We start from the raw sequence: 101910 nt of genomic DNA, 5'->3' as shown, positions 1-101910 counted from the left end.
TACTCTGTCGTCGTAAATTCGTGAATTTTTAATTCTTAGTTATTTAGCTCAGTTTTATTGGTGAATAATCCAGCTACATTTTTTTTTGCATTATAAACAGAGTTTTGGGGTTTCTTTCAGCTGTGTGATGTATCATAATCCATTTTGGAACATTTTTTTCTTTGACTAAGCTGCCGTTCTACGCATAATTGTCCCATGTTCAAAAAAGTGCAACTGAGAAAAAACGCGATTGAAATTTTCGACCGATTTCTGTGTTTCTACGCATAATTGTCCCGTGGGTTCCTATTCGCCCTATGTGTCCCTAATCGCCCCAGTTAGCAGTTTATCACTCTTCTTTGTGATCCTCTTGCTTAACAACAGGTAAACACGACATAATGCTTCATAAAACTATTGATTCCTTATGAGAAAATACTTGGTGGGACAATTATGCGTAGAAGTTTAGCGATGGGACAAACAGACTTGGTGTTGTTTTTCATGAGTTTCAGAACAAAGTACCAGATTTTATGTGTTTTTCTTAAAGTACACATCCAACTAAACTTAAAAATGTCATAAAGTCAAAATCGTCCAAAACTGACATGGGACAATTATGCGTAGAACGGCAGTAAGGCACTATCAAGAAAACAAAACAAAAATTACAAAATTTAATTGGATTTCAAGAAATGTTATTGCGCAATTCTCACTAACTTGGACTTCGCACTAAATTATTGCTATCGATCGCACTATTGCGACTTGTCAAACTGGCTTAGGAAATTTTAATTTTCTCAAAAAATGATCAAAGCGAGCCGATGTTGCTCACCTGTCAATCGCAATTTTAAAGTGCGAATGTCCAGTTTGGTGGAAACTGCGACTGGAAATGTAAATAAACAACTCTAGAGTTTTTTTTGAAAAGGTCCTATAAGCTATTGTCTTTCATATGTTTATAGGACCTAATCAAAAAAAAGTCTGGAACTGCTGGTTGCCTAGTTTTTGGAAATTTTGTTGTCAAAAGTGCGAGAGAAAAGTGCGGGCCAAATCCAAGTTACAGTGCAAGGATCAATAGTATTAAATTTTTTTTTTCGCGATTAAAACGTTTTTGCAGTAGGGGAAATTCTCGTATGTTTGGCAGGTTAAGCTCTCGCTCCTAACTCCATCCAATTTGCTGATTTTCACTATTCAAACAACTAATTTTGCAAAACTTTTTATAGAAACTTGCTTGCTCACTTCTTATTGAGCTGTTTATCATTCGAATTCAGTTGAAACAGCTTTTAATTAGCTTTAATTGAATGTCAAAGTTCTGACCTGCCAACATTAGAGGCACGCTGGAATTAGATGCTGTTCCCCTACTGTATATCGGAATTTCACAAAAATTCTGAATATTTTTAATCGTTCCTAAACATGCTAAACATTGTTTTAAACACAGGAAAATGTATTTCAAATTGTTTTCAGTTGATGAAACCTCTTTTTCCATTAAAATTATGAAGTTTCGTGCAAAAAATATTTTGTTTGCCCCCGATTTTTCAGGATTTTGAAGGGTGGGGGGTGGGGGGGGGGGATTATTTTACGTAGATTTCGGATATTCATGTATGAACTGTAAAAAAATTCAAATCCTTAGATTCTGGATTTTTGTTTTGATTTTCTAAATTTTTATTTGTTGCATTTTAGATTTATTTATAATTCATTTCAATTTTGAAATTATAATTTGATTGTAAATCTGTATTTTTTATATTTTGATTGTTTTTCATTTTTAAAATTGAGAATTTAAGATTTTTGGAATCTAGATTTTAAGAACGTAATAATTTTTGAAGTTTAGAACTTTCTACTTTTTTAGTTAATAAATTGCAGATTTTTTTAATTTTTCAACTATAATTTATTTATGATTTTTTTAGTTTTGAATTTTTAAACTTTTTTTTTATTTTAGATTTTTGTTTTGTTCTATTTTAGTTTTCGATTTTTTAAATATTGTTTTTTTTATTTATGAATTGCTGAAATCGCATGTTTACATTTTTTTTATTATTTTATGATTATTGTAAGACTTTTGGACTTTGGATTACTTCATTTCGAGCAAAAAACAAAATCCAGCCTTTAAGTTTTAATATTCTGCGTATTCAGCTTCGACCCTTATATAAGGTAATTCGGGATTCAACAAGTTTAAATTCAAAGGATTTTAAAGAAATTTTTCGAACTGGCGCAAAGTTCTGCCTCTGACGGATTTGGACCAAAATCTCTCTACCTACCCTAGTTGTGAAATATTTCACCCCCTCTGTCGCTACCAACAACTGTCAAAGCAACCGCGGCGGGCCGCAAAGCGCAAAGTTCGTTTTCATTTTGCCTCCCCTTCGTTCATTCGTGCTTTGCCGTTGCAAGAGGTCGGACGTATTTCGCGGTGCGTCGCCCACATAGAGAGCAGAGAGAAAAAACGAAGCCGCACACTCCATTTTGAATTTTTCACCACGTTGGCTGGTGCGGTGCGTGGAAAAAGTGAGATTTCTTCGCCGGAAACGCTCGGAAAGTGTGTCAAATTGCTACAAAGTGAGGTAAGTGTGGTTTTCGTGCTTTTAAGGGTGTTTTTGGGGGGTTTTCGGGCGTACTTTGCGGGGTTTGCCAATTTTTGGTGGTGTCGGTGAGGAACCAGCCGCCGCCATGTTGGATTTTCGCAGAAACGAACCGCCGCGTAGCAGGCGCTTAAGGGTTTTTTTTTTGAAAAATTTGCTAATGAAAGGTTTATGTGTTTTTGATTGCAGCTTGCACCTGGAGTAAACAGCGATGGTCGGGTCGAGAGTGTACGTCGGTGGACTGCCGTACGGTGTCCGCGAGCGCGACCTGGAGCGCTTCTTCAAGGGCTACGGAAGGACGCGCGACATTCTGATCAAGAACGGATACGGGTTTGTGGTGAGTTTTCGAGCATGATTTTAACGCGATTTTGGAATATTAACTGTAACGATGCTTTTCCTTCTTGATTTCGCCAGGAATTTGAAGACTACCGCGACGCAGACGACGCCGTCTACGAACTCAACGGGAAAGAGCTGCTAGGGGAACGGTAAGTGGCTACCAGATTGTGTAACCCGGCCGTCGATACGCTCAATCAAACATGTTTCCCAACAATCTCGATGCTTGCGGGGCGAAAATCGACAGACAAAACGACTATCTACCTAATGTGTTCATAAAAATTGTTATTTTTGTTGCCTAGAGACAGCATGACATCAGCGGTTCACCTTAAAAGCTTGCAAAATTGTTGTTTTGTTCTGAACTTCAGTCAACGGAACCAGCGCTAAATGCCTACTGAGTTTAATGTTTACTCAAGTGCTTTTCTGACGTTCTTGGCGTTATCTGAATTGTTTGCCACTTGTTCAAGTGCTTGTTATCATTGTTCTTTACCAGAAGCTTTCGAAAAGTTAAGTTTTGCGCAGAACACATAGCCTTTGGTAAGAATATTGACCAGCTTCTACCTTTTCCCACGAAGTTTGTTGACCTCCGAGAACCCTATGCGGCAACCGGCATTTCTTGCAACACAGAACCACCCAAAGTGGTCTTGCCATGTTTGTGAACCGGCTTCCCAGAAAAGCAAATCCAGAATTATGATGTCATCCCACGCATGTTCACCTCTTTCTCTCTCTCTATTTACAGAGTGGTCGTTGAACCTGCCCGCGGGACGGCACGTGGGCCCGGCGGCCGGCGCGAGTATGACCGCGGTGGCGATCGGTACGGCGATCGCGGACGGGGCGGCGGTGGCCGCTATGACAAGTGAGTTAAGCGCAAACAGTCAAAGTAGTTGCACCGTAGACATAACCGGAATGGCGTTGAATAACGTAATTTGGATGGAACTGGCAGCGGAGCCAGTTTTATCAGCTGAAAATAGCGACAACGATGGTACCAGAGTGAAGTGGTTTTTAATCTCAATAGAATCTCAAGAGTCATGGTAGTTCAGGATGGTTAATGGATTGATTTCTGCTGAATGTTCCTATGAGTCTATATTCAAGAATACAACGCAAATTTCGATGGCTAGTAAAAATGTTTGTGTAAATCTAGTATTGCTGAAAATATCAAATTAAAAAGTCAAAGTATGTTTTATCAGACAGACTCAACCAGGGAGAGTTCCTTCTGGACTCTCCAAAGTTGTAGTAGCGATGAAAAACTAGTTCATTTTAGGTACTTGAAGTTTACGTCTGTGATTGGGAAGCGATTTTTTAATACATTCTACAAACTCGAAGATCACATCGGAGTTACCCGAGTGCATATATTTCGGTTAGAAATTCTGTTTCTGCATCAATAACACCACTCCTCTGAGCGGCCATTAGTCACTTTGGTATCATCAGCGTCCATCTTCCAGAGAGTCGTTAGCTCCAGTTCGGAGAAGGTCTTTCACGCGCCCCATACCTATTCGATATTGTTATTGCCGATGATCAAGGTATCGTAACGCTTGCAGGAACAGCTCCCGCTACGGACCACCCCTGCGGACCGAGTACCGCCTGATTGTGGAGAATCTGTCGTCGCGCGTTAGCTGGCAGGTATGTACCGGACCGGTTTTAGCCTTTTTAGCACCGATTTCCCGTTTCCCAAACTGTAGAAAAGTGTGTTATCTTTAGTTTTAGTTGTTATGTAACATGAAAGGTTTCCCGGCTTTTCGGTAGATTTGTGTTGTGAAAAGTCGTGTCCTTTGCAGTTAACAAAACATGTTAAAGTTAAGTTCACTGCAAGGCACACGATCAATAACGAAATCAGACAAAGCGCGCGTGTTTGTTCGTGTGCTCACTTTGTTTCTTCTTTTTACGCAATAATACTAACAAAATAACGTTTTCTTTGGTTTTCTGGTAAAAGGATGTTAAATTGGAGCTGGTTAGTTTTACCTAATTTTGACTTTGCAAATGGTTGAAACAAACTGTGTACATTGTTTTTTTTTATTTCGAACCAGCTGAGATTTGTGTGTTGTTCCAGTTTTTTGTAAGTTTAAAATCTGCTTAAAGCCAACCCACAAATCGCAGCTAGTTTATTCGGATTTGGTACGGAACAAACACAACTTGACACACTTTTTTTTGTTGTTACTTCACATTCTAATCCGGCTGTCTTCGGCAGCGGCATTCCCAGTGGTCGAACGTCCTGAACCCGATAGACTCGGCATGCTTGTGTTGTCTTGAGGCGGCATTTTCTGGCGTACACACTGGCGAATACAATGGATCACACAAACTTGAAAGCAAAAGATTGCACCAAAATGAACCAACATGGATCGATGGAACTCGACAAACCCCCCGAGGCCAATGGCAAGGCCCGGGACTCCTGGAAACGATCAGACTCTGTGGCAAAACTCTGGACGATTGGGCTAAACAAGCAAAAGCAATGGAAGGCACTAAGAAGGACCCCCGGATTGAGAAGGAAAGCACAAGTTACCGTTTCATGTCGGAAGACGTTGCGCCACTGGGATTTCCGCTGTCGGTTCCGCCACCAGCGAGTGTCTCGTTATGCATGAAATGAGCGCTGGGCTTTGTTGGATTCCCTTTCCCCCCCTTCGTAGTTATAAACCACCTCACACCTGAGAGACTACCTCTAAACCTTTTAAGCCTGTCTTCTATAGAGAGCTGTTTAACCTTAACACTAAACTCAAACTCCCCCACTTTCCCCACCTTGTTTAAACCTCGTTTGTGTATATGTTGATCTGTAAAGAAAACCCCCCTTTTTATTGAGAGCTTTTACATTTACGGAAGAATTTCTAAACAAAAAAAAAATGAATCAAACCAAAAAAAAACCCGACTCCGTCTGCGAAACGATCAAGCCACCCCATAGTAAAACCTCTTATTACTGTTATCTTTTCCTAAAAGGCAACCCTCCTTTCAAAAACGTGAGGTTTGCAGAGTAACACACACTGACAGAGAGAGAGAGAGAGATAAAGGGAGATTGTCGCTCAAACACTGAACCGGAAGACCACCCTGGGGCCAGCACGGATTGTGATGAGCGCGCGATCATCTGAGCAATCGATGGATGATGATGTGCGAAAAGACGAACTTCCACCACCCGCACCCCCCCAGACAAGACGCGGAACAAGTTTCTTCCCCCCCTCTGGTTGTCCGTTTGCTGGCGTGGCGTTGCCGAAATCCGTCATCCGATGGGGTGGTCAACCTGGAAAGATCGGTCCCAAAGGTCGTCGTTGGCCGAGGACCCCGCCACTGCAGAGCGCTTCACGCCCACCCCGACAGAGAGAGAGAGCACCAAAAAGTACTCACCTTTTTACACACACTCACACTCATACACTTACAAGTTCGTGCTTCTCCGCGCTTCGGGATGGGTTCATCGAAGCTCGTTGAACAAAGCTGGCTCCCTCGGGAAACTGTTTTGTTGGCGCAATTTTGATGTGCCATCCCTGAAGCGTCGGTACGGATTTTATCCTAGCAGTTACACCGAGAAAGAGACAGAGGGAGAGAGAGTTTATCATTTCTATTAATTTTCTGAATTTTCGAATCAAATTTAAAGCTCCAATCCATTACTCACACCGAGGTTCCCATCCGCGAGACCGGAAGAGACGAGGCTTGACTGAAATCTCGAAAAGGACAAAATCAAAACAAAGAGAGAGGGAGACACTATTCAAGGTCGTCACGTGTGTTGAGGTCATCCCCCCCAAATCGAGAGACAGAATTCTTCCAATCGTGCGGACCGCTCGACCAAAGCGCGCTGGAGGGGTCACACTTGCTCGTTGGTTTTGTGTGAACCGGTTTGGAACAAGGCCCGGTTCGCGTCCCGTTTTTTCCCCCCGCATCGTCGGATCCGTTTGGTGGATCGTGCGACGCCCGTTACGTTGACGATGATGATGATGATCTGCCCCCCCATGTGAGAGACAGAGAGCGCGCGAGAAAGCGAGCGAGAAAGAGAGTTTGTGTCCCCGACCCCGCCAAGGTAATGGTCGATATTTTTGTACTCACTTTCTCGTTAGAACCATTTCTTTTTTCTGGAAACCAGTGTAAATCGCAGCAAGCAAGAAGCCAATCAGTAATGTCTTACGACTAACGTGTTCCCCACTATATTGCTTTGTTTTTTGTTATTGTTTACGCTCGAGTCAGAAAGTGTGCCACGCGCGAAGGTCTCGAGGGTTTTACAACGGGGGGAAATCTGTTCATAATGAAAAGAATCATGCTCACAAACACGAGGACGAAGGGACGCTCAGACGATTCTTGCCTGATCAATCTGGAATGCAACCAAAGAGGAATGAGAGAGAGGAAGCCCCAAATCGTCATCGCCCAAAAGGCTAGCCAAACAACCAAGATCTGGATCGAAGGACAAACACGGTTGAAACAATGAGGAATAACCAAGCCAAAATAAAGAAGGAGAAGACGTTTGCCAACCGAAAGATCTCGAACGGAAAGGATATTCTCGAGAGAAGCTTCTGCCAAAAGAGGACGGAAACAGCTGAAATCGCCAAGGAATGCCACCCCACACAACTTGAAGGAAGACCCGGCCTTACGATCGCCAAATCGCAGATGATTCTTTTCATTATGAAAGAGAAACAAAGAAACTCAGATTGACCCCCCCAAACAAATTGCAGGCAGGTCGTGGTCGAGCCCCCAAAACTAGTATCTCAAGTGCGCGTGTAGTGAAAGTGACGATCGATCTCCCCCATAGTCGTGTAATACATTTTTCTAGTGTTAGGCACAATCTCAACCCCGAAGCTGTACTTGTCGCTCTGCCCGCCAATACTAATGGACCCTTTTCGTCTGTTGTTTCCTTTCCTTTTTTTATTTTGGTTTTTTGTTTGCCTTTGACGGATAAATAAACACAGGACCTGAAGGACTACATGCGCCAAGCCGGAGAGGTCACCTACGCCGATGCCCACAAGCAGCGCAAGAATGAGGGGTAAGTTTTTGGTTCGTTACGAAACATTAGTAGACACATTTGGCATAACTTCCAGTCCAGACACGATTACCCGGATATTTTGAGTATCTGAAGTTCAGATTGTTCAAATAATAACGGATACAATGTCTCATTCCAGAGATTCCCAAAGTACCAAAACTTCTTAGCATGGTTCGTTCCTAACGTAAACCAAGTCATCAGACTAACTATTCTTTCCCATAATCCCATAGGAGCAGTTCTCTCAGATTTCGGTCATTCGATTTTTTTTTGTATTTTTTAATCCGACTGAAACTTTTTTGGTGTCTTCGGTATGCCCAAAGAAGCCATTTTGCATCATAAGGCTTTCTTGTCAGAAATTTACCAACACATTCAAAGTATGTTTACATTATCTCTTTCTAGCAAAAGTTTTTTGTCAGGCGACTTCTAGCTGGTTTTTTTGACTGGCCGCCCGATGTGTCAGCCAACATACTTCGCAGGGCTGTGACAGCTCGAGCTCGATCATTGTTTGCATCAGGACACTGTGACGAGAAGTTCGTCATTTTACGGTTAAATTATATTTTTTTCACTGGGCCTAGAAAGCCTTATTAGTTTGGCCATATAATTTTTCATACAAATTTGGCAGCTGTCCATACAAAAACGATAAATGAAAATTCAAAAATCTGTATCTTTTGAAGGAATTTTTTGATCGATTTGGTGTCTTCGGCAAAGTTGTAGGTGAGGATACGGACTACACTGAAAAAAATGATACACGGTATAAAAAAATTTGGTGATTTTTTATTTAACTTTTTGTCACTAAAACTTAATTTGCAAAAAAACCTAAAAAAACACTATTTTTAATTTTTTTCATTTTTTGATATGTTTTAGAGGACATCAAATGCCAACTTTTCAGAAATTTCCAGGTTGTTCAAAAAATCTTTGACCGAGTTATGAATTTTTTAATCAATACTGATTTTTTCAAAAAATCGAAATGTTGGTCGCAAAAATGTTTCAACTTCATTTTTCGATGTAAAATCAAATTTGCAATTAAAAAGTACTTCAGTGAAATTTTGATAAAGTGCACCGTTTTCAAGTTATAGCCATTTTTAGGTTACTTTTTTCAAAATATTCGCAGTTATTCATTTTTTTTAAATTAGTGCACATGTTTGCCCACTTTTGAAAAAAATATTTTTGAAAAGCTGAGAAAATTCTCTATATTTAGCTTTTTTGAACTTTGTTGATACGACCCTTAGTTGCTGAGACATTGCCATGCAAAGGTTTAAAAACATGAAAATTGATGTTTTCTAAGTCTCACCCAAACAACCCACCGTTTTCTAATGTTGATATCTCAGCAACTAATGGTCCGAATTACAATATTAAAATATGAAACATTCGTAAAATTTTCCGAACTTTTCGAAAAAAATATTTTTAAATTTTTTAACCCAAGACTAACATTTAAAAGGGTGTTCTATTGAATTTTTGGCCCTTTTTAAATATTAGTCTTTATTTAAAAATTTTGAAAATATTTTTTTCGAAAAGATCGGAAAATTTCACGAATGTTTCATATTTTAACATTGTAAATCGGACCATTAGTTGCTGAGATATCGACGTTAGAAAATGGTGGGTTGTTTGGGTGAGACTTGGAAAACATCAATTTTCATGTTTTTAAACCTTTGCATGGCAATATCTCAGCAACAAAGTTCAAAAAAGCAAAATATAGAGAATTTTCTCAGCTTTTCAAAAATATTTTTTCAAAAGTGGGCAAACATGTGCACTAATTTAAAAAAATGAAAAACTGTGACTATTTTCAAAAAAGTTACCTAAAAATGGCCTTAACTTGAAAACGGTGCACTTTATCAAAATTTCACTGAAGTACTTTTTGATTGCAAATTTAATTTTACATCGAAAAATGAAGTTTGAAAATTTTTGCAGCCAATATTTCGATTTTTTTTTTTAAAATCAGTATTGCTTCAAAAATTTATAACTCGGTCAAAGATGTTTTGCACAACCTGGAAATTTCTGAAAAGTTGGCATTCGATGTCCTCTAAAACATATCAAAAAATGAAAAAAAAAAAAAAAAAATTGTTTTTTTTTGCAAATAAACTTTTAGTGACAAAAAGATAAATAAAAAATCACCAAATTTGTTTGTACCGTGTATCATTTTTTTTCAGTGTAGTCCGTATCCATACCTACAACTTTGCCGAAGACACCAAATCGATCAAAAAATTCCTTCAAAAGATACAGATTTTTGAATTTTCATTTATAGTTTTTGTATGGACAGCTGCCAAATTTGTATGAAAAATTATATGGCCAAACTAATGATGCGAAATGGCTTCTTTGGGCATACCGAAGGCACCAAAAAAGTTTCAGCCGGATTAAAAAATGCAAAAATTAAAATTCTAAAAAAGACCGATTTCGTAGATAATTGCTCAGAGATATTTGGATCACTTTGGATGATCGAGTCTGGACTGTAACCTGTTTTCCATGGGACTCTAACTGAACCCCAAGTTTGCAGTCTATTATTAGAACAGGAAGATTAACCGCTGCTGCAATCACATTATTGCAATTCCACCCTTCAGTTGGAGTGACAAAAACCAAGTTGCAGTACAAAACCACCATACATTATGCCAAATGGAGCCACCAATTGACCCCGTCCAAGTCAATCCAAATTCAATAACACCCGCTCTCTCTTTCATGTACCGTAAAGGACCCGCGGGCGCCATTCACCGCAATACTACGGGTAACAAAACACTTCTTTTTTTTTCTTTTCTACAAACAATTCCATCATGAAAAAACAAAACAAACAATAGCAAACGAATGTTGAAAAGCTTGAGCTCTGTCGATTTGCTGCAATTGTGAGAACCCATTCATCGTTCCCGTGGGTTTGTTCGTCCATTCTTTTGCAAGTTGCGCTGAAACGCGCAAACTTTATTGTTTTACAAAACCAATTTGGAATGGACCTCCTACTGGCGCGGTGAACGGGTCCTGTACGGTATTATCCAAAACGAGAAGCTTAGTTCGTCGCGCGCAGGTTGAACTCAAATTTTGCTAATTTTGTTTGGGCTTTCAACAGTGTCGTCGAGTTCGCGACCAGTTCGGACATGAAGACCGCCATCGAGAAGCTGGACGATACGGAGCTGAACGGACGTCGCATCCGGCTGGTGGAGGACCGCGGTGGACGCAACGGTGGCAGCAGCGGAGGCCGCAACGGACGGGGCCGCTCTCGGTCGTCCAGCAGCCGTTCGCGGTCCCGCTCGAGGCGCCGCTCCAGCCGTAGCAGATCTCGGTCGCGTCGCTCCAGCCGCAGCCGGTCCAAGTCCCGTAGCCGGTCCAAATCGCGCAGTGCCAGCGTCGCCTCCAAGCGGTCCCGATCCCGCTCCAAGTGAGTATTAACGGCGCGCGTCATTTGTTAAAACCATTCTCACTATACACCCATTGCCCTTCCACAGCAAATCCCGCGAGCGCGACTCCAAGTCCAAGTCGCGATCCCGCTCCGTCGAGCGCGACCGCAGCCGAAGCCGGTCCAAGTCCAAGGACGCCAAGTCACGCAGCCGCAGCCCCCGCTCCCGGTCGCGCTCCAAGTCCAAGGATAACAAATCCCGCAGCCGCTCGCGGTCGGCGCACTCGCGTTCCCGCTCCCGGGGAGGCTCCCGTGGTGGGTCGCGCGGCGGTTCCCGCGACCGGTCACGCTCGCCGGCAGACAAACGGGACGGAAAATCCCGGTCGGCGTCGCCCAAGAACAACGACCACTCGCCCGAGCGCAACGAAAGCATGGACGACTAGGCGGAACTTGGTGGTGCCGCTGGGACATTTTAGAATTAAACCTGATACAACAACAACAACAAACAAGCAAAAAACAAACTCACACTCAGCTAACACACGAGTTGGGGGTGTTGCTCTGATTTTCGCGAGAGGAGGAGCATTTTTTTGTTTTCTTTTATGTAGATTACACAAAATACATACAATTAAAGGTTAGGTTTTAAGCTACGATTACGATTGGGTTGTTTTCACACACACACAAAAAGCGCGAAACGGATCGTAATTTTCTCGGTTTATAAATTGATACAACACACACACACTTAAAAACAGTAAGGTTTCACACTATCTTCTTTTTTATTTTCTGTAAGGAAATTGCGCGTAAGGCGTGAAAGCAAAACTATAAAAAACATAAAATTAGGAATACTTTTAATATCAATTGTTAAAAGAAACACAAGTCATGGAAAGAGCGATAGGGGAAAAGAAAAGGAAAGAAGCTAGGTAAGCCCAAATCTTCGTGTAGACACTGTGTGTTGGTGAGTGTGAATGGAATTAAGTTATGGATCTCTCGCTGAAGGAAGATGGAAGTAAGGACACACAATGAATAAAACCACAAACAATACTTGCGTATTAATTTCACGTCTTCTCGTCTTTGATACTTGATTAAACAATAATGATAAAACACATCCTATTCGATTGTACCTCTTGTTTAGGTGTGAAACGTTCCGTAACGCCACTTTGGACTGTACTTCTGGTAGTTGAGTGTAGTGAGAGATGTAGAGAGTTGAATAAAGGAAGCTCGATTAAGATTACGTCGGATTGGTTTGGCTGTGCTGTAGAAAACTTCGAAATCCAATCAACATTTCTTCGTTTTATTCTCTAAAGACCTCCGACAATCCGTCTCTGCCCGGCGGCGGCACGCTTTCCCTCTTCGCCGACGATTCAACCATCAGCTTTTTTTTTTTTTTTTTACTGTGAACAGACACGGACCACTGCGACACTTGCGTATCTATTGTAGTATGATCTGTTCTCAGGTTTTCTGTTTTGCTGCTGTTACAGCCTGCCGAACGATCGTCTTCCGTAGCGCTTTTGTTTGAGCGAGACAGTATTTTGACGAATTATTCGAGCAGTTGCCCCCTCTCATTCCCCAGACCAATCTCCCAATGCCATGCAACACGAGCACGAGAGACCGATCCGAGGACGTAGAGATGAGCGAGATTGAGGGGAAAACTCTTTTATTTTTGACCCATCTAGAGATCGTTACCGATCATATAGCCCAATCTTCAGCTCGAATTTTGCCTGAGAGCATGTGACCGAGTCGAAAGCAGCCATGCCAGATATACAGATAAATCTGTATTATACAGATTTTTTGTTCCCAAAAATCACAAAAATCTGTATATACAGATTTTTTTCGTTTTCATTTAATTTGAAAATTTCAATGATTTAGTAATTGAATTCTGCTTTAGTATGATTAAACAGCTTAAATCTGTTGTGAAAAGTCAAAAAAATCTTCTATGGCTTCGAATTTGACATGATACAGATAAAATACAGATTTATTTTCAAGAAAATACAGATTTCCCATAAAATAATCTGGCAACGTTGGTCGAAAGTAGCATTTGAAGCTCTTCTCTGCGTATTGTTACAGAGTTACGCTCAGACTCAGTCGCCAACAGATCGTCCGAGAGATTGGATGGGATGGGTTTTGGGGAGGCTTGGGACTTGACAAAGTCAATTCCCGCAGCAGCCGAAATCCCCCCTCGACCGCCACCTTCCCCTTTTGCCTCGCCAGATGGGATTCAAGCCATCGACCTTCCGCTTCCGCTGATGTGAAACCATCAGCTACGAGGGGCGGAACATCTCGTCACTAAACTCCAGAATGGCCTGGATGTCTACACGCAATACCTCACCGACCGGAAGATCCGGGTGAACGCGGAGAAAACACAAGCCATTCCCCACCCCAACACCGAAAGACTCAAACCAACAACAAAACTGAAGGTGCTTGGATCGGAGGTGGACTGGTGAGTCTGCGATCAGCAGAGCAGCGAGTCAGACGTGCGTCCCTCCAACATCGAATAAGTGCTACAAAGTGCAAAAATGCCTCACGGCAAGAAAAAGAGGCGGTCCTCACCAGCAGGATCGGCAGATTTGAAGAAGCTAAAGAATGCCGAAGCGCTACCTGCAAAGCCAGGCAGTTTGAGCAAGGACGCTCAAAATTCGTCTGGAAACCAGGACGTGAGCGAGAAGGAAGAATTTGAACGACGGGAAAAGTTGCCACCCATTTTTGTGAAAACATCGTCATCGGATTCGGTTCAAAAGTGGCTGACCGGGTTTATCAAATCTGGTGCTTTACGAGCTTCCATTCACTTGTGTGCTGATGGACTCAAAATTCTGCTACCTACCAGAAAGGATTACAATTACGTTCGGGATTTCCTGAACAACACCAAGATTGAATACTACAGCCATGACGATCCAGGTAAACGCCCCATGAAACAGGTCCTCCGAGGCCTGTACGACATGGATGTAAGTGTGCTGAAAGAAGAGCTCAAAACTCTTAAGTTGAACGTGATCGAAGTCTTCAAGATGACGAGACACAACAAGGACATCAAGTATCGTGATCAACTGTACCTGGTTCATCTCGAGAAAGGATCGACAACGCCGTCTGAGCTGAAAGCAGTTCGGGCAATTTTCAACATCATCGTGACTTGGGAACGTTATCGTCCAGTGCACCGTGACGTGACGCAGTGTTCGAACTGCTTGCAGTTTGGACATGGTGGAAGGAACTGTTTCATCAAGAGTCGTTGTGCAACCTGCGGAGGTGAGCACAAAACTCAAGATTGCGAAACAATCAACGAGAACATCGAAGCGAAATGCTTCAATTGTGGCGGCGACCATTCTACCAAGAATCGAAGCTGCCCAAAACGTGCTGAGTTTGTAAAAATTCGGCAGCAAGCGACGACGAGGCACCAACCAAATCGTCGCAAAACACCACCAGCATACACGGACGTGGATTTTCCTGCTTTGGCGTCACCAGGAGCAGGATCTGTTCGAGTGGTACCAAATCTGCAGCCATTGCCGTTGAATCAGCGGCAAAGAGTTGCAGAGAATACAACACCTCCAGGCTTCAGTCAGCCGAGGGAAAACCAACCAGCATCAACGGGTGAAGGCAGTAGTGACCTGTTTTCACCACAAGAACTTTTGAACATTTTCATCGAGATGACAACAACTCTGCGTGGGTGCAAAACTCGCCAGGAACAAGTAAGAACCCTTGGAGCATTCATCTTAAAATACATTCGTAGTTTACTCGTTATAATAATTTTGAATTTTTCAATGAATTTATTTTTTAAATTTTAAGTTAGGATTAGTTGTTAAAGAGATTTTTTTTACCCAAATTCGATTCAATGCAAAAATGTAAAACAATTTGAAGTAAATAAATGAATGTGAACAGTCAATAATAAAATGAAAAGTACAATAAAGATGAAAAGCATATAGCCATACCACTTAGAATGTAAATGAAATGTAATTATTATAAGAAAGTTCAATAAAGACATATTTAATTTCAAAAAAAAGGTGGACTGGTCGCAGGTCGACGACAGATTCATCAAGGGCATCGTGATGCTCAAGAAGCTGTATCCGATCATCAACCGCCGGTCAAAAGCAACGCTCAAGAACAAACTGGCAATCTACAAGATGCTTAACGGCTCCCCGTCTGGCAGCGGTGTGCCATGACCCATTGAAACATGCTGATCCAGCCTTGGAGAACAAGGTTTCTCCGACCTCCACCGGCTTGCAAATCTCGAACCTGTTGACGCTAGGCTGGCTTCTCCGGCCTTGAAACATCGCGATAGGGCTGTGGTCAACCCGCAGATTGTTCCCTTGAGTGAGTGTGGTTGAGAGTGATTACGTCGGATTGATTTGCTGCGCTGTAGAAAACTTCGAAATTCTTGTAACAATCAACATTCCTTCTTTTTATTCTCTAAAGATCGATGTATTTACAGAGTGGAGGTGGTAACAGTAGCAACATTAAACAAACGAAAAAACTAACAAAATCAACAGCTCTCCTCACACCAGCTGGCACACTTCGTCGTAACTCTTGAGGTGGACCGACTCCATCAGCTGGCCGAACCGCGTCAACGAGCACGGATCGCCGCAGTTGGGGATGCGCAGCTCCTTCGGGTACTTGTCCTCGCTGTTGAAGTAGTACACAAACTTGAGCTCGAAGTCGTCGTCGAACGTGATGCTGTGGTGCAGCTCGGCCACGAGCGTCGCCGAAAAGTCCGGCTTCCCGGTGGCCTGGTCGACCACGCCGAGCGCCCGCATCAGGTTGACCAGCGTGACGTCGTGCGCCGAGTAGATGAAGATGGACCGCTCGGGCGTTAGGATTCCGGACCGTTTGCGGATCATGTTGTCGAGCAGTTCGCTCACGATCGCCCCGCCCTTGATCTTCTTCATGAGCGGCGTCTCGGTGAACAGGGCGAGACTTCGTTCCGCCAGCGGAAGCATCTTCTCGGGGAAGATCGTTTCGGTCCAGTCGGGCAGTTCGAGGCCGGCGTGCTTCTCGATCTCCAACGTGTTGTACAGCAGTTCGACGTCCAAGATGGTGCTGATGTTCTGTCCGGTTGACAGGGTGAGGGTTTTGTAAAGGGCGGCGTTCCTTTCGTTGAGGTCGCGAATGTCCTTCGGCGGGTAGGCCATCAGCCGCTGAAGGGACTGTTCGTACCGCGGGCAGGGCTTCTTCTGAGCCAAGATCGTGTCCCGATCGCGTTGCAACGTGTTGATGGCCACCGGTTGCCACGGAATCGGCAGCGGGTTTGTGTTCTCCAACGGCGGCATAAATCCGGCCATGAAGCTTTGGGCGCTCATGATGCACCGTTCGGCGTAGCTGCTCACGATGTACATGTGATCCTTGGAGTAGAGTCCGTTCGGAGGTAGCAGCCGGTAGTACCGTGGCCGTAGATTCTTCCCTAGGTTGTACATCTGCTGTGATCCCAGCTGAAAGAAATGAAAACCATTAGTGACATTCAATTTTAATTTCCACACTCAAACATACCTCGGACAGTGCGCCCAACCCTCCCGTCCACGGATGATTCCGATGGGGGTCATTCGGGTAGAACTCGGTCGGCGAGCGGTCCCCATGGCGGAATATGATGGCGATCATACGCAGCGAACGAACGCCCTCCTCGTCGGTACTATCGCCAAACACCAGGTAGGCCATCATCACCGACAGGCAGATCGTGCCCAGGAAGCAAACCGAAACGGTCATACCCCGTTTCCCCTTCTGCCAGCAGTCCCAGCCTCCCATTGTGCTAGCTTCTCACGTGGTCCACCGTTGACGGATTCGAAGATCTATTTTTTTCGCCCGCAACTATTTATAACACCGCACCAACCAATTTATATAAGTCACCAACGCCAATTACGGAACGGAACGCAACGCGATCATCTGAAGCAGAATCCTCCAGAATCGACGTGTGATCTTCAGCGAAGCAACACCGCTGCAGCACTGCGTTGCATCTTCGCGGGGCGGCCACTATCGCGACTCTATCACGTAGTTATTTTCTTAGATTTGGTTATCTCCCGACTCAAGTGGTTGCAGTTGTTGGATGAAACTTGCAGATGGTGATGAGAGCAGTAAAAAATAAAAATAAATATCAAGTTTTATTATGCTACACACACATTGTAGGTGCGCACACTAGCGTGATGTGAGGGATAATCGCATTACTGTCTTATTTTAATCAGATGTAAATTTAAAAAAAATCCAACTAATTTGAAATTAAAACCGTTCGTCAAAATCGTTATTCAGTGTTGAGGAATATCGTAGTTCGTCGATCATTGACCAAATAAGGTCAGTTGTAGAGTGTTTTTCTGTAGATCGATGGTCCTACTAAAGGATAACTACAATCGATTACACACCGTACTTAAGATTCGTCGAAGAACGATTCGTGTTATTAAAATGTACGTGGTGATTATTGCATTCGATCGTAATTTCTCGACTCACGATCGAGATTACTCTTATATTACGATGGTAATTTGTCGATGGTAAGTCGTAAGCAGATTGAGATCATTCGATCGTAATTCCTCGATCTACCATCGACAAATTACGACCGACAATCGAGAAAATCTCGATATGGGTTCGAAGCTCGTTTTCATTTTTTTATTTCATTTATTTCATGAAATTTCAAAAATACCAGAAAATTTTAAAAAATATTAAAAATTCATTTTTTTTTATTTCAATTTTTTTGAAAATTAAGTACAAAAACACAGCCAGAGTCAGGGTAGGCAATGGGCAAAAAACCATCGCGAAGCCCTCGTTTGATTTATTACCTTCCAGTTACAGAATTCACTATAATGATGTATGAAGCAATTGTAGATTTTGTACAAACGAACAATTTTGTAGAACATTGTTTTGTTCTAAAGTGAATGCTGTTGACACTAGAGCGTAAACAATGTCTAAAAATGCCACCATCGGCGTCCCTCACTCGCGATGGTGAGGGGATTTTTGTTTACGCTCTAATGTCAACAGCATTCAGTTTAGAACAAAACAATGTTCTACAAAGTTGTTCATTAGTAAAATATCTACGAGTGCTCCATACATGATTATAGTAAATTCTTTAACTGGAAGGAAATAAATTAAAAAAGCTTTTTGGAGGTCCATCGGCAAATACCTTCCCTGGCCAGAGTTGAACCCTAAATTTTCTAAAATTTTAAGAGTTCTTCTTTCCAATGCTTTTTAAAGATCAAAAAATGGTTGAAAATTTAATTTCTGGCCATATTTTCAAATCGAAGCCATTTTTTTTAAATATTCTAAAAATTAAAAAAAAAGATTTTTTTTTAAACTTGAAAAATTTGTATTTTTTTTATTTTAATTTTTATTTATTTCAAAAACTTCAAAAAACATTGAAAATTTATTAAAAAAAAAATATCAATCCAAAAAGTTTTGAAAATTAAAAAAAAAAGTATCAATGACGAAAGAAGATCTTCTTTACTCAGGGCATGATTATGATTTCAAAAATACCAAAAAATTTAAAAATTTCAAACATATTAAAAATTCCATTTTTTTTAATTTAAATTTTTATTGAAAAATTGTAGCCAAAGTTGACCCCAAAAAATTTCATTTTTAAAAACTTCCAAATTTTCTAAAATTTAAAGTTTTTCTTTCCAAGCTTTGGCTGAATATTTTATTTTTGGCGGTCTTTTAAATAAAATTTTTAGAATTCGAAAAATTTCATTTTTTTAAGTTTCTTTTTATTTATTTCAAAAACTTCAAAAAACACTGAAAATTTATTTAAAAAAAGTATCAATGACGAAAGAGATCTTCTTTACTCAGGGCATGATTATGATTTCAAAAATACCAAAAATATATTTTTTTAATTTTCAAAATCTATTTAAAAACACAGCCAAAGATTACTTTTTTAAAACCATTGGCTAAGTCACATTTAACAAATAAAACTTCCAAATTTTCTAAAATTTTAAGAGTTCTTCTTTCCAATGCTTTTTAAAGATCAAAAAATGGTTGAAAATTTAATTTTTGGCGATTTTTCAAATCGAAGCCAAATTTTTAAAATTTCTGGAATTTTTTTTTTTTTTTTTTAAACTTCAAAAGCATTGAAAATTTATTATTTTTTTTATCAATCCAATTTTTTTTTGAATTTTTGTTATATTTTTAATTGTTTTTATTTTTAATTTTTTTTAAGTTTTTTAATTCCGATCGAGATTTCTCAACAGTAAAATTACGATCGTAATTTCTCGACCGTGGTGTAGGGGTAAGCGTGGTTGCCTCTCACCCAGCCGTCCTGGGTTTGATCCCAGAAGGTCCCGGTGGCAAATTTTGAGACGAGATTTGTCTGATCACGCCTTCCGATAGGGAAGAAAATGTTGGCCCCGGTCTAACCTAGAGGTTAGGTCGTTAGCTCAGTCCAGGTGTAGGAGTCGTCTCCCTGGGTCCTGCATCGGTGGAGTCGCTGGTAGGCAGTTGGACTCACAATCCAAAGGTCGTCAGTTCGAATCCCGGGGTGGATGGAAGCTAAGGTATAAGAAGAGGTTTGCAATTGCCTCAACAATCAAGCCTTCGAACACCTAGTTTCGAGTAGGAATCTCGTAATCGAGAACGCCAAGGCAATGCTGTAGAGCGAATAATTTGATTTGAATTTCTCGAAAGTAAGTTGTAATTTGTCGATGGTAGATCGAGATTTGTCGATGGTAAGTCGTAATCTCACTATCGAGAAATCTCGATCGTGAGTCGAGAAATTACGATCGAATTCAATAATCACCACGGTAATTTGGACGATCATGCGATCAACCGGCGATCGCCTTGATGAATTTGTATGCCCACATTTACACATTGTGGGACGCAAATGGATTTGTTTTGGTGAACGAAAATGCCAGCGTTTGACTTTTGAAGATTGAACGTAGATTAGGGTGACCGCATTCTTTTTCGATTCTCGTTGGCAAAATTAAAGGGTAGATAAAGCTTGTCCGTTGAACGCAACGTTGAGCTCCAGTTCGATTTTTCCAAGAGCTGTCCAACCGACAATCTACAGAGGTTGCTTTGATCAATGGTCGATGTCGGGCAGACTATGATGACTGCTTTCAACGTTGTGTTCGACGAACAATCTTGTTGCCAGCTTAGCAACTCAAAAATGTGTGATCGCAGTAATCTGCACCTCAAAGAAGCAATCTAAATCTGTCATTTTCTCCACTCGAAATTCCCAGCAACAAGAGCTCCAACGCCATGAAGCTACCCTGCCAGGAAAACCCAACCGCCGAGGTACCCCGATTCCACGATTTCAATTCCCCAAACCCTCACCCCCCAAACCATCTTCCCCCCTCAGAACGATCGCGCCCTTCTCGCGTGGAAGCTATGTACGCGCATCCGCGCCACGCTGGACCGCTACCACGCGCAAGATCTGCGCAACTGCCTACGCAGGCACGACCTCTGCTCCTCCGGCACCGTCCAGGGGTACGACTTTGCGCGGACGGTTGCCGGCGCACTGCGCGGCTGTCTCAGCGAGAACGAGATCTGCCACCTGGCGGAGTACTTCCGGTCGCCGGACGGGGGAGGGGTGGCGTACGGGCTGTTTTTGGACGTCGTGGCCGGGGAGGATGAAGGGGTTGGTGGGAAGGAGCTTGAACGGACGCTTTCGGTCAGTGAGCATCGGAGGTTGTCGCTGGTGCTGATGGAGATCGCGCAGGCGCTGCGCTTTCGCGAGCAGGTTCTGCGGCCTTACTTTGAAGATTACGATTTGATAGCGGGGAATGGTGGGTCGGTCACGTTGGCGTACTTCAAGCGGGTTCTGTACTTTTTGGGGATCACTCTGAGGAAGCCGGAGTTTACGCTGTTGGCGAAGCGGTTCATGGTTGGTCACTACAAGATCGACTACGAAGCGTTCATCGAGGAGATCGACGGACTGCTGCGGTATTTGGACGGGCGCGGTCCGATCGACCGGGAATGCGACGGAGAGGTACCGGCGAAGATCATCGCGGTAGATCTGCCGAAGGTTGTTCGACCGGAGGTCGGGACCGTTGATTTGGCGAAGGTTCTGCAGAAAGATACGGCGTATCATCCGTGCTTGGCGCCGTCGAGACAGGAGCGTGACTTCCGGACGTTGATGCTGCGCATTCAGCGGTACGTCTGGGAGAACCGGGTTCGGATTCGGGAGTTTTTCGAGCAGTACGACACGTTCCAGTGTGGCTTGATCAGTCGGAGTCAGTTTGTGCGGGCGATGGACGCGGTGGGGCTGTCCGGACTGCATCGAATGCCGTTGACGGACGGGGAGGTTCGGAGTGTGTGCGATCGGTACGGGGATGCGCGGGACGTGAACAGGATTCGGTGGGATCGCTTTACGGACGACGTTGATGAGGTGTTTACGGTGAAGAATTTGGATAGGGGTGCGTTTAGGGAGGTTGAGTCTCCGCCGGAGGAGGTTCGGGGTTTGGAACGGGAAGGTTGTAGGGAGGGGAGAGATTTGGCGAAGGAGCTTGTCGACTGCATTCGGACGCTGGTAGCGGCTCGCCGAGTCTTGATCGAGCCGGTGTTCAAGGACTTTGATCCTCACCGAAATGGGCACATCAGTCGAAGTCAGGTGGGGGAAGCGCTCTCGATGGCTGGGGTGTTTATAACCGAAGAGCAGCGGTACGCTTTGAACGAGCGGTACAGCGATGATCTTGGGTTCAACTACGTGAACTTTTTGAAAGACTTCGACCCCTGTCCGAAGATAGCTTCAGCGGTGAGTAGTCAACTCGGATGATTCTTCCTCCATTGATGATCTACTCTGTCTTCAGTACGAAGAAATGCAAGATCGCTTGGCGAAGATCAACGCGGACGCCGGACCGGAACCTCATCCACACGAGCAAGATATCGTGCGCGTACTGGCCAAGGTCAAGGGCCAGGTAGTGCGTCGAAGACTTCGAATCGTCGACTACATGCGTGGTTTCGATCCGCTGAACCACCACCGCATCACCTGCGATCAGTTCCGCCGTGGACTGGCAACGGCCTCGATCGACCTGTCCCCAACCGAAGTGCGGACGCTGGCCCGAATCTTCCAGACTCCGCTGCACCACGATACGGTCGACTACAAGCGGTTCTGCGACACGGTCGCCGAGGTGGACTACCAGTGCAACCTGGAGAAGGCGCCCCGCCTGGTTCCGCTGCGTCACTTCCCGTCCGAAGATGGTCCCCACAACCACCTGAACTTTGAAGAGCGCACGATCGTGTCCAAAGCGCTGCAGAGGTTGGCCCGCCAGGCGGATGTCGTGTCGAATCTGAGCGCCCCGTTGCGCGACTTTGACCGCAACCACCTCGGCGTGGTCAACCGGAACCAGCTGATCCGGGCGATGGCGACCCGCGGTGAACTGCACAACGCCGTCTCGAGCCGCGAGTTTGAGTTGCTGTGCAAGTGCTTTGGCGTCGAGATTGGGCACCGGCGGGAGGTCAACTACCGGGCGCTGCTGGCTGCTCTCGACTATCTGTACGCAAACCGGGAGAATCACCCCTTTTGAAGTGGCTTGGGGTGTGTAGATAAGCTGGTTGGCTCTTATAAATTCAAGTGCCGGTGGTATTCAAATCTCAGTCTCTGGATTGGATTTGGATGCATTAATAAAATTCTATGTCAGAATGGCAACTTTGTACTGCGCAGTTTTGATTTTTAGTTTTGTTCTAACTGGCGCTCAGCAGGAAGAACCGTGCGAGGCGGAGAAGTGTCCCCAGTATGGCCCGACGGAGGTTGAGTCCGTGCTAACGCTGCTTCCGGTACCGTGGAATTGCAGTCAATACGTTGCGTGCGATCGCGGAGTTCAAATGTTTAGGTAAGAGGAAAGTGCTGAGTCGTGTTCGAAGTCTAAACTTAATCTTTTTGTTCCAGACCATGTCCACTCGGATTGCACTTCAACGCAGTGCTAATGGTGTGCGACTATCCGGATCATGCCAACTGCGTGGAACGTTGCACCAGTCCGACTTGAGTTGTGTAAAATAAACGTAGAGTTGGAGTTGTCATCGCACAAACGACCCGATCCACTTCAACAAATAGTCATTTTTATTCCGTAATACATACCAACCCGTTCAGTACCCAAACTTCTGGTTGAGCGACGTCATCCCGTCCCCGCTCTGACCCTGCGGCGGAACCCACTCGACGTTCTTGTCCTCGGCCTGCAGCTCCTCGCTGTCGTCAAAGTCCACGTTGTCCCGATTCCGTTCGCGTCCCGCCCTATTCCGGCTGCGCTTCTTCTTGCTGTCCACGCCCTCCACCGACCCGGACCCGGACGGTTCTTCACAGTCTGCTTCACTTTTTCGCTTTTTCTGCGGTTTCTTCTCCGGCTCGCTGCTGCTTTCGACCACAACCTTTTTCCGGTGCTGCTCGAGCAGGTCCGGGTTGAAGGAGGGACCGTGAACTCGCTTCGGTTCGGCCGCCTGCTTCGGCGGTTCTTCCTTTTTGGGCGGCGCAGCCGCAGCAGCGTCCTCCTCGTCTTCTTCGACCTCCTCGCCGTGCGCGCTGGTCGAGCCGCCGACCTTAATCTCGGACTTTTTGATTCCAAACGAAGCGGACAGTTTGTTCCGCTTGCCAAACAGGGGCAGCATCTTCTTCTTGAGCTGGTCCTTGCCATCGGCGGACGATCCGGGTTGGCCGCTCATGCTGGGCAGGTCCAACGGCTTGGCAATTTTGATGAGCTTCTGCAGCGTCACGTGGTCCTTCGTGAGCCGGTCCTTTTCGAGCCGAAGTCGGCGCACCTCGAACTTGTCGTACGGCTTGTCGTCGGAGAGCTTCTCGAGGAATTCGTCCACGTCGTCGTCGTTTTCCGGCAGCCGGGTGCCCTTCTCGATGAGCTGACGACGCTGCAGACGCGTCTCAATGTCCTCCAACTTTTCCAGCAACTCCGACTCTTGCCGGATGAGATCTTCGTAGGTGTGCACTTCGGCCGACGCTTTGGTTTGCTTCCGCTGGCGGCGCCGCTCGACGTCCCCGGTTCGGTCCAGGTAGTCGTCGTCGTCGTCCGAATCGGACGTTTTCTTGTGCCGTCGACGGGGCTCTGAAAAGATCAAAAGAAGGTCAGCAAAAAGATTCTCAAACTTGTCACGTTGACCACTTACCGTGCGTTGCCTGCCTCAACAGCCCGTATCGGTCCAGAATCCGACAGGCTTCCAACGCGCACTGCACCACCACTTCCTTCTTCTTGCCCTTGTGGGTGGCTTCCGCCACAATCGGCCGGCCAAAATCATCGTCAACGGGCAGTTCAACCCGACACACGTAAGACCCCGCCGAAAGTTCCTCCAGCTTATAATCCAGCTCGTGACCTTCCCGCTCAAAGTAACCCCGCAGCGTCTTCTTCGGGTCGTCCAGAAACAGCTCCTCGTTGTTGGACATGGCGTACGGATTGTGCGCCAAATCCGTCTCCTCGTCCGCGTCCTCGCCCATCCCCCAGCTGACCCCTTCCTCTTCCTTGAGCTTCGCGACCCGCTCGCGTTCCTGCCGTTCAATTTCGGCCATTTCTTCCCGCAACTTGTTCTGCTTCTCGCGCAGGTCCTTCATCTCCGTGATGGTCATCTCCGACGGCGCGTCCTCGTCCTCCGCCGGTCCAGTCAAAATGTACGACCGCGAGCTCGAGCCCAACTTCACCATATAACCCACCCGAACCCGGACGTACGTCTTCGGCGGCAATCGCTGCTTGTTCAAGAACGTCCCATGAGTACTACTCAGATCGTACAGATACCATCCCGGTTCCACGGTCACGTGCCGCTTCGTCGTCTCTTCCTCCTCCTCATCCCCATCCTCCCCCTGCTCCTCAGGTCCCCGATACTGCAGAATCGCGTGATAGCGCGATATCGTTGGATGGGCCATGTTAACATCACAATTCGGCAACCGGCCAAACAGCCAAAACGCCCTGCTCTGCAGCTGCTTGACCTCCTCAATAATCACCCCGTTCTTCAGCACCTCAAACCCGTAGTTCAGCCCCGACGCACACTTGCGCGACCAGGCTGGCTCGCGGTACGGCACCGGCGGAATTTCGTTCCCATCGCCGGCCAACTCCTTACCGCTTGCGGCTGCTGCTGGCGCCTCCTCGGGGACGATGTCCGTCACCTTCGAAGTTCCCGGTGGGAGTTCCGGCTTGCGGGCTTTGACCAGTAGGTCGACCGATGGCTTCTTGAAGGTCCCGTCGTCGTCGGTCATTATTGCAAAGATTCGATTTGTTGAACCCCGAAAAACTGGAACCGTTTTGCTCCGCGCACGAAAAAGACGGTTTGTTTTGAATAATGACAGTGCGAAGAAGACAAACAAAAACGTTTTCGGCCGAATCTCTACACTCGCACGTTTGAAAAGTTTGACTGACAGCGCGCGGTGTAGAGATTTGCGTTGAAATGTTTCAGATCTGTTGATTATAAAATCAAAATTAAAATTTCTTCAGAAGTCAGAAAATTCGAAATTTATAAATTCTAAAACTAGACAAACTAAAATTATAAAATTAAGAAATTATGAATTATGTAATAATGAAATAAGGAAATTATGAATTTTGGATGTTAGGAAATTGAGAAATTTAGGAAATTAGAAAATCATGAAATTAAGTAATAATGAATTCATTCATTTAAATAATATAATTCATTTAAACAATGAAATAAAGAAATTAGGAAATTAGAAAATTTGGTTATCAGGGAATTAGGAAATCAAGAAATTAGGAAAATAGGAAATAAGGAAATTAAGAAATTAGGAAGTAAGGAAGTTAGGAAATTCAGTAAGGAAGTTAGGAAATTTGGAAATTAGGAAATTTTAAAATAAAGCTGTTACAAATGTTAAAAAGTTTTTCTTAAATTCTTAAATTGTTAAATTCTTAAATTCTTAATTTCCTAAATTCTTAAATCCTTAAATTCTTAAATTCTTAAATTCTTAAATTAAAAATTTCTAAATTTTATTGTTTTTTATTATTTTTTAATTCTTATATTTCAAATTTTTTTTAACTCCACATTTTTAATTCTGAAATTTTGAGTTTTTTTATTTTTTAAAAAATAGAGTTTTTGAATGTTAGAATTTCGGGTTTTTCGTATATTTTAGATTTTTTAAACTTTTGAAATTTTGACTGGTAATTTCTGAAATGCTTCCGGTTCGAATTTTTAATTTTTTGAGCTATTGAATTTATAAATTCTTTAATCTCGACTTAAATATTATTTTTTTCAATTCTGCATAATTTTTATATGGAATCTTCAAAATAAAGATTTTAAAAATGGTTGGAATTTCCTTCATATTTTTTTTGTTATTTAATATTTCTGAAATTCTAGAGTAAATTTTCAAAAGGTCCTATCTGCAAAATCCTCATGCTGATAAATTTCACGTCGAAGTTTTGTGGAACATTTTTAAATCCCATTTAAACACGGTTGATTATACATATATATATTATTTGGTGTAGAATTTATTGAGAATCGTTTTAGGTTGTTTTGTATTTGATCAATAACTGAAAAAATTAAAGGCTTTTAATAAATTGGATCAGCGGAAAATGTAGTTTTCGGCTTGCAGAATTTCATGCAATAAATAACTCAGTTTGTTTACTTTTGTCGCATAGGACCTTTTGAAAATTTACTCTAGAAATGTTTGTTTGTCTATATTTACGAATTTTTCAGTAAGAAAATATATATTTGTATGATTATTGTCAAGTTTATTTTCACTCCTGTTTATTTCATTTCGGTCCCGCCAGGGTGGATTAATCGGACAGTGCGCAGTGAACTCACAATCCAAAGGTTGCTGGTTGGTACTAGCAATAGTAGGCGATACGTGGGACAACAGCAATAAACCCTTTTAATTTCAAGATACTGCTTTTTAAGATTCGCTGAGGTTTTCTATTATTCTAACGAATATAAAATTATTAAAATGTTTGTAACTTCCAGTCGCATTCAAGAAGTAAAATTCAAATTCTTTGATTTTTTCATCAAAACATATTACAAACAATCACCGCGCGAAGAAACGTCAAACGCTACTTTCCGTTTCTGTCCCTTTTCAGCTGCGTACCGCCTAAGAAAAATCTTTTCGTGACCCTTTCCTTGACCGTTTCTTGGGCGTTTTTATTTGCGTTCCATCTGATCTGCGTATCAGCCTTAAAGCTGAAAAAGTGGGCTGAAACATTTCATTTTTCTTGGCTACCAACGCGCTACCAATTTTCTCGCAATCCAAATCGCCTGCAACCACTCCCTCGACAGTTCAAACACAAACAAAAGATTTTCCTTTGAAATGTCAGGCATATCTTGTGATGTGTCATTTTTTCATTTCGATTCCCCTCTTCGCGAAGTGATTTCGAACAAACTCGTCGTCGTCGCTGGTGGTGCTGCTCCTCCTCCTTCAAAGAGGTTGACCCGTGGTCCGTCCGTCGCGAAATTCCGGAACGTGACTCAATTCGCGATTTAGCAGCTGCGATTTCCGTTGGGTCTTTTCTCCGTCCGGGTGTTGTTCCGGATTCAGCCGCCCCCTTTATTATTTTTTCTCTTCGCGAGTGGTGTGACTAATCGGTGGCCCCCCGACCAGGCCCCAGACCAGTGTGAGGGTGTGCGTTTGTGTGTGGAAATTGGAGCACCGCCGAGGGAAAAGAAGAAAATAGAAAATGTTCAGTTTTTTGAAACGGGAAACGAAACAGGAGGAGGTCGTGGAGAATGTGCTCGGGGAGCTCAAGAAGATCTACCGGAGCAAGTTGTTGCCGCTGGAGGAGCACTACAACTTCCATGACTTCCACTCGCCCAAGTTGGAGGATCCGGACTTTGACGCGAAGCCGATGATTCTGCTGGTGGGCCAGTATTCGACGGGCAAGACGACCTTTATCCGGTACTTGTTGGAGCGGGACTTCCCGGGTATCCGGATTGGGCCGGAGCCGACGACGGATCGGTTCATTGCGGTCATGTACGACGACAAGGAGGGAATCATTCCGGGCAATGCGTTGGTCGTGGATCCGAAGAAGCAGTTCCGGCCGTTGGGCAAGTACGGCAATGCTTTTTTGAATCGGTTCCAGTGCTCGCACGTTCCGTCGCCGGTGCTGCGTGCCATCTCGATCGTGGACACGCCCGGAATTTTGTCGGGTGAGAAGCAGCGCGTTGACCGTGGTTACGATTTCACCGGAGTGCTCGAATGGTTCGCGGAACGTGTCGATCGAATCATCCTGCTGTTTGACGCCCACAAGCTGGACATTTCCGACGAGTTCCGGCGATCGATCGAAGCGCTGCGCGGACACGACGACAAGATTCGGATCGTGCTGAACAAGGCGGACATGATTGACCACCAGCAGCTGATGCGTGTCTACGGTGCGCTCATGTGGTCACTCGGTAAGGTTCTGCAGACTCCGGAAGTGGCCCGCGTCTACATCGGTTCGTTCTGGGATCAACCGCTGCGCTACGACGTCAATCGACGACTCTTTGAAGACGAAGAGCAGGATCTGTTCCGTGACTTGCAGTCCCTGCCGCGGAACGCCGCCCTCCGCAAGCTGAACGACCTCATCAAGCGAGCCCGGCTGGCCAAGGTTCACGCCTTCATCATCAACGAACTGCGCAAGGACATGCCCTCGGTCTTTGGCAAGGACAGCAAAAAGAAAGATCTCATCAAGAACCTGGGCCAGGTGTACGACCGCATCCAGAAGGAGCACCAGATTTCCCCCGGCGACTTCCCCGACATCAAAAAGATGCAGGAAGTGCTCGCCAACCAGGACTTTAGCAAGTTCCACTCGCTCAAAATTCCCCTGCTGGAGGTGGTCGACCGGATGCTCGCAACGGACATTGCCCGCCTCATGAGCATGATCCCGCAGGAGGAGATGACCATGGTGTCGGAGCCGCTCATCAAGGGTGAGTACTAGCACAAAAGAAGGCTGATTGCGTAACTCCGGTGGTGGTGGTGGTGGTTGACGACAGGCCAGAGAGTGTTTAATGATAAAAAACTGCCGCGAGAGATTGATGAGTGGGGTTTTTATCTAATCGCGACGCGACGTGCGCTGCTGAGTCAGGCGCTGGTGCCGCGGGGTTGGGTCCTTCTGGGCGGGACTTTGGATTTTTGGGAAGGTGGCCTTCAAATTTTAAGTCTTTATTTGATTTGTCAAATCGTCAAAATCCTATGATATTTTTTTAATTATTCAAATTATTCTTAGCTAAACAACACATTTCTGTAACTACATCTACTTTATCTACTGTGTTTATCTTGTGAAACTATCAGGGATGCGAGAAAATCTCTTCCAATGGTTTATGAGTATGAGTGTGACACCCACTGCGAGAGCAACTATTCTCTCTGAAGAGAGACTTATGTTAGTCGTTTCATGGAATACAGAGAGAACAGTCTTCAGAGAGCGGATTGGGGGTCTGAGCAGCTTAAAAAAAAACTTCTCAGCCTGTAACAAACCAATGCCATGAATTGGACCTTAATGAATTGTGATCAATCGCGGTGTGATCATTATTTAAGTTGGATTAATTTAATTTAAATTAGATTTTATTTTTTTTTTAATTCTCAACTGTTTGTAACTTTTAATTTATGTTAATTTCATTCGCGTCCACTTGTTCATCCTGTTCATAGGACAGGTGATCATTTGATTTCTTTCTGTAGAAACAATTAAATATGTTCATCAAAATAATTGAACGAACACGCCAACTCTTCCTGGAATCTTGAAACAGTCAAGCGCATTCGTATCATAGAGCGCTCAATGAAAATCTAACGTGCACTGAAAATTCTCCTAAACAGCCGCCAACCTGTTCAGATTTCTCCATGCACGCATCCAAAAATACACAGAAAGCCCCTCCTATTTGTACACGCTGGACGGTATGACTGTGGTAGTTCAGGGTGTGCATGAAAGCTTTTAGACATTCGACATAAAAGCGCGCGAGCCGAGACATGGGCAGGGAGAGAGCAAAGTTCAAAGAGAGAGAGAAAACTCCATATTTTGCTCTCTACCTGCTCGCGTCTCGGCTCACGCGCTTTTGTGTCGACTGAGAAATTTTGAAGAGAAACGTAAAATACAATTTTGTATGGCCTAATTGTTTTGGTCAGGAAACTAGAGCACGTGATTTCAGGATTAGAATGGTCAACATCCGGAATGTTTGCTTAGTGAGAATTGAGAATAATGAATAATTTTTGCTCTAATCTAATCCAATGGAACATAAGAGAAGTCATTCTAAAGAAAACTCCAGGGAAAAACTTGAGGTTGGATTAAGCCTCAAGTTTTGATTTAGTTTTTTTAATTTACTAAACAAGCTACAATGTAAAAAGCATTTCAATTTTACACTTCTTAAAGAATGATCATTGCTGTAATTTGAAAATGTTACTGTTTCAATAAAAATCATGTGATCAACAATTCTCACAACAATATTGCTAACATTATCTAATTTCTCTTTATTATGTATTAAAGATATTGTTTAAATATAATTGAGCTACAAAACTTGAAAATCACTGAAAAGATTGTTTGAACAGGTAAACATTTTGGCCACGCGTCGCCTCTGATTTTTGTTATTATTATTTATTTAATTGATGTATTAATGGAGAAAAAAATCTTAAAAATTGCGAATGTTTGTTTTTTTTTAAATTGACAATTTTTTTTACTTAAACATTTTAGAATTTTTAAATTAAATAAATAAATGAAATTTTACAAAGTAAGATTCTGGTATCTTATAATTTTTTGTCTAATTTATGCGAATTTTATATTTATTTATTATTTTTTGGGGTTTGGCGATTGTCCAATTTTTCCATTTTTTTTGTATTGCCAAACGAGGGAGGAGGGGTGATGGGTTAAGATTTCCGGAAAAAGTGTCCACGTAGTTTATGGATGGTCCCTTAATTTAAAAATTTATTTATATTAAATTAAATGTAAAATATTTTGAAACTTCGATTTTTAAAACTCGAATTAAATTTTTGGAATAAATGAAATTTACAATTTTTTGAATTTTCGAATGTTTGATATTTTTAATTTGAACTTCTTAATCATTAAAAAAATGGTTTTGTTAAATTGCTAAATTTTCAAACCTGTAAATTTTATAACCCATTTTTTTTTTTGAATTTATAAATTATTTTAATAACTTCAATGTGTAAATTTTTGATTTTTTGTAAATGATGATATATTTTTTATCATTCTCAAGTGGCAGTTTCATGTTTGAATCTAGCATCACTGAAAACTTTGAATGAAGTGAAAATCAAGCCAAGCGAAATCTGGCTTTGCTAGAAAAAGCATAAATGTTTCAGAAAATATAAGTCTATCATGCTCACTTAAGTTGATGTTTATATTAAGGACGAGCTCATTTTGCTAAATATATGGTATTTCAGCACGTTTTTTTGTGAAGATTCATGTTAAATTTGTATTTTTATTTTGTTAGTACAGTCCAGACTCGAATATCCGAAGTTTCGATTGTGCAAAGGTTTTTATGGGAATTCGGAAATTCGAACCACGAAAAAAATCTTGCTTTTGAATTTCTTACTTTTAACATAAAATACCACTTCTTAGTCCATTGAAGTTGAATTTGAAAATTTATTTACAAAATTCATCTTTTTTTTCAATATACAATCACCGCCATTTTGGGAGCCATTAAATTTAGGCTCATACTTAAGGAGCTATTACACTACGGCAAACAAACAAACAAACTCGCACTTTTTGACAGCTTGCCAGTTGGCCTACTTTGTTTGTTTGCCTGGATTTATTTGTACAAACGTCAGCCTGCATACATTTTGACAGTTTGGCAAACTGTCAAACACGAAAAAAAATATGCGAGTTTGTTTGCTTGTTTGCGGTAGTGTAATGTCTCAATTTTTTGTGTGAGTTCGAAGCTTAAATCAACACACTCTTAAAGTAAATTTAATTTTAGATTGGACTCTTGAATGCGATTTTTTACTTGTAGGATTTAAATCCAAACAAAATTTAAAAAAAGAGATCAAAAAACAAATAAATCATATTAATCTTTTTAAGATTAAAACCAAATTTCTGCTTATTTCGTACATATTGGGAAAACTAGTTTAATCAAGTTAGTATTTATTAAATTGTAAAAATTGTAGTGTTCATAACAAATTTGAAGAAAAAAAATTTCCCATTGCAAATGTCTAAGAATAAAATAAAGTTCATCGTACTTTTAAGATTGCTTACACTGCGAAAATAATAATTCCCAAAAAAAAGTAACACCCAAAAACTCGCATTTTTCCAGGCCAAAATCACAACAATGTCGATCCGCCACCACCAGTGTTCCTGGGGCATATTTGTGAGTACAGAAGCGGCGTTTTCGGGGTTGTGATGCGGTGGTCAAAGTCTCCCTTTAATGTTATTCGTTGTGTTTTTTTTCTTCTGGAAAATTGGGCTTGTTGTTTTTATGTTCTGTACATAGATTTAGCGAAAAAAAACGGGCTAATGGTTTCGAGGAAGTGCTTGAAAGGTCTCTCATCGCATTATTCCCGGGATTTTCATCCGAGTTGTTTTTTGTTGTAAATAGCTAAAATCTGAAACATTTCTTCATAATTCATTTAAAAATCCATCAAAATGGTCGCTTTTATCTTCCGTTACTTTCCTGTGCTAATTAGGGCGAAGTGTCAAAATTTGTCTTCGATCGACAAAACAAAAAACTAAAAGAAGAAATTCAAATCCGTCCAATCTAGTCGTCCGAAATGCTGTGTCTCATCCAAGTGGCCTGTGTTGCCAGTTAGCTGCGATGTGATAAACGATTCGCCTTTTTTTTCTTGTGTTCGTTTCCATGGCACAAACTGATTTGCTACCCGAGCTTGGCTCTGGCTGATATCGGAATTAGATCATGGCCAACTTGGCGCTACTAGGCGCGATACTGTTGGGCGGCGGCGTTGTAATCGCCTGCTACGCCACACAAACAGTAAATGATAAAAACAGACATCGGAAGGGTTGCGAGGAGAGGAATTTGCGTGAATGTTATGTATTGTTTTTGGAGTGATTGGAGTTGGACTTGCGGTTGGAAATGTTTCATTCGATTTATGGGGAGCTATATACTTTTTCGTTAGCATATGATTTGATTTATGGAAAGAGCAGTTTGTAAGAAAAAAAATTACCTCTAAAAAGATGTAAATTTACGTTACCTCGCTTCCTGTCAAATTCCTCTTTTGTGATGTAAAATTACATCCCAAAAAAAATAATATTACATCATCAAACTTGACATCTTCTAGATTTACATTCTTTTTCTTTGTGTATATAAGCACAATTAAAAAAAAAACAAAGTTGGTGTTTATTACATAATGTTTATGTAATTAGTGAAATTCAATGGAAATTCCTTTTAAGAATAAAATAACAAGAAATATGTAAGTCACAAAATTATCTGCTTCTGATCGACCAATCACGCTTTCCAAGAATTGCTGCAGTCCAATCAAAGTTTGTCCCAAAACATGACTCACAGCTAACCCACCAACTGACTGTCATTGGCATATTGTGATACGCAGTAAAAAAATCATTGTAAAATTACATCTAATTATGAGTATGTTTGTTTGTATCTCAAGAAAAGTGTCTTATTACCTTAAGAAATGTGTAGGCTTATTTTTTATGTGTTAAAACATTGAGGTAAATAACATTTAAATTTTCACACTCTCGAGATTAAACTTTTTCTTACTGTGGCACACTCAATTTTGCCTGATAAGTTCTGCCACGTCCTCCTGCTGTGCAGTAAGTGAGGGCAAAAACTAAATTAACACCCTCTCTCTTCATCCACCCTCAACAATGACACCATTCATACTTGGTCTTTTTTTTTTTTTCTCTTTCGTGTAATTGCAATAAGTGACTTAAATTGGCCGTAAAATTTACTTCTTACGTTAGGTTTGCTTGTCTTGTTGTCTTTTTATTGAAGTAATTTTCTTAGAATTTTTAAAATTTGAAGGAATAAATTTACCTAGAATTTATGTAAAATTACTGGAAATGTAAAATTACACAAATTGAAGTAATCCCCAGCTCGCTTATGTAATCTTACTCATTTTTCAAGGTTAAAATGAAACATTTTCCGACAAAAAACCTTTCATACTGGTTTATTGTCAGAAAAGTTTAGAAAAGTTTGTTTTGATTTCAGTTTTTACACATAATCAGGGTGAAATTACATAAAAAGGGGTGAATTAAAAAAAGTGTAAACTTGCACACAAAACTGTGTAAAATTACAAGTTGAAAGTTGCTTTAAAAAAAAGTGAACTGAAATTAATTATTTTTATGAAATTTAGGTTAAATTACATCAAAAAGAAGAAAATAAGAAGTGTGTATTTTTTAACAAAAACCGTGTAAAATTATGAAATTCACACATTTTTTATGTAATCCAATTTTTCCTCATAAATTTCGGTCCAATTACATAAAATTACATGAATGCCACATAAGTGGTAGAATGCCTACAAATTACAAATTAAATTGAATTTAAATTTTCCAATTTCCAAGCCTTCTTAATTACACGTTTTTAGTTTTTGATAAAAGTATTTGCCAACAATGACCGCTAGAAAAATTCCACCCAAGATAGCACTTTGCTGACATTTCAATTGCTACACAATTACACAATTCGCGGGAAAGGTATTTACCAAAGGTGGACACCACCCTCAGGGCGAGTGACTAACCCCTTCGCAGGGGCACAGTGCGAAATATGAGGAAGGTGTGCTTATTATTTGCGGAACCTTTGTGAAGTGCGAAACCGCGTGCGCACCTCTCCTTGCTTGAGCCGATAAGCATGTTGAGTGGATTTTTTTTTCGTTATCGCACACTAAGTTGCAAAATGTGTTACTTTTTTTACGCGAGTGCTATTGGCATTTGGGGGGAAAATCTTGAAGGTGTTATTCACAGTTAAAAACAGTCAAATTTTTGTTTTTTTTAGTTTTGATGTAAGTTTACCTCAGTTTGTTTTACACATAACAAAAGATGTAAATTTACACATTTTTGTATGTAATATTTCTATGATTTTAGACATAAAAAATAAACATGATAACTTGCCTCTTACAATGTGTGAATTTACATTGTTTATGTGTAATTGCATGTTTTACATGTAAATTAATGTAATATTACTTAAAATAAGAGGTAATATTCAATCTTCATGTTTTCATACTAACGAAATCAAACTTTTTCACCGTGTATTAAAAAAACAGTTTAAGAATCAATTCTATCATTTATTTTGTTTGGCCAGACCTAAAACCCGTCTGCATCGTCGTTCAAAATACCAACAACTTCCCTTCAAGTATTGCATAAGGCACGTTCTAATTCTGAACGCCAGACGTAGACCAATTGGGTCTGCAGTCGGTTCTAGTTTCCTCCGACATCCGCTCAACATCACACCAAGCCCGGACTCGTCATCGATTAATTGATTCCAATTTAACTATACGTAGCAACTAAACGAACCGTCACAGTGCGGTTGGTTCGCGAATTTCAACAGTTGACAGTGCAAAGACTTGGGAAAACCCACTGATAGTTTTCCCCCTCTCAAAAGGAGAATGATTTACACGATGACGATGACGGATGTCGTTTGATGAGCATCATTGCTCTTAGATCAGCTATTTTTATAGTCTGGACAACGGTGCGAATTTGTGAACCAAAAAGTGAGGGCCTGTAGCAAAGAAATGAAACATTAAAAATAACGTGAAAGTCACTGTAAAATTACATCTGGAAATGAGTAATTTTTTGGGTAAGAATATATTTTTAATTTTACCTCAAAAATTGTGTAATTTTATGTTACCACATTTTTATGTGTAATTCCACTTTTCAATGTTAATTGTGGAAGTGTTACATAAAAACGATGTAATTTTACAGTGACACCATTAAAAGAATACTTTTGTCTCAATTTTGCCTCCCTCATACAAACTTCTTAGAATATCAGTAAAAGAGCTCCTCTCGTTCGATGCATGTGCTCTTGAATGAAATCAAGAGTCGGAAAATAACATCAACCCAAACCAAATGATCTCATAAAAGCCGACAAAAAAAAAAAGAAAAAAGAAAATAAACTCGTGCAAACATGCCGGCCGGCTTTAGTTGAGGCTTGGCGTTGGTTTCGCGTTTGGCATTGGCACAGGTCAATCTGTCAATCGAGCAATGTGTACTCTCGGTTTGCAAATAACGCACACACACACACACACTGCACACATTTTGTCAGTTCAGATTGATCGTTTGTTTCCATAACTGTCTGTTCGGAATAATAGGTTGAAAATGGTTTTATTATGTTTTATTTGAGAAAAATCGTAATATTTTGCCAGTGTTGCCAGAGTACTAGTTTGGCTTTCAAAATGCCCATTTTATTTATTGCGATAAGTTATGGGTGGAACTTTTATCAAAATAAACCTACATCCAAAGTAGCATGAATTTCTGTCGAGTGTCGGCGTCCCACCTACAGGACTGCCAGAATTTCACTACTTTTTGACTCGTCGGACATAACCATCTTTTCACCTGCGCCGTAAACAAATTGGTTCCAACTACCGACAATATATTCTCATGCACATGCTTTAGCTTTTCACGTGAAAAATAGTCCCGAAACATGGAATAAATTAGCATGCGCCATAAAAAAAACAAAAGCCCAAAGTAACTTGACGTTTTACCTATTCCCGTCGAAGGCCGACGAAAAACGAGCGAGAAGCGAAGGCAAAGCAAGCACAACATTTCAATAAATACTACTTTTTACCTGAAAGTTGTGTACAAGTGACATAAACGGGCAGCTCGGTCGATAATAGAAATTGCCGGAGCTCCACTGCATTCTCGTCTGACCAGAATAAAGCTTGTAAATAATTTTGTGAAATGCTTGTAAAAGGCATAGGAATAACTCTTGGTAAAAGTCAAATCTAGATCAAATCCTATGCAGATAGGGCCTTTTGAAAATTTAATCGAGAAATGAGCAATTATCTACGAAATCGGCCGATTCGACCATTTTTATTTTTTGTATTTTTTTATTTGGCTCAAACTTTGAAGCTATTTTGTGTCATTGGTTCACCCATACAAGTCTCCATACAATGTCGGCAGCTGTCCATACAAAAATGGTACGTAAATATTCAAACAGCTGTAACTTTTAAGTGAATTTTCTGATTAATTTGGTGTCTTGGGCAAATTTGTTGGTATTGTTGAGGACTATTGAGAAAAAAATAGGTACACGGAAAAAAATTGCCGATTTTTTTATTAACTTTTTTTTCACTAAAACTCAATTTCCCAAACTCGTATTTTTTGATTTTCGAGAAGGGCCAACATTCAATATTACGCCCAAACATTCAAAAAGGGCCAAACATTCAATATTGCGCCCTTTTGAAATGTTAGTCTTGATTCAAAAAAATATTGTTTTCGAAGATATCGGAAAATTTCACGAATGTTTCATGTTTTAAAATTGAAAATCGAACAATTAGTTACTGAGATATCGACATTAGAGAATGGTGGGTTGTTTGGGTGAGACTTAATCAATTTTTCTGTTTCTTTTTCTTTAAGCCGCTGTATCTCAGCAACCAGAGGTCCATTCTTCAATGTCTCTTAGACAATTTTATAGCAAATTTTCTGAACTTTTCGAAAAAAATATGTTTGGAAGTGGTCATTCATGGTCACTATTTTTAAAAATCGAAAAACTGCAAATATTTCGCTAAAATCAAACTTTCGGTGGCTTTATCTTAAAGTACTTTTCGGTTGCAAATTTAATTTTACATTAAAAAGTTTGGTAAATTTTTTTTGTTTAAAATTTGGATTTTTTTCAAAAATCACTGTTATTTCAAAAATTTATAACTCGGTGGTACCTATATTTTTTCTCAATAGTCCTTAACAATACCTACAACTTTGCTGAAGACACCAAATTGATCAGAAAATTCACTCAAAAGTTACAGCTGTTTGGATATTTACGTACCATTTTTGTATAAACAGCTGCCAAAATTGTATGGAGACTTGTATGGGTGAACCAATGACATAAAATAACTTCTTTGTTCATAGGGAAGGCACCCACAAAGTTTGAGCCAAATCAAAAAATACAAATAAAATCCATTTCCGGTTTTGATAGAGAATTGCTCAAATCAAACAGAAATTTTCACAAAAAGCTGCTCTACTGGTTGGTGTACTTGGTTTTAGTAAATTTCAAGGAACAGCCCGGATTATCGAGCATTATTCTGACATCACTGCTTAGTGTGATGAAAATGGGTATTTTGGCATTGTAAAAAATTAGGCGGCCAGGCCTACTGCGTCACATTAACCGCAGAGACAGATTCTGTGAACGGATCACACTTCACAGTATCAACAGGGTAGGAAGGATGCGTAGACATACCTTGTCAAGCACTTCGAAACAGTTTGGTGTAGTGTGTCGGTGTAAATTTGAAAAAGAAATTATATTTCAAGAGAGAAGAGGAATTCAGTACAATAATAATTGCCCGAGGGCAAATCCATCCATTATCGTCACGTTGACACGTAGGACAAAAACGTCGACGACGACGTCATAAACGCGATTCTGATTTGTCACACATCCATCAGAATGCTGACACTGAACGTTTTATCGGTGTCAGTCAGCTGCATTAGTGTGATCTAGTTAAGTCCATAACTGGAGCGTGGATAATTTTACACTACTGGTGATGATGTTTTCGTAATTGATGGTGCCAACTTGACACATCGCTGCGCTGCCTTGCAACTAGTGATATCGATTCAGTCCGGAACTAGCAGACTCGCTGTGATAATTTGTTTTTCCAAAAGCGAGCAGCAATAATTAGCGTCGCTCGGAATTTGGCACCGTGTCAAAAGTGGCCATCATCGGCCGGTCTAGAAATCTCGCCGGAAATGCAAATAAAGTTGTCCCGATGCCAACAATCAACAGTTTGCGGCTCGGTCGTCATTAGCTCAACTTGGCCAAGTGAAAGATGATTGACCAACAACATACAAACACACACACGAGATCCACGCGACACGGCTCAAGTGACAATCTCGACACTCCTACTCACCGGGTGGGGGGGTTCAAAGTCAAAGCCACTGTCACTTTTGTTCAAGAAATGCCCTCCTCAAATTGGTGTGTTGGCTGACGCGGTGCGTTTGACCTTCTTGCTTTCTTCTTTGATGCATACAAGTGAACTTTGAGGTTTGTCGACTTTGAGCTGCTCGCACTATCAGTGTGTTGTTTAGTTCGACGGTAACATTTCAAAAGGCGTCATGTACATTTTGACACTTTCTGCACAGCTAAAAAAGTAGTAATCCAGCTGCGTGTAAAAGGCCTGGGTGTAAAATATATATTGCATTATTTTATGCATTTTTATGTAATTTTACACTCTGAAATATGTAGCCAATCAGTATGGGAAATCTACTTGACCGAAATGTCAAGCTCATATATGCGTATATCCTTACAGATTTTCATCGGTCTGATGGCCGAGCGGGCTAAGGCGCCAGTCCTTACTGTTGGTGCTGGGTTTGAATCCCGTCGGTTGCAACTTTTTTTTGTGTTTGCAAAAATTGTACATGCAGCGTGTAATATTAAGTGTTTATTTTGACGAAGGTGATGTGCATGCTTTTGCATGCGATTTTACCATCGGATTTTTTGCTGTGTGGGTTATTGCATATTCTGAAAGTACTCCTAATAAGCTACCTCTCCACCAAAAATGAGTAAAAGTTACTTCAGTAAAGTCTGTTTAATCATGATTTTAAATAAAGTAACATAAACAAAAATCTCTGCCATCAGCAGTGTCTGTTTATATAGCCCTGTCAACCTGTCAAACAAAAGACTACATGAACCTCGTGACGAAAAAAAAGCAACATGAACAAAGCGCCATGTACATTCGGCGAAGAAAAACGAATCATAACAAAGCGTCCCCCTCAATAACAGCAGGGTGATATAGACGTTGGGTGATTTCAAAAGAAGTTATGTTTGTTTTTCTCAAATATAATGACGGAAATAATGTTTTATTGAATTTGGATGATCAAGTATCAATAAAAGCAACGTTTTTCATCGTTTGTTATTATTAGAACATCTTATTTTGCTTTTATATTAAAATGGGAATTGAAAATGGATGCTCAACATTCAAATGCGTTTTTCTCAAAACGCATGGTTTGTACATGATGCTTTTTGAAATGTTGGCGTCGAGTTGTTTAATTTTCTTATTTTTTTTTCGTAATTCGATTATCCGAAGTTTCGATTATCCTAAGTGAAATTTTCCGAGGCCTTCGGATAATCGAGTCAGGACTGTAATATAATATGATCTACTGCAAGAAATTTCAAAATGATGTCCACTAATTTAAATTTTAGAAATTACATTTTAGCCTTAAATTTTTCCTCAAGCTTTAAAATGTTAGAATTTTAACATTTTTGAACATAGCAATTTTTGTATTTTTAAAATTTCCAGTTTATTGGATGCTGGATTGTGTGCCCCCGTTTCCACGAATTCAATTTAAAAATCTTTGATATCAGAATTTTTGATTTTTTTATATATAAGGAAAATTCCTAGTAGCTCAAGAATTTTCAAATTACCAAATTTAAATTTTTTAAAATGTTCCAATTTTGAAATTTATAAATATTGTATTTCTTATTTTTTTTTTATTTTCAGTTTTAGAATTTTAAAATTTGAGTATTTTCTGATTGATTTGGTATCCTCGTGTCAAAGTTGTAGATTATAAATAGGACTATTCATAAAAAATAGTCACAATCTAAAAAAAAATACCCGTTTCTTTATTTCACTTTTTGTCACTAAAAGTTGGATCCCTAAAATACGTATTTTCGATTTTTTTTATATTATTTTATTGGAATCAAAAAGACATCTTTTGAGCCATAGTGCATGATGGTAGAGATGTTTTTGTTTGAAAAATATCAAGAATGCGATAAAAAATCATGGAATTACAATATTAGAATTTCAGTATTGAAATTTTCAATTTTTAGCATCCTATTTTTCAGATTTAATAATTCCATAATATTTAGTTTTTTAAGAATTTGAAAAATTTCAAAAACTAATAATTTTTAAATTTTAGAATTATGAATTATAAGATGTTAAGAATTTAATTATTTTAGAATTTTAAAATATTTGAATTATTAAAACTTTTTTTTCTGATCGTTTTGGTGTCTTCTTGTCAAAGTTGTAGATTATAATTAGGACTAATATATATTTTTTTTTAAATTTATAAAGTGTGGTAGAAAAAAAATACCATGATTTAAATATTTTGGAATTTTAAATTTGAGTTTCTTATTTTTTTTTAATTTTGCGGATTTTTGAATCTTGAGAGTTTTAGAATATTTGATTTCATAAATTTTAAGAATGTCAAAATCCAAAATTCCTATAATTTTCATGAATTTCTAAAATATTAGAAGTTAAGAATAAAATTATTTTCGAATTATTAAATCAATGATTCCTAAAATTTGAAAAATTTAGAGTTTCATGCCCAAAAAAAATTAGATTTTAAATTATTTTTTGTATTTTTATCAACAGTCAAAATATATTATTGCGGGCGTTAATAATTAGAGTTCACGCGCGGTGATACGACCGCAAGATAATGGTCGCATGGCAGCCGCATGACAACCGCAGAACAAATTTTTGGCAGTTGTCAAAGGTTGCCTTGAGTTTTCAACTGACTTTTTGGAAAATAATCAAAACAAATTAAGTTGACAGCCAAATCAACGCAGCATTTCAGTTCAACTTGCTGATTTTAACACTGCGGTAGTTATGGGCTATCTACAATCACTTAGCTTAGAACATCTAAGTAAAGTAGTTACTTAGGAAAGTACGCAACTTACGGCCGTCATCCACAATCAACTTAGAAATTTTGCTGGGCTGATATACGTTGCTATGCAGTTGTTTGTTTACCTTTGATATTGAAACGTCAACTTACCGTAGATTTTGAAATTTTTCAAACCATACGTCAGTTTCTAATTTGATTACTTTTCCATTGTAGAAGCTCGGCTTCATTTCCATTGATTCAAATTCCTAAGCTAAGTGAAATTTTCTAAGCTAAGTGATTGTAGATAGGCCATAAGACACTGCCGTTTTACGGCGATATGATGTATACGCCATTTTGGACATTTTCAATTTTATTGTACAGTCTGATAAAGAATCTTAAAAGCTATCTCCTGACGAAAGAATTTTTCAAAAAACTGCTCTGGGGCCCATTTTATTAAGCAAACAAACAATGATGTATACGCCAATTTTACTCATCATGATGTATGTAAACATTGAGAATTGATAGAAGTCAAATTCAATACTGTTTGAATGTTGATTTAAGGTTTTGGGACCAAATCAAGACTTAATAAAATTATTTCGATTTAATTCTTAAGGGGACGTCCAAGCATCATCCATAAAGTACGTCACGTTCTGAGGGAAGAGGGGGGTTTTGAGCAAGCGTGACATTGCGTGTTAAAAGCATAGGGAAATCGTGACAAAGGGGGGTGGAGTAAATTTTGGCTGATTTAAATGTGACGTACTTAATGGATGACACCTTATCCACATCCACGCAGACACTTTTTTGAAAATTCTAGACCCACCCACCTCCCTTGCGGACAATTTTTCATGCAAAAAATGTGTTTATGGTGCGTAGACAATCGCTAAGGGAGCGTTCTGTTATTACGTAACGCAAAAAATCGGACTCTTAGACCCCCTCCCCCTCCCCCTCGTAACAAAATTTCCATACAAATTTTAAAAAAATGTATGAAGCCTCCTACTCTCCCCCCTCCCCACCAACTGCGTTACGTAATAAAAAAAACGTTCCCTAATACCCCCTCCCCCCCTTAAAGTATCCACGTGGACAATGCATTAAGGGATCCCCTCAGCTGTCAAAATAGCTGGCACAAAAAATATAGCCTGCTTTGATCGAACAATGTATACATACATCATTGGGAAGGAAAAGTAGTGATTTTTTATTGCTATTTTTTCGGCCAAATGATGTTTGTGGTTTAAAATCGTAGATAGTAGGAAAAAACAAGAAATTTTGTAGGGGCCACATTTTTATTATACTTTTTAACAGTTTCTACAGAGCAGACCTTAAATTAGTCATTTTAAATTGAAAAAATGAACAAAAACAGAAAATCGTGTCTACAGCAAAATCACCTCAATGGCGTATACATCTTATCGCCGTAAAACGGCAGGACAGAGGTCCCACTGCCTCTTGATTTTTGGTTCAACTTGGTGGTACATCGCAGGTACATCGCACGCCTGCTACCAGCAAACCTTATGGAGCCAAAAAATGAAATGACATTTCTTTTGACTGGTCACTCTGGGTTACTCTGTGGTAGTTAGGCGGCAATAATCTCCTGTCAATCACAGCGATGGAGAAACGTGATTTTATCTCGCAAGAAGCAATATATCTTGACTTTTTTTGATAAGGTCCTATAAACAAATGTAAACATTGAGTGTATCCCTTTCACACCTTATGTCAAAGTCCATCGGAGTAAGCGGGATACACTCAATGTTTACATTTGTTTATAGGACCTTATCAAAAAAAAGTCAAGATATTTTTTTAAATTATTTATAAATTATGTATTATTTTTTTTTATTTTTTTTTTATTTTCAAATTCGGATTATCTGAGTTTTATTTTGTTTTTTCTTTTTATTTCTTGAACTTTTTATACCTTTATTGATTTTTTTTTTGGAAAACTTGAATTTTTAAATCAAATCAAATATTTCTTGACTTTTTTTTGATAAGGTCCTAGGGGTCGTGCATAAACCACGTGGCCTTTTTTTGGAGAATTTTTGACCCCCCCCTCCCCCTCATGGTTTTTCGTGGTTTCACGTAAATAATAACAGTATAACAATTTATTGAAATGGTACAGAAAGTAAAAAATACTCTCAACAAAACAAGCAACTTAGTAAAACTTATGTATTCAAAATTATGGAATTGCAGTGCAATTAATTGCATCCAGAATAAATATGCTTTAAGAATTAAAGATATTTTGATATATAAACAGCATTCATGATTTAATTTAAATGCGCTTTTAAATATTTTCTTAAAATCGAAAAAAAAAATTAAAAATTAAAATTTAAGAATAAAGACCGATTTTGTATAGAATTGCTCGAAAATCAATTTCGTGTCTTTGGAAAAGTTGTAGACAACGCGCTAAAAATCATTCTTTTAGTCATGGACATCCAAATTGTTAAAGTCTTACTCTTACTTTAAATTGATTTTGCTATCGACTACGTGTTTTGATAAATTTAAAAAAGATTGAGCTAAAATTTGGAATTTATTTTAAATTTTTTTTCAGTTGTTTAAATAAGCAATTATCTACGATTTAAGATTTTTGATTCAACTTTTGGTTGCTGAGATATTACTTCAAAATAAATACAAAAAAAATGAATAAGTTAATTTTTCAATCTTTTCAATATCTTTGAAATTTTTAATACTGGGACGCCCAACGCATGTCCAATAAACACGGATGCCAAAGCCTCCCTAAAACGTTGGAACTAGAGGGTGACGAGCGGGAATTCCCGGGAAAAATTTCCCGGGAAATCGATCATTTTTGGACCTCTCAATTCCCGGGAAATTTAGTCGAGACTCTCGGGAAATTTTATTCTTATAAATATGAAAGCCAAATTATATAAACTAATCAGAAAACCATTTGAAAAAATCAAAATTGTCCAAAACATTGAGTGTTCAATGATCAATATTTAAGTTCGAATAAACCAATGCTTTTACAATCTTCTTATTTAGAAAGTGTAAATTTTAACTTGTCAAAAATTCCAATAACTATAATTAAGTGTAACCAAATAGTAGTTTATGCAACAAGTTGCAAAAAGAAGATTTTTTCAGCACGAGTTGTACATTTATCCAACGAGGTTTACCGAGTTGGATAAATACGACGAGTGCTGAAAAAATCAAGTTTTGCAACGAGTTGCTTACGGGACCATCCATAAACCACGTGGACACTTTAGGGGGGGGGGGGGGTATGGCGATTGTCCACGATCCATACAAAAAAGTTTTTTTTTGTATGACCGATTGTCCACGATGGGGGGGGGGGGGTAACAGATCCCCAAAAAAGTGTCCACGTGGTTTATGGATGGTCCCTACAACATTTTTTGCAATTCCGAAAAACGCTTATTTAATGGAATTTTATGTCAAACATTCATGTGTTTAGTAAATTCATCGTTCAAAACAAAACAATATTGAAAAATGTTACTTTTCGATACTAGTGCTGAAAAGTTCAACTTTTCAGCACCCATTTCAGTGCTGAAAAGTAGAACTTTTCAGCACTGTTATTGAAAGGTATTAATTTTCCATTCTGTTATTTTTGGTAGGGAAAAGTAGGCCGTTTCGTTTCTCCAGAAGGGCAGGAAAAGTTGACAGTTTCACAGTGGAATTGCAAAAAGTTACTTTAAAGCATACTTAGCAGGTACACCCCAGAAATGAAACACTCAAGTTTTTTTTTTAATATTATTTCTATTTATTATTTCTAAGAGGGAAAAGCCTTTTCAAGATAAGTTCAATTTCCATATCATCTCTCGAGCATAGCAAACCTTATAATTTTGTTTTTTTTTTAATTCTAAGTAAGTTAATTTCGCTGTATCAAGGTAATTTCCTTCTTGACGTCAATAGTAGTATTGGGTTTAGCATCAACCTCAATATTAATTACACTTTGGAAAAATAACTCTGCAACTCTTTGTAATGTTTAGGTCCGCCAATTGTTAAAATTCTGGTTTTCCGGATAACTATTAATATTTCTTCATTTAATATTTACAGTTGACCCAAGAAGGAAAAACAATTTTAAATTGTTGTTATTAACGCCCAGTTAACCAAAATTGACGATCTAGTAGAGAAACTTTCAGACAACACTGTAGATTATGTAACACCACACACACAATCTCAGTAGCCCTTCGTGTACCTTTATGTTCAATGTTTGTAGTCGTTTCAAAACACAAAGTGGTTTGTCTTTTGTAAAGGTTGGTAGACTTCCCGGTCGCAAGTAACTTGACCAGCTAGAACCAAACTAGAATCTTAAGCACAATACACTTCTGACCAGATGGTCGACCGGGACAGTCACCCCTCCTCAGGGGCAAGTTAAGTAGACCCAATAAACTCCTAAGAATGTGTACCCCTTTTGTGCAATAAATTACCGACCCCACGTAAATCGCGACTTTTAGTAACTTACCGGATCACCAAGTTCTCCCCCCGACACACAGGACCACATCCGCTACGATGTGCGTTAACAGTTGCTTTGAGTCGTTATTTATCTAATTGCAAAAATAAAGATACTGGGAAATTATATATTAGCTAATTTTAAATTTTTAAAAATCTAATAAAAAGTTCATGCAAAAAGCTTCAGAATTCAGAAAAAAATATCATAATGTAGAACTGTGAACTATAAAACGCGGCTACTTAAATTAACGTTTCATTGAATAAGTTTGAATTAATTATAACTGAATTAGTTTATAACATAACATGTAACTGAACAATTTATTGCATTTCTGTTAAATTATTGGCACTATTGAATAGTTAAAAAAAACTCCCGGGTCCCGGGAATTCCCGGGAAATTGCAAAATACAACTCTCGATTCCCGGGAAATTGAAAATCTCGAGAATCGTCACCCTCTAGTTGGAACGGTAACTTCAACTCACAGGTTTTCGGGCTTGTCTCCGCGGATTTTCGGGCGATTTTTTTACTAATGCAAACAAAAGTTGGAACGACGTTTTTGATCGCATAAATTACAGATTTGATCAAATCGAGTTCTGCAAAGTTTAAGGATCATCTAGACATCCTTATAATTCACTCAAAAAAAAAAAAAAATGTCCCGGTTGGTTGAGTTATGCCCGAGAACCAGCGAGTTGAAAATACCGTTCCATCTTTTTTAAGGAGTTTTATTTATGTTGATCTTTAACGGCATTGTATTGAAATTTATTTTACAAATTGATATCGGCATTTAAAAATTAAATGACTCTTTAAAACTAAAATTATTTTAATGTGTCTATATATTTGAGTGGTTTTATCTCAAATATGAAGTTGAGGGTATAGTATATTTTCTCAGCTTAAAGAAAAACTAATATTTTCAGGAAAGGGCACCTTTGGCCCCTATTTTTTTTAATCTTTAAATTAATTGAGAAACAAAAACAATGTTTGCTTGAAGCTCGTTTTTTTTCTCTAAAAATCTAAAATGTTTGCCCATGTTTCTCTTTGGCTCAAGAGATGGTCCCTATTAACATAAAAAAAAACTAAAAAAAAATACCTACAACTTTGACGATGGATAGTAAACGTGTATTTTATGAAATGTTATGTAATATAACAATCCGAATTGTGTAATCAATGAAATAAGGAATATATTTTAGACCAAAATATTCATCAAATTTTTTGGTGAATCTTAAAGTATGTATCGTTCGTTTTTTCGTTACTGGTTATTTTTTTATGTTAGACGTTTCACTTGCAAATGAGGTAGTGAAACTGAAATTTTGCGCGATAATCCTGAAATTGGAGTTTTTAGTTTCTTTGTACTTAAAAAAATATTGCATGAGAGAGGAGATACAAGATATCTTGAGTTTGTTTTAAGAGCCAAAAGGAAATCTTTCGATTAAGATTGCTACGGTAATTAGCTAAGATCTGAGATTTTGAAAAAAAAAAATTTCGCAGAGATTCATTTTTAGACACTTCAATTATAATACATATTTAGTTTTTTGCCTTGTTACGAAAATCTTATAAAACTGTCAGCAATATTTATTTTTTAAGTTGTTCCAAAATAGAACTATCGAAGACTACATCTACTTTCAATGCAAATTTGCAAGCACATTTTTAGCTACTTGATACCATCAACAAAAAAAATGAAATTGTGTTTGCATTTTAGTACGCAATTTTTAGGGTATATTAACTTTGGATACTGTCACTTTATTTTTTAACAGCTTTTAAACTTTTGCAAGACGTAGTTACATGAGTATTAAAAAGTGTACATTCAATAACAGACTCAAAGTATTGATATGAATCTGCCGAAATATATAATTCAATATTGAATTGGAATATATTAAGACATTGAAATATAAGTAATAATTTTAAACACAATAATTGTTTGGTTTTGAAGTGTAACAAAAAATGTATGCATAAAAGTAAATTCAAAGCGCGTATATTTTTGTTTTTTTTTAAGAAAAGATTTTTATTTAAAGGCCACGTGGTCAGCCGTCGACCCCCCCCCCTCCCCCCATGGCTTTTCATGGTTTTTTTCGGTCGGATTTCGGACCCCTCCCCCCCCCCTAAGGAGACCACGTGGTTTATGCACGACCCCCTATAAACAAATGTAAACATTGAGTGTATCCCTTTCACACCTCATGTCAAAGTCCATCGGAGTAAGCGGGATACACTCAATGTTTACATTTGTTTATAGGACCTTATCAAAAAAAAGTCAAGATTTGATCCTTCGTTTTTGAACTTTTTTTTGAATCTTTTTTTTCAATTTTAGAATTGTAATTTTTTTGAATTCCAGAATATTTGAAATGTATAAATTTTAAAATTAATTAATACTAGAATTCTGGAGTTTTTTTTAAAAAGGTCTTATTGATCCTTGCACTGTAACTTGGATTTGGCCCGCACTTTTCTCTCGCACTTTTGACAACGAAATTTCCAAAAACTAGGCAACCAGCAGTTGTTTATTTACATTTCCAGTCGCAGTTTCCACCAAACTAGACATTCGCACTTTAAAATTGCGATTGACAGGTGAGCAACATCGGCTCGCTTTGATCATTTTTTGAGGAAATTAAAATTTCCCAGGCCAGTTTGACAAGTCGCAATAGTGCGATCGATAGCAATAATTTAGTGCGAAGTCCAAATTAGTGAGAATTGCGCAATATAAACAAATTTTTTATTTTTTGCTTTTTGGGTGTTTTTGAATACGCCTGACTCAAGTCAAGGTGGTTCTAAAAACACCCAAAAAGCAAAAAAATGAAATTTTGTTTATAGGACCTTTAAAAAAAAAATCCAGAATTTAAGAATTTAATTATTTTAGAATTTTAAAGTTTCTTGAGTTTCTTGCCTATTTTTAAATTTTATGATTTCTTTTTGTTTTTTTTTATATTCTGTTTTTTTAACAATTTTTGAATTTTGGAGTTGGAAATGTACAATTATCATCAAGATGTATTATAAACAGCCTATTTCAAGAGAATGCATGCAAAGCATGACGTTATTCATCACCTTTCACAAAGTGCAGTTGCAGAATTCCCTCTGCTATTCCCGCTTATTAGTACAGTTTAACTTTTGCCCTTGTGACTAAGTTGACACCATCCAGTGGGAATTGGCTGGACAATTTATGGGAAATATCCCACCTACAGAGTAACCACAACTACTCTGTCGCAAGAAATGGCGAGCATTTGCATTCCAATCAAATTGCTCTAAATTCACACTCATTGCCAGTTCCTGTCCTGCGAGAATCTGACTTAGTTTCCTATTATATGTATGCTGCACACAAACTCTCAAGGTTTACCTTAACTTGTAGTGCCCCTCATATACTTGAGCTTTGCATAAGAATGAAACTTCTGAAGAGCATCGGTGGAGCGCGCCGCACATCCATTGAGAACGATTTACGAACCTAGACGATGAAATGTTGCCGTTTTTCTGAAGAGGAAACGCATATGTTTTAGAGCTGGTCCCCCACTCTCTTTGGGCTATTGAGGCTGATGATGATTACTTCATCCGCGAGTGAGCGTTCCTCGGCGATGCTCCATTTTTGTGCCATGTTTAAATATGTCAAAAATTATCAAAATCAAAATTATGCGATAGTTTAAGCAATGACGGTGCCATCTGAGGCATGTTGCTATGCGTTGGATTCGTTTTGTCGCGATTTATTTCAGCAAACTTAAAAAAAACTTGATAAAATTATTGATACTTGTCGACGTGCCAACCCGAGCTGCGACGTTATGAAGAGGGTTCTTTTCACCAAACAAGGTCAAGAAATTGTCATGTTTTCGCATGATTTTACCAAATTGAATTTCGCAAATTGAATCACGGCATGCCACTTTGTTGGCACGTGTTACATTGACATTAAATACTTAACCTGTCAAGTGAACATCACACACGCTCACCCACTTGACTGTCATCGCCATCATCAAAGAGCGAAAAAGTGATCCCCTCTGCGATGCTGTTGCTACACTAAATTATTCAATCAATAGAGCCCACCGCCCTCACAAACACTCTCTCGAAGCAAAGTGAAGTGATTCTTCACACCTGTTGCTCCTTCTCGTCATCAAAGTGTTGTGTGGGTGGCTCTATAGCAGCACTATATAAGAGTATCCCCTGTAGCCCGAAAAAAGGCTTCTGATTGGCACTCTATTATAATAACATATTTTACGGTGGTGCAGCATCACTCTCTCTTCTCGTTGAGCGGCAGAGTGGCAATTAGTGACGAGGATTGTGATGGCAGCACTGCTACGCTCTTCAGACTGGCAGCTGGCAGCACTGCTGTGGACGGACCAACGAACGAACGAACGAACGAACGAACGGCTCCTGTGTGATAAAGTGATTAATTAAACCATAAGTGCATGCACTTGGAATGTAATTACATTGAGGGTGCTGGTATGTGCTGTAGAATATCTATAACGGTTCGAGTTCGAGGGTGAAGTGATTGAGCGCCACAACCACTTGACTGTTTTGGAGGACAGAGGAATTTTGCACTGCTCCAACGATATCAGACGAGTTTTATTAAGTTTCAGGGAACGGTAAACTTATTTTGCTGCAGAATAAATAATTTTTAGCCAACGTTTCAATATTTTTGGCGAGTATCGAATTGTGAGGGAATACATGTTTTTTTTTGTTCGTTTCAGATATTAACCCTCTACTGCTCAATTTTTTTTTCGAAAATTTAAATTTTTCCCGTGTTCAGGAAGTCATTTCGAGCAACTTTTGTTCTACGAAAAACTTTACTTCTCCTGTTTTATGTTTTTCTTGTTTCATTCTTAGTATTTCAATTTGCATTTATCTTGTTTTGTTTGTTTTTGGTATTATCATAACATTCTATAATTAAATTTTGCCTATCTATTTTTTCATGTTTTTACAGTCACTTATTCTATTTTTTTGCTTGTTTTTCACATTTTCTGCTTTAAAATAGCACCATTATCATTTAATTTGTAAAAAATGCGTAGAGGCATAGTCTGGGGCACTACCAAAATTACTGCATACTTCTTTTTCACGGTGTGTTTTCTGGGCAACCTTAAGGAGAAAAAATAGTCATCTCTACTTTCAAATGTGTCTTATAGGAAATTTTCTCAGCTTTCCAATGCTTCTAAGAGCGAAATGTTTCATCGAGAATTTTCTAAGATATCTATTTTTAAAGTTTTTTGTTTTAAAATCCTTCATCATTTATTGGAAACTTTTTAAAATCAGTTTAGAAAACTTGTTAAATGACGTGTTTTATGTTTCGTTTACTAATAAAAATGTGCAAAATTATACAAGAAATAACTTTGTAAAAGGTGGCAAATTGCTAAATATTTTGAAAATTAAGTTTAAATTGAGTTTCTGAATATGCGGGATTTATTGAGAAACTAAAACCAGAAAACCGTATTTAAATATATGTTTACAAGAATTTATATATTACAAGCCTTACCCGGCAAACTTCGTCCTGCCCTTTTTGGTTTCTTGACGTTTTTTGCTTGTTTGCTTATTCAGCCTCCTGTGATCAAAATTTGATTTTACGCAACTTTTCCCATACAATTTGCTGATGTTCCGGAATCAGTTCCAGAGTGGCCAAAGTGTCAATTAGTTAGCGTAAGAACCTTCCTTGGACTTATACGAACCCAACGCAACAAAGAGCGCTCCGATCCGACGTTCCGTGTTTAACTGATTCACGTTCGAACAAAACCATCGACATTTTATCTATATATATAAAAAACAAGCCTTACCCGAAAAACTTTTCCTTTTTTTGTTTGTTGACGTTTTTAGCTTTTTCCTTGTTCAGCCTCCTATGATCAAAATTTGATTTTACGCAACTTTTTCCATACAATCTGCAGATTTTCCGGAATCGGTTCCAGAGTGGCCAAAGTTGCCACTTTTTGGCGTAAGAACCTTCCTTGGGCTTATACGAACCCAACGCAACAAAGAGCACCTCGATCCGACGCTCCGTATTGAACTGATTCGCGTTCGAACAAAACCGTCGAAATTTTTTATATATATAGATTTCGACGGTTTTGTTCGAACGCGAATCAATTCAACACGGAACGTCGGATCGAGGTGCTCTTTGTTGCGTTGGGTTCGTATAAGTCCAAGGAAGGTTCTTACGCCAAAAAGTTACAACTTTGGCCACTCTGGAACCGATTCCGGAAAATCTGTGGATTGTATGGGAAAAGTTACGTAAACTCAAACTTAGATCACAGGAGGCTGAATTAGAAAACAAGCAAGAAACGTCAGGAAACCAAACAAGGGCAGGACGAAGTTTGCCGGGAAGAGCTTGTATATATATAGATTACAAAAATTTGGTGTACAAATATCAGCCATCTGCTCTGATTTAGCTTGGATTTAGCTGATACAATCGAAATTTTTGCAGGTTTGAGATTGTTATGGGTAATTAGATTTTTATGAATAAAAATCATATTTCCTTAACCAAACATTAACCAGTTGCATGGATACTAAAACATGTTATTTACTTGAAATTGAACTACAAATTACTGTGTAGAGTTTCATGAGTATGAAAGGTTTTTTTTTAGTTTTTTTTGTATGAAATGATCAATTAATCAGCAATGTTATAGAAGTCTTATCTGTTTTAAAAACGTTTTATAAGTATCTTGAGTTTTGTTCAAATAACTTGTAATGGAGGTTTCTGTTTGATTTTTTGTTAAAATTAATATTTTATTTTCGTTTTAACAATAAAAAAATTTTGAAGGTGTTTTCAACATTCCAGTTGAAAAATCAAATATAAATGATACTTTCAACAGTAATAAAAAAAAAAAATATATCTATTTAGTTTATACCTATGAAATATGACTTTTGAAGCATGCAACAGTAATTTGTAGTACATTTCCGATTTTAAATCATGTTTTGTATCTATATTCAAGGTTAATGGTTTAATCCTGGTTATTTTTCTTTTAACAAAGGAAATATCATATTTATTCATAAAAATGCAATAACAATCTCACACCTGCAAAAAATTTGGTTGTATCACCCAAATCAGATAAGACACGTGATATATGTTCACAAAAATTATGTAATAATCTATTAATTGTAGTAAAATTTTCATTTAAATACGGTTTTACAATTCTAATTACTGAATAAATTCCACAAGTTCAAAACTCAGTTAAAATATAATTTTAAAAATGTTTAGCGATTTGCAACATTCTACAAATTTGTTTCTTGTCTTATTTTGCCCATTTTGATGAGTAAATGACACATAAAACACATCATTTGACTAGTTTTCTGAACTGTTTTTAAAAAGTTTTCAATAAATGATGAAGGATTTTTAAACAAAAAACTTAAAATAAAGATATCTCAGAAATTTCTCGATGAAACATTTCGCTCTTAGAAGCATTGGAAAGCTGAGAAAATTTCCTATAAGACACATTTGAAAGCAGCGATGACTATTTTTTCCTGATAAGGTTGTTCTAGAAAACACGCCGTGTTTTACTTAAAATATAAGAAAAGACAAAGCCAAAGTTGACTCCAGAAAAAAATACATTTTTAAAAACATTGGCTAAGTCACATAAAACAAGTAAAACTTCAAGCCCTATTTATTTTCTAAAATTTTAGGAGTTCTTCTTTACAATGCTTTTCAAATATCAAAAATTGATTGCAAAATTGATTTTTGGTCTTTTGTGAAAATTTGAGTATTTTAGACTAAAATGACTAATTTAGTGAAAATCTGTACAAAATTTTGCGTTGTTTAGTTATGAAAAAGTTAGTATTTTCAAACAAAATACGGAGTTTTGTAAAAAGTAGTGTTTTTCATAAAAAAAACTCTAATGAAGTGAACAATTTGCGTCGATTTGTATACATATGGGTCATTTCAGGTCAACTGAGTACACTTCTCGAGTTTTTTTTTGAAAAGGTCCTATAAACAAAATTTTCACTTTTTGCTTTTTGGGTGTTTTTGAATACCCCTGACTCAAGGCGGTTCTAAAAACACCCAAAAAGCAAAAAATTAAAATTTTGTTTATAGGACCTTTTCAAAAAAAAAAAACTCTTGACACATCTCATCTATTGATAGTTAACAGAAATCCCAAGTTTGGTGCTGATTGGATCATCCCACTATTTTTGGCACAATCCTCTTTTTTGACGATTTTCTAAAAAACTTTTTTTCTTTTAATCATAACTTTGCAACTATTTGAGCAAAAGACTTTCTACAGGTTGCATTTTATAGAAAATTGTCCAAGGAATTCGATAAAAATAAAATTTTAACCCTTAAATGCCCACTAATATTATATTTTAACGTTTTAAGTATTAAAAATCAGTTTTGACCAATTCCTTATATTTTTATTTGTTTTATTTTATCACCATCGTGTTCCCCGGACAATTTTACATAATAATCAATGTAGACCTCAAACTAAAATGAACTATTGGCGAGATACAGCGATTTTACTGAAAAAAGTTTGATTTTGCGCAGCACTCGGAAGTACATGGTGTACTTTTCAACAAAAAGGGATGAATCCCGCATAGTTCGGTTTTTATATGTGAGAAATGTTTTTCAGATTTGCATTCATAGGACAGAGTGCAGGGCAAAATCAAACTTTTTTCAGTAAAATCGCTGTATCTCGTCAACAGTTTATTTTAGTTTGAGGTCTTTATTGATTATTATGTAAAATTGCCCGGGGAACATGATGGTGATAAAATAAAACAAAAAAAAATAAAAGAAATTAGTCAAAACCTAATCTTATAAAATCAATTTTGCAAAAATGTTGTGTTGTCCATCAATTTAACTGTCAATTTGAATTATTTAATACTCACCACGGTAATTTTAAATTCACCATCGCTCATTAACCCTCGTTTGACAGTTGCATAAAGCTGTGTTCACTCATACTAACAAACAATTCAAACGATGCGCACGTTCACAACCAACTAGATGGCTCAAGCGAGAAGTGATTGGAGAATTTTCGATAAAAATGTGCAATGTTTTATGTCTGTTTGTCTGTGGTGCAAAACAAAAATCTTAGTCCTATTTTTGTGAGTTTGGACCGTTGTACAATTTTCAAGTTTTGTAACTAACCAGTTCTCAGCTTGATTCAGTCCTATTTTACTGTTTTGTTGGAAAGTGGGTATTTGTTACTCGTTCTCTGCCTGCGCTAACTAATCGATGGTCACCGAGTTCTCGGTCCCCGTTGATTAGCGATGGCGCCGGCCATCAATCCATTTGTAGCGGCAGCCGTGTTGTGTAAAAAAAACTACAAATATTTACTAAAAAGGTACTTACTGTTTTGCACAACACTTGCCCCACAGACAAACAGACGCAAATCTTTTTAAAAACGCTTAAATCAGCAGTGAACTAAAATTCACCACGCCAACTTTAAATTCACCACAGCTCGTTTTGCACACGTTTGACAGTTGCTGGTGACTTGTATTGCGCGCAGCACACTGTCATAAAATAAGACGGATCTAGTGAGCTTTGATGGATTTTTTTTTTAAATCAAAAAAGTTCAATAATTTACGTCCGTTTGTCTGTGATTTGCTCGTGCAATCTAAACGAGATGGCACCGATGACCACCATCGTCGGCGTCGTTGTCGTCAGCAAGGTGAACCAGTTTTTTGTTCTCCAGCTTCACTCATCGACGATGATCACGATTGACGGACTGACGTTGCGAAATTTGCTATGAATCACTTTTAGGGAGCGTTCTTTTATTACGTAATGTAAAAATGGGATTTTTGTGTGAATTATCATTCTGCGGGATTCCCTCTCCCTCTCTTGCTTGAAATCTTTCCACCGGTGTGGTGTCCTAGCGTGCTAACACACCCAAAGCACAAAAAACAACCGGCAAGTTCAAACTAATGTTGTGCGTTTTCTCTCCTCTCTCTCTTTCTCTTAAATTTTTCCTAGGTGGCGCCTTTGATGGCGTTGAGGACGTCGTGTCGCCGTTCGGTTACCGCAAGGGCGAAGGAATCGACGCCGGGTACGGCGAGGTCGACTGGATCTGCAACCGCGACCGGGAGCGCACCGATCCGATCTTCGAGGGGTTGAAGCCGATCGACGGGAAGATTTCCGGCGCTGGTAAGATGGGATAAATTTGGGGAATTTTAGAACTATTTGTAATGTTTTGCTTATTTTAGCGGCCAAATCCGAGCTGATCAAGTCCAAGCTGCCGAACAACGTGCTGAGCAAGATCTGGAAGCTGTCGGACTACGACCAGGACGGCTTCCTGGACGTGGAGGAGTTTGCGCTCGCGATGCACCTCATCAACGTCAAGATGGACGGCAACGAGCTGCCGATCACGCTGCCGGCCCATCTCGTGCCGCCGTCCAAGCGGAACGGCGTGGCGGAATAAGGAACTCTCAGGTAATGCTCCTCCTTCTCGATTTCAGTAGCGGAGAGTTACGAGACAATTTAACAGTTTTTGATGATGCACCAAATTTCGTTTTTGACGACGACGACTTTCGACCATTAATTCGTACACACATATTTATGATAATTGTGGCTTTTTGAAATTCAACTGTTGAAGAGCTAAACGCAAAACAACCACAAATACGTCTTATTACGCAATTTATATAACTTATTTATGTATGCCTTTATAGTGAGAGAGAAAGAGAGAGAGAGAAACAACACAAATAGCGTCACTTATACATAAATTATTATAAAGTTTTGTTTTTTCCCTCAATTTTTCTTTTTTTTTTTTGTTATTTGTATTAGTTTTATCGCGCTGCTCCGCTGCAATAGTAAGGTCAATTTACACTGCTGCGCCAATTGTGACTAGAACAATATACACAAACAACAACTAGCCACTATTTTTGATAACGATCCATCAAACTGTTATTACTTTTGTTCAGCTAGGTTTAGTGTAAAACGAGAGAATTGCAATACACACCCAACCAACATAGACGGTATTGTTTCAATTTATTCATCACATTTTTTTAGTTTATTATATTATTCTGCACACTTTGGATATTTTACCGAATTCGATCAATTTTACCGAGTTTGGAACTGCTAAAGAGTTCGGCAAACTTAAAATTACCGAAATCTGTCAAATTTTACCGAACTTCGGTAAAATTTACTTGATTTGACAGATGATTTACCGATTACCCAAAAACTGATTTCGGTAAAAACAAACCTTCTTGTCTGGCTTGCGTTATCAAGGGCAAAAGAATCCGCACCCTCACACATCATTCACAAAATCGCAAAAACGTCGGATAGACAGTGCAGCAGCATCAGCATCACACAAAAAAGAGTAAACAAATCATCAAACTAATTACTCCCGCGCGGCTTTGAGCATCAATTAGAAGTGAAGCATGTCAGCAATCATCGGAAAGCAAAAAGCACGCAGAGAAAAATGTTTTTGCTGATTTTGCGGAAAATTGCTGTTGCGTGCGTGTGTTGAGGGAGAGAAAAAGAAAACGAAGTGATTATGAGTTATAGACGTGGACAAGTGCTAATAGTTGAAATATTGAAAAAGGGAAAAGCGAGAAAATCAAATGCAATGCAATGAGTAATGTTGATGAATGAAAGTGTTTCTCCCCCTCCAAGAAAGGTGAGAGTGCTGAGTAAAAATCACGTAATCGTAAACGAAAAAGGGAATATCAACCGGTGGGTTGCAAAAAATAAAACATTGAAAATAAAGCAGAATAAAATAAAAATATATATATTTACACAGTGTAGCATTTTTGAGGAAATTTGTAAAAAAAATATCTATATTTTAAATAAATCAATCGTAATGGTTTAATTAAATATCGAAGGTAAACAACATACAAGTGTAAGGAGACGCAAAATAAGTGCAGTGAATACGAATGTAGTGAAAAAGATAACAAGAATAAAAAAAACACGAATAAAACTTTGTTCTCAAAACCGTGCGCCCAGTTTGTCTCGGTGAATTTGAAAGAAAATCCTAAATTTGCAAGGCATTGAAAAATTTCTAAAGGTGATATTCCATTACGGGAAACTTTGTTTGCAAACGACAAAAAACTCACATCTTTGAGACTTTTGACAGTTTCCGAGTTTCTTTAGAAAGTTGTTTTTACCTATTTTTCTTATGTTAAAATCTACAGTTTTTTTTAAATGCTCTTACAAACATATTTAACACAATAGCTTACAGGACCCTTTCAAAAAAAAAAAATAAAATAAAAACTAGATATGAATGTGAAACAAATACAATTATAACTACTCCTTAGTTTTTTGCCCCTTTTCACTGCTTCTGCAACTTTTTTCTGTTACCACACCGTAAAAAAGATGGATTTTAGAGGATTGAAAACTTAAGGTTGGATATTAGGGAGAGTTCACTAACTACGTAACGTAGTAAAAGAATGCTTCCTTTCTTCATTTCCGATGCAATTTTGCCTCAAATTATGTGGAAAAATAACAATTAGACATATAAACATATCATTTTACACTTTTTTTGTGTATTGTACGATCAGTTCCTAGCTGGACTCGGTCGCTGGAAACGACCGGCGACTCAACGACCGACGAAATAGGCGGCGGGCCAGATGCGGGCATAAAAATGTCAAAATCTCTTCCCCCCTCACTTCGTCTCACCATCCAGCTGCAGCTTTGTTGACAAACAAAAGGAGCACGCGGTCGCATGATGGCGGCATCGAGCCAGAATTAGGGGTGATCATGTGATTAAAAATGAAAGTTTTTTCAAGAAAAATCATATTTTTCCGACCGAATAAAAAAATTGCGAGCATGTTCAAACAATTATTCCTGATGTCGGAGAAGTGATAAAAAAGCAAAATTTTAATCCATAATTTTTCTATAAATTGATTTTTTTCACTCCAACTGGGAACCCCTAGGTCTATCCACGACCGTTTCCAATGACCGTGAGAAGATGCCAGAAAATCCAGCTACGAGCTAAATCCACAATATTACATGACAATGTTTCCCACAGTAGAAGTCCGCCTTCAAACTCCAACGCTATGTGCTTTTAAAATTGAATATTGATTCTAATGTTGAAAATGTATTTTTAATTATTTTTTTTTTGTTAAATCTTCATCTTCATTAAAACTGCATAAAAGGCTTCGGGAATTTAACTTTTTAAGAGCTAATGGAAACAAAATATATTGCATTTGCAAGTGAAACTATTTTGTCTGAATTGTCCTGATTATTACCTTAAACTTTGATGAAGACACCAAATCGATCTTAAAATTTAATTCCAAACTGAAACTTTAAATGGATATAGCTTAAAAATAGTACACTCTATTGAAATACTTTTCTGTGTACTTTTCGATTGGAAATGTGAAATTTCTATTAAATTGATTTTTTTCGGGTACATTTCAAGTTTTCTGAAAAATCACATTAAAAAAGTGCACAAAAAAAGAAAAAAAAAACAAAGAAATAAAAGAAGAAAATGTTTTTTTTTTGGGAAAAACAGTTAATAAAAACCGTAAAACAGCCAATCAAGGCATGCTGGAAAGTTTAAGTGTTAGAAAACACCTAAAGCGCTTTTCTGGTCAATATTAAAAATTGCGGTCGGATGTACCCGAAAATGTGTAACAAAAATTAAAGCTGCCAGCCCTACTTCGTTGTGTTTACCGCAGGGAAGATTCTGAGAATGGATCACATTTTAAAGAATCTACAGGGGAGGAAGAATGCGTGGACATACCTTACCAAAAGCTCCGATTTATAATTGCATTGCTTTTTGTGTAGGCTGTGTTAAGTGAAATAAAAATAATTTTTCATTTTCTATTTAATAAATTTCCTTCATCAAAAATTAAAAAAAATGTTTTTTTATCAGTACGTAACGTCATTATTGAATGGCCACAAGTTGTTTTTTTTTCATAAATTTGATTTAAGTCTCATTGAAAAGTGCCGGCGACAAAATTGGGCGAAAAGTTCACCGCCCGGAGATCGCGAGTTGGCGCGAGCGAATGAACACCGCGAAAAAAGATTCGGGAGTGCAATGGGGTTAAATGATCATTTCGTCATTCGGTTTAATTAAAAAATAATATTTTTTTCGTAAATATCGCTACTTTGATGCGATGTAATTCTTTTTTACAGTATTTTAGGCATTGTTACATCAAATTTGACCTTTCAAACGCACTAGAATGGCCAAATTTTAAAACATCAATGTTTGCCAATTTGACCGTTTTACCTCCAATTCCCCTTGTAGAACAAAAGAAAAGTTCATCCGCGGTCTGTCAGCAGCGCGCTGTTTTGTTTGCTGGATCAACATTTGGAAATGTCGAACGTTGAAGGAAATCGCTCAAAAAATGGAAATTAACCGATTTCAAATGTTATGGCCGCAAATGAAAGGTAAGGGTGGCTAATTTTTGATTCCGATCTGTAAAACTAGTTCTGGCGAGGGTTCTGGGCACTGCGGCAATCGATTTTACCGGCGGGTTGCTTCCGGTTGCATTTGATTTGAGGAGAAGGTTTTTCAATCCACCAGGGGCTTATTCGGGGGCAACAGTTTCGGTAATCCGGAACTTCCGGTAAGTTTCATATTTGCAGTGTTTAGCATGAAAAACAAACTTAGACCAATCTTTCAAGTGTGCGCTCTTTTTGAGGAGGGGGCGCAAACCGAAGAAGAGCGCAACTCGGGGGAGCGTTATTTCGGGGTTTGAGCGCAAATCGAAGGAGCGTTATTGCGGGGTTTTGGCGTAAAATGGGATTTTCTTTTATAATTTTATTTACAATTAAACGAAACATTTATATAAGGGGTCATCCACAAAACACTGATAATGGGCCATCCTCAAATCTGGGTATCCAAGAACTCCCGGATGTCATGGCCTAGATAGCTACCTGATCAACGGAGGTCTATATGGGTGAATTAACCATCGGTATAGCTTCAGATAGCTTTAGTGAACCACGATGGATACCCTTCGCCATGTTGGATTATTATGGGTCCTCCAGGAACTCCCGGGAGTTATGACCTGATGATCCAAGGCTTTATATCATAGGTACTCACGATCTTGCTTTGCATTAGTGTGAGTGCATGATTCCGTGCCACTAAAACCAAAACAATAACAAACGAACAATGGACCGTGCCAGGAAAAGCAAAACATAAACAATGTCAGTGGCAGTGGAGTGAGAGAGTCAGAGATAACGATTTTGACAACCGCACTACTACACACTCGCGAGTACGTTAGGTAGAAAGCCATGCTGATGATCTACCTAATCAACGGGGGTCTATATGGGTGTATTAACCATTGTAACTAAAATCTTTTTTAGACTAAAAAAGTTTTTAATTCAAACCTGGTCATAACTTAAAACTTTGCCAATGGTTGGTATTCAGAAAATCTTATCTCAAGATACATTTTTGCGAAAACATTCACAGCACTTGTGTATAGACAGACACCATTTTGTATGAAAAATATGAGGCAATAGTGCACAAAAACTATTTTGGTCATAAAAAAACATCAATGGACAAGGTTTCACACAAATCTGAAAATGAAATCAAAAGTCGATTTGCAATTACGAAAGGAATTAAATACTATGTTGAATCCAAATTAACGCCTCATTTTTCTGTTTGTTTGTTGTTGTGCAAGTTTGGTTTCAAATATTTCGTTTGATATGTTTCTTCAATTTGGCCCAAAGGTGAAGCTTACATTTGTGATATTATTGTTCACAACGATAAAGCTTATTTTTCTGAGTACAATGACACTTTGTACGACCGAGAAGGATTTAAAATCGATTTTAAATCAATTTTAAAAAAATCACAGCTCGTTCAAGGCGGACCTTAGTTGATTCATCAAAAAAAATGTTGTCCTGTCCTATTTTTTTGCATTTAAATGAAAAATAAAATGATCAAAAATGGGTTTTAATCTGTTTCTAGTTTGTTTTTACCGTTGAACATAACAATTGACTCAGGGCTTTAGGACCCTATTGTCTATATGGGTGAATTGATCATCGGTGTGGCTTCAGGTAGCTTCAGTGAACAAAGATGGCGAAGGGTATCCATCGTGGTTCACTAAAGCTATCCCCCTAAAATCCTGCTTTAGATAACTCATAACTAAAAAAAGTGTTCTCAAAAAGAGAAGAAAATGTTGCCAAAATCGGAGGTAGATAAATCAAGTGTTGCCATAAACAAGGTGGCACTTTATTTTCGAAAGAATGTAAAATTAAAAAAAGATTATCTGTTTTTCTCATAAATTTTGTGGGATAGTAACAGAGAGTAAACTAAACAAATTGAACTAATTTGGGATCATTAAACTAGAATTTATTTTAAAAATGCTCGCATCTTAAACTATATATTCCCAGAGAAACTTCAACAAATTGAAGGGGTTATAGCAGGGGTGCTCAAAGTTTTTGGAGGCCGGGCCAAATTTGAAGCTCGAATGAGCTAGCGGGCCAAATTTACAAAAAAAGGTTATTAAAAACAAATAATTTAATTTCTGTTTTTTTTAGTCAATTCAAAACAATATAACGGTTTTCTATCGGTATTGTTGATTTTATTGTTTCAGGTATATGAAAAAAGGTTCTAAGCTGAATGTGCTTGTGTTATCAAAAAAAAAAATAGTTTTGTTTTTATATTTAGAAAATGATGATATTACATGTTGGCTAATGAAAAATTGCTGAGAATCAGAATTTAAACATTTCTATGAAAAAAAATGTTAGAAAATAGTTTAAGCTTAATAAACCCAAACATGCTCAAATGATTCTAAAGGCAAAGGAATGCATATTTAATTAATTTCAGTTGATTGCACTTAAATTTCATTTTATAAAATTTTGAAGTTTTTTAAAAATATATTTTTGCTCCTGGTTTTTCGAGCCATTTTTTTTAATAATAGGGGAGGGATGGGTTGATCGACGAAAGCTTTGTAAAATATTTGCAACAAACTTGATCCTCCAATTTCCACATTTAGTCTGCCTGAATTAATTGGTAGTCAATCAGATTCGTTATCTAACTGTAATGAGTTCAAATCCCGAAGGAATTGAATGTAAGTTTGAGGGTCAGTTCATAAAAGGGTCATAATGACTTGCAAAGTAATAAAGAAAACTTATATTTTTGCAACTATTACAGAACTCTACCTAAGTCAAACTTGAACGTATTTTGAATATTTCCAAACATGTTTGATGAAAGTTTTGACGATATTTACTAGTTGTACTCACATAGAAACGTGTGAAATTTTTTTAATTATAATTTTTTTCAAACAAATTATTTGTATCCTAAAGTACGACGAAGTTGACTTTATAGCTGTCGGCCACCATTGCTAGTACCAACCACTAGTGTCTTCCTTTTTATCTACAAGGACTTCGCCGCCCTGGGCTCCTAAGTGTATGAAAGTATGGCACGGAACGACGGCGCCGAATACCCATATTTACACAAAGAATTTTAGAGCGCCCGCCGCGGGATTCGAACCGGCGACCTCTGGATTGGAGTCCAGTGCGCGGTCCGATTGATCCACACGGGCGGGACAGTATCCTAAAGTGGTGATCAAAATATTGATAAATCATAAATTTTTTAAATTAACAAATAATAAAATTGATTAGCATATTTATAAAAGTTTAAAATAATCCTTAATTTTGAAAAAAGTATAAAATCACTTTATAAGTGGTCTACGGGCCAATTTACATGATCATTAAAAATGGGTCCGCGGGCCACAAAATATCACCTCGCGGGCCACGTTTGGCCCGCGGGCCATACTTTGGTCACCCCTGGGTTATAGCGACTCTACATTTTAAAATAGAACAAATGACAAATTGCGACAAATTGACCCCTCCAAATTTACCCAAATTTGGACTTCGTCCACAGTCTCTCAAATGTGATAGCTTCACAACCAAAAAAAATCTAATTTGATTTACTCGTAATCTAGCGTGACGTGTGACCGCTTCTCAACAACAAAAAACGGCACTTTAAGTTTAATGTCGGTCCATAAATCAACACACGGAGCGCGCTGCCCGGACAAATTGTTATTGCATAACTTTTGATGAATCGAGCTTCCTGTGCGTCCGCCGCCGACGGAATCCCGAGAGATGAAACGGAAAGATACGGACAGATATCTACTCGGCTTGCTCTCGGTACCGGCCGGGGGTAATTAAATGATGATAAATTAATCGGACGATTCGTCATAATTTGCCGCCGTCCCTGGTCCCGGCGGAGAGTCCGTGGCACATGAATAAATTAATTTGTTTTATTCCCTCTTGGAAGAAGAAGAAGAAGGATCCTGGAGGCTGTGGAGTTTGGGGTTAATTGGCTGGAAAAAGGGGCAGGTAAAAGAGGACATGCTGGAATTAATTGTCTAAATTAAGTTTGAAAGTCGATTTCACCGAAATTTAGGTAATTTTATTGTTTGAATAAAGTCACTGATGAAAACGAACGATTTCCCCCTAACATCCTTTCTCTGTGACAAGTCTCACAAGAAAGATAAAGAAAGACAAACTCAAACCCTTTTCGTAACACGTGTACTGCCGCCGGTGAAGAAACCCAAGCAAGCGCCGACGCTGACGTTGGCCCACGTGTCCTTCAGTCCCCATGGAAACAGACGACGCAAACATCCCAAATAAACAAACCCCAGCACCAACTTGGCCGACGGGCTCTGAGGGAAGCCGTGTTGTCTGTTCTTTTGTGTTGTTACACTTCCGGATTACAATCCCGGTGTAACGTCGATTCCCCCCGAGATCGTGTAAAGTGCTATGGACGATTACATGCCCCCGCGGTATCAGATGCTGGGCCGGATTGGCGAGGGAGTTCACGGGGTGGTGGTGAAGGCCCGGGACCTCAGCAACGACGACAAGATTGTGGCCATCAAGAAGCTGACGCTGCGGACCAAGCACGGCTGGATTGCGCCGTGCGCCATCCGGGAGATTAAGGTGCTACAGAACTCGCAGTGCGAAAATGTAGGTAGACTTGTGGATTTCAAAACGCCTAAATTCAAACTATTTTCTGCAAGATTCTCTCCCTCCTCGACATGTATCCGGACTTGTCCGGAATGTCCCTAGTGTTCGAGTACATGCCCCACACGCTGTACAGCCGGATGAAGGACGAAGAGCATCCGTTGTCCCGGGGCGAAACGCGTCGCTTCATGGCCATGCTGCTCAACGGACTCCAGTATCTGCACGGACTCCGGATCATGCACCGGGACATCAAACCCGCCAATCTCCTCATCGACAGCAAGGACGTGCTGAAAATCGCCGATTTCGGCCTCGCCCGACTCTTCAACGACCAGGACCTAACGAAGGTGTACAGCCCGCAGGTCGCAACCCGGTGGTACCGCGCGCCGGAGATCCTCTGGGGCTGCCAGACGTACGGACCGTCGATAGATTTGTGGGCCGCCGGGTGTGTTTTTGCGGAGATGCTCCGAGGAGTGCCGCTGTTTTCCGGCGCTACCGATATCGAGCAGTTGGCGCTGGTGGTACGCACGCTGGGCACGCCGAATCTGAAGGATTGGCCCGAGGTGCGCAGTTTGCCTGACTATAACAAGATTCGGTTTCCCAATGCGAAGGGCGAACGGTGGGAGGACATTTTTCCCAGCTGTACGACCAAGTGCGAGATCGGGCTGGTCGATGGGTTGGTGCGGTACAATCCGAGTAGGCGGTTGACGGCGGAGGAGGTGAGTTTGAAATGCCTTTTTTTAATGCTTGTGTTTTCTTGAAATGTTTTTAGTTAGAAGCTTTCGAAAAAGAGGGATAGAAATATTTATTGCTTTGAAGAAGTTGACCCTCTGCAAAGCTCTGTTACGCAAAATTCTTTTCAGGCCGTTTAAATTTATGTTGTAACATTTGAAAAGGGTGTAAAAATATTGTGATATCTTGAACTGTTTTTCAGATTCCGTGACAATAAGCAGTGTTGAACACCTCGCGAAAAAGTTGGAAATTTAATTCCACCGGGAGAAAACTGGGAAAAAATACTCGGAAATTCGACAGACAAGCCGGAAAAATATTTTAAAATTAGTGAAAAATCGACATCAGGGTGGCCACTCAAGTCGGGAAATCGGGAAAGTCGGGAAAAAGTCTGGAATTCGCCAAAATCCGCAAAAAATCGGGAAAAAGTCGGGAATTTGTGATTTTTTGTCAAAAAGTCGGGAAAAGTCGGGAATTCCAAGCATACTTGTTTGAAAATTATTTTCTTTCTTACTATTTTACTCTTGAATAATTTTGTCATATTTTGTACAATTTTCAAATTAAATATTAAATTCCCTAAATTTTTCTTCAGTAACATACTTTAAATTTAAGGTTCTTTTCACAATTTCAATCTATGTCAGAATGAAAAAGGCCATTTCAGACACTGAATAATATAATAAATATTGATTGCTTTTGACAAAAAAATTAATTTTTCTTTAATCAACAGATTTTTACTTATTTTTATTTATCAAACAAGATCTATTTATAAAACAAATTTAACTAAAAACAGCAACAAAGTTAGTGAAAAACTAATAGAAAAATAGAACCTTATTTTAACGATTATGGCCAGCGTAAAGTTATGATTCTGTTTTAATATTGAGTGTGGCAATGTTTTTTTTGGTGGAAAATTTTCATTAAGTCATTTCGATTTTTTTCCAAAGGCTTATCTTGAACTTTTTTTGCGAGTATGGGGGGTAAATTACTATAGATTAAGCTAGATTTTTTTTTCATTGAAAAAAAAAATAAAACAGTTAAATACTGATAACTGGATACATCAGCATTGATTAAAAAAATCAATATCAAAATTTACAAAATTTAGAAGGGAACTTAATTTTAAGCACTCTTTGAATTTAAATAAAATAAAATTAAGAATATTTAACTTTTTGCCATTTCCAGTTGAAATGAAGTATCAAAAACTATACGTTTGCCAGTTAAAAAATTAAAATTGAAATTATAAGTATTTTTATGTTTTCGGTTATTTTTCAAAGACTATTATTTGTTTATGTTTCTACTCTGAATTAAAATAATGAGTGTTTCAATTTTTAAAGTATTTTTTAGGAGTTTGTTGTTGAGTTTCTTTTTAAGTAGTTTGATTTTTTAAATTTGTTTAGCTTTTTTTCGATGGTTAATATTAACTTTTTTTATAAAGAGTTTTTTTAAACCTTTATTTAGATAAGAAATGTCTATTTTTTGAGCTTATGGAAAAGTCGGGAATTTGAAAATGGAATTGGAGTGGTCACGCTGCCGACATATGTAGCCGTTGCGATTCGATCGGTTGGAAACGGTGCAGCTTATGCGCCACTCCCGTGAGGGAGACTGCCCGCCATGTTAAATTTGCCCGGTTTGAGACTCTCGAAGAGGTGCTCGGTTGAACTTCTTCCCAGGGAAGAAGCAAGATCGAATCGGCCAGCGTACCAAAGTGACCCACAAGAACGGTACGGAAAGCTCAGCCTCCCGAAAAAGCTCCTCAGAAATCCGCCAGTATAGGACCCCCCGTGCCCGTATGAATCATCATGGGTAGTACCGACACCCGCCACCAGAGAACTTCACGAAGCATGGGAAATACGCAGAACTTTTGCATTGGGGAGGAAGGGACTGGGAACGGACCCTAAAGTGACGGAAGCAGCGCTCCGGATCGACCAGAAAAACTAACACGTGAGCTCATTTTAACTGCAGGGACTTTTATTGAACTCCAGAATAATTACTCATAATTTAGTTGGCAGGGAATCAGAAAAGGTGCTCGTTTATTGGACTAGTCTAACATATTTGTATTTCATTCATTGTTTCGTTTTCTAGTGTCTAGACATCTCCTACTGTGTGCGTTCGCTCTCCATACTGTCTACTCTTCGTTCTTCTGTTACCTCGTGCTTTTGTGCTCAAACCTCTACCATATCTCCAACTCGTCAGCTGGAACAGCTGATCGCTGACGTCACCGGCAGTCAAGCGGACTGCGGCAGACAAAAGGCACTAGAGTGCGATTTCGTGGATGTGTGGGGCGAATCAATAAATGCCGTCACACTCCGGGCGCATGGCAACACGCGCTAAACAAAATGGACGCCCTCCATCAAAATGGCGTCCGCGTCATTCGTGACGCCTTCTGTGGTAGTCACCCTTCACCCGCAGAAAAAGAACGGACTCACCGGACTGCTGCTGTTGCTCCTGTTACTTGTTGATGCTGCTGCTGCTGTTTCTCGCCACGTGCTCGTAGCCGGCGTGGACGACGATGTCGGTTCGACCTGCGATCGCGCGGTCGACTTTGATGATGTTGCGCGGGCTGGGAATGGACTTTCCGGGCCAGCACGTGGGCGGATGGAACCGCCAGGAGGTCCGAGACCCTCCTCCAGACGAGATGTTGACGGCTCGTCGCTTCCGGCGATGTAGCGTGTGCCGGGCTGAATCTTGTCCCACACTCGATGCGGGGCGGTGGTGGACGTGCGCTCGATCTCCTTCTGGTGCTGCTTGGCTGGTAGGGCGAGAGAAGCGAAGCCTTCGAACTTCGCGAATGAGGTTAGCACATGCACGGGGATAATTCGCACGGGGTAACGGTTTACCTGATCTCTAGCTAGGCCGCGCACTAGGCTAACTTCTTCGCACACACAAACTTCTAACTTCGACGAGATCTAGGGGGAGAAGTTAGAATTTAAGACCTAACCGGAAACACTACCACGCCACTTTAAAAACCTCAGGACTGGACAAGGGAACCCGGGATAAAAGTCTGCGCACTCCACACTTCACAAAGGTCTGGGACAAAGTGAACGAGTACTAGCTTCCTCAGAACGGGGAAGGTGGCCCCAGACGTACTTTTGGCACGCCGTTTCCCGGAGATTGCCTCGGGCTTCTTCGGATCTTTAAAGATCTGAGTTCCCGTCTCACTCTAGCGGTCGGCAATGGCTCTGACCGTCCCTTTCCGTCTTCCCGAAGGATTCAACATATGAGCGACCTCCGCGAGATTCTCTCTCCAGGTCTTAAACCGGTAACGAAAGTTACCAACGATCGTGAGGGCTAACATCACCTACATTGATTACCGTGGTAACGGAGATCAAATTACATTTAAAGACGAACGGAAAAACCAAAATAAATAAATAAATAAATGCTAACAAGTGCAACTGTTACACATACTTGTCTTAAATTAATGAATTTGCCTTTTTCAATTAAGAGAAATTGTTGCGAATTAAACCGCAAATATTTTTTTGAAAATTAATAAGATTTGAGTACATTTAATAACTTTTCAAACGTCTGAAATATTCAGTATTTAAGATATTTTGACTTTGACTATGAACGAAGAAGCCATTTTGTGTCATTGGTTCACCCATACCAGTCTCCATACAATTTTGGCAGCTGTCCATACAAATTTTGAAGAAGTTTCTGATCGGTTTGGATTCGGCCAAATTTTAGGTATTGATGAGGACTATTCTGAAAAAAAAGGTTTTTTTTTATATATTTTTTTCTGCCTGTGTTTGAATCATCTCTTTTACAAAAAAATAAATTATAAAATTTGTGTTATTTTATTTTTATCTTTATATTTTTTAGGGACAAAACCCGCAAATTTTAAGCCTTAGATAATTACCGCCAAAAAGCTTGCCGCTAAGTCATGATTATTTAGGGATTTTTTTTTTTTGGAGGATAAAATCTTACCCCAGTTTTTTTTGACTGCATTTTTTTAATAAATTTTTTTATTAGCAAATTGCACCGTTTTCGAGATATGGCCACCTCAATTCGATTTGATTTTTAACTGAAAACTTTCAGTTCTTCGATTTTCTAAAATAGTACTCATGAGCGAAAATATTTTTTTCGAAAACTTCGTAAAAATTCGGCTAAGAAACATTGAAGATAAGACATTTGATCGCTGAGAATTTTTTTTTAAATTTACCGAAATTGAAAAAAAAAATAGTTTACTCGATTGTAAACTATTCAAAAGAGATCCTCATTTATGCATTTTTAGTCAAAAAAAGAAGTTTTAAGATTTTAATAAATTTAAAATGTTGGTACCACAGATCGTTAAAAGACATTAAATCTTTGGAAAAAATATATTTTTATGAATTTATTGATATTTTGTAAATTTTGGATGCTAGCATAACTGTAAAGCATTTTGGGATACTTTTTGCTCTGAAATTTCGAAAGTCAGGCTTGAAATTCCACATAAACTTTGAAAAATATTTGCAACGGCCTTTATTTAAAAAAATAAAAACATTGAAAAGTATTTTCCTAAATGTTGTTGTAAAGTATGATTTTTGTTGTTGAAAATCTTCTCTTCCCAAATTATATACCTATTTTAAAAGAAATTTCCTGTTTTCCATTAAAAATTAACATAATTCTCTAAAACCTTTTGATAGGACCTTTTGAAATTGTAATATAGAATGTTAATTGATAGATTGTCACGAATACTTTCTGCATAAAATTTCCTTTTTGTGGTAACTCAATAAATAAATAAATAAAAACAGCACCACACAAGTTACAGGGTTAATCCAGGTTCACTAATGACCAAATTAACAGCCGAAACAGCCTTTTCTCCTCCATAACAAATTACAGTTTTTCCTTACGCACTGCGGCAACTCTGGCACGCTTCCAGCACCAATTAGAAAGTCATTAATACTCATGAAATAAAAACATCTCATCGCATTAAGCTTCTTTACTACATCCTACTTCCTTCCTTCCTTCCTTTACTTCGTCTTTTACCTTTCAGGCCATGCAACATCCTTACTTTACCGAGGGAGACACTTCCGACCACCAGCAACAGCACCAGCACCACAGCAAGAGAGTTGAATTGAGTTGAGCTGAGATCATCACCAGCATCAGCATCATCACGTGTCTCTAGGATATAGTCGTCATATTACCTAGTTTAAGGGCGGGTTTGAAAGCTTCATCAACCACGGCGTCGCGACTGGGGACCATCGTCGAGCCAACGAGCCGGAAAAGGATTACCATCAGGAGGAGAGTGTCTACCTTGCGCTGCTGCACGGTGGACGTGTCTGCAGCCCCATTTAACTAACATCACAAGAGGACACGAAAGAAGAAGAAGAAGCAGCAAATAAACGACCGGAGAAAAAGGGATGAGACCAGTAAACTAAATATATGTATTATTCCACCGGTGGTGATTAACGCGATAAAAAGCGGTGGGCAGAGCGGTGGCGTCGAGGCCAGAGCAAAAGTTTCCGGCGGCGCAAAAACAACACCAGGACATCACACGGCACACGGAACCTTACGCTGGCGAGATGATGGTTATGGCGGGTGGAAAATGAGCGCTTTATCGTCGTCATTATTAATTTAAATGTAAAGTTGAGAGAGAAAAAAAGGGCGCAATTACAGGGTGTCAAATGCGTTTTGGATTTCATGCGATGTAGGGATTTTTTTTGAACATTCCGAAATCCAATTTAAGTTACATCGTGATCCGAACATCTCTCGAAGCGCCGGATCGAGGTGCTAATTGTTGCGTTGGGTTCGTAAATATAAGTTTGTTTTTTTTTTCATAATCTGCTCTGCTCTGCTTATGTCGGACCTAACTTGATACTTTTTCCAGAGAACTTGTAGTCGCCACCATGTGAAACATCCTCCACCAAACGACCACCTTCGGCAAGCACGAGCCTCCCAAAAATGCTACAATTTTGCATAAACTTTTGCTGCGGCCATGCTGGGTCGTCCGGAATGCTCCTCCTTCCGTCCTATCCGGAACGGTATGGTGGCCGGGACCGAAAAGTGAAAACGAGGTCACTAAACGATAAAGAAGGATTATGTACTCGGGGGCAAATTTTGGCAACTGTTTTTGAAAATTTCCTCGCCCCTTCCGAAAATGGGCAAAAGTTTTGCGGGCGCGCGAATATTAATCAATTTTCCGGGTCGTTTCGGACGCGTTGTTGGTCTTTTGCACCATTGTGTAATTATGTGGGTGAGCCCGCAGGAGGTAGTCGTCCAGGTATTGAAATTTGCTGGAGCCACGATTTTCAGTTTGTGAAAGGAAATTTCAGTTGGTTCGTTATCTTGTTACACCTGGTTGACTTTGCGTTGAATAGCGAATACAAACTTCAACTTTTTCAATTTCTATCTTATTGAGTTATAACTTATTTAACTGCTTGGAAAATTCAGGAAGATTACTTAAAGCTACTTTCCTGATTTTATAATTAAAGTCTATTCAAATTTCAAAGAACAGCTAAACAGCAACTAGCCACTGCAAAAGCTTTCAATGATTCTAAACGGCGCCTCTTTTCATCAATCTGAGAGCTTTTTCCGCAGGGTGAGGCAAAAAACCACTTCAGTTGGTGATGTACGGGAAGTGTTGCAGCCTCAGCTTCTTCTTTGAAGGGGGGCCTGGCATCGTGTGCGAAAGTTGAGTATCATCGCATTACAAACTCTCCCCCCACTCCATCCACGGTTAACTTCCGTTAGCATACGTGTCACGGAAAAACGCTCGTGGTAGCATTTACACGTGGAGAGTGTACTTGCGTGTTTTATGGTGCGGAACGCGTTTGAGATATTTAAGTATTTACAGCAATTAAACTTTAAAATTACACACACACATATTCAAAGAGCTCAACATTGAGGTCCTAGCCATGTTAGGTTAAGCTCAAAAATAGCAATTTGTATGGTATTCTTAAGTGAATTCTGAATTGTTAAATTAATTTTACTAAGATCCTAGGTTTGTAATAGTAGTTTTACAACAAGTTGCAAAATGAAATTTCAGTACGAGTCTTTATCACCCATGAAGCCATTTTACATCACTATCACTCATTCATCAAATTAAAAATTCTTTAGAACAATTTTTTCGAAAGGTTTCAATTCTGAGATAAAGTTGAGCAGTTCTCTACGGAATCGGTTTTTTTTCTTTAATTTTAAGTTTCGTATTTTTTAATCCAGCTGAAATTTTGTTGGTGCCTTCGGTATGCCCAAAGAAGCCATTTTGCATCATTAGTTTGTCCATATAATTTTCCATACAAATTTGGCAGCTGTCCATACAAAAATGATATGTAAAAATTCAAAAATCTGTATCTTTTGAAGGAATTTTTTGATCGATTTGGTGTCTTCGGCAAAGTTGTAGGTATGGATATGGACTACACTGAAAAAAATGATACACGGTAAAAAAAAATTGGTGATTTTTAATTTAACTTTTTGTCACTTAAACTTGATTTGCAAAAAACACTATTTTTATTTTTTTTATTTTTTTATATGTTTTAGAGGACATCAAATGCCAACTTTTCAGAAATTTCCAGAATGGGCAAAAAATCTTTGACCGAGTTATGATTTTTTGAATCCATACAATTTTTTTAAAAAAATCGATCGATAATTTTTCAATTTCATTTTTTGATGTAAAATTGAATTTGCAATGAAAAAATACTTTAGTGAAATTTTGATAAAGTGCACCGTTTTCAAGTTATAGCCATTTTTAGGTAACTTTTTTCAAAATAGTCGCAGTTATTGATTTTTTTAAAATAGTGCCCATGTTTGCCCACTTTTGAAAAAAATATTTTTGATTTTTTTTTTTCTCTATATTCTGCTTTTTCGGACTTTGTTGATACGACCCTTAGTTGCTGAGATATTGCCATGCAAAGGTTTAAAAACAAGAAAATTGATGTTTTCTAAGTCTCACCCAAACAACTCACCATTTTCTAATGTCGATATCTCAGCAACTAATGGTCCGATTTACAATGTTAAAATATGAAACATTCGTGAAATTTTCCGATCTTTTCGAAAAAAATATCTAAAAATCAAGACTAACATTTGAAAAAGACCAATCATTCAATATTACGCCCTTTTGATATGTTAGTCTCGATTTAAAATTTTTGAAAATATTTTTCTCGAAGAGATCGGAAAATTACACGAATAAACCAAAAAGTTGAATATATTTTTATTGAAAAGTGCAAAATAATTCTCATGGTTTGATGTTTAGATATTGAAAGTCGAACCAATACCCAGTCACGAAATATTCTAGCAGAGCTGGTTCTGCCAGAATCCTGCTAGAACGGTGAAACATTTCTGCTAGAATGCTGTAAGAATATCCAGCTCTGTGAGAACTCTGCTAGAATCCTGCTAGAACGTCGTGACTGGGTAGTGGTCAAGATATCACCAGTTGACAAATGAGGGCTGATTACAGTCCAGACTCGATTATCCGAAGGCATTGGAAAAATGTCACTTCCGATAGTAGAATTTTTATTTTTGATTGTCTACCTTAACACTCAAACGCTCGGGTATTCATTTGACCCCTATTTTTTTTTCTTAAAAATTTCATAATACCTTGAAGTTTTGCATCATTTCCGGCATTGTTCTATGAAGAAGTTTTTGTTATATTGACCAATAACCCATATAGGAGAGCCGAGGTACCCCAACGGAATCCGGAATATCTCCGGTAAAAGTTGACCATATTTGTCCCCCATCTGATAGTTAAAAATATAGACAAATCTGGATCTTTTGCAACCGGAAGCATCCAAATTGGTCAATTCTACCAAAAGTTATGAGATTTTTAAGAAAAAAATAGGGGTCAAATGACTACCCGAGCGTTTGAGTGTTAAAGCTAAGAACAAAAATGTCAGTTCTTCATGGACGCAGACGCCGAACTTTGCGTCTGTCATCATAGTCTGCCTGTCATTGACCATTTAACAAAGCAACCCTTGCAGATTGTCAAACTGACAAATCTTGGAAAAACCAATCTGGCGCAAAATTCTGCAATTGCGTCTATGTTGGCCGGACAATCTTGTTCTTAGCTTAAGCATGACCCCTAAACTACTCCAAAGTAAACTTTTAAATCCAAGATGGCTTCCAAAATGGTGGTGATGAAATATTGAGAAAATGCATTTGGTAATTGTATAGGCAATCAACCATTCAATTTTGGCTTAAAGCCTGATCTACAATGGCAAATCGCAGAATGTTGCGTCTGTCACTTTTGCCCCTGTTTACTTTGTTACTTCGATGTCCGATGGTACCAGAATAGGCAATCAACCATTCAATTTTGGCTTAAAGCCTGATCTACAATGGCAAATCGCAGAATGTTGCGTCTGTCACTTTTGCCCCTGTTTACTTTGTTATTTCGATGTCCGATGGTACCAGAATAGGCAATCAACCATTCAATTTTGGCTTAAAGCCTGATCTACAATGGCAAATCGCAGAATGTTGCGTCTGTCACTTTTGCCCCTGTTTACTTTGTTACTTCGATGTCCGATGGTACCAGAAAAGGTGACAAAAGGAGCGAAAATTTGAACCTTAAGAGGCTTAATCTCAGCAACGAATTTTCCAATCAAAAATATCTAGAAAGGAAAGTTTTGGGAAATTTTTTCAACTTTTCAATAAGTTTTTTTTTGCAGGGCATTTTGTATGATCAAATTTTCGATTTTTGCAAAAATAATATTTTTTTCATAAAATTATAACTCGGTCATCAGATTTTGCAGCATCCTCTGGTTTTGGTGTTGGATGTTTGATTTTGAAATTGAAAAGTTATCAAATATTGGGTGCTGTCTATATAATCTACATTTCTCGGTGATTAATCCTACAAAAAGAAACATTCCCTGAAATTTTGATATCCGATTTTTCTTATAAATTGAATAAAAACAACAAAAATTGAGACAAAACAACGCCAAATCTCCCTCGATTGAACAGGCTCAAATTGAGTTCCAAAATCCCTCCCCAAATAAAAACAATTCCCAGAAAAACTCAACAAGCCCCAACCTGTTTTTTTTTTATCAGAATCGTAACAACAATTGGCCAAAGCCCACACAGCCAGTGAGCCGTAAATTCGGACGGAAAAACGGAACGGATATCTTCCGCGAATCCACCCAAAGCGCGTCCCCAATGGCAACAGTCAGATAGTCACATTGCCACAGTTTCGTTCAGTGTTTCGCGGAATTGAGCTGAGATAAGCGAGCAGGGCGGAGAAGGATATCATGGCCACTCCAGGGACCGTCACGCGAATTCAACAGCTTCCCACTTCTGTGCTGTCGCGCCATTCATTGATGTGCGAGATACGGTTAAGAAGCTAAAAGCTCTCAAGGCGAAAGATACCCTTGAACCCCGGAGGGCCGGGAAGAGGTGGCGATGAACAGTGTTGAGCTGAGTATTTTACAACTTTAGAATCTTCCACAAGTGTGTGTGCTTCAGTGATTTTTCCTGATCTCCGTGGTGAATTTTTCTGCTCCTCTCGACACTTTTATACTTTAGACTTTTTTCAAGGGGGGTTAGGCAGCAGAAAACGACACATCGAGTCTAGACATTATTTTTCACATCCACTTGCATATTTTGGTTTAGAAAGGAGGCTTGAAATAGAATTATGAAACGATTATCGATTATCCGAAGTTCGATTATCCGATGAGGTTTGTATGGGATTTCGGATAATCGAATCACGAACAGAAAAAAATATTTTCGTTTTGTTTTCTTTTTCTTGTTTCTAACATCGATTTCGAGTTCTGCGACACAATTTTAGTTTTTATAAAATGTATTTTTTCAATATTTCGTCACAGCCACATTAGCCGCCATCTTGGAATTAAAAATTCTAAACCACATTAGGATAGCTCCAAAATTTCAAGAAATTTATGAAAATTATAAAATTAAATATCTTCAAGAAATTCAAGAAATTTTAAGATTTAGAGAAACCCAAAAATTATAAAAAAAGTTCAAGAAACTGAAAAACGTTCAAGAATTTCATAAAATTTAAGATATTCAAAATACTCAAACATTTTAAAAAAATTTAAAATTTCAAGAAATTCAAGAAATTTTATAAATTCAGCATATTTAAGTAATACAAGAAATTCAAAAAAACTTAAAATATTAAAAAATAAAAAAAACGAAAAAATAAAAAAAAAATAAAAAAAAAAAAACAAAAAATTCCTATAATTTAGGAAATGCAAGAAATTGAAGAAATACACACAAAAAGAAATACAAGAAATACAAAAAATTCAAGAAATTCAAGAAATTCAAGAAATTTAAGAAATTCAAGAAAATTAAGAAATTCTAGAAATTCTCGAATTTCTAGAAATTCTAGAAATTCAAGAAAATCAAAAAATTCAAGAAATTCAAAAAATTCAAGAAATTCAAGAAATTTAAGAAATCCAAGCAATTTAAAAAAATCAAGAAATTCAAGAAATTCAAGAAATTCAAGAAAATCAAGAAATTCAAAAAAATTCAAGAAATTTAAGAAATTCAAGAAATTCAAGAAATTCAAGAAATTTAAGAAATTCAAGAAATTCAAGAAATTCAAGAAATTCAAGAAATTCAAGAAATTCAAGAAATTCAAGAAATTCAAGAAATTCAAGAAATTAAAAAATTTAAGAAAATTAAGAAATTCAAGAAATTTAAGAAATTTAAGAAATTCAAGAAATTCAAGAAATTCAAGAAATTCAAGAAATTCAAGAAATTCAAGAAATTCAAGAAATTCAAGAAATTCAAGAAATTCAAGAAATTCAAGAAATTCAAGAAATTCAAGAAATTCAAGAAATTCAAGAAATTCAAGAAATTTAAAAAATTCAAGAAATTCAAGAAATTCAAGAAATTCAAGAAATTCAAGAAATTCAAGAAATTCAAGAAATTCAAGAAATTCAAGAAATTCAAGAAATTCAAGAAATTCAAGAAATTCAAGAAATTCAAGAAATTCAAGAAATTCAAGAAATTCAAGAAATTCAAGAAAATCAAGAAAATCAAGAAATTCAAGGAATTCAAGAAATTTAAGAAATTCATGAAATTCAAAAAAATTCAAGAAATTCAAGAAATTCATGAAATTCAAGAAATTCAAGTAATTTAAGAAATTCAAGAAATTCAAGAAATTCAAAAAAAGTCAAGAAATTTAAGAAATTCAAGAAATTCAAGAAATTCAAAAATTCAAGAAATTCAAGAAAATTAAGAAATTCAAGAAATTTAAGAAATTTAAGAAATTTAAGAAATTCAAAAAAAATTCAAGAAATTCAAGAAATTCAAGAAATCCAAGAAATTTAAAAAAAAATCAAGAAATTCAAGAAATTCAAGAAATTCAAGAAAATTAAGAAAATCAAGAAATTCAAGAAATTCAAGAAATTCAAGAAATCCAAGAAATTCAAAAAAATTCAAGAAATTTAAGAAATTTAAGAAATTCAAGAAATTCAAGAAATTTAAGAAATTTAAGAAATTCTAGAAATTCTAGAAATTCTAGAAATTCTAAAAATTCTAGAAATTCTAGAAATTCTAGAAATTCAAGAAATTCAAGAAATTCAAGAAATTCAAGAAATTCAAGAAATTCAAGAAATTTAACAAATACAAGACATTCAAGAAATTCAAAATGTTAAAGAAATTGAAGAAATTAAAAATTTACAAGAAATTCATGAAATTAGAAAAAAATCAAGAAATTTATTATCTTTAAAAAATCTATCATTCAAGAAATCAAAAAAATAAAAGCAAATTTTTGAAATTTAAGAAACTCAACAAAAATTAAGCAATTCAACAAATTCAAAAATCTGGAATTTTTTAAAATAAATAGATAGTTTAACAAATTTATGAAGGTCAGCTTTCCAGAAACTGTTCGTAAAGGTAAAACGGAATTCTCTTCTATATTCCTTGTTAATCAATTTGCTTTTATTTTTTATATTGACAAAAATGGCATAGATCATATAGAAGCTGCTCAGTGCTCATAAGAATAAATATTTTCTTTCTTGCAAAACATTCCCGTACTTTTCCATTAATGTCTTTTCGTAATCGTTTTGTCAGACACACGCGCAAACATTCACTCTCGCCGACATATTGATGCCAAACTGAGTATAAGTGGAGTAAGTATCAATTCTAAAATTGATCATCGCATACATATTTCACACAGGCGAGAGACATTTATAGCCCTCCCCCGCATGAGTTACTTCTCCGAAATATATATGGTAATGCAGTCAACTTTCTTCTTCTTCTTCTTCCTGTCACTCCTCCTGTCTGTTTCCGGCGTTTTTTCTCCTCCCATCAATCCGGTTTTCCCCAAGCGGTACATTTACCCCGAACCTGTGTAAACCATAAATCAACGTAATTGCGAATAATACATCAGATAATTGCCCCTCGCTCGCTTAAAGCTTGCGGGGACTCCAAGTTTGACGCACTCCGAAACGACTCCAAGGCGAATTTGCCTCCTCGGAAAAGGATGGCAGTTTGTGTCAACCCCTTACTAGGGTAAGCGTCGCCGTTTTGGTCCGTGTGAAAATGAGGGAAAAATACTCCAAGTAAGAGTCCTGAGATCTCAAAATATGATAAATTGAAATCGGTACTGATTTTAGTAATGAATAGCACTCGATGGAGACGCATGGTTTCTCCACTTCCAAGTTCCAAAATAGCATCATCTACCCTACGAGACTGTTTACCGGTGGGCCAGAAGGCATCGGGATTATACGATCCAAGATTTAAGCACTTTTAAGTGTGTATCTACCTAATGCTGAAGAGGACTCCACCGCCGTCACCGTATGTGTGTGTGTCTGTCTGTATGTGTGCTTTGAGGAAAACAACAAACCACCATCGCGTTTTCCCATGTGCTCTCTCCTCCGGATGGATTTTGATGAGAGAGGAAAAAAAACATGTCGATGAGAGAAATAAATCAGGGAGCGCTTTTTTTGAGAGCGAGGGAGCAAAAAGAGAGCTTCCAACGGTGGAGCCGCGTGGTGTGCGCATGTGTCACATGAGACTGGGGTAAGTCGTGGCGAATAACTGTTCGGGGGTGGCAGAATGCAATTTCGTCTTATGAACTTAACGTTGGCACATTTTCTAAGACAAGATTTCTGCAAAACATTTTCTCAGAGCGTTAAAAATAACTTAAGAAAAAAGGCAGCAAAAAAAAAACTGGTGGAATGCCCAATTTTGCCTCGGTTACCCTACAAAGGACAAGATACATAGAAGCAAAAGTTACAAAGCCGACAAAACTATCAAAGGGATCATCCATAAACCACGTGAATTAATGAAAATATTTTCTTTCCTAAAGTTCAATTCCTTTTACCAATCTGTAGTCCAACAATTCAAAATTTGTCCTTTTTGATATCAAAAAAATAATGTAACACAATGTTCTCTAAAAAGTTCACATTGAATTGTACAACTTTATTTGATGAAAATTCGAATTTTCAGCAATTTTTTCCCACTGATTTTTTGGGCCCCATTTTAGAAGCATGAGAATTAATTTTGAATAGTTTTCAGTCGTTTGCATGTATGTTTCCATTGAAATGATGAAGTTTTTCGAAAAATATTTTTTTGCCCCCTGTTTTTCCGGTCCGATTTTGACTTCTTCAAACTTCAAAAAACATTAGCAACGGCCTTAATTACATGCAAAAAAATACCTATTTTCTGCATATTATGCTGAGCCGCCGGGTCCTAAAATGAAGCTTACATTGCTGATATTGTTGTTTACAGCGATAAAGCTTATTTTTCTGAGTACAATGACCCTTTGTACGACCACAAAGAGTTTAAAATGGATTTTTAAATCAAATTTGAAAAATTTACCTCGCGGTCCTTCTTGACTGAAAAGTTCCTACTTGACAGCTCGTTCCAAGGGGACCATAGTTGATCCATCGAAAAAATGTTGTCTTGTCATTATTATTTTTTTGCATTAAAATGAAAAAAAGTGATCAGAAATGGTTTTTGATCGTGTTTTTTACCGTTGTACATAAAAATTGGCATAGGGGTTTAGTACCCAATTATAATATTTGTTTTTAGTGTTTCACACGATACATATTTTTTCAATAAATCAACTCCGGTTATTGTCCGTTTCTTTCAAAGGTACACGCCGCGCGGCATTTCAGAATGTGTCGTAGACATTTTTGCCAGTGATTTTCTGCACTTCAATCATTCCTGGCAACAATTGCTAGCGATTCGAAGAAGAAGATCAACAAAAACAAAACGCACAGTATGGGATTTGACAGCGAGCATTTCCCGAAAGTGCGGCGCGTCGTTTCGAGGCTGGTATGCCGCGTGTCTTTTTGGGCATTACGCGCAATATTTAAGCCAATGTTTTGATATGCCACAAATAGATTTGTAATTGGAATAGATATATTTCCCCTAGTATTAATATTGCTTATAATCACTTTTCTCCTTCGCTGTGAGTGACAGGAGATTATTGCCGCCTAACTACCGCAGTGTAAAAATCTGCAAGTTGAACTGAAATTCTGCGTTGATTTGGCTGTCAACTTGGTTTGTTTTGAATATTTTCCAAAAAGTCAGCTGAAAACTCAAGGCAACCTTTGACAACAGCAAAAATTTGTTCTGCGGTTGTCATGCGGCTGTCATGCGACCATTAACTTGCGGTCGTATCACCGCGCGTGAACCCTAATTATTGACGCCCGCAGTAATATCAAATTTGCAGCAAAATATACCTTGTCATTCCAAAGTACAGTGATGAAAGCACAAAATACAAGAAAATTGTCTAAATAATTTGTTGTAAATGTCAGTAACGTCATTTGGTTTACGTTGTTAAATTAAATCTTAAATTCTTAAATTAAACATGTTTGAATTTTTAAACTGTTTTAAACATTATAAAATGTTTATAAACCATTTTTGATGAATCATATTGAACTCATGTTTCACGCGTGATCCCATACAAACCTTCGGATAATCGAACCTCGGCCTTTGGATAATCGAAACTTCGGATAATCGAGTATGAACTGTATTGCAAATTTGACAATTGCTGGCAGTAACATGAACACACTTTTCGGTACCCTCAGCGAACGTCAAACCAGTACAAATCTGGAGCAACACGAGAAAAGGGCGGATAAGCATTTTGACAGTTTGAGCTGTTTTGCTAATTCTCAGGCTAATTTTAACTTTTTCATAAAACTAAAAGTGTTAAACAATAGCTGGCCTCTCCAGCTACCTTCCAACACTGCGGGTTTTGTTAAATAGTGACCTGTTGTCTCGGAATTTGCAAAATAGATCCAACTGTCAAAATGCCTATGCGCCCTTTTCAAATGTTGCTCCAGAAATTTGCCGGAAAAGATCCGGCAACGAAATTGTATGGTTTGACGTTTTCAGGGTGAGTCGAAAAATGACATTTTCGTGTACCGTTGTAAATTTTCAATATTACTTAACCTTGGATGTAAACAAAAAGCTTATCCCACTCACACTCAACGTGAACTGTCACTAGATTGCATTATTTATAGGAAGTCAAAACTAAAACCACGCGCCTCCATAACTGTCATCACAAAAGCTCGCAGTCCTAACTTTCCGTGTGCTTTTACTCCTGGCACCCACCACCAACGACGACGACGACAACCCGCATGGCCTACTCTGTCTTTGTATTAGTGAGGCTCACTTTTCGCCAGACTCGACAAAATTTCCCCAACTTTTGCTCACTCTCTCGCTCAGCTTTTCCAGCGCCTCCTCTGAGGACGACGACCATCGTGCTTTGGAGTCCATCAACCAGGGTCCTCATTCGGTTCCTAGCCAGTGGCCACACACGTCGTCGTCGTGGATTGTGCTCTCGGTCGCGTACCTTCCCCCGTCGGATCGTCGCGCCCCAGTCTCTGTCCCACCCGCCCGCGGGCTGTAAGCTCAACCAACGTTGGATTGGCGAGCTTTTTTTTGAAGGAGGGAGGGGGAGTAGTAGTTGTTCCTGTGGTGTTGAGAGGTTGCAAGTTTGTCGCGGGACAGATTTTGGGACAAGCCCGGAACTCGGTTTTGTGGAACGCAGCTTTGGGGTGGGTTTTCCGCGGACGGTTTGTGGTGTGGTGAAGGTCACCAGGTAAGGCCAGCAAATCTGCAAGAAAGCGTGTGTGTTCGAAGGTGGGCGCTAGGAGTAGGCTGTGTGTGCAGTAGTTCATAGCCTGCTGCTCACGTAATGTGTGTGCAGAATCGTGAATTATCGATATAAATACCAGTGCCAGGGGCAGGAAAGAACGCGGCCATTTATAGCTCGCGAGCTTCGAGTGAAAGGAAGAAGCGGAAAAGGAGAAAAACGGAAGAGGCATTTCCATGCCAGGAAAAATAAGGAGCTGGCGAGCTTCCTGTGAAGGTGGTGTCACATTTCTGGATTATCAAGCAGCTTTTGTTGGCGGAGCAAAATGGGGCCATCCATCCAGTGCTGCCCTCCGGGGTTCGTGGTGCATCTTCCAGGAAGTTTAATTTCGATTCCTTTCCCGTTTAATTATTGATAAGGTGGAGTGAATTTCCACCATCCTCCCCCGTGCTGCACACTCACACCGTGCGAAGAGATGGCAGTAGGCTAGCACTAGCAAGCTGACTGCCGTTGAGGCAACCCCAGCCCTCCCGCATTTCAGTGTATTGATGACTTTTCCAACCATCGTAGGAAGCTCTGACAGGACGTCGTCGGAAAAATTGCTCGCCGTTACAGTCTCAAGAGAGAGAGAGAGCGAATAGTCCTGTGAGCGAGAGAGCGAGCTTAAAACGAGAGCGCGTGAAAATGAGAGAGAAAGGGAGAGAGAGCTCGTCCTCGCGAAAAAAAAGGATGCGTTTTGGTGGTTTGGGGGCGGTGGAGGATTGACGGTTTTTGATGGAAAACCGCGGATTGTGAAAATGTGTGGCGACGACGACGACGGTTTTTAGGGATCATGGCCTGCTGCCAAGGCTTTGGGAAATCAATCAATTGTGGGGCTGGTGGCGAGTTGGATACATGTTTTTTTTTTGCTTGCAGGACGAAGCAAGCCAGAAATGGAAAATAATCCCAGAGTTGGACACATACAGATACATGTGTGTGCATTGTGCAAGCATTGTAATTCGGACATTGCACCGAGTATTGTCGTTCCGGTTGGATGAGCTTTTCGGGTGGGAGTTTTTCTAATTTTTCGCCCAGAAATCGGATCAGTGACCGGAAAAGGGGTGATAAATGAAGCGTTTTGAGGGTGGAGATTAGAAATATTATTTTTTTTTGGGTAAATGCAATTGCTGGAAAATTACAGATGATTCAGTAATGAGTTTTAAAGTTCAGGATTATTTTAGTTCTATTTTCAGAGCATTTGATTGATTTTTTTTCCACAGTCTGCCCGATATTTTTTTTTAAAACGGTTTCGCATAAAATTAGAATGGTTTACAAGGTTTTCAGAAAATTTAACTTTCCAAGGAGTTTTTTGTTTTTTTTTCTGAGAAGTTGTTGGGCTTGTAACTTTGTCGAAGACACCAGAGTTTGATCTCGCACTCTACGCCTTCTACGTCTTATTTACCTAAAGCATCAGAGCATACCCTTGAAACACAGTTTTTTAACGTGGCTATCCAGGATTTAGTTTTAGAGAAAAGTAATATAAAGAAGTAATTTTAAGTGCTCATATAAACAACATTTTATTTTATTTTTAAATCGTTACAGCCATTTTAAAGTTGAAGAGATGCAATTTTTAAATTCAAATATCTCGAAAAGGTTTCTTCCGAGACCAAGAGACCATTTTTTTAAGTTAAGCAATTGTAAATTTGACTAAAAAATAATTAAATAAAATATTTTTGGAAAGAAGGAAGATTTTGTATACCCTGTGATCACTACGTCAAATGCTGTATCAAGTAGGCGAATACCCGTTCCACCCCTAATCCACAGAGTAACCCAGAGTGACTAGTTCGAAGAAATGTCATTTCATTTTTTGGCTCCATAAGGTTTGCTGGTAGCAGGCGTGCGATGTACTTGCGATGTACCACAAAGTGGAACCAAAAATCAAGAGGCAATGGTAACTCTGTGTTACTCTGTGCCTAATCCAACAAATTGTTAAAAAATATTTGAATTCGTTCTAAATGGATTTTTTTCCAATCAAATTTACAATTCCTTAACTTCAAACATACGTGAAATTTTCCAAGGATTTCGAATATGTCAAAATTGAGCCCAAAAAATGCCGTCTTGTTGGCCTACAGGGCAAAAGTTAAAAGTGTTCAAAGTTTGTTATAGAAAAATCGTGAATCTATGAGAAAATCTAAGGGAGTATGGGTGATGGAGGCTGTTGCAAAAAGATATTGAGATTGAAAAAAAATAATTTTTTAACAGTAATTTGCAAAAGCTGTGAGAAAAGGTCAAACCAATTCCGTATGTCTATGACACATTTTGAAGTTATTTTAAAAGATCAATGTTGATCAATGTTTACGAAAATGCGAGCGGTTTTAAGATTTTTCATGTTTTTAAGACTAATATTTGGCATGAGTTTATCTCATGTATAGACAAACAAACGCTGAAAGTTTCATTCAACCGGAGCACCTCGATACGACCTGTTACACATTGGCGAAAAACTCGTTCTTAAATTTTGCAAAATCCAAATCTAAGAAACTATTTTTTTTAGAAAGTGTTATTTTTTACTGGAAAGCAGAAAATAGATAGCAAGACGGTTTGAAAATCAATTTCATTTTAAATAATTAAACATCAATTTAAAATTTGGTTGTGGAAATAAAAAAAAATGATTCAAGAAGTGTAACTTAACAAATAATTAGCAATTCTTTAAACTTTTTTTATTGTTTGAAATTTTGTCAGCACTTTCTCTTTTGTCAAAAATATTGCTTATTGCGAGATAAAATCACGTTTCTCCATCGCTGTGATTGACAGGAGATTATTGCCGCCTAACTACCGCAGTGTAAAAATCAGCAAGTTGAACTGAAATTCTGCGTTCTGTCAACTTGGTTTGTTTTGAATATTTTCCAAAAAGTCAGCTGAAAACTCAAGGCAACCTTTGACAACTGCCAAAAATTTGTTCTGCGGTTGTCATGCAGCTGTCATTCGACCATTATCTTGCGGTCGTATCACCGCGCGTAAACTCTAATTATTAACGACCGCAATAATACATTTTACATCATTAGTTCGTCCATACAAACATTGAAACAGCTGTCCATACAAATATGCTTTAAAAATATTGAAAAATGTTCACCTTGACTTTATGTTAAAATTATTAAGAAATAATCATGGGTTCGATTCCCATCTGCCCATGCCGTCCATCGGATGGGGAAGTAAATAGTGGAATTGAATGTACTGAGCAGTTCTCTGAGATTTCGGTTTTTAATCCGACTGAAACTTTTTTGGTGACTTCGGTATGCCCAAAGAAGCCATTTTGCATCATAAGTTTGTCCATATAATTTTCCATACAAATTTGGCAGCTGTCCATACAAAAATGATGTATGAAAATTAAAAAATCTGTATCTTTTGAAGACATTTTTTCATCGATTTGGTGTCTTCGGCAAAGTTGTAGGTATGGATACGGACTACACTGGAAAAAAATTGAATACGGTAAAAAAAAAATTGGTGATTTTTTATTTAACTTTTTGTCAATAAAACTTCATTTGCAAAAAAAAACACTATTTTTAATTTAATGTTTTAGAGGACATCATCAATTTTTAAACCAAGACTAACTTTTCAAAAGGACCAAACATTCAATATTACGCCCTTTTAAAATGTTAGTCTTTATAAAAAAATTTGCAAAAATTTTTTTTTGAAGAGATCGGAAAATTTCACGAATGTTTCATATTTTAACATTGTGAATCGGACCATTAGTTGCTGAGATATCGACATTAGAAAATGGTGGGTTATTTGGGTGAGACTTAGAAAACATCAATTTGCATGGCAATATCTGAGCAACTGAGGGTCGTATCAACAAAGTCCAAAAAGCAAAATATAGAGAATTTTCTCAGCTTTTTAAAAATATTTTTTGCAAAAGTGGGCAAACAAGTGCACTTATTTAAAAAAAAATAAAAAATGCGACTTTTTTCAAAAAAGTTACCTAAAATGGCTTTAACTTGTAACACTAAAGTACTTTTTGATTGCAAATTTGATTTTACATCGAAAAATGAAGTTGAAAATTTTTTGCGACCAATATTTCTTTTTTTTAAATCAGTATTGATTCAAAAATTTATAACTCGGTCAAAGATTTTTTGCGCAACCTGAAAATTTCTGAAAAGTTGGCATTTGATGTCCTCTAAAACAAAGCAAAAAATATAAAAAAAATAAAAATAGTGTTTTTTTTGCAAATTAAGTTTTAGTGACAAAAAGTTAAATAAAAAATCACCAATTTTTTTTTACCGTGTATAATTTTTTTCCAGTGTAGTCCGTACCAACAACTTTGCCCAAGACACCAAATCGATGAAAAAATTTCTTCAAAAGATACAGATTTTTGAATTTTCATACATCATTTTTGTATGAACAGCTGCCAAATTTGTATGGAAAATTATATGGACAAACTAATGATGCAAAATGGCTTCTTTGGGCATACCGAAGGCACCAAAAAAGTTTCAGCCGGATTGAAAAAAAAAATTAAAATTTAAGAAAAAACACCGATTTCTTAGAGAATTGCTCACTTTTTTAATCTGCAGTAACCCAGGGGAGAATTTTTTCATTTAGAACCATTTTTTCATTTTAAAATTTTGTGTTTTTTTTTTATATAACATTGAAGGATTATTTTCAAGACTGATATAGTACTTGTTCCCAGCCAAGTTTCCGAATGCTGCTCTTGGTAACTGGACTGAACAAAAAAAAATCGAGGGGACCACCAATGCATAATATTTTCCTGATGAAATCTAAAAATAAAAGTTACTCCAATTTGTTTACCTTTCATATAACTTTAATTGTGACTTGAAATTTAATTAAAGCTTAAAAAAAGTTTTTTCATTCATTACACTTGATTTTTGCATCCATTAACCCCTCGGTCATTTCGGTTTGTTTGTGTTGTTGACGTTTGTCTGCTTTTTACGGGGCTACAGCCCAGTTACCGAAAATCTACTGTACCAGATCAAGCCTGTGACACGCAATCCAAAAATCCTTGAATAGATGGGGGAATAGGTGTAAGAGAGATTTGGATTGCCTCAACATTCAATCCAAGAAAAAGTTGTACAGCGAAGCATTTGGTTTCGATTTTAGGAATTTCGAAAAAAAAACGTGCATAAATTTTTAATATGACAAAAAAATCAATTTAGAATTCACTCTTTCATATCTAATTATTCCAAAACCTTCTTCATTAGTCTTAAACCGTTCCTCCAAAGAAAATTAAGAATTTCTCCACTTTTCAATCTCAATCAATCTTTCGCGCGCTCGCGCTTCGCAATCAAGCACTTTTTCTTCGTTCTTTGATCACTCAAACCAGAAAAAGGGAGGTGGGCAGGGGCGGTTGTGCCAAGAATGGGTGGGAAGCTCCTTCTCTTAAGCCAGGCTGGCAATTTTCAACCATTTCGCGGATTATTTCGCACCCACGCCCCCACACAAGCTCGTTGGTTTTTTTTTCTTCATTTTTTTTCGCGCACAAAAAGTTTGCTCCGGTGGCAATTTGTCCCGGTGTAGGTGGATCAAAAACAGGCAAACTTGTATGAGTGTATGTGGGTTGGCGTCCAAGGATGAAACGAGAAAGAAATTTACTTTTTTTCCCAGGATAGCAAGCTAGAAACAGCAGCATCAACAGGACGACAAAGTTAGTTATCGTAAAGTGATAACTAGAGCAGGGGGGGAGAAAAAGGAAAGACCCGGAAAAAAGTAATCCCATTTATTGAACTAGAGAGTCAGCACGTGTGTTTGTGTGAGGGAAAAGCTCCAGGTGCAGCAGTTGCAGTGTTGCCAGTGTGTGCAGAAAATCGATTGCCTGAGAAGAGAAACGTGAAATTCAAAGAATACCTTGCACACATATCTGGGGCGAAAAGAGGCAAAAGTTTTTCCTCCAAAAAGTGACGAAAACATCAAAAAGAATCCAAAGAAGCGTAAAACAAGAAGAAGAAAACAGTGTCACAAGTCAAACAGTGTGTTTAAGCTGAAAGTAGCTCTGGTGAATCGGTTGCGGCTTGGGAGTTTAGCAGCAGAAGCAGTACGACGTAATCCGGACCGCAAAGTTTTCATCCAAAGGCCCCGCAAGAAAGGTTGGCAGATGGTGTCGAACAACGGCGCTGGGGTAAGTCTTTAGCATTGGCTCAAACAAAAAGGAAGTTTGTTGGTTGGGTTGTGTGTTGTTGGGAACGGTGGGCTTTGTTGGAGGTTATTGTTGGTGGAATCTCTCTTTAAAAATTCAGGATTTTTTCGCTTTAAACAGCCTTAAGATTCTCCCCCTAATAGGGTCCTAAAGCCCTGTGTAAATTTGTATGTACAACGGTAAAAACACGTTTAAAAATCATTTCTGATCACTTTTTGGTAATTTAAGGCAAAAAAAAAGTTGGCAAGACAACCTTTTTTCGATGGATCAACTATGGTTCCCTTGGAAAGAGCCGTCAAGTAGGAACTGTTCTGTCATGAAGGACCGCGAGGTTAATTTTTTCAAAATTGATTTAATTTTTTTTTTAAACTCTTTGAAGTCGTACAAAGGGTCATTTTACTCAGAACAAAATTTGCTTTAGCGTTGTGAACAATAATATCAGCAATCTAAGCTGAATTTTAGGACCCAATTTGTGATATTCGCCATAGGAAGAAACATTAATAAGGCCTAAGTGATAATCTGAAAATTTGAAAATATTCTGTCTGTAACAATGTAGATTTTGACTGGATTTTGAGAAAGGAAGCATTGAAAAGAAGAATACCTGAAGTTTTTTTTTTGAAAATTTGGGTTTGATCTTTTTACTTATTTCATGTGACATTGCGAATTTCTTGAAAATTGAAAAACAAGCAGAAAAAATTAATAGTGATTTGAAAAATATGAAAAAACACCAAATAGTCGCCTAACACTACCAATTAAAAGACTAAACTAAATTGAGTTTATGCATAAAAATCTCAAAAAATATTTGAAGAGAATCTTTAAAAAAAGAATATCGATAAAAGATATCTTTGGTTCAGAAGAGTTTTTTACAATGAATCTAAAATGGGGACACGTCGGTTCCATTCGATCGAGCAATCTACAGTATGTAAAAAAAGTATTTACACCCCTTGGGCACTATGCACATTTTGTGATGAAACATGTAAAAAATTTAAAGTTTGACAGGAACCTAGTACTACGTTTTGTTCAGAAACTCATGCCAAACATTTTGCTACAAAAAGCTCATGAAAAGATGATTTCTATAAAAAGTTATATAACAAATACTATTACGAAAATAAAAAAGGTGCAAAAAAAGTTTGTACACCTTTCGAAAAATTAACATAATAGTAGTTTATGCAACAAGTTGCAAAAAGAGGATTTTTTCAGCACGAGTCGTACATTTATCCAACGAGGTTCACCGAGTTGGATAAATACGAAGAGTGCTAAAAAAATCAAGTTTTGCAACGAGTTCCATACAACATTTTTTGCAATTCCGAAAAACACCCATTGAGTGAAATTTTATGTTAAATTTTCATGTATTTTGTCAATAAATCGTTTGAATCAAAAAAATGTTGAAAAGTGTTACTTTTCGAAACAAGTGCTGAAAAGTTCAACTTTTCAGCACCCATTTCAGTGCTGAAAAGTAGAACTTTTCAGCATTTATTTTGAAAAGTGTTGCTATTCGATTCTGTTATTTTTGGTACAGAAAAGTAGGCTATTTCGTCGTTCAAGAATGACAGGAAAAGTAAGTAGTTTCACGACGGAATTGCAAAAATAATGTTATTTGTTGACAAATCACCATAAATCCAGTCTCCCAACTCCAAATAGGCATCCTTGACTGATTAAAAAAAGAATTTGGATTGAATATAAAGTTTACTAACTACTTAGTATAAAAGTTTATATAACTCTGGAAATTCTATATAAAACTTATCTAAACTTAATTTTGCAAACTTTTAATTCAACTAAATGTCAATATATTACCATAGAATTGCTAAATAAACATTTTGGAGTGGGTATAACACCGTTTTGGGGGTATTTGTATCGATAGAATAGATTTTTCGTTGGAATTTCGTACCAACCCGGAATTACGTCGTAGGAAAATCCGCTTGCATCCGAACCGGTCCACGATTCACAAGTTAACCTATGTGGAATCGGAAAGGGCATAAAATTTCCGATTCTTTGATACCCAAACATCTAGGTTTTCTTTAAAACCTACGTTTTTAAATACCTGGGCAAAAAGTAAGTTTGATCCACGAGAACAAAAATTACGAAATTCCATACATTTTTGGCAGGTTGCTCAAACGAAACCATAACAACGTTTTTGCTTAGGTATTTAAAAACGTAGGTTTTAAAGAAAACCTAGATGTTTGGGTATCAAAAGATCGGAAATTTTATGCCCTTTCCGATTCCACATAGGTTGACTTGTGAATCGTGGACCGGTTCGGATGCCGGTGGATTTTCCTACGACGTAATTCCGGGTTGGTACGAAATTTCAACGAAAAATCTATTCTATCGATACAAATACCCCCAAAACGGTGTTATACCCACTCCAAAATGTTTATTTAGCAATTATATGGTAATATATTGACATGTAGTTGAATTAAAAGTTTGCAAAATTAAGTTTAGATAAGTTTTATATAGAATTTCCAGAGTTATATAAACTTTTATACTAAGTAGTTAGTAAACTTTATATTCAATCCAAATTCTTTTTTTAATCAGTCAAGGATGCCTATTTGGAGTTGGGAGACTGGATTTATGGTGATTTGTCAACAAATAACATTATTTATGTTAATTTTTCGAAAGGTGTACATACTTTTTTTGCACCTTTTTTATTTTCGTAATAGTATTTGTTATATAACTTTTTATAGAAATCATCTTTTCATGAGCTTTTTGTAGCAAAATGTTTGGCATGAGTTTCTGAACAAAACGTAGTACTAGGTTCCTGTCAAACTTTAAATTTTTTACATGTTTCATCACAAAATGTGCATAGTGCCCAAGGGGTGTAAATACTTTTTTTACATACTGTACAAATCATCGTTGTCGTGCGTCGTTGTTACACGTGAATTTTGGGCCAAATTGAGTTAAGGACGCCATTTTGTGCAGCTCACAATGCCTCATAGATCTTTAAAATTCGATTTCAATCCTGAGATATTCAATAAAACCCGTTAAAACTCCGTGCATATTTATCACTTTTTATATGAAAGAAGTTTCTTGTCGTGCTATCTTGATACAGCCTGAAAATTGATGTACATGCGATAAAGGACAAAGGGATTTCAGGTTAGAACGCGTTTGATATACGTACAAGCCCAACTACCGTAAATATTTATAATTATAACTCGGGACTCCAGCAACTAAATTCAACCAAACTTCAGGACAATGCATAGAATGGTCAACCAAACAACCACGACAGCGTCGAAATGACGTAGCAATTTGGAGGGGACGGAATGGGGGTCTGAGTTTTTGCGACGACCCACACCCAAACGGCGGTCGCATGATTGTGATGCATGGCGGCATGAAAGTATATCAGAATCTGCATGAAAACTGTCCTCATGCATTTTTTGCGATATAGGGGTATGACATTTTTGCCCGTTACCGACAATTATCGACATTACCGACGGCTTTTTGGTTGTATTTCACAAAAAAAAAACCCTTAACAGAACGAGGATTGAACCACCAACTTTTTGGTTATTGATCCGACACGCTACCACCGCGCCATGGACGCTTGATGAAATGTGAGTGAGAACTGCAGATCGCTGAAATGTTTACACGCGGGCAAAAATGATCTACGGGCTTGCTGCAAAAAATGTTATAAAATGTGACATTTTCTGCAGCAAATCCACTGTTGCAGATTTTGAGATATATTTTTCCTTTGGGTGTAAACAAAAATATTGGATTTTGTATAGAAATACTAAAGGAAGGGAGGGAGTCTAGCCTCATGAAAGGCTACGTCATTTGTGGATGGCGCATTTTTTCATGCGATATTGCCAATGCTTTAAAATGTATTTTTCTCTAATCTTACTTACTTACATTCCATACAATTTTGGAGCTCATTTCATCACCCAAACCAAGAGTGCAGCGGAAAATGCATTACAACACTCTTTTGAGTGCTGAAAAGGGAGCGTTTCATTATTACATAACGCAAACATTTTGATTTTTGAACCCCCCCCCCCCCTTTCATAACTATATTTCCTTACAAATTTCTTTTTTTTTGTATGGTGCGTAACACGGCCTTCGACCCCCCCCCCCCCCCCCCCCCCCCCCACTGCGTTACGTAAAAAAAGAATGCTCCTAAAGTTAAAATGTAATTTTTCTTAGGAGTTGACCAATTCTGTTCTGAGCAAATGTCAGCCTTTTAATATTTAAAAAAATAGTTTAAAACTTTGTTGGTGCGAGATTTCCCGAAATTGCACCAGCATTGCAAGGCTCTGAAAACTCATGGTATGCCAGATTTCCGAATCAAAAAATATTTTTATATTTTTTTATGCACTGTGTTTTTATGAATTTTAATGCTCTTAATTTGAGAATGGTCAGTTTTATTTTTGGCAAAACTTATGTGATTACAAGTCGAACAATCAATTTGTTAAAAAAAAGCCCGTTGTTACAGTACCAAGGGTACTGTATATTTTAGAAAATACTCAAATTTTCATAATATAAATTGTATTTAAAGTCTGAGAAGATTTTGTTAATTTTAAGAAGTTTTTTTTTAAATGAGTTATAGTCGACTGTTTTAATAACGATAAGGTTGGTAAAAATTGATTTGAAATCGAAAAGTACTTTAAAGAAATTTTAAAAAGGACGCCGTTTTCGATATCTCGAAAATTTGGCATTAACTTTTCTGCACTTCAGAAAGAGCTTTTAAATTTACAACAATTCACAGAAAAAGAGCAATTTTCTCAGTACCTAGTCAAAGTCATAAAAATTACTTGAATAAACGATGCTGCTTCATCCGATGATGAATGCAATAATTCTTCAAACTGAATTTCTTCCTTGACAAACAACGACAGTAAACATATAATCTTCAAATCTCATCTTCAAACACACCGCCGCGTTTCTCCTTATCAGTTGTCGGTTGTCGTGTATGGGGAAAACATCACTCTGCAAACGAAAAAGAGAGAAAGAAAAAAACAGGAAAAAATACAAGATCTGAGGAAATCTCGTGGGACGCAACCAACAAAAAAAGGGGTGAGATTTTCTGTCTGTCTTTTGGTACAATTTATCTGCGACCAAAGTTGGTTGGTTGGTTGTTTGGTGGGCAAAGAAAAACAACCAAACAAGTGCAAAGAAACCAAAATCCTGCTTCTGCCACGCACACACACGTACACAATTGTTTCTGCTGAGTTCATGTCGCAATCTTGCGCTGCAAAATGTTGCAACCTCATATGAAGCATTTTCCCGGGATGACTTTTCCGGCTATTTTTTTTTTTTTTCGAGCAAAAATTGAAAGTAATATTCGAAAAAAGGTCCCCCGAAGCTCGTGTTGTGAATGTCAATAGACGAATGATAATTGGTATTTATTTAGGACTCGCTCAAACACACATTTCGGGAAGGCTTCGGAGAAGGTTATTGAGGGGAGGGTCCTCTTGGCTTGAACCTTTTTGGCCAATTAAATGTGAAAGCACACATTAGAAATTGACATTTTTTGTTTCGTTTTGGGAGAGATAACGACGTTACTGGGATTTGAGAATTTCGATCGATTGGTTGATGACTCTTGAATGTGCACTTTTTGAAATTAAGGTAAAATTCTAAACTTAAAATTCAATTAAATTCGAGTTTATTTGTGCATATTCAAGTAGCAACAAGATAAAAAACAAATGTGACCAACTATGCTCGCAACTTTGCCGAGTTTTTTTTTTTTTTTGCTTAGGCTGGTACAAATTTTATTTGAAGTTTTTGTCTCCCCCCCTTTAAAGTTGGCCTTAAAAATCAGGGTTGCCCTCTGATACGGGCAAAATATGTTTTCAAAAAATTTCAAAATTTCAATGGAAATTGAAGTGCAATCGGCTGAAATTAATTTAAAATGCATTCCCCTGCGTATATAATCATTTCTAGCATGTTTGGGTTGATTTAAAAATCTTTAGAATTTTTGGAAATCATCGATGTTTATTATTGCAAAAAGTTTTTTTCGCATTTTTTTTTTTGGTTTCGTCAAATCTTACATTTTTTGAAAACTAATGATTGCAAAACAACTGAACTAGTGTAAAATGCATTTTAAAACATCTTTTCCATGAAAGTGTTGAAACTCTGGCTTGTTATTTCAATATTCAGCAATTCCCCACGAAAACAGCATGATCCGAAAAAAAAGTTCTCCGATCGTGCTCAAAATTTTTCTGGGGGTTCCTTGGCCGAAATAATTAGACCCGTATTTTTTGTTTGGCCATTAGGGTGTTGCGTTTTTCAATTACGAAAATTTTGGTACCCTTACATGTATAGGTTATCGCTGAAAATTTTAAGTTATCGCGGTTTTAGTCCACAAAAATACTTTTTTTCCTATTTTTTACGACTTTGTTCCGAGGGGTGGGCAAAAACTGTAAATTATTCTTTTTTTTCTGAAAACAAAGTTGGGTTGTTGCAAATATCGTTCAATATTGGGCCTAAAAATCAGGGGGCAAAAACTATTTTCTAAAAAACTTCAAAATTTTCATGGAAATAGGCTACGTAATAAAAAATAAAAACTAAACACAATTTAAAATTCATTTTCCTGCTCTTTTGTTTGGGCTCTTTTAAAATTATGTTTCCCTCGATACTTAGATATTCTAGAAACTAGTGATTGCAAAACAACTGGATTGTTGTACAATCCATCTTAAAATTCTTCTATCGTTCAAAATTTTAAACCATAGGTTGTACTTTCAATTTATATACCGTAAACTCGGATGACTTTGATAGCCCGGGGTGACATTGATAGAAATTTGATTTGGCCACTAATTTTGATACATCCAATGTAACAGTCACATTTTTGCATATATGTTCGATAATAAGCTATCTCATAATGCTTACATACTCAAAATTCTCAAAAATGTTTAGATATTAATTTAACGGGCTTTCGAAAAACCTATCAAAGTCACCCCGGGCTATCAAAGTCACCCCAGTTTACGGTACTTTTTTTACTTTTTGTATACCGTAAACTGGGGTGACTTTGATAGCCCGGGGTGACTTTGATAGAAATTATTATTATTTGATTTGGCCACTAATTTTGATACATCCAATGTAAAAGTCTCATTTTTGCATATATGTTCTATAATAAGCTATCCCTGAATGCTTACATACTCAAAATTCTCAAAAATGTTCAGATAATAATTTTACGGGCATTTGAAAAACCTATCAAAGTCACCCCGGGCTATCAAAGTCACTCCAGTTTACGGTATCTGATAACCTTGCCATGAAATCGTCGCTTGTGTGCTATCTTGTGACACGTCTGCCGTAAAAAGATAGGCCGTGTCACAAGATAGCTCACAAGCGACGAAATGTCGTAATTTCGTGAGGGAATTATCGAACTTTTCAAAAGCTAGATATTCCAAATTTCGCCTCTATAACTGTGAAAATTGAAGATCTGGCAACACTGTCACAAACAAATAAGTTCAAATTGATAAAAAAAATAAGATCGAGTGCCGTAAAGTTAAGAATAAAGAGGCATTGATAAATAATAAATAAATATTGCCAATACATTCAAATATAGGAATTCTGGAAACACTGCCAAGAGATATCGTAACCTTATTGCATTTTTTTTTTAATAAATTTGAAAATGCCAGACACTACCAAGTGGATTGTTTCATCGTTTTTCGATTTAATAGTTTGCGACCTTATTCTCTTGAAATTATTCAAAATTGATGCAACCTTTTAGCGTAAATCCAAACGGAAAACTCCACTAAAAAGAACTTTCCTTCCTGGTATTAAAAGATTTCCATCTGAGTCACTTAATTTAATGGATCTCCATGTTCCGTAAAATGCTCAGTCCTTCTCGTTATCTAAAAGTGAAAATTTTCCAACAGACTTCTTTCCTGCAAGGAAACAATGCAGCGCAGGTGGTCCACACTGAGACTGGGGCGCAAACGGTTTGGGGAGGAACCTTAATTTCGAGCCCAAGGATGCATAATAGTTTCTGGCCATTTTCCTTAAACGACGATGCACTCTTGAATGGTGCACATCTCTCTTGGGGTGTTACACTGAGAAAAATCGTTACTGTGAAACCACGTGCGTTGACTGTTGAAAACTACAATTTCTGTTTTTTTTTAGTTTTTAAAAGAAATATGTTTTAGTTTTCTTTACACAGTTTCAGCAGCGTGATGGGGGTCGTGCATAAACCACGTGGTCTCCTTAGGGGGGGGGAGGGGGTCCGAAATCCGACCGAAAAAAACCATGAAAAGCCATGGGGGGGAGGGGGGGGGGTCGACGGCTGACCACGTGGCCTTTAAAAACAAATCTTTTCTTAAAAAAAAAACAAAAAAATACGCGCTTTGAATTTACTTATATGCATACATTTTTTGTTACACTTCAAAACCATACAATTATTGTTTTTAAAATTATTACTTATATTTCAGTGTCATAATATTTTCCAATTCAATATTGAATTATATATTTCGGCAGATTCATATTAATACTTTGAGCCTGTTATTGAATGTACACTTTTTAATACTCATGTAACTACGTCTTGCAAAAGTTTAAAAGCTGTTAAAAAATAAAGTGACAGTATCCAAAGTTAATATACAGTCAAACCTCTTTTTACGCGAATTTTGGTTCTCGCGTAAAAAAAAATCGCGTAAAAAAAGTTCGCGCTATTTTGAATTTTTCGCGTAAAAAGAGTTCGCGCTATTTTAAATTGCTCGCGTAAAAAGAGTTTTCAGTATTTTTTTGTTTTATAAAGTATTGTATTTTTTTAATAATAATAATGTAATTCCAGGTTACTCAAAACAGCTTCAGTGACCTGCGCTGTATATTCTACAGCAGGTTGGGATGTTCTGGGTTATCCAAGAACTTCCGGAAGTAATGAACTGATTATCTACCTAGGATCTGTACCAGTGTATCCACCATCGTAATAATTGCAGGTAGCTTCAGTGACCTACGATGGTTACCTTGTGATCTGTTAGAATGTACTAGGTCATCCAAGAACTCCCGGAAGTCATGGCCTGGATATCTACCTGTTCAACGGGGATGTCTGTATGTCCATATTAACCAGCGGTATAGCTTCAGGTAGCTTCAGTGAACCACGGTGGACACTCTGTGGCATGTTGGATTGTTTAGGGTCATCCAGGAACTCCGGGAAGTCATGGCCAGGATATCTACCTGATCAACGGGAGTCTATATGGCTATATTAACCATCGGTATAGCTTCAGATAGCTTCAGTGGACCACGATGGACACTCTGCGGCATGTTGGATTGTTTTGGGTCATCCAGGAACTCCCGGATGTTATGGCCTGGATATCTACCGGATCAACGGGGGTCTATATGGGTGAATTAACCATCGGTATAGCTTCAGGTAGATATCCTGGCCATGACTTCCGGGAGTTCCTGAAATACCCAAAACAATCCAACATGCCACAGAGTGTCCATCGTGGTCCACTGAAGCTATCTGAAGCTACACCGATGGTTGATATAACCATACAGACCCCCATTGAACAGGTAGATATCCAGGCCATGACTTCCGGGAGTTCCTGAAATACCCAAAACAATCCAACATGCCGCAGAGTGTCCATCGTGGTCCACTGAAGCTAGCTAAAGCTATACCGATGGTTAATATAGCCATATAGACTCCCGTTGATCAGGTAGATATCCAGGCCATGACTTCCGAGAGTTCCTGGATGACCTCGTACATTCTAACAGATCGCAGAGAGTCCATCGTGACTCACTGAAGCTACCTGAAGCTATACCGATGGTTAATATAGCCATACAGACCCCCGTTGATCAGGTAGATATCCAGGCCATGACTTCCGGGAGTTCCTGGATGACCCAAAACAATCCAACTTGCCACAGGATGTCCATCGTGGTTCACTGAAGCTATCTGAAGCTATACCGATGGTTAATATAGCCATATAGACCCCCGTTGATCAGGTAGATATCCTGGCCATGACTTCCGGGAGTTCCTGGAAGACCCAAAACAATCCAACATGCCAAAGAGTGTCCATCGTGGTCCACTGAAGCTATCTGAAGCTACACCGATGGTTGATATAACCATACAGACCCCCATTGAACAGGTAGATATCCAGGCCATGACTTCCGGGAGTTCCTGAAATACCCAAAACAATCCAACATGCCGCAGAGTGTCCATCGTGGTCCACTGAAGCTAGCTAAAGCTAAACAGATGGTTAATATAGCCATACAGACCCCCGTTGATCAGGTAGATATCCAGGCCATGACATCCGGGAGTTCCTGGATGACATCGTTCATTCTAACAGATCGCAGAGAGCCCATCGTGGCTCACTGAAGCTACCTGAAGCTATACCGATGGTTAATATAGCCATACAGACCCCCGTTGATCAGGTAGATATCCAGGCCATGACTTCCGGGAGTTCCTGGATGACCCAAAACAATCCAACATGCCGCAGAGTGTCCATCGTGGTCCACTGAAGCTACCTGAAGCTATACCGATGGTTAATATAGCCATACAGACCCCCGTTGATCAGGTAGATATCCAGGCCATGACTTCCAGGAGTTCCTGGATGACCTCGTACATTCTAACAGATCGCAGAGAGTCCATCGTGGCTCACTGAAGCTACCTGAAGCTATATCGATGGTGAATACACCGGTACAAACACCCGTTGAACAGATAGATATTCTAAACGTGACTTCCGGATGTTCTTAGTTGTCCAGAACATCCCAATATGATGCAGAGTATATCGAAGCTACTGATGGTAAAAAACCCTGATTGGGGTTCCCGTTGAACAGGAAGATATGACCATAATGGTTAAGACTTCCGACAGTTTAAAATCGGACCGCGTTATTTTGAATTTTTCGCGTAAATTGAGTTCGCGTTATTTTGAATTTTTCGCGTAAAAAAAACCGCGTAAAAAAAAATTCGCGCAAAAGGAGGTCGCGTAAAAAGAGGTTTGACTGTACCCTAAAAAATGCGTACCAAAATGCAAACAACAAGGCAAAAAACTAAATATGTATTATAAATGAAGTGTCTAAAAATGATTCTCAGCGAAAAAAAAATAATTTTCAAAATCTCAGATCTTAGCTAATTACCGTAGCTGGTCCTATAAGTGATCAAAGAATCTTAATCGAAAGATTTCCTTTTGACACTTAAAACAAACTCAAGATATCTTGTATCTCCTCTCTCATGCAATATTTTTTTAAGTACAAAGAAACTAAAAACCCCAATTTCAGGATTATCGCGCAAAATTTCAGTTTCACTACCTCATTTGCAAGTTTACATACTTTAAGATTCACCAAAAAATTTGATGAATATTTTGGTCTAAAATATATTCCTTATTTCATGGGTTACACAATTCGGATTGTTATATTACATAACATTTCATAAAATACACGTTTACTATCCATCGTCAAAGTTGTAGGTATTTTTTTTAGTTTTTTTTTATGTTAATAGGGACCATCTCTTGAACCAAAGAGAAACATGGACAAACATTTTAGATTTTTAGAGAAAAAAAAAGAGCTTCAAGCAAACATTGTTTTTGTTTCTAAATTAATTAAAAAATTAAAAAAATAGGGGCCAAAGGTGCCCTTTCCTGAAAATATTAGTTTTTCTTTAAGCTGAGAAAATATACTATACCCTCAACTTCATATTTGAGATAAAACCACTCAAATATATAGACACATTAAAATAATTTAAGTTTTAAAGAGTCACTTAATTTTTAAATGCCGATATCAATTTGTGAAATAAATTTCAATACAATGCCGTTAAAGATCAACATAAATAAAACTCCTTAAAAAAGATGGAACGGTATTTTCAACTCGCTGGTTCTCGGGCATAACTCAACCAACCGGGACAATTTTTTTTTGATTGAATTATAAGGATGTCTAGATGATCTTTAAACTTTGCAGAACTCGATTTGATCAAATCTGTAATTTATGCGATAATCGCCCGAAAATCCGCGGAGACAAGCCCGAAAACCTGTGAGTTGAAGTTACCGTTCCAAAAAATTTTTGAAATGCTGAGAAAATTCTTTGTTGCTTTGTTGCTGAGATATTGCCATGCAAAGATTTTAAAACAGAAAAATGGATGTTTACTACCCAAACAACCCATAATTTTCTTATGACGATATCTCAGCAATTAATGGTACGATTTTCAATGTTTATAAATAAAACTTTCGTGAAATTTTCCAATCTTTTCGAAATCAATATTTAAAAAAAAAAATTAAGACTAACATTTCAAAAGGTCGTAATATTGAATGTTTGTCCCTGTCTCTGATTCTTGTATGGAGAAAAAAATTAAACAGCTCGACTTTTTTGGACACACTGAATCATTGGAATCAATCATGCTTAATTAAAAAGAAAAGTTGCTTTAGTTTGGATTTTTATGAATGTTTGGAATAAAATAAATTTTAACTAGGAGCTTTCATAACTAGATATTTTCCTTAAAATAAAATGAAAATATTTTTTTCCTGTAACAAAACTTTTCTATTTAATTAATTTCGATTTTAAGAAAATATTTAAAAGCGCATTTAAATTAAATCATGAATGCAGTTTATATATCAAAATAGCTTTAATTCTTAAAGCATATTTATTCTGGATGCAATTAATTGCACTGCAATTCCATAATTTTGAATACATATGTTTTACTAAGTTGCTTGTTTTGTTGAGAGTATTTTTTACTTTCTGTACCATTTCAATAAATTGTTATACTGTTATTATTTACCTTAAACTTTGTGATATCATACTTTTTCACACTTTTAAGTGAATTTCTGTTTTTTTTTTTATATATTCTTAAATTGGTTTTAATGGTGTAACAGCACCTACACAAATTAAAATGTTTTCTATTTGACCCAATGTCACCCCCTCTAAAGGGTTAGTTTGAGTTAATTTTAAAACGATTGGCATTTATGAACGGTGTGATTATACTAGCCATATTCTGGGAAAATGTTGGTAGATTCAGGAGCATTCCCCAACATTATTTATTTTGATATAATTTGAAATGTTTTAATTGTGTTAAAATTACAACAGTAATATCGTTTTTTGACCAAAAGTCACCACCACTGACGGTACATCATTGGTGGATAAACATTTTTGAAATCTATACTTATTTGTTTTTTTTTTATGATTTTTCACCTGGGAGGAAAAAGCCACGTGGCCATATAGGGGGGGGGGGGGGGGGGGGGGTTGGCGCGAAACCACGAAAAACCATGAGGGGGGAGGGGGGGGGTCAAAAATTCTCCAAAAAAAGGCCACGTGGTTTATGCACGACCCCATGGTATTATTATACGTGCTTATTTTTCCTCCCCAAGAACCATCACAGTTCCACGGAAAACCGTTTCGCAAAATATTTTCCCACGCTCCATTTTTTATTGTTTTTGTGTGCTCACTGCCAGCAGTGTTCCCAGCTTTTTAGCCCACTTTCGAGCGCGAGGAGTGAGTCGCGCGCTTTTCTTTCGGAATGAAGTGGAGTCAAGTTTCCTTACATAATTTAAGTGGTTGGTAGTTTATGGCACTCAGCTGTGTGTATCTGTGTGACACTGTGTGTATGTGTGCAGAACCCAATAGAGACGCCTCCCTGGGTAATTGTTG

The 101910-nt window shown here is 38.0% G+C and overlaps 6 protein-coding genes and 1 long non-coding RNA gene across 14 annotated transcripts; 5 read left to right on the top strand and 2 right to left on the bottom strand.

Moving 5' to 3' along the window:
- The first annotated feature begins 2318 nt into the window (after positions 1–2318).
- Positions 2319–12353, top strand: LOC120422549 (serine-arginine protein 55). 6 transcript variants are annotated; one of them, XM_039586018.2, is made up of 9 exons: positions 2320–2508; positions 2721–2868; positions 2946–3016; positions 3604–3720; positions 4403–4484; positions 7739–7812; positions 10493–10525; positions 10859–11167; positions 11235–12353. In XM_039586018.2, the coding sequence occupies exons 2-9, from the start codon at positions 2743–2745 to the stop codon at positions 11566–11568; spliced, it is 1146 nt and encodes a 381-aa protein (XP_039441952.1). In that variant the 5' UTR covers positions 2320–2508; positions 2721–2742; the 3' UTR covers positions 11569–12353. The 6 variants fall into 6 exon arrangements, with proteins under 6 accessions (XP_039441956.1, XP_039441952.1, XP_039441953.1 ...); XM_039586019.2 differs by having other exon boundaries at positions 2320–2513; positions 4409–4484; XM_039586017.2 differs by having other exon boundaries at positions 2320–2513.
- A 3128-nt stretch (positions 12354–15481) lies between these two features.
- On the bottom strand, positions 15482–17170 carry LOC120422581 (lysosomal acid phosphatase). The gene is made up of 2 exons (XM_039586070.1): positions 16589–17170; positions 15482–16530 (listed from the first exon to the last, which is right to left on the bottom strand). The coding sequence occupies exons 1-2, from the start codon at positions 16838–16840 to the stop codon at positions 15601–15603; spliced, it is 1182 nt and encodes a 393-aa protein (XP_039442004.1). The 5' UTR covers positions 16841–17170; the 3' UTR covers positions 15482–15600.
- Positions 17171–20145: 2975 nt separating this feature from the next.
- LOC120422565 (uncharacterized) lies at positions 20146–23043 on the top strand. Its single transcript, XM_039586051.2, has 4 exons — positions 20146–20302; positions 20367–21761; positions 21817–22839; positions 22896–23043. The coding sequence occupies exons 1-3, from the start codon at positions 20267–20269 to the stop codon at positions 22531–22533; spliced, it is 2148 nt and encodes a 715-aa protein (XP_039441985.1). The 5' UTR covers positions 20146–20266; the 3' UTR covers positions 22534–22839; positions 22896–23043.
- Positions 23044–23088: 45 nt separating this feature from the next.
- LOC120422566 (kanadaptin) lies at positions 23089–25293 on the bottom strand. The gene is made up of 2 exons (XM_039586052.2): positions 24119–25293; positions 23089–24057 (listed from the first exon to the last, which is right to left on the bottom strand). The coding sequence occupies exons 1-2, from the start codon at positions 25194–25196 to the stop codon at positions 23093–23095; spliced, it is 2043 nt and encodes a 680-aa protein (XP_039441986.1). The 5' UTR covers positions 25197–25293; the 3' UTR covers positions 23089–23092.
- A 1992-nt stretch (positions 25294–27285) lies between these two features.
- On the top strand, positions 27286–57748 carry LOC120422563 (EH domain-containing protein 3). Of its 2 annotated transcripts, XM_039586048.2 has the most exons (4): positions 27286–28831; positions 32156–32209; positions 55793–55963; positions 56023–57748. In XM_039586048.2, exons 1-4 carry the CDS (start codon positions 27607–27609, stop codon positions 56235–56237), a joined length of 1665 nt encoding a protein of 554 aa, XP_039441982.1. In that variant the 5' UTR covers positions 27286–27606; the 3' UTR covers positions 56238–57748. The 2 variants fall into 2 exon arrangements, with proteins under 2 accessions (XP_039441982.1, XP_039441983.1); XM_039586049.2 differs by lacking the exon at positions 32156–32209 and having other exon boundaries at positions 27287–28831.
- Positions 44893–45143, top strand: LOC128092537 (uncharacterized). The gene is made up of 2 exons (XR_008211857.1): positions 44893–45017; positions 45082–45143. It is a non-coding gene; the product is annotated as an uncharacterized LOC128092537 (long non-coding RNA).
- A 6518-nt stretch (positions 57749–64266) lies between the features above and the next one.
- Positions 64267–84390, top strand: LOC120422584 (cyclin-dependent kinase 20). 2 transcript variants are annotated; one of them, XM_052706535.1, is made up of 4 exons: positions 64267–64675; positions 64729–65388; positions 70362–70452; positions 84381–84390. In XM_052706535.1, exons 1-3 carry the CDS (start codon positions 64472–64474, stop codon positions 70449–70451), a joined length of 954 nt encoding a protein of 317 aa, XP_052562495.1. In that variant the 5' UTR covers positions 64267–64471; the 3' UTR covers position 70452; positions 84381–84390. The 2 variants fall into 2 exon arrangements, with proteins under 2 accessions (XP_052562495.1, XP_039442006.1); XM_039586072.2 differs by lacking the exon at positions 84381–84390 and having other exon boundaries at positions 64268–64675; positions 70362–71014.
- Positions 84391–101910: the final 17520 nt, after the last annotated feature.

This window comes from Culex pipiens, chromosome 1, assembly GCF_016801865.2.
Source record: "Culex pipiens pallens isolate TS chromosome 1, TS_CPP_V2, whole genome shotgun sequence".
Taxonomy (NCBI): domain Eukaryota; kingdom Metazoa; phylum Arthropoda; class Insecta; order Diptera; family Culicidae; genus Culex; species Culex pipiens.
Note: the sequence above shows the minus strand (reverse complement) of the source record. Positions and strands in the feature narration are given on the sequence as shown.

What these genes read in the sequence shown, in the direction of transcription:
- LOC120422549 (XM_039586018.2), top strand. Translation starts at nt 2,743, where the DNA reads ATGGTCGGGTCGAGAGTGTACGTCGGTGGACTGCCGTACGGTGTCCGC. An exon ending in AAGCAGCGCAAGAATGAGGG is followed by an intron (nt 7,813 to 10,492) that starts GTAAGTTTTTGG and finishes TGTACCGTAAAG; the next exon opens with GACCCGCGGGCGCCATTCAC. An exon ending in CGGTCCCGATCCCGCTCCAA is followed by an intron (nt 11,168 to 11,234) that starts GTGAGTATTAAC and finishes GCCCTTCCACAG; the next exon opens with CAAATCCCGCGAGCGCGACT.
- LOC120422581 (XM_039586070.1), bottom strand. Translation starts at nt 16,840, where the DNA reads ATGGGAGGCTGGGACTGCTGGCAGAAGGGGAAACGGGGTATGACCGTT. An exon ending in GGTTGGGCGCACTGTCCGAG is followed by an intron (nt 16,531 to 16,588) that starts GTATGTTTGAGT and finishes CATTTCTTTCAG; the next exon opens with CTGGGATCACAGCAGATGTA.
- LOC120422565 (XM_039586051.2), top strand. Translation starts at nt 20,267, where the DNA reads ATGAAGCTACCCTGCCAGGAAAACCCAACCGCCGAG. An exon ending in AGGAAAACCCAACCGCCGAG is followed by an intron (nt 20,303 to 20,366) that starts GTACCCCGATTC and finishes TTCCCCCCTCAG; the next exon opens with AACGATCGCGCCCTTCTCGC. An exon ending in GTCCGAAGATAGCTTCAGCG is followed by an intron (nt 21,762 to 21,816) that starts GTGAGTAGTCAA and finishes CTCTGTCTTCAG; the next exon opens with TACGAAGAAATGCAAGATCG.
- LOC120422566 (XM_039586052.2), bottom strand. Translation starts at nt 25,196, where the DNA reads ATGACCGACGACGACGGGACCTTCAAGAAGCCATCGGTCGACCTACTG. An exon ending in GTTGAGGCAGGCAACGCACG is followed by an intron (nt 24,058 to 24,118) that starts GTAAGTGGTCAA and finishes TGATCTTTTCAG; the next exon opens with AGCCCCGTCGACGGCACAAG.
- LOC120422563 (XM_039586048.2), top strand. Translation starts at nt 27,607, where the DNA reads ATGTTCAGTTTTTTGAAACGGGAAACGAAACAGGAGGAGGTCGTGGAG. An exon ending in AGTGTTCCTGGGGCATATTT is followed by an intron (nt 32,210 to 55,792) that starts GTGAGTACAGAA and finishes AATTTTTCCTAG; the next exon opens with GTGGCGCCTTTGATGGCGTT. An exon ending in CGGGAAGATTTCCGGCGCTG is followed by an intron (nt 55,964 to 56,022) that starts GTAAGATGGGAT and finishes TGCTTATTTTAG; the next exon opens with CGGCCAAATCCGAGCTGATC.
- LOC120422584 (XM_052706535.1), top strand. Translation starts at nt 64,472, where the DNA reads ATGGACGATTACATGCCCCCGCGGTATCAGATGCTGGGCCGGATTGGC. An exon ending in AGAACTCGCAGTGCGAAAAT is followed by an intron (nt 64,676 to 64,728) that starts GTAGGTAGACTT and finishes ATTTTCTGCAAG; the next exon opens with ATTCTCTCCCTCCTCGACAT. An exon ending in GGCGGTTGACGGCGGAGGAG is followed by an intron (nt 65,389 to 70,361) that starts GTGAGTTTGAAA and finishes TTTACCTTTCAG; the next exon opens with GCCATGCAACATCCTTACTT.